General features: G+C 34.4%; 3 protein-coding genes and 1 pseudogene across 3 annotated transcripts; 1 reads left to right on the top strand and 3 right to left on the bottom strand.

Moving 5' to 3' along the window:
* Positions 1–25,343: 25,343 nt before the first annotated feature.
* LOC137398428 (serine/threonine-protein phosphatase 6 regulatory ankyrin repeat subunit B-like) lies at positions 25,344–58,391 on the top strand. The gene is made up of 16 exons (XM_068084537.1): positions 25,344–26,082; positions 28,361–28,456; positions 28,680–28,808; positions 29,132–29,194; positions 29,342–29,404; positions 29,492–29,587; positions 30,076–30,119; positions 36,440–37,127; positions 39,433–39,507; positions 44,711–44,766; positions 45,381–46,068; positions 47,752–47,814; positions 48,046–48,333; positions 48,690–48,764; positions 58,110–58,300; positions 58,365–58,391. The coding sequence occupies exons 1-16, from the start codon at positions 25,344–25,346 to the stop codon at positions 58,389–58,391; spliced, it is 3,381 nt and encodes a 1,126-aa protein (XP_067940638.1).
* A 23,777-nt stretch (positions 58,392–82,168) lies between these two features.
* LOC137398427 (differentially expressed in FDCP 6 homolog) lies at positions 82,169–86,818 on the bottom strand. Its single transcript, XM_068084536.1, has 5 exons — positions 86,779–86,818; positions 86,530–86,592; positions 85,658–85,786; positions 85,128–85,433; positions 82,169–82,272 (listed from the first exon to the last, which is right to left on the bottom strand). The coding sequence occupies exons 1-5, from the start codon at positions 86,816–86,818 to the stop codon at positions 82,169–82,171; spliced, it is 642 nt and encodes a 213-aa protein (XP_067940637.1).
* A 3,902-nt stretch (positions 86,819–90,720) lies between these two features.
* Positions 90,721–92,032, bottom strand: LOC137398819 (uncharacterized protein F54H12.2-like; annotated as a pseudogene).
* A 33,033-nt stretch (positions 92,033–125,065) lies between these two features.
* Positions 125,066–143,813, bottom strand: LOC137398426 (myosin-13-like). Its single transcript, XM_068084534.1, has 15 exons — positions 143,756–143,813; positions 137,369–137,530; positions 135,798–135,969; positions 133,004–133,079; positions 131,409–132,171; positions 130,270–130,365; positions 129,531–129,593; positions 127,918–128,013; positions 127,542–127,604; positions 127,331–127,393; positions 127,063–127,158; positions 126,125–126,187; positions 125,915–125,977; positions 125,733–125,828; positions 125,066–125,239 (listed from the first exon to the last, which is right to left on the bottom strand). Exons 1-15 carry the CDS (start codon positions 143,811–143,813, stop codon positions 125,136–125,138), a joined length of 2,034 nt encoding a protein of 677 aa, XP_067940635.1. The 3' UTR covers positions 125,066–125,135.
* Positions 143,814–144,179: the final 366 nt, after the last annotated feature.

Raw genomic sequence — 144,179 nt, 5'->3', positions numbered from 1 at the left:
ACAAAACAATCAATTTGGGTCACTTTGCTGATCCTCGTGTTGATAATTATATGCCACTGCAACCCTTTGGAAGAAAATGAGTTGATGCTTCAGTTGCAGACAGATTTGGAAGATCTGAAAGGAAAAGTCGCTTTCATCAAAACAATTGTAAGTTTTATTCTGTTACTATGATGGCTAGTTGTTTTCTTTACAAACTTGGCATGCACAGTGTTGGTGTAGATTCTCACGAACATTTCATTTGGTTCAGTTTTTATGATATAGTTCTGTTCATAAACTTCGTTTACGCGTTAACATTAAAGGCTAGATTTATTGAATGTGAAAAAATAACACTGATCTAAAAATTCTACATTTAAAAGTTTAATTTTAAATAAGTAATTGAAGCTGTGTATTTTAAAAATATGTAATTTAAAAATTTGAAGTTACACATTCCGCTTAAGTGTTACTCAATCAATTTACCCTTTATGAAAATCTCATCCTTCGTTTTTCTTGCAAAATTTGTTCAAGTATGTTTAGTCTGTTGCATTGCTAACTTTATTGTATTTAGTTATGTTGTTGTTAGACATATATTTACAATTATGTACAAATAATAATGTTTATAAATATTATCGAGTGCAATTTCTAAGCAATGTATCTGTTAAAAAAACAGTAGTTATTGTAAAAAGATAGTTATTCTCTTTGCAACTATTATTATATTTTTTGTTAATTTGACATTTTAAAGTTTTTACCTACATATAGTTACTTCCCTGCTGTCATTTGCCTACCAAGTTGTATATCTTATGAAATTGAAACTTTCTCACATTGCTGTACCACTGTAACATACTCCCTACTAATTATAATCTCATAAAACGAAACAGGGTGGCTATCGTAGGCAATGCGCGTACACGCATATCTTCGTGTTTTGATATTTACTAATTATGTATAATTAGTACTACTCGTCATTATTCATTATGATGAGTAGAAAAATTATTGCCGTAATAAAAAATGATAAATATCACCTAATATTTATTAAATGCAAACAACATGTTCTATGAATAATCATCTGACAAATTTTCTAATGTAAAGCTCAAACTCATATTCAGACAACATTTTCCTGAGATTGTTTCATTTAAATATGCTGCCAAGCAACTATCTAGATCAGCTGCTGCTTTTACAGGTGGAAGAAGTTGCTGAAAGAAATAATTCTTGTGAAGGAAAAGGTAAGAGACTGTACTTCCAAATAAACAGCAATAATAATGATACAAGTATATTCCGCATAACTTGAAAGTCTAAAATACAGTCACCTAAATCAACTTATGATGCCAGTAATATTAGCAGCTAAATGTTGGCAAGAAAAGAATGCAGAACATTTTCAGGTTCATATCCTAAAAAAATGTTATGTAATCTTGGTCTCCCTGAATCAGAATAGGAGCTAAAGTTCCAACTCTGTAAAATACAGCTATAGAATTTTACCAATTAGAGCGGCAGATTAATTCATTGTTTTTAGTCCAAAAGACAATGTTTAGCTTTTCGGTGCTCAATAGGGTTTTACAGAATAAAGAAAAATGTTTATCTAAACTTAACATGCAAAAACCATCATACACTGTTACGCTGGATAAGAAGCTTAGCTATTACTTCTGTACATAAGAACAGAGTAAACACTACTCAACTGAATGCTCTTTAACAAATGAGGACAGGTATATAATACAAGCTCTGTGTTTAGCCGTTCAGTGCTTAAAATGACTAATAGAAATTCCATTTCTATTATTTGTTATTTATTGGCAATTTATTGGGCTTTATTTTTATTGTTCACACATATATAGTTACAAACTAAGTTAAAAAGATGCATTTTATAATATAATACTTAGTGTTGCTTGGTTTTGGCTTAGATTACAATTCAAAATCTGACTATTATTAAATATTAGTTATCTCTAAGTTATTATTTAGTAATATTTAAGTTATTAGTTTAACTTGTTCGTTGTTAATAGTTCGTAGTTATTATTTTATTTTCAGTTTTTGTTTTCAGTCAATACTTTTTAGCAAAAGTTTTACGATTTTCTGTCTTCAGTTATTAGTCATTATTCAGTATAGTTCTTAACAATACACAAAAAGTAACACGTGAAAGTTTTTTGATACAATATCACTCCTTTTTTAAACAAAAATACAAAGTGCAAGAGTTTACACTCTTTGTTTCAAAAGTTTACGTCGCTATGAAACTAGCAGATCATTTTACAGATCAATTTTTCCATTTTTGCCATTCCAGGTCAAAGTTTTACAGTAACTCTTACAAGATATTCATTTTTCTCCAGATAGATAAGCGATATTACCTGTTAAATGTTCAAAAGAGCAACTAGCAAAAACCTCTAATGAATTAAATTATTTGATGAAAAATTAGTACCAATCTTAACTTTTTAACCAATCAGTGAGTATTGCAAAAGTTTAGAAAAAATAATTGCAACAGTGTAAAAACTTCTTGCAAACCTTGAGGAAGACCGTCTTTTCAATTACAATTAATGAACAGTAGAGCTGCTTGACTATAACTAGTAATGTTCAGTTTTTGTCCCTTTCACTATTTTCTATGTCTATAAATGTACTTGTAGCTGGACCACCTGGACCACCGGGACCTCCTGGAGCTAGTGGAAAAAAAGGAGTAGCTGGCAACGATGGCGCAAAAGGAGAGATGGGCGCTTTTGGTATAAAGGGAAGTAAAGGTAAATTTGTATAATGTGTTTGTGAATGTCCAGAGGTTGTGAGTTGCCATTCATAGCAAAGATTTTAAAGAACAGAACCTACGCATTTAACATTAGCCTTATAAAAGAACATCAATATAACACTAACTGATGAGATATTTCAATGGAATGATTTTAGTGCAGCTTCGTCTGTGAGACATATAAATACTCTACTCATCACTTAGTTTAGGGTGTAATTAAATAGTCAGTAAACCCACTGACTGCTCCGAATATTCAGTTTTCTGCATTCCACTAAACTATAGCCACAAGCTCACATATTATTTGGCAAACTGTCCTACCTCTGTAAAGGAAATTCCCAGCTTTATAGTATGCGGTATATCATTGTCCGCCAATTATTGAAACAAAGCTTATAAACACATAAAACAAGTTTATATAGGTTGTAAAAATGCTGTTGATAAACCTGAGGAAAGTTATTTATTATAAAATAATTGAAGTTTACAACTTAGATTTTTCAAACTGTAAGAATATAATTTGCATTTAATGACGTGATAAGTTCATTGTATCTTTAAATCTGAATGTGCTAATCTAAACTATTGTGTTTTTCCCTCATCAGAAATCCCATTGTCAAAGTACTCTAATATCGCTGTGATTTTTATAAACATTTGTAACTGTTTATCATTACCACGCTGACGACCATAATTGCTAAAAATTGTTATCTTGTTTAAAATTGCTCTTTGATGAATTCTTTTGAACGTTTTTGATAAATTAAAAATGTGACAAATAAACTGAAACGTTTAAGTGTATTGAGTACGGTAATCCATGTAATGGTTGATTTACTCACATATTATGCAGTTTATGTTTTTATAGGCACTGCAGGTACACCCGGTGAACCCGGTATTAAAGGCGATAAAGGGCTATCAGGTAGGCCTGGTCTTAAAGGAGCTCCGGGAGAACCAACAGGCGGTGCAATTTACACTAGATGGGGAAGAACCACATGCGGATCTAACGCTGAACTAATTTATCAAGGTACATTTTTATGGGCTACGTTTGTTTAATTGATTAAAATTGACTTCATGCTTCACCTTTATAAACTCATCAGCTTCATGAATGTATCTATAACTTCATTATTAGACAATTATTATAGCAGAGAATTGGTGTGCTACAACACTGCTGTGTCCATTTTTAGGCTTTACTGGAGCGACTCGGTATGACCATAGAGGGGGAGGAGGCAACTTCCAGTGCATGGTGAAAGATGTTGAGTATAAAAGTGGCTATACAATCAACCTTTCTGGTTATATTGCTGGCACAGAGTATCAGTCGCATAATGATGGTGTATTCAGCTACTCGACTTGCAATCAAAATGCTCCATGCGCCGTCTGCAATGCTAATGATAGATCATCTGTAATCATGATTCCTGGGAAAAGGAGCTGCCCTAGTTATGATTGGACTAAGGAATATGAAGGTATGTTACATGTTAATAAGTGAAGTAGTAAAAAAGCCTTGCTACAGTATGACTAATTCTTGCTACTGTTACGGAAAAAGGAGTCAACCAAGCAATATTGTCTCAGCAAAACTTTCATGACAGCCAGAATGGTGCAAATTTTATTAGCGATGATTGCTAGTAAAACCAGGTATGGATTATCAAAATATATTAGGAATAAAACTTTATGATAGTTGTTTCAGCAATGATAAATTTTAGGAACACTTCCTATGAGTATTGAATTATTTTAGGTTACCTGATGTCTCAGTACTGGAATCACAAAGGCAGGACCACATTTGAGTGCGTGGACGGTGTCCCAGAGTACATACCCGGAGGAAGCTCTAATAATAATGGGGCACTTTTTTACTTCAACAAAGCTGTCTGCGATCAAGGAGTTCCTTGTCCACCGTACAATGCAAACCAGGCCATCACATGCGTTGTCTGCACAAAGTAGTTAACCCTTTCCTCACAATCTGCTGAATTGAAACATGACATAGAGTCTATACACTTCAAAAGTTATGCTACTAAACATCACTCATATTTTTTACCTTCGTCATCTGCTAACATTATGTAACTTCATTATGTTATGTTCCTAACAATATTTCTTATGCTACTAACAATTTTGTTCGCAACCTTGAAATAGCTTTTGAACTTGTTTCACACAAGTTGTTGGACCAATGCGCAAATTGTCCTGCCGTTGGTCTGCCAACTAAAATGTTACTCATAACACCTAGAGTTTCAGTGTGCACTTCAAAATAGCTTAACCTTAACATGGTATGTTATTATGCTAATAAAAAAAAAAGAAAAATCAAACAAATACTAACAAAATACATGTTTATTTTCAAAATGCAATCCCACACTTGCAGTTGTGACCAGATCGACAGAAAGCTTGAGCATTATGCATGATTAATAATAGTTAAGATACTATGTGAATTTTTTGGTTGGAAAGAAATGTAATATCTGTACTTTTACAGCTGTTCTTACAACTTCAGTTGTTTTTAAATAGCTCTCTTTTTAATCGAATAAAACATACTTTTTGGCAATTTACGTATCAACTATATGCACTTCTTGAAGATGCGTTTCTTTACATAATTTAGCACAAATTCAGGGCCATGCTGCCTCTAAACAACATAAAATACTGACAATTAATACTACTACTGCAGACACCAAGAAACTCTCAGGTCAATTAAGGATTCTGTTTTGTAGTAAGTCAGAATTATTTTGGCCTATGAAAGTATAGAGGAGATAAAACTTAGAAAAATCACTGCAAAACAGACTAGGTAGAATATGCAATAGAAATAAATTCGTTGAATTAGACTTGAAAATGAGATATAACCCGGCGTGAATAATTCTAGTTTCCTTGTGAGGGGATAATGCTTATTTTTAGCAAAGCTACAAACCCAAATTTATGCTAGCAGTAAAATTAAACTTCTTCACTTACAAACAAAATTTACTATAATAAGAACCATGTCCGCCTGTTCGTCCATTCATTGAGTTGTTTGTTTGTCCATTTGTCTAAAAACACGCCAAAGGCATTGGGAAAAAGTATTGTTTCCGCACAGAAACACAACTAAGATAGTAGAATGTTGCAAACAAACACTTTACCAGCTGACCCATCAGACGACTTTGCTGCTTCACCGAATAATTGTGCACATAGTTATTACACATGAAGATCTCTCGTGGTGCATAGGGCTACCGATATACTAGTAATAATAGCGTATACAGCAAATACAAAGATGACAGTCTTGGGATGACTGACATCTTTGTAGCCAGTTTTTGACCTGACTGGCAGTCAGGTCGAAAACTGGCTGGCTATTATGACACAAATTACCTTAGAGTTATGCACTCTCTCTCTAGCATAGGCAAAGCGACTCAAAGTAAATGTAGAAGATTTGGCTTTTTAATAGAATAGCGTCAAATTACTTAGTTACTTAGTTCTTGCATGACCTTGAGGTGCATGACCTTGAGGTGCATGACCTTGAGGTGCATGACCTTGAGGCTAGTCATCTTACATACTCATACTTATTGTTTACCCAAACACAGGTGTTAGTCTGCAAATGCTTTCGCATAGCTATATTTACTCAATTTCTAGTTTTTGGTCAAGTGTTGGAATACATTTTCAGTAGTTGTTAAAATCACTGCAATGCTTGAAGCATCCATTATAACCACCATAGCTATACCCTAGGACACTTATATTTCGCTAGTATTTAGTTTCGTGAGTAGCACACAGAGTAACATTTTGCTGCAACTTAATTTCGCGGCTCTGATGAGTGCGAAAATATAGTGGTGTGAAAATAAATGCAGTGGAAAAAACATTACATTCCTCAGGTCCAGTTCACTAATAAGAAAAAAATTCAATTTGGAAATAGTTAGTATTTGTAAACCACAGGTTGAAATGTGTGGGTGAGATCGACAATTCAATTTGATCACTTGCTGCCATTTGTTTCTTAGACTATCAATGACGTCTAGGTCCCTCCCGCCGTGACTTTCACACTCGAATCCCAAGGAGAAGAAAATAGATAGGTAACAACCAACTTCACAACAAAAACTGTATAACCCTTACGCTGCCATAAACGCATTTATGCGTTTTCTAGGGGCCACTGACATAAACGCATTTTCTGACTTTCTCAGCAATTGTCTGGTAGCCTGATTTTATTATTTGTTGACCGCATAACCCACGGTCTTTAAGTGTTTTATGAAATTGACTGTGTTGTCCGAAGATTTCTCTATAAAATCAGCCGAAAACAACGAAGCAATTTTAAACTTTTGTTTGAGAATTTCTAATCTAAAAACGAACATTTTTCTGTGAGTTCATTAACTACCCTGCGCGAGTCATAAAACAGGTAATTAGTTGTTGATGACATAACAGACAATTTAGATTTTCGTGACTATACAGATAATTAAAGTAGAACTTGTAAAATACTGTATACATATCATGAAGCAATATCGGCAATTTCGGTAAAATGGCTGGCACTAGGCCGGTAACGAATTTGTACATGATTGGCAGTGAAAGAGATAATGTGGTTGGACCTGATGAGGGTTGATATTGTTTTTGGATAGTAATAAAATTCATCACTGCAATAATTATTCATCAATTTTACGACTTCACCTACCAGACTTTCATCCTCATTAGTTACAAAATCGGTGACCAAACTGATATTGCTTTGCCATGCTGCTCAGTTGGTGTATTAGCTATAATGAGTTTACCAGAAATTTCCCATTTATCCTAACCACAGACGAAAGTTGCCTGCATTTCTAATATTACGATTTTATTGTGGATATCAACGAACAAAGCTATTTAACTTCGCGTTTTCACTCGTCCGTTATGATAGTTTAGTTTCGCTCATTAAATTTTCGCGAGAGGATTACACCGCGAAAACGTGAAAGTTAGATGCCGGGAATACATAAGTGTCCTTGGGTATTAAGATTCTACTATCACAACTGAATACAGTAGATGTACCTAAAGTCAAGATAATCATTTTCATAAGGTTTTAGGCTGTAGGAATTTTACATTGTACAAGCAGTAAAATACATGCATTTATATATTAAATACACTTATTTGGACCTTTTAAAATAAAAAAAACTTGATTTGACCTTTAAGTTATTTTTTGGAAATCGAACTATAAAGTGCAGTTCTCCAGATTTGTAAACATACTGGTTATAAATATTCAAGAAGATTATGAAACTCATGTGAAGTAAGTTAAACTGGACTTCAGCATATTTCAGCTTAAGATACAAACTCACACCAAATAAATGAACGGGCAGTTTTAGGTCAAGTCGGCCCTCTAGTTGGTACTAAACGCAAATGGTTTGTTAGTACTTGTAACCCTAGCTATGAAGGTTGCTTCTTTCCAGACACTGCTTCAGTCTCACAGTTCAAACTAATTAAGAACCTAATGTATAAAAAGAAAGGATATATGTTATATCACCAATAATAAATTATTGACCTAATTTTTTGATAAAACTTGTTTAAAAATTTTCCATTTCACCTGCAGCCACGTGTGCCATTTCTGGAAAGAAGATTTAATGTACTGTATTGTAATGTTACAGCAACTGTTACAGGTTAAATTGAGACTGCTGTTGTTTGATTTAAAGGGTGCAAGTAAAAGAGTATGTTAAAGGTTTAATAGCCTTGCATCTAAAGGCCTATACACACTATCACTCAAATCAACGTTTAGCTGTGCGATGGACCGCAATGATGAGCAGTTTTGACGTCATCACCATTGATAAGGTTCATACTAGTGCTGTGCACAAGTACTTCTTGGCCTACGGGTTTTTTGGGTATCGGGTTTGTTGATACAGATTTTATGTCTACTCCTTACCATAATAGTTTTTTGGCTAGAGGAGACAAATCCATACAAATAATATATCATTTTTAATGGACACAAGCTAGGAGCAAAAACTTGTAGAATATTCATGCAGCTAAAAAGTGTGCTGCTCATTATATGCGGTGCACTTTACTTTCAGGCTACTCTTGTTTTATATACCTAATTTGCAATTATTAGTGCAAAAACCTGTTTTTATTTTATAACTACAAATATTCTGATGGTATACGCCACAGCTTCAAACAGACAATGAAGGGTAAGAATGTACTAAAAACTACACTGCTCTACATCATATTCAGTTGGGCAATTGATATTGACAAAATTATAATACCTGCACAATCACGATTGCAAAGTATTTAACTTGAAATTTTTCTACTATGTAAGGTTGGTGAATAGTTATATTATAGACAAAGCATGTGTTGTAATTTTACTAACATTTTAAAAGTCAAAGGGTCAGAGTTTTTTTAGCTACTGTCGCTAGACTTGTATATAATGAAACTTCTTTGCTAAGCCGGTCACCGCTGGCAGTAGTGAGATCCGGCGGAGTACTGAGAGCATTAAGATACACTCCCCAATTTTAGCATTTTGTTGAAGCAGTACGGCTGGTGGTGGCACACTCTAGTGTGATTGTTTCTTGTACATCTGAAGCCAGCTGTTAACCCTCACGAAGTATAATATCTGCCACACTCTCATTGTGGGTAGCTTTGAATCTAAAATTTCCAAAACAAACCTTTGCAACCTGTTATATTACAATGCTGTGTTTTCTACTAATGATTAAAGTATCAGTGGAAAAATGTTATTTTTATCCTGTAGAGGATTATACAGCACTGTTTCAAAAGCTTCGTACCTGCAGTGTAGCCTATGCTATGTATCTTGTAGCTATGTCACACTAAAATCCCAGTGGAAATTTTAGACCTTGAATCTAATGGGATACATTTTGAAAGCAGCTGCCAATAATCGGCATTGTGCTGATGGTGCTTGTTGATGTACTCTAAGATGGAGGACTTGATCTGTCGGGTAAAGGCAACGTCACTCTCTTCCGGCACTAGAAGTTTGTTAAACAGTATGACCGTCGGTTGAACAAGTGATATCGTGACTGCGTCTTCACCTATAAGTAAAGCATTTAGCATATGACTATCACCTCAATATGGCTATTATGATGTGTTTTTTAAATTATGGGATTGCCACTTTCAGTCATTTGATTTGGTTTGGAAGTGTAACACTTCCACTCAAGCTTTTCTTGCTAAAACTAATTACAAAACAATAGCATAACGCATCACTTTGTTGTTGAGATAAGATATAAAATTTGTTGTTGAGTGGGATTAAAATTTACTAAAGGTTACTTTGTTCAGCTATACTACAAAAATACAACTAACCAATACAAGAACCTCACTAAAATTTAATTTTTATTAGCTTATGAAATTCGAAATTCCTAAGCAAATTCATATCTCAATTATAGCGATCACGTCTAAAATTTTCTTAGTTGGTTGGCGATAGGTGCTTAATTGAGGTTTATTCTAAAAAAATCATTTTTAAAAACACTGCAAATTCGCAATGTGATGCCGCATATTGGTGTTGAAACATACCTGCAAGCACCTTGATTTAAGCTTCCAATCAGATATAAAATAAATGGTAAACCTACAGTAAGGTGCCCAAGTGCGTGAGCTCCACATGTCCGTAGTAGCAGCTTAACACTGAGCAGTGGCAACCTCCTGCCTAATGGTACCATACACATTGTCGTACAACTCAGGGATGGCTGAGCGATTGAAGTGATGTCGACTCGGAATGGAATATCTAGCAAACATGGAAAATCAAGACTAATTGCAAACAACATGACGTTCACTGGTGAACTAATAATGATAAGTGTAAGGCCAAAACATGTTTTCTGATTTCTATATTGATCCTAATATTATGTAACTGCAAAGTTACATCGGCAGAGAAAAGCAACATAAATAATTAAATAAAAAATACATTATGGCTGCAAATATTCCCATATCAAGTAGTATTTATATTATTATAATATGCCACATTTCATGATAAATTGTCCCACACTAAATCAGTTTTATTAATCTATAAATATTACATGCGTAGCTGCCAAACACTAATGTTCAAAGAACTGGCATATTGTTTATTTTATTAGAACTAACATATTATTTTTTAATTTCATACATTCTATCAAACTCAGCAATCATGGCTATGAAACCTTCTTTTTCAACAGCATATGTTGGATGATCATTTTTACAAATATAGTGAGTTATTGCAGAAATCAGCTTCCAATGTTGAGCGCTGTTTCTTCAGTAGGGTTCCGTAAAAGATGATAAGATAGATCGCTGCCTCTTTGCTTTTTTGCAGGCACCGCTAGAAATAGGTTTGGCTCCTTTGCGAATAATAGAAGTTTGAAATGCAGCTAGATCTGAGTAGTCGTCATCATCATCGATAAGAATAGGTGCAGCTATAACAAATTTGAACTTACTAACCGGAAAGGTCTAACAAAAACAGTATAAATAAAATGCGAGAAAATTTTACAATTTTATCCATTTATCTACACTCGCTACTGAATGAGTTTTGAAAAACAAAATAGTATACGGCAAACCTTGTGAAGTGGTAGCAACAACTAAGTATGTTGTCAATGACTGGCTGCTAAGGCTTTCATTGTCATCAATTGTTGACTGAGATGGATGCACAAATTTTTTTAGTTGGGAGGCAGCAGATTCCCTAGCTGCTTTGAAGTTTAATTGATGGTTTTTAACGGTACCAACAACATCTTGCCTCTCAAGCCATTGTTTAGGATGAGTTTTTTGCATATGCCTTCTCATGGAACTCGTAAAGCATTAACTATGCTTCATAGTTGAGTTGCACAAAAGGCATCTAACTGTCTCCATGCCAGCAGCAATTATAGTGATGCTATCTGTAGCAAAAAATTCCAAACATCAAACATATCTTACAATTTACAATAATTCTATTCAATTTATTGATAATTTTAATACTTTCCATCAATCGTTACTCAAGTACTTAATCTTAGCAGGCACGTGGTTAAACAGTGCTCATTGCACAGACGCAATAGACCGGGCTTTTGTTCACACTACTCGACGGATCCGTGTAATAAAACCCAAACTCGAAAGTCAAAACCAAACCCGGGAAACCGAATTACTCGAAATTGCAAGTACCCGATACTCGAGAGAAGACCAACCCGTGAGTTCAACGGGTATTAGTACCCATGCCTAGCATATAGTTTATACACTAGGAGCAGTTAACCGTAAGTGACCGATAACCAACAGTTCTTTTTTAGCTCTGTCTAAATATGATATCGCTGGCCATTTTTACACTTTGAAAATATCCAGTGTCCTATTGCAGCCACTCTATATGGTTGGCAGCTGTATAATCAGCAGTTGAGTCACATTTTTTTCTCCTTTCTTTTTCATATTTTACTGTATGGACCAGTTAATAGAGCGAAGTACATACACTGTATGTTACAGTTAAACATGGAAGACTGGTTAAGAAAGTATGTCAAAGATAAATAGGTAAACATTTCTTTATTGAAAACAGCTGCAGAGAGTACCCAACCAGCCTAGTTACTAAAGCTGCTGCTAACTATCAAAAATGATTCAGAAACAGCAGTGATGACAGCTGCAAAAAGGAGCACGTAGAAGTATGTCATCTGTTTCTCTCTCCTATCAGATTGAAAGCAGATGAGTTGCTTTGGGTAAAAAAGAAGAATGGATATACAGTTCTACACATGGCTGCAAAAAGTGGAGTCAGTGAGTGTGTAGAGATACTGCTAGGTACAGTCAGCCTTGATAACAAGTATGACTTAGCTGCAGAAAAAAATGGATATAGTAGCACAACTATTGTAGTGGCTACACTATGGGAACATAGTAAGTGTATAGTGTCTTTCCTCAACAACTTCTCTTTACTGCAGAAAACCTTGTTACTGAAGGTGCAGGATGGCGTCTGCTGCACTGCAATACATGAGTCAGCAGCCAAAGGTGATACAACTACTCTGAAGATCATGCTAGAATGCATGTCTCCACTGATTGTTACTTCTCTTCTCACAATGGAAAATGCAGACAACAGGACTCCACTAAAGGTGGCGAGGTTCGATGAAGACAAAGAGACCTTAAAGCTTTTGAAAACAATGCAGCTCGTGTCATTAACAAAAGGTGGAATTTTTATACAGTTCGATAAACTGCTCTAATGCTTTACCTACTCTAGTCTCATTCACTTTCTACTAAAACTCTAAACTAAATGCTAACAACACTTTTATTTCTATTTGTATGTGTTTGTTGTTAAACATTGAAATCATTGTAAATTGTGCATTTCCATCTCTATATTCCGGTAAACTCATTTACTGTAGATGAGACTTCCTGTAGTCTTTAGGTCTCTTTATCATGAGTCCCATATAATCAATCGCCTTGGGTTACAGTCTCTGTATTGCAGCTAAACAGTCAGAGTATGTAAATTGATTTAATATTCAAAGCTGGTGGAAATGAAGTGATGTTAACAGATTTTTACATATCAACTTATTGGGGCGGCTTCACTAGCTTTTCTTTCATGATCCACATTAATCTGTTCCTATCTGACAACAGATAATGTTGACCAAATATTTAAAAAATATTGTTATTAGTTTTGGAAATTTTTGAGATTCAAATAATTTCATACAGAATACTTTTGTTTAATGGCAACATATGAGATAGGGAACATCAGGAGTTTCTAACAAAACACAACCGCAATGATACAATGATTATTAAATGTAGTTTAAAACGTACAAAAGTACAAAAGGAACAAAGTGTTACAAATGTTTACAACCACAACTGAATAAATTACTAGTAGTGATTAGTTTAGATTTTCAGTAAGAAGTTGATGAAACTGGGGTAGATTTAGTGGTAGAACAGTTCAAGTGACTAGCTGGTAACAAACAGTACAACAATCCTATCCTAACTTCTACTACTGGCTGCTTCTGCCATCTTATCAGCAGCTCTGATGCCTTCTTTTTCTCCCAAGAGTCAGCTTCCTCTAGTGGCGTCCTGTTGTCTATATTCTTTATGGTGAGAAGAGAAAAGACAGTCACTGGTGACACGGATTTAAGCATAACCTTCAGTGTAGTTATTTCTCCACTGTATGATGCATAGTGTAGTGCTGTGTTAAGAATGTTATCCTGTATCCTTAATAGGGAATCTCTCTGTAGGGAAGATACACTGTTAAGGAGGGACTCTATTGAATTGCTCTTTCCATACAATGCAGCCACTGCAATAGCTGCCTCACCGTAATCATCATTCTCATCTGCAAACTTGAACTTCCTTTCAGCAATGATTGCATTCAGCAGTAGCTCTACACACTACTGTTTCCTCCTTCTGCAGCAAAACGTAAAACGGTAGCACCATATTTTCCCTTCATCAGGAGCAATTTGTCTGCTATCCCTCTGAGGGAAGAGAGAAGCAGACGGCACGCTTGGGTGTGAACTTCTTCGGCAGCTCTCATCACAGCTGTGTATGAGTCATTTCTGGTAGTTAACAATAGTCTTAGTAACTGAGCTGGTTGAGCGCTCTCTACAGCTGCTTTCAATGATAGCATCTCTACCTTTCCATTTTTGACATACTCCTTCAGCAAGCCCTCCATCTCTAACTGTAACAAAGGTACTGCATGTTAATCGCTGCTCAATACGGTAAATGGTTTTAAAGAAATGATAACAAAATGTCATTTCACAGCTGATTTAAAAAGATGCCAGCCTTAACAGAGTGGCTGCAGGTATACCCTGTATAATAAAAACATATAAAAAAGAGGCCAGGTATGGCGTACTCAAGCAGAGGTAAAAAATAAAGCATCAATATATTTCCTATTTACTGTCTTATAAATTAACCAGGTAAAAATAACGACAGTATAAATTTCACGGCTGCAGGAAATTATTTGCAGCCTCATGCATTGACCACAGATTTTCTAAAAGACTGAAGATTAATTACAATCATTAGACTGCAGCTGGTTTTGACCAGAATAAAAGAAGGAGAAGCAAACTAACTACAATTCAACAGTTTCTCATTATATTATTAAAAGAGAAACGTGAAATATCTACAGTAGGAAGTGTTTGCTGATCTGAATATGACTGAGGAATGAATCAGAGCCTTCTGACCATAGCATAAACTCTCTACATAATAAAATAAAGGATTCTCCTCAGGGTAGAGAGTGTTAGTCTCAAGAGGTCAGAGTTAAACTGTAATTACAGTGACTCAGTGTTCATATACTCTTGTTTTGGATTTGCTAAACTCAGCTAGCTCTAATAGCCTTAGACATCAAGGTATACTGGGATTAGCACAGTAATATGCAAGCCAGCTTTCATTGAAAGCCAATAAACTATCACATACTACTGTGTATAAGGATATGTAAGCCAGTGTATAACAAGATAGGTAAGAACATGTAACAAAGGAAGATACCCTAGCGAGACAGAAAAAACAAAGAGCACAGAGCAAGTGATACTGTCTACAAGTAACCAAACTATATATGGACATTTGTGGATTATTTGAACATTAGCACATCTCTGTGCAGATTTAGCTTGCGTAATAAAAGAGCCATACCCATTCAACAGACATCTTGCATGCAACAACTATAGTTGTGAATGAGAGTTAACACTCATTTGGTATAAGATAACTTGTAACCAGAACTCATTTGAAAGTGGATAGTCCGCGCCGACTTCTACAACACTATTCTTCTGCTAGTAAGTACAATATCGACAGGTTCTAATATAATAGAGACGTTATACTTACCTGTTGTTATTTTGTTTCTCACCTGCTCTGATTACAATAGGCTTCTTTATAGCTGGATAAAAGATGGCTTCACTTCTCATCGGTAAGAGTATCGGCTAATAGGCTGAGTTGAAATAAGCTTGTCCAAATAGTAATTCGTGATAATTTATTGGATTTTGAATGAAGGAATAAGAGGCATTCATTACTGCAGCTTCATGATTGGCTGGTTCTACAGCCTTGTAGCTGGGATGTTATGCATATTAAGTTATATGTAGCTTTAAGCATAGCTTTGACCTTTCATATTGAATGATTAATTTATGAGCAATCAGTCTGTTTCCTGTAACTATGTAGTGAAGACACTCATTAAACTGTCTATTCATAAAAATTTTATCTTATCAATTAACCTATTATATGGGGGCAACTGGAATAAAAGTTAGTTCTTATTAATAGACAGCACATTCAGAAATAATTAACATATTATTTATGACATTATTGTATCTGAAATTCTGTAAATATGACTGAAGAAGAGGTGACTGCTGTACATGCACGCGGAACACCGCCACCTTGAATTAATCTACCAGGTAACTTTGATTTCTCTGTACCTGGTAAATGGACAAGGTAGAAAGCCAGATGGCTAATACTACATGAAGCCAGTAGAATAAAGAAACATCTTGACGGTGAACAGATAAACACACTGGTATATTTTTCTTGGAGACAGGCTGAAGATATTATTCTATCTAGAGGCATTCCTGAAAATACCCATGATGAAGTGTTAACAACATTTGATTACTAGTTTGGAGTACGAACCAACATTGTTGTTGAAAGAGCTTAACAAACTTGTTCAAAATGAAGAAAGAATGGATATATTTATAAATAGACGATATCGGCAAGCATAATACTGTGACTATGGTGCCTTACGTCAAGAACCTATCAGAGAAACCATAGGCGTTGGAGTAGATGACCAGCTCAGCAATAAATTACAGTCTGAAGGATATCTCACACTAGCAAACTCTGTCTAAATCAGTCACAGGTGTAAAGCTGCTAAACAGGCAAAGACTATTGTACGTTCAACTACGAGAGGTACGGTGGAAGGCGTAAAGTCGAATCACAGCAGACCTGAACCAAGGAGTAGTTACGACATAACAATGTCTGAGTTTAAAAGCAAGCCGAGCAAACGCAAAATATGTGGGTGTACAAACCCTCACAACAAATTGCAGCGCCTAGCATGTAAATCTAAATGCAAAAGATGTAAGAAAATAGACATTGGCAGATTATGCGCCGTAACAAACCAGCTCATATCACAGAAATTCCAGAGGATGACAGTGATACAACATTTCTTCATGAAATATATTCCGCGATGCAGAATGACACACCATAGAAGATAAATCCACTAGTCAAATTCAGAATAAACCAGAACATGAAGTACAGTTCAAAGTTGATTTTGGTGCTGAGGTAACAGTATGCAGTAGGCATACATATAGAGGTGACCACAAAAAGCTCCAGCCATCAGAAATAAATGGTTTGGTCCAGGTGGTATAAGTTTACCTGTGATAGATCAGACAGAGGCACAATTGCGAGTTGACAACAGAACTATGAATGAGAAAATCTATGTAGTAGATTACTAGAATTCAAATTTATTGTGTAAATATGCTTGTGTATCTCTTGGTCTCATACAATGAAATGCTAAATATGTGTATAATATTGATACCAATGTAGATAAATCTGCAAAGTTTATTCATGAATTTTCTACTGTTTTTTCAGGCTTGGACACAGTTAATGTTACACAGCCATACAGAAATCAGCTAAAGGAAGATGTGAAACCCACTGTGTTACACGTGCCGTACGAGGTGTCTTAACCGTGACTACGGATAGTAAAAAAACTAAATGAAATCGAAAGTAAGAGTATAATATCTAAATTAACTGTTCCTACAGACTGGAGCTCTGGTATGGTGCAAGTACCAAAAAAGAGGATCCTAATCAAATTTGTCTCTGTGCAGACATGACTGAACTGGATAGCTCAGTAAACTGTGACACTCATTCTAGTAGTTCTGTAGACAACACTTTAGCAAAAATATCAGCAGCTAAGTTCATGACCAAACTAGATTAAAATCCTAAATATTATCAGATACAATTGTACAAAAACTCTCAACTACTAACCACATTCATAACTTCATTTGGACGTTACTGCTACAAACCCTTTGGCCTCATCAGTTCAGACGACACATTTCAACGATGAATGTTCAATATTATCGATGAACTCGACAATGTCGTATGCCATTTAGACAAGTTGTTATTTTATAGTACTATTTGTGAGGAGAAAAATGACAACAGTGTAGGCAAAGTTCTGAACTATCTCAAAGATGCCGGAATAACTTTAAATCCTAAAAAATGGTTGTTCAGTAAGAGTTCAGTGAAATTCTTAAGTCATGTCATCAATGGGCAAGGTGTGTAGTCAGACTCAAACAGCATACAAAACATTTTGGAGTTGCCTGACCAGTTATGTATTAACGATCTACAGTCATTTCTTGGATTCATAAACCAACTAGAAGAATTCTCTCCTAGAACTTCTGAGCTTACTAAGCCAATTAGAGCACTATTGAGCCGAGAACAAATAGACTTGGGATATCAACATGACTCAAGCTATAAAGTCTGTCATGTCAGAACTCTCCAAAGCTCCCTGTCTTGGATGGTATGATGTGCAAAAACCTATCATCATTATAAGCGATGCGACAACAAGCGATGCAACAATGTATGCTATTTCAAGTGCAGTTAGATGGATCACACCGCCTCATAGCCTCAAAATCAAAATATGTAACTGATACTGAAACCAGATGGTCGCCTATTGAGGTTGAAGTGTTAGGAATAGCGTGGGCATGTTTTAAGCTTGAGATGTGTATCCTAGAAAATACGGATGTAACAATTGAAACCTTGTAAGCAATTGTACTTATCTTCAACTCTAAAGCTGAAAACGACCTTACAATTACAATTCAGAAACAATGGCTCTGAACACTGGAACATGCATTTACTGTTACACATGTCTCTGGAAAACGCAACAATATAACTGATTTTTTTTCATGACAACCCCTATTAAAACCATATGCTGAAGATAGACGACACGCCGGAAAGATTGAAATCGCTGCTATCTCTAGTCTTAACACTTCCCACCAGCAAACGTCGCTTACCTGAGCTCATGATTGAACAGCAGGAGGACACAAATCTATGAAAAATGATACATTTCCTTAAATACAAATGGCCAGATTATATATATACAGTAAACATGGATAACTCAAACTTCATGAGACCGAGCTAAAGTGTTCGAGTTATCAGAGCGGTAAAGTTATCAGAGCACTGTCATAAATGCATGCATTTATCAGTAGATACATGTACATATACAAGCTATATGCAAATCAAAAGCATAGATTGCATAGTTGCAAGTTAAAGGGCCTCTCATGTGAAGTTTAAAAAAATTATCGGAAAGTATGGATATTTTTGTATCACTTGAGATTTGTTTGTCGTTTTAGGTGATGTGACTGACAGGACATTTTCAGATTAAAATTGGGAAAACATGATCGCGGTTTAAACGCTCAGAAAAAGACATCTTCTTTTTCTGAGCACTTGAAGGAACATCAATTTTGCCAATTTTGCTTCAAGCTTATTCCAAGGTTTCCAAGCTTTTCCTTGCTTTTGATGGGTCGTCGCAAAGTGGATGTTTGGTAAAAGTGGATTTTTTCAAACCTTTAGAAAAATTATTAACAATAGTATTTTACTAAAGGTGGTAAAAATGGGGCCTAAGAACGACTCAAAGTAGATGTGTACCTCTATGGCTTAGAATAAAGTGATATTATAAAGTGATAACAACCGTCTTGGTAGCCGTTGGGTAAAAGACTGTTGGAGTTAATGATGCTAAGTTCAAGTTATCTAAAAAAGTTTATGATTGAGTGTGAACGAAGGGAACAAACCCGTTCGAGTTAACCATGTGTTCGAGCATTCGGCGAGTGAGTTATTCATGTGTGACTGTATGTATATATAACTTTATTGAAAGAGATTTCGTTTCAAATATAAATCTTTTTCAAATTGGGTCATACACCGATAATAAAAGGGAAAAAAGCCAACAGTTAGCTGTTAAAATCAAATAAATAGCTTGACAAATAGATTATCTATCTAATGTCAAAACATGTATCAAACCACACTGGAAAGGAAAGAATAATCTAACTCTTGTTGACAATCTATTGCTCTACAACCAAAGGATAGTGATACCAGTCAGTGAGAGAACTGAAATTCTAAAGCGCATTCACAAAAGTCATCTAGGAATATGAAAAGCGTAGAGAAAGTGTTTGTCAGTCTGTGTGGTGGCCTGGAAATATTCCAAGAAGTGGCTGAGATGGTGAAAAACTGCAGAACTTGCCAGATGCAGCAGCCAGAACATCGTGAGCTTTTCAAACTAACGATGCTTTAAGACAGATCGTGGCAGCGAGTAGCTACTGATATATTTTGTTATAAAAATCAAAACTACATTCTTGTTGTAGACTACTACTCCAGATATATAGAATTATCTTGTTTTTCTAGCATAACAAGCATCACTATTATCAACCGGCAGATCACATATAATCAGTACTGGTAACAGAATGATTCACAGAAATAGATGCTCTTTATCTGCTTTACCAAGTTCAGCGTCTAGTGTACACTCACCAGTTTAGCTACCTTGTGAAACAGCAGCTCTAGAGTCATCATCATCGCTAACTCCGATTGTTACACCCACTGGCGTGCATAGAACGCCATATTGTGTTTCACATCATCCTGAAGATCTGAATTATGGGCTGTTAGGTGGTTAGATTAAAATTTGATAACATGTATTGTTAATCTTTTGAAACTGTTCATTTTTGAGAATATTTTGTGAAAGCTTTAGACGAAATATTCAAGAATTGATCTAAAAAAGTTTGTAATAAGGGAGTTGTGCTATTATGCTTATTCAGCTATATGTAGCTTTATGTATATAGCTTTAACCTTTGACCTTATATATTGAAGGCTTAATTTATGAGTAATCAGTCTCTTTCCTGTAACTATGTAGTAAAGACACTCATTAAACTGTCTACTCATTAAAATTTTATCTTAATTATCAACATATTATAGTTTTTGGCTGGTTTACTGGCTGTTTCTCAGTTCAAGGGAAGTCTTTCTGCATAAAATTACTGAAAAGACGCTCTGTGAGAGTTTGTCATGTGTAATATTTATCTTCACAATAATTCCAAAATGTAGCAAAGCGATTTAAGAGCACACAGATGGTAGTGTGCCTCATTGCTAAGCCGAATGTACGAGTTCAAACTCTTTATGTTAAATCTTTTTCCCAAAATTTAGTCACAATTTAAGACAGACATATATTCTAGTATAGTATAGCCTAGATGAATGCTTGGTGTTGCGTGAGTTTTGTAATGTAGTTGCCATTGGCTAATTCTAATAAACTAGTATCAGTATTGGTGAACTTACCAACAGGAGAGTTAGAGATTTAGTGGCACTGCGTGTAACCCAGACTTGCTGTGCGTATGTTAACCTAGATATTGACTCATATTGCCCAAAGAATCCATTGTATCCTGTGTAGCTTCATGGGTTAGCTTGTCACCTTGTGAAAAAGAGGTTCCAATATCAAATCTTCTGCAAAAAAGATTTTTCATTACTAAATTTAAATCAGCTATAACTGGACAGACGATGAACGACCAACTTTAAGCTTTGTATTCATACATGGAGATAGGAATACTCTAGAAATTGTAGAATATATGTAGAATGGGTGACAGGAAATCATGCGCAAAACAAGGGTCTTGTTGCTTGCTGTCTCCTCATCGATAGACTACTTATCGTGATTTGTAATCACTTTAAATCGTAATATATAATGTAAGTTTATACTAATATCATTATTATATAAAATGACCTGATGCATTGAGCCTTGTCGGAAGAACATAGTCTAACTTAATCTTAATTTAAATAAACCATATTTGACCGGAATCATAAGAAGACAAGTTCAACCAGCATGGAATCCTTCTGGGGAATTCCTTACATCGGAGTTGTCTTTTCACATATAAATCTGCATTTTGCTAGGTTACCACTAAGGAACCAGAAGATGTTCCATAAGAAACTGGTTGCATTCACCTGGCCTTCACATTGAGGAAATCAAGCATCATAGTTGGTTTTGTGAAATCATTAGGGACATTGTATCAAGACTGTCAGGTTAATCAAGAGTAAAATGTTGAATTTACTATTATTTTGTAGCAATTGCGGAGAGATTTAGGAGTCGTGTTCTCTTCCTATCAAATAGCCTTGTAAGGAAGCGTAAATACTGATTGTCTCAAATTGTGAACATTTTCCATCTTTCACTATTTTTTACATTTAAACCTCTTACATTACATAGAGTATCCATAGAGAGTATTACATTGTTATTGCAACACAAGATACTGTAAAGCCTCTAATTGAACGCCATGACGCTCTATTCTTCAACCATTCTAATGCAAGGGCAGTAAATCTGAAGAAGCATTCAAATAGCTGGTGGTGTATTTTTCAAATGGCTCATCAGACTTTTAGAAAGATGAATTTAACACTTTTATGGGCAAAATACTGTGGCCTATAATTTGCAATCTCCTTCAGGCCGAGTGGCAGCAACCCATTTAGAAACAAAAAGTCTGCAAATTAACTTCCAACTTATCATAGATCTCTGAATAGACATGCACTTGAACTTGAGAAATATCTCTACCAATCTACATCTATTGCTCACAATTAACCTGCAATGATATTGGAATCTGTGCCCTGCTTTGTAGTTTGTTGGAGCTTGCAAATTTTTTATTTCATTCTAAATTTGAAGGCATATTTTTATTAAGTAACTATTTCTAATGATGTTAGATAAAAAGTCATTGCACTCTTTGATGATTTTGGTACACTCTGCAGCTAATACTGGATGTCTATGTGCATTAAAAAATAAGTTATGGGTGTTGATCTATTATAAGGCAATAACCACAATGATTATATTATATAAATTCTGTAAATCTGCAAATTTGTAAGATGTATGATAATAATCTATCAAATGCTACAAATATGTATTTAAAAAGGAGTAACATAAATCAAACATACTTATGATACATGCAAAAATAAAAATTAACATTTTTGAAACAAAATTATTTGCATGGTTTGCTCAACCAATGGTGCTGCGATAGTTGCATGTTATTATTCTGGGTGTTCAATACCTTCCTTAATACTGTCTGGCCTAAACCTAGGTTACTTAAAGTGTAAACCGTATGCACTATGTGACAGTAGTCCTTTCTACAGAAGTGGTAGTAGTAGATTTCCTTCGCCATAAAGTTCCTTATAGGTAGTGATATCACAGTTAAATCGTTTCTCAATTGAGCTGCTTCATGTGGCTTACCTGTAGCAATCATATTCAAATCATACAGTTGATTGCAGTACACACCCTCAAAAACAAAGTGAATGGTGGCGGCAGAAGAATGATTTGGCAAGATAATGTAAAATGGTTGACCTTTTGAACCATGGCCGTTTTTGTCAAGCATGTCAGTAACCCTGGGCAACTTGTTCAACGATTTAAAGTTTTTAAACTTTTATTACATATATCTAATTGTGCTCATAAAACAATGATATCCGTATTTGAATGAGTCAACAATGTGTTTGTTGCAATTATTTTAATTGAAAACAAACTCAAAATTTTTGTGAATAATGCCCATAGCTCACAAAAATGTCAAAGTCCTAGCTTTTTTCCATTAGTAAGGCGTATTATCTCCCTAGGATACGGTACTGACTTGCAATCAATAGCTAGATGTGAGAATCTATTTAGGTAGAAATATGAGTTTTTCACTGCTACTATTAGGTTTAATGACTGCTTCTAACTAAACAATACCAGAAAAAATTAAATACCTAACTACTACCAATACAAGAAAAAACCCACCTTACTAAAACTTACCAAATTGTAGTTCTACAGACATCATTGGCCGATTTGAAGAAATGCTCATATCATAAAAAAATACATTTTTGTATTTCGACACATTGAATACACGATAATTGTTTCTGTTATATGTTTGTATTAATACGCCTTTTAGCCAATAGTGTTGAGCTTGCCTATTACTGCGTACTGATCATAAATAAAAGTAGTTCTGTACCAAGCCACGAGACCCGCAGTTATTATTTGAATACACATCGAGTCCCTAACGTTCAGTAACACAACAGTTTCTAGTTTCTTAACTAAAAAAGCGATACAGCACAGAATCACTAATTTCTGAGCCAAAAACACCTTAAAAGTAGCAAGCTACCATAGACCTTGTTTTTGTTACCTTTTGACACAATTATGGTGTCTGGCCACAATAATATAATGATGGAATGCGCTAAGCCTTACTGTTAGCAAACACATGTATTTTTATTCAGCCTTCATGCTGCCTTCAGGCTTCATTTGTTTGCTGAAAATTCTTTAAGAGTTATCTTATCTTCAGCATTTTGAGAAGGTAAAAGAGTATTGAAATTGAAAAGGAATATTATGGGCACATATAACCAAAGTAACCTATTGATAACACTGGGATTTAGCCTACTTGGCAAAATATTGGGAGAGAGTGGCTGCATCTTCATCTGCTTTAGCCAACTTATCATATGTACATGATGATTTACAGCTTTGTTTTCAACTGTGCAACAACTGCCCTTTTGTAATTACAAGATATTTGAGCTTAACAAATGTGGGAGCAGTTTTAGAGTATCTCGCTGATCCAAGTTGTTGTCAAAGCAGCGCTCAGCGTTAATTTTGGACTTCCTGTTTTAATAAGTAATCACCTAGGCAAGTACATATTTATAAACTTGGAGTTATGTTTCTTTTGCAACTTGTACTACTAACTGGTAGATAACTAGCAGATGATTGCAATAAAACATTTATAGCGTTCACCGAATATACCTTTAATACAACAATAGCTCTATTATTGAATCATTCAAATATTATCATTTTACAAAGATTCTATTTCATTTAATGATTTTTTCTGATAGACTTATTCACAACTTTCATGAGCTTACGACCTACTTATCATGTACCCTCATGTCTACTGATTATTACACAAAACTAACATGATTATATTTGGTAATTAAAAGTAGTAGGTTTTTGAAATCCAAAACCCCTAGACTTACAAACTTAGTAGCTAGAATACATATCCTCAAAGCCAGGAGACTGGTCAAAATTGAAAGCATTTTTATGTTATACATAAATTCTTCCCAGCTTGCTCTCTTGTTGAGTGGAAGGAACAGATGATCATGGTACTCATTGTACTCATTGTACTGCAACAATGATGTATAATTATTAGCTGGAATTTAAACAATAATAAAACATTTATAAAACTATAAGATACTATAATTTATCATGAATTTCAGACACAGCCAATTATTAAAACAACCAGTGAGATCAGCCAATTACAAAGCTGTTGAGACTCAGCCAATCATGCAGCTGCAGTAACAAGTACACACTGTTCTTTCATTCAATATCCAACAAACTAATCATCAATCCTATTTGATAATTCTTATTCAGCTCATCCAATCAGTAGACAGATAGAAGGTGGAGCATTTTTTTATAATCAGCCACAAGCTATGAAGAAGTCTGTAGTAGTCAGAGTTTGATACAAACAATAGCAACAGGTGAGTATAACTTATATATTATAGCACCATATGCTGATATTGTACTTGGGATAATAGAGTAGATGAAAAGAGTCCCTGAGTCAGTTTGATTATAATATAACTCTGAAATCCTGAGACTATCAGTCTCTAAGCTTAGCGGAGAGTTACAAAATTTAGCATCTAGTGAAGTTAGATTAAGTCAGGAGGCTCTGGTCTCATTGTCTAGTGATAATCAGACCACTGACCACAAACCAGAATATTTCCTACCGCAGATATTTTAGTTTCTCAACAGATATTTCATGTTCCTCAGCTCTGCCAGAGTATGAAATTTCTAGCCTCTTTCAACACTCTTTAAATTGCCAATATTTACCTGCTGCTCCTCTGTCATACTTGAAATTGTTCCAAGTAAAAAGTAGAGAAAATATGTGCACTTATTTTTCTATCATGTTTTTTTTGCATAGATCAGCTAATATAATGAAGTATATACTGTATGTTATAGTTAAAGATGGAAGACGTGCTAAAGAAGTACATTAGAGGTGAATTGTCCGCTATAAAAAATTCCATGTGGCATAAACTTAAACATTTTGTTTATTATAAAGAGCTAGATATTCTTCCATTGAGGGTAGCTGTAGGGCGCACCCAGGCACCTGAGTTACTAAAGCTGCTGCTAACAATCAAAATTGGCTCATATACAGCTGTTATGATAGCTGTAAATAAAGGCCACGCAGAAATCTGTCATCTGCTCCTTTCTCCCCTCCGAGGGATAGCAGACGAGTTGCTCTGGATAAAAAGTATGGATGATGAAGTTACAGCTCTACACATTGCTGCACAGATGGGGAACAGTGATTGTGTGAAGATATTGTTAGACACAGTCAGTGCTGAAAGAAAGTATGAGTTTGTAGCTGAGAGGAATGGATATGGAGCTACTGCTATAGCATGGGCAGCGTGGCGTGGAAATACCAAGTGTTTAGAGACCATCCTTAACAATTTCTCCGTTTTACAAAAAGACTCATTACTAAAAATTCAAGATGAAGATCTCAACACTGCACTACACTATGCAGCATGCAGAGGAGAAACAACTGCCATAAAGGCAGTGCTAGAAGCTGTGTCTTTATTAACTGTACAGTCTCTCCTCATCATGAAAAATAAAGACAAGAGGACACCATTAAATGTGGCTGAGCAAGCGTTGAATAAGGGATCATTAGAGCTACTAGAAAGATGTTCAAAGCAATCAGTAGTAGAAGGTAAGATTGTTATACCAGCTACTCACTTGAACTGTTTTATTGCTTAACTCACTTAAGGTCTAGTTATATTCTTTTGGGTCTAGTGTCCTCTTTTTGTGACAGACGCTCTGAATTGTAGCTGAATAGCTTAGTTTTAAGTTTTCAAATCAACTTTAATATTAAAAACGGGTAGGATTAAAGTGACATTAGCAGATGTTTAAATATCAATTCCTCAGGACGGCCTCAGTAGCTCGTCTTTTTTGTTCCACACTATTGTGCATATTTCTGACAAATGATGATGTTGATACGGAAATCATTTTTGTTTGAAATATGTGATATGCTAAGAATTCCTCGCAAATTGTTTTTGCTCCAATTCAACTACACACAATAGCAATGATATTATTGTTACTACATTTAGTGAAAAGCTTTGATTTTGATTTTTGATTTGTTTTCATCAACAATTGAAAAAAAGCTTGAAGAGTGATTAAGCTCATAATATGCATAACCATAGCTAATCGTGGCGTCAGGGTTGCCGTCATCAAGGATGACGAACTATGGATAAAAACTAAGGTCTTGTAAAGAATCCATATTAAACTAGCTCAAAAGCTTGTCCAAAGCATGCAATTATTTTGCAGTGGCACACATACAATAACCACAATAACAGCATATCACATAAAAGGCAACCAGAAAATCAACATGGCATATTCACTTTTTATACCACTTTTTACATCGCTGACATCCTGTTTGTGGACACCTGCTGGGCTGGCTGATGACAGCTGTTCTGGGCTCTAGTTGGCCAGTTTTTTGATGCTGCCATCCCAACAACCAATTGGAGAGAATTCCATACATTAGCTTTTTGCCTTTTTGTGTACGAAGATGTGTAATAAACTGAGATTTGCTGTCAAAGCTCTTTTAGCTACAGGTCAAGTTACATGTGTGAATTATATAAACTACCAATACAATTTTATATATACTACAGCTTGACAACTTTTGAAACCACGAGCAAGTCATAATGGAGTCACAAGGTAAATAATTAACTATTGTACTTTTCTTTGTGTCTACTATAATTTTACATGTGTGCCTTGTGTATGTTTACATGTGTTCATCTAATATGTTTTTTAGTACTATTGCATTGTTTTAGCCACTGTTTTTAGTACTATTGTTTCAGCCAATATTATTATATCTAATTCAGTATCTCAATATTATTATCATTTCTTTTAGATTTCACGGTGTGTTTTGCTTGCTACTATTATACGTAATCCGTAGACACTGGTAAAAATAAAGAGATCACTAGCACTGCAAACGACATACTATATTATTACATCAAACACATCAGTGCAATCCAACCGTCTACTATCCGACTTGCTCCGGTCATTAGCGAACCGTAACATTAAATCGCTACAAGTCTTATATTTAATTCTTTCACTGCCTTACTCAAGTTTATGCAAAATCTATAAGTGACTGCTGTGGATACGTTTTTGCAAAATTTACATTGGCTTTGTAGCAACTGACTTGATTATTGATTTATAAAATCATAACCAAGAATATTTAGTACATTTAAAGCATTGTTGCTGTCTATATAATTATCTAAAAAATTAGCTTAAATTTGCAAAAGCAAATAATAATCTTTAATCCAAAAACTTCGACTCAAAAACGAGTTTTTTTCTGACGATTCAAAGTTTCAGTTGTAATATGGCTTCCGCATGCACCTCCAGTTTCTCCAACAGAAAAGCTTTTGTTGATGACATTATAGCCTATTCAGATTCAGACTTTAGTGAATGCTATAAAAAGGATTCACACTACTGATTCTGATGGTGGTCAATATCATATTTGTGTAAGTGTAGGAACATTGTAGAGAATCGTTCTAGCTTCATAGCAATCATAGCTCCACATAGCTTTAGCAATGCACTTATTAATGACACAATGAGTTTGTTTGCGTAGCTCTTGTCAGTAACATGTTGTCAACCTAAAATATGAAACAAAACTGTTTTAGGTAGTGTTTGTAATTGACTAAGTTTAAACATATCGTGTAGTAAAATCGAAATTTTTAGTATATTGGCTGGCAGTAGGCTGAAAGTTAATTTTTCTCAAAGTTAAATGGTTAACATGAAATAGTTCAAATAGCACATTTTTTCCATTGTTTGGAATTTGATAACATCATAACAGCAACTTGGCTCTTACTGACATCAAAGGTTTTCCAGCGTCACAGCTTTTTTCTCAACTTGACTCTGTTATTTATTAAATGCACTACCATCGTCATGTGAGACTCAGTTTATTACAGTATTACTGCCTTTTGTAGCTTTAGAAGAGGCTCAACAAGGTATTAGTGATCTACAGAAAAAATTTCAGCAGAAAATCTCAGCTCTCCAAAAACAAACTGATCAACAGGCAAGAGGTAACATCTCATGCAATACTTTACTAGTGTATTGTTAGTGTAGTACTGAAGAAGAGATGTTGGACGATTCTATTTTTGACAATGTACATCAAGTTCTTGTTATGCACGTCATGTAAAAATAAGTACCAATGCGTTCGGCGCCTGCTGTAGTTGTCATATACTAGCAGTAATATTGTGGCATATATAATAGCAGTTTCCTTTTTGCCTATTTGTTTTGTTCTAGCATTGGCTGGAGCTCGACAGCAGATTGCAGCCCTACAAGAGCAGAGTGAACAGAAATTTTTATCTCTACAGAAAGAAAGTCAGCAGAACATCTTAGCTCTACAGGAAAAAACTGATCAACAAGCAAGAGGTAACATCTCATGCAAAAATCTTACTAGTCTATTGTTAGTGTAGTACTGAGGAGAAGATGATGAATAGTTCTATAATTGACAATGTATATCAAAGTCTTGCTATAGCCTAAAGGTCAATGTGCACCTGATTTGATTGTCAAATACAACAATTAACATTTTGGTAAATCTAACCACCGTGTATTCAACTCAGTTACTGTGTTCCCATCCATAATTTGCTGAAATTACGGTATTTTGAAAATTTTCTAATTTTTACCCCTAATTATTCCCCTTTCTATTTCATGTTAGTTGGATTGTAATACTATTTATTTCTGTTATATTGTAGCTCTTGCAGCTGCTAATGAGACAATCAGTGATCTCCAGAATACTGACAAGCGAACGGCTAGAGGTATTTAATATTCTTATTTAGGAGTAACCCCTTTTTAGCTGCCTCCTGTGGAACAATCAGTTAAAATTATCTAAAAGATTTCAGGTAATTCACCTATATTCACTCTGTTTTGATAGATTGTAATAAGTTGTCTTTATCATACTGTAGTTCTCGCTGTTGCTGACCTGACAATCAGTGATCTTACAATGGCTGACAAACGAAAGTCTAAAGGTATGTGTTATTCCTCTGCCACAATTGTCAAATACAATCAGTAACAATGCTCTTTATGCTAGAGCAATTTTTATCGCTGATTTGTAGCATTGGCTGATACTCGACAACAGATAACAAGATTACATAATGAAAGTGAAAGGAGGCTGTCATTAGTGCAGGAAGAAGCTAGACAGCAGAAAGCAGGTACTTTAATTCTGTACATATCTAGCTAGACGTGTGATTCTTTATCCCACAAGGCACCTCATACAGGTTGCTAGAAACCTAAAAGTCACACACCAGTATTATACATTATATTAGATATGCTATCATTTTAATTTGATTCTATATGATTGTACTAGATAGATATTAACTTGATTTACGCCAGTCAATGCCGTTCAAAGCAAATTAAACAATGAAACAAAAAACAATACATCAATCATCGGTCTCCTCTTAGTAACTTTTTGTGAGTATACAAATGCTACTAGAAGTACATAACATGTGAGAATTTACCGTGTCAGCCCAAAACTCACAATTAGATGGCTTCTAGTCAAAATGGCAGAGTTTTGATTTTCTGACTAAGGTTAGTTGGTTGATAAAGGCACAACTCATGACCTTGTCATTGATATCATTTGTTCATCAATCAGAGGAACTGTTGCTTATATATAAAATATGATAAATGTCTATCTATTTAGATATGGCTGCCATGCAGCGGAGGTTGGAACAGTTTGACATGTACGTAAAGGCTCCAGGAGATACAAATTCTACTGATAATCAATATCACGCTCCAGACAGTTAATATCAAACATAATTCTCTTCTTTTCATCTGGTTTTGCTTTTAATCAAATATTTTACTATTACTTATGTAAATCCCAATAGCCAACATTTTGCCTTGTATTTTGAAATGGTGTTTGAAAATGTTATTGTCATAGCTAAATATAGTGATTATTAAACTTTCCCCCTCTATTCCACTTGAAGTATGTATCTAAAAAGCACATGTGCCAGTTACTTACTCTGCTGAACTGTATTAACTAGCCACGGAATTGCATAGGTAGTTCTGCTATGTAACCATACTATCTTCCTGTTCAACTGGATTTAGATCTGCAATGAGTTGACGAACATTATGAGTACCCTGAGTATTAAAACAGCCTTTAGTCCCATGAGCCGTGAAAAATGTAATCATGATCTGAGGCTATGTCATAAGCAGCACTGGGATCATCATTTGTCAGACACTAGATTTTACCTAATACACAACAACAAGAAATCTGGGTTCTTCATCAGCAGAAATAACTTGAAAGTTCATTAATGAAAAAATTATCCAGATTATAACCGACTGCTTTTGTAAAATACACAAACTATGCAGCTGCATGCTTCTTTAAGTAGGCTAAAAATTGCTCTTTCTTGTTACCATGATAAGATGGAAATATTGACACAAATATTAAATAAATTATATTATTTTCATGATCCCTGGCAATAATCAGCATTCTGGGTGTTGTAATGCTCTGATAAGACAGTCATTGACATGGATTGTATACATACAGTGCTTAAATGTCAAAAGGTCTTTTTATTTTATGTGAAAATATCAGTGGACTCTGTAGTCAGTGTGCGATCCATTTTATTTGAGTCTACATGCCTTCCATGACTAGGCACCTGCCTGGTTCACACGCCGCATCCACTTGCTAAGGATGTCACTGTGATAATACTAGACCAGCAATGGACATTACTGTAGCAAAGCTCATACAAAGTATGACAAGTAACTGTATTTTATGCGGTTAGTTGCGCAACTAATTTAAGCTGAGAGCACAAAAAGATGTTAAACTCATAAACTGAGATTGCTTTGTTTACCGCAAGTGACAGCTAGTATCAATGAGCTAGTTAGGCCTGCCAGACAACCGTAGGAATAGTCACTTCTTTAATTTACAGTACATACCTCAATGACCTTCTCTATCTCTATGTTCTCTATTAGTAGCAACTGTGTACACAACAGATACCAGGATAGTATTTAATGTTTGATTTCCAATTCACAGCAAATAGATTATAGGGTGGCTAAAAATAGGGTGGCTAAAAATATACTACCAGTAGTGAGAAGACTATTATAGGATAGGACAGTTGCTCTATGGAATGCTATATGTTTATATAAAGCTCATGGTAAAAACATTTATGGTTGGAGTTTAGGAAAAAGAGTGCTTTGTACAGGAGTTAAACAGCTGACTTTAAGCATAGTAGCCTATACCGTAACAATCATTCTGAACAAATGCCTTCTGGCGACTCAGAATAGTTTTTCCGGAAGATTCTAAATGTAAATGAACATTTACCTTTAGAATATTCTAGAGGTAATTGTGTACAATTCTCTGTCTTTATACAGAGTGTAATACTTGTAAACCATATTGGTATTCTATATAGAATAACACCTGTATTAAATTGTTATATCAAGGTCTTGGTTGAAGGTTAGGAAAAATATTGCTTTGTCTAAGATTTGAACATGTGACTTTATTCATGGTAGACCATACTGTAATAACCACACTGATCAAACACTTTATTTTTATGCAGAATAATATTATTGTAAAAAGAATTATTACATCTGATGACCATTCAAAGCACACCAGACTAGCAATATAAAAACTTAAAATACAAGCATCACGTAAAAGTACATAAATATTTTAGCACAACTCACTTTGTAATGAAATGGAAACGCAGTGTCTATCTGTTCTTTTTAAATCTTTGCTATTAATTTTGTTGTTAGCCACCCATAACACTGGTGGTCAGTCAAAAATATTTAAAAGTTATTAGGCAAAACTTCCAGAATGTGCAGAAACGCTAATTTGGAACTCGGCTAACGTAAGCGCTTGTGCAGAATTGCGAGAATGGCACCCAAATATTTACAGAAGAAAGATTCTATTATTAGACATGTAGGTCTTACTTATGTATAAGTCAAATCTGTTATTCCAGAATATTTTGGATGATTATATAAAATCTGAGTAAGATTTTCTATTCCAGATTAAAAACATAACTTCCACATTTGAAAGCTTCTTCCCCAATACAATAAATGGAGTATTTCAACATGTTTTAAACAAGGTCTGATATGACACACTTACAGTATTATTAACACAATGATTGTACACCACAATGTAAGTTATGAGTTGTCTGTTCTCAATCTGGTATTTGCTGCTCTGTGGATAGCAAACAAATCAAAAACCGACAGGGTGCACGACAAGTGAAGTTATGATGTAACAAAAACTGCCAAATGTTAACCAGTCCCTGAACAAATGTTTACAAAACATTTTCTTTATTGTAAACACAAAATTATTGACCTAATTGCTCGCAACATAAAGGTTGACTGAAATACAAATGTTGTTTATTATTACAGTATTAGAATATAGGACCTTCCATGATACCAGATGACACTGTACTACCTCTGTGTGTCACCCACAAGCAGGTTTTTGTTATGATTGGTATGACACCAGTTAGATCAGCCATATATTTTTACCACTAGACTTAATGTTCAAGCACATTTTGAAGATGGCTCTGGTTCAACCAATAAAAAAAACATCCACAAATTACAGTCATTCATAAGTTTAGTAAAAAATAAACAAATGTTATTTTCTAAAAGCTTAAACTTTCCGATGTCGAGGCAAAGTTTTCATCAGCATCTCCGTAGTCGCTACCCTAGCTATAATGGGAAGTAAATGATTTTCACACATTTTGGTTGCATCTCAGAAATTCTGATGATGTAGATAATTTATTGAAGTGCATAAATATGTATAACACGCTAGTAACGAAATTATGCAAGCCTGCAACAACCAGAACTCAATGGGCTGAGCCGGCCTTAATGTTAACTTTTGTTCCCTCACGCTTCATAAGTATGGTTTTTTTATTACTTGTTTTAATATATATGTATTTGTAGTTTATGATAGAATATTATTATACAACTTGTAGACTTTTAGACTTAAAGCACATTATTTCATAGCATCCTTGTGATTAATTTAACCCGGTTTCCAATTGATCGACACTCCTAACTCCATCTCTATGCACATAAAATGCTAGTTTTTGTCCCAAATTGTAGCAAACATATCAATAAGTGAAATGAGCTTTCATGCAAGATTGATAAATATAGGTTCAAAATAAAAATAGACCTTCGAAATTAGAATGAAATAAACAACCTTGAAAGCTTTGTAAAATTACAAAGCAAGGCAAAGGTTACAATATTGTTGCTGGTTAATTGAAAGCAGAGGAAGAGATATTTCTCGGTTTCAAATGCATATTAATTTAGAAATCTATGATAAGTTGGAAGTAAACTAACAGATCGTTTTGTATCTAAAAGAGCTGCTGTCGCTCGGCCTAAGGAAGATTGCAAAATATAAGTGACACCACTTCACCCATAAAAAGGTTTTTTTCTTGAAATTCTGACGAGCTGCTTGCAAAAATACAAAATTTTTCTCTCTTTGAATGCAATCTCTATTTGATTGTTATCATGGTAGAAGGAATGAAAAATAGAGCTCGATGAAATTCAAATAGAGGTTTTACAGTAATTTGTGTTGCAATAATAAAGTAATACTCTCTATGGGTATTCTTTGTAATACATGAAAAATAGTAAAAATGGGAAGTTTTCATAATTTGAAACAATCAGTATTTACCCTTCCTTACAGGGCCATTTGAAAGAAGGAGAACACGACTCTTAAATTTCACCGTAATCACCATATGAAATTTGTAAATTTAACCTTTCACTCATGAGTAACTCGAGTGTCTTGATTGAATGTTCTTAATGACTTCACAAACTCAACTATGATGCTTGTTCTCCTCAACACAAAGCCAGGTGAACGCTGCCAGTTTCTTATTGAACATTTGCTTGTCTTCTGGTAGTAATCTAGTAGTTGCAGAACGGTGTGTAAAACGACACCTCTAACTTAAGTAATTCGCCAAAGAGATCCATTGCTGGTTGAAGTTGTCTTCTAATGATTCCTGTCAAATACATGTACGGTTTATTTAATTAAAGATTAGGTTTGGCTTTGTTTTGCTTACTTAACTCAAAGCACCAGATTACATTATACAGTAATAATATCAATGTAAATTTATGACAATTACTATGTTTTGATTACTAGTGATTTTATGTGATTAAAAATCACGATAAAAGTGACCGTGTTGCTCGCTGTTTCTATATTATATTATACTATAAATACAGACAGAAAGCAACCAGATCGTTGCTATGCTCATACCTTTACGTCAAACCTATTCCACCATTTTAGAGCATTCCTACTGTTTCTTCAAAACTTAGTCTCAAAGTTTTGTGCGTCTGTCCAGCTAAAGTTGATTTAAATCTAGCAATGAATAAATTTATTGCAGAAGATCAGATATAGGAACTTCCTGTTCACAAGGTGACAGGCTAATCCATAAAGTTACAAATAATGCATTGGTTTCCTTGGATGATATGAACCACTATCTGGATTACTCTGCATTACTCGCAGCGTCACTGAAGCTCTTATTAGTAAGTTTAGCAATATGAATACTAGCTTACTCAAACTAGCCGATGGTAACTACATTACATGTCACTGTTTATAAGCCGTTGTTTAATACCCGAGCAATGCCAGGCATTCACCTAGTCTTTACCATAATAACGTATGTGTCTGTCTCAGCCAAAGCAGCGGCTAGATGGTGGGAAAAAGTTTCACCATATGAGATATGAATTTGTACATTTGGCTTAGCATTGAGGCACTTTACCAGCTGAGCCCGTAGACCATTTTGTTGCATTTAGGAATAAGTAAGCATTTAGTTAATATGCATGACAATTTCTCACGACCAGCTGTCAGAGTACTAGTTATTAATAATATAAAATGCATAACATTGTACTAAGTAGCGACATGTACATAACGATTTGTCTTTATTTGTATTTAAATATAATAGATCAAGTTTTATAAAAGTTTATGGTACTAAAGGATTGCCAGATTATAACCATTTTTATTATATTTTTAAATTATAAAGTATTATAATTTTTTATCTAAAACAATTAAAACTAGTTAGTTACACTGTATTAACAAACTGGTTGTTAATAGTTGTGCTTACTTTTCAAGTGCCTCTTTTTAATAATCTTCTTTAATTAAACTTCACTTGAACTAATTAATAGCCAATAAAATTAGAAATCTACAAGGTTGTAAAACCAGCCAATCTGGAAGCTGCAGTATTACTTGGTATTATTTCATTCAATATCCAATAAGTTCATCATTATTCACTATTAGAAAACTCTTATTCAGCGCAGCCAATTAAAAAACAGGCTTGCAGATGAAAGGCATAGCCAGTTTTATATTCAGCTATAAGCTATAAAGAAGCCTGTAGGAGTTGGAGTGGTTGACAAACAGAATAGCAACAGGTAAGTACAACTTATCTATGATATTAGCATCTGTTGACATTGTACTTACTGAGAATAATAGAGTAGATGAGGAGATACACTGAGTCAGTGTGATTATAATATAACTCGGTCCTTCTGAGACTATCACTCTTTACCTAAAGGATACTCATTGAGTCAATCCTGTAGTGAGGTTAAGTTAAAGACAAGAGGCTCTGGTTTCATTCCTTAAACATAATCAGACTTGTAAACACTTCCTCGAACTAAATTATTAGAGCTCCTCACTATATTCACAATAGAAACATGAAAGATCTGCAGTAAGAAGTGTTTAGTCTGTTCACTTATCCTACTTTTTTTCTTGTTGGAATCAATTGCAGTCTGCTTATTGTATTTAATCTCCAGTCTTCTCTGAAATTAGTGCTCAACGCAGCAGACTGTAAGCAATTTCTTGCCGCAGATAAATTTTCACTGTAGTTACACTAAACTGGTTAATTTATAGGAAAGCAAATAGCAGAAGCGTTGATTGTTTATTTTTCAGCTCTGCCTGAATATCACATCCCTGGCATCTTTTTTATAGTTTGAAAGTATCCAGAGTTCACATGCAGTCGCTATTTTATGGTTGTCCGTTTTTTAAGTAAGCAGTTGTGACACCAATTTTCCTCAGTTTTCTATCTTATTTCACCGTACGGAGAAGTTAATAGAGTTCAGGAATTGTATTACAGGTAAAAATGGAAGACTTGCTAAGGAATTATTTAAGAGATCGAGAGATTGATATTCCTTCATTGAGGGTAGCTCTCGAGAGAATCCGACCAGCTAGGTTACTTTGGCTATTGCTAAGTATCAGAATAGACTCATACACAGCTGTGATGATAGCGGCAGAGGAAGGCCACACTGAAGCATGTCGTCTGCTTATATCTCCCCTTATAGGCACAGCAGATGAGTTGCTCTGGATGAAAAAGATGGATGATGAAGCTACAGCTCTACATATTGCTGCACGGAGGGGACACAGTGAGATTGTAGAGATACTGCTCGACACAGTCAGCGCTGAGAAGAAGTACGAGTTTGTTGCTGAGAAGAATGAAAAGGGTGACACAGCTCTACTATTGGCTGCAGGATGGGGAGGGAAAAAGTGTATAGAGTCTCTCCTTAACAACTTTTCTTTAGTACAGAGAGACTCACTACTGAAGATACAGGATAACATCTTGCACACCGCACTACATATTGCAGCAACCAGAGGAGAGACCACTGCTTTGAAGGTCATGCTAGGATCCATGACTTCAGTGACAGCCTCTTCATTCTTTAACATGAAAGATGCATTTAACTGTACTCCATTGGAAAAAGCTGAATATAAGGGTAGAAAAGAGACATTAGAACTAATGAAGAGATGGCAGAAGGGTCCAATAGTTGAAGGTAAGATGGTTATACAGTGTGATACCAGATACTCACTAGAAAAGCTACATTGCTTAAAGGTTGACTTGCAACAAAATTCACAATACCGTTATTTATTATAAAAATATTCAACATGTTTTACTCTGTTGTGTTGTAGGTGCAAAATATGTAAAATGTGACTGCTAGCTCAAAAACACTCAAAAACTAAAATCCGCCGTAGATTGGAATCTGTTTATTTCTCTGACGTAGTCATGACAGTTTGGTTATTGTCTTGTCATGTGGTGTTCTCACGTGAATTGAAAAGCCAATAAAAAGTTCAATACAAAACTTATCGTAGCACTAAATTAGGACAACACTTCGGGTTTTACCAAAGACCCCGTATCAAATATAGATGCTCGCTATTTTACAGTTGTGTTTCGGCATTGTCTAATCGGCAAGTCGTAGTCTGATCATGCGACCCAATACCTTGCAAATATTTTTTGCAGCACTTTTCGATTATTACAGGTGACTAAAAAAGCTTGTCTTGATTATCAAACATTGATACATGTATGTACTCCTTTGGAGTAAGGTTAAAAAATTAAATGAATTTTCACTGTAAGTTGTAAGATATTGCTTCTAAAATTGACAGCATTTCAATGACGATAAAGTAGACGCGTAAGAACAATGGACATTGCTTAATTGAAAGTGTGAAGTATACTTGTGAAAATATTTGGACGAATAAGGCCGCATGAAAATGTAAACAGAAACCATCTCTCACAACTCCATCACATTTGAGCTGTTTTGGAGAGAGAATCCAAACTATGGCGGTCTCAAGTGGCTGCGATTAACTGTTCAATTTTTAGCTTTTAAGAGCTTGGAATCACATTCCCACATATTTTGCACCCGCAACACAACAGAGTAAAACATTGTGAATCTTTTGATACTAAATAACTGTAACGTGAATTTTGTTGCAAGTCAACCTTTAACTCACTCCACTAACATAAAATTTAGTTTACATTTTCAACACAAAATATAGCTTAAATTCTAAATTTTGTTGATCTACTGCTTAACTCAATTTATGCCAAAATTATCCACGTGAACTGATAGAGTAAATATGAGACTTTGTATGCTTCCATTTCTTATGGCAGAAGCTAGTAGTAACAGCTAATAAAATGTTGAACTAAAGTTGGATTACTCATATGCTGTCGCTGCCTAGACACATTTTTTAGCCTTTTTGAATGACATTATTCTGTCTGTCGCTGTGTAAAATTATAAATGGGCAGTATCATATTGATATTGTTGCATTTATTATCCGCATATAGTTTTAAACATAACATCACTCCGTGTTCTGCTATCCTAAAATATATTTGCTCTAAAGTTGGAGTCTTGATATTGTAGCTCTCGCGTTCGCTAACGAGAAGATATGTGATCTTCAGATGGCGGACAAGCAAAAGACTAAAGGTAAGGTTTATCGCTAACATCAAGTTTGCTGGCTATTGTCTTTATTTTCATTATCTGGAAGTTGTTGTTCTGATAATAGGTTTTAGAACAGTAACATGGCCCTTACCGTTGCTGACCTATTATAAATTTCCTTATGCCACATTTTCCTTTAAATTTTTCAGCCTAACTTTGCAACTTATTAAATACCAAACGATCTCTATCTGAGACTCAGTTTATATCATTATTTATTATGTAGAATTAGAAAAGGTTCGGCAAGCTATTCAAAATCTACAAAGGAAAAGTGAGCAGAAATTTTCAGCTTTAAAGAAAGAAAGTGAGCAGAAACACTCAGTTCTGCAGCGAAAAACGGAGCAACAGGGAAGAGGTGTCTTCTAATTTAAATCTCATACTAGTCTATTGTTAGTGGTAGTACCGTGGAATTATTTGTGTCTAGAATCTGCAAAGTATATCAAAGCATTGCTATGCAAATCATGGGACATCTGATTGCTAAGTACCAATTGGTTGATCACCTGTTGTGATTGTCAAAAGTTGACAAATTTGACAAATTTGACATATTTAACAGCTTGCATTCAATGCAAGCTGTTAAATCAGTGTAAAGATAATGGTAGATCTCATTCTATATGGTTACTCACTCCTAGTGACTTTATAATGATATTTTGATGCTGCTAGAATTACATAACATGTGCGAATTTACTGCTTCAGCTCAGAGTGCAAAGTTAGATGATTTTCAATCAAACATTAACAGTTTAACTTTTAAACCATTTTTATTAGACTGATACATGCTGGTTTTATAAGCTATTCTTGCTAACTGCTATTGGTAAGATAAAACTTTGCTTTCATAGAAAAGCCCTTATCACTCTATGTTAATAAATGTATGGTTGTTTAGATATGGTTGCCATGGAGAGGAAGCTGAAACGGCTTACTATGTACCTACAGGCTCCAGGAGATACAAATTCTACTGGTGATCACTATCATGATCCAGACAGTTAACACCACACATTATTCTCTTCCTTTCATCTGGCTATGCTTTTAATCAAATATTTTTTGATTACTCTGGTAATGCCTAATAGCCAACTTTTTTACCTTGTATTTTGAAATTGTGTTTGAAAATGCTATTGTCCTAGATACATGCAAATATAGTGATTTTTAAACTTTTCCCCTCTATTTCACTGTAAGTATGTAACTAAAAAGCACATGTGCCAGTTACTTACTCTGCTTGACTGCATTAACTAGCCACAGAATTGCAAAGATAGTTCTGCTATATAACCCTACTATCTTCCTGTTCAACCAGATTTAGATCCGCAATGAGTTGATGAACATCATGAGTACCCTGAGTATTAAAGTAACCTTTAGTTCCATGAGCCGGGAAGAACGTGTTGATGATCTGAGGCTATGTCATAAGCATCATTTGTCAGTCACTAAGTTTTGCCTAAAACACAACACAGTGAATTCTGGGTTCTTCATCAGCAGACATAACTTGAAAGTTCATTAATGAGAAAATTATCCAGATTATAACTGACTGCTTTTGTAAAATACACAAACTTTGCAGCTGCATGCTTTTGTAAGTAGGCTAAAAGCTGCACCTTCCTGTTACCATGATAAGATGGAGATATTGACACAAATAGCAGATAAATTATATTATTCTCATGATCCCTGGCAATAATCAGCATTCTGGGCATTGTAATGCTCTGATCAGACAGTCATTGATACGGATTGTATACATACAGTGCTTAAATGTCAAAAGGTGTGTTTATTTTATGTTAAAATATCAGTGGACTCTGTAGTCAGTGTGCGATCCATTTTATTTGAGTCCAGATGCCTTCCATGACTAGGCACCTGTCTGGTTCACACGTCGCATCTACTTGCTAGAGATGTCACTGTGATAATATTAGACCAGCTATAGACATTACTGACTGTAGTAAAGCTCACACAAAGTATGACAAGTAACTGTATTTTATGCGGTTAGTTGCGCAACTTATTTAAGCTGAGGGCACAGAAAAGATGTTAAACTCATAAACTGAGATTGCTTTGTTTACCACAAGTTAACGCTAGTATCAATGAGATAGTTAGGCCTGCCAGACAAGCGTAGGAATAGTCACTTCTTTGATTTACAGTACATAGCTCAATGACCTTCTCGATCTCTATGTTCCCTATTAGTAGCAACTGTGCACCCAACAGACACCAGGATAGTATTTAATGTTTGATTTCCAATTCACAGCAAATAGATTATAGAAATCTCCTGGTTGGCTCAGTGTACAAGGCTGATCAGTGGACAGCTAAAAGCTTTCTGTTTCAGTGAATAGCTTAAAATAAGGTGGCTAAAATATACTACCGATATTGAGAAGACTATTATAGAATAGGACAGTTGCTCTATGGAATACTATATGTTTATATAAAGCTCATGGTAAAAATAGTCATGGTTGTACTTTAGGAAAAAGATGGCTTTGTACAGGATTTGAACAGCTGATTTTAAGCATAGTAGCCCATAATGCAGCAATCATTCTGAAAAATTGCCTTCTGGCTACCCAAAATAGTTTTTTTCCGGAAGATTCTAAATGTAAATGAACATTTATCTTTAGAATATTCTAAAGGTAAGTGTGTACAATTCTCTGTCTTTATGCAGAGTGTAATACTTTTAAACTGTATTGATACTCTATATAGAATAACAGCTGTGTTTGCTTGTTATATCAAGGTCTTGGTTACAAGTTAGGAAAAATATTGACTTTTCCAGGATTTGAACACGTGATTTTAATCATGGTAGACAATACTGTAACAACCACACCAATCAAACACTTTCTTTTTATGTAGAATAATATTATTGTACAAAAAATAATCACACGTAATGACCATTCAAGGCACACCAGACTAGCAGTATAAAAACTTAAAATACAAACATCACGTAAAAGTATATAAATATTTTAGCACAACTCTGCAATGAAATGAAAACGCAGTGTCTATCTGTTTACAAAAATCTGTGCTAATAATTTTGTTGTTAGCCACCTATAACCCTGGTGGTCAGTCAAAAATATTTAAAAGTTCTGAGGCAAAACTTTCAGAATGTGCTCTGTGATCATTTCTAAAGGGAAATAGACAAACCTATCTTCATGTTAGCTTTGATTGCAACTTCACAATGAAATGGGTGCTATTTTGCTGTTATCCATTTTTACCCTAGTAGTTGCAAAATGCTTTATAGGCAATCTAAATATATTTCTACTGTGAATATACCAGCTTTATAGACATTTTATGAACATAATCATTTACCAAGCACTAAGTTTCATAAACTTTAATCTATTCACAGAATTGCAGAAACGCTAATTTGAAACTCGACTAACATAAGCGTTTTTGCAGAAATATGAGAATGGCACTGAAATGTTTAGAGAAGAAAGATTCCATTATTACACATGTAGGTCATAGTTATGTATAGGTCAGTTCTGTTATTTTAAAATATTCTGGATGATTATATAAAATCTGAGTAAAATTTGCTTTTCCAGATTAAAAACATAACTTTCACATTTGAAAGCTTTTTAGCCAATACAATAAATTGAGTATTTCAACATGTTTTGGACAAGGTCTCATATGACACACTTACAGTAATATTAACACAATGATTGTACACCACAATGTAAGTTATGAGTTGTATGTTATCAATCTGGTATTTGCTGCTCTGTGGCTAGCAAACAAATTAAAAACCAATATGGTGCATGACAAGTGAAGTTATGATGTAACAAAAACTGCCAAATGATAGCAAGTGCCTGAACAAATATTTACAAAACATTTTCTTCAACTCCACTTCTATTGCACATAAAAAGCTAGTTTCAGTCACAAATTGTAGCAAACATATCAATGAGTGAAATGAGCTTTTATACAAGATTGTTAAAAGTAGGAACAAAATAAAAATAGGCCTTCAAATTTATAATGAAATGAGAAACCTTAAAAGCTTTGATAAATTAATAAGCAAGGCAAAGGCTACAATATCTTTGCTAGTTAATTGAAAGCAATAGATATCAACAGTTACCGCTAAAAATATTTCTCGGTTTCAAATGCATATTAATTTAGTAATCTATGATAAGTTGGAAGTAAATTAACAGATCATTTTGTATCTAAAAGAGCTGCCATTGCTCAGCCTGAGGGAGATTGCAAAATATAAGTGACACCACTTGACACATAAAAAGGTTCTTTTTTTTTGAAGTTCTGAAGAGTTTCTTGCAACAATACAAACCTTTTCTCTATTTGAACGCCATCTCTATTTTATTGTTATCATAGTAAAATGATTGAAATATAGATCTCAATGTAATTCAAATAGAGGTTTTACAGTAATTTGTGTTGCAATAATTAAAGTAATACTCTCCATGGGTATTCTCTATAATACATGAAAAATAGTGAAATATGGGAAGTTTTCATAATTTGAGACAATCAGTATTTACCCTTCCTTACAGGGCCATTTCATTGAAGGAGAACACAATTCTTTTTTACCGTAATCACCATTAGAGGGTTGTAAATTTAACTTTTTACTCTCAAGTAATTCGAGTGTCTTGATAGAATGTTCTTTATGAATTCACAAACTCAACTATGATGCTCGTTTTTCTCAACGCAAAGGCTGCCAGTTTCTTATTGAACATTTACTTGTCTTTTGGTAGTAATCTAGTAGTTTCAGATTGATGTGTGAAATGACAACTCTAACTTAAGGAATTCACCAGAGGGATCCATTGCTGATTGAAGTTGTTTTCTAATGATTCCTGTCAAATACATGTATGGTTTATTTAATTAAACATCAGGGTTGGCTTTGTTTTGCTTACACATTTGAGTGCACCAGGTTACATTATATAGTAATAATATCAGTGTAAATTTACGATAATTAATATGTTTTGATTGCTAGTGATTTTATGTGATTAAAAATCATGATACAAGTTATAGGGTCGCTCGCTGTTTCTATACTATATATTAAATAGAGACCGTGAGCAACCAGATCGTTGCTCTGCTTGTAATTTTAGGTCACACCTACAACTATTCCACCATTCTGGAGCATTTCTGCTGTATCTTTAGAACCTAATCTCAACGTTTTTTGTCTGTTTAGTTAAATATGGTTTAAATCTGGCAATGAATAAAATTTATTGCAGAAGATTTGATATAGGAACCTCCAGTTCACAAGGCGACAAGCTAACCCATAAAGTTACAAATGATGCATTGGATTCCTAGGATGATATGAATCACTATCTGGATTACTCTGCAATACTCGCAGTATCACTAAAGCTCTTATGAGTAAGTTTAGCAATATGAATACTTGCTTACTCAAACTAGCCGATGGTAACTACATTACCTGTCACTGTTTATAAGCTGCTTTTAATACCCGAGCAATGCCAGGCATTCAGCTAGTCTTTACGATAATAAAGTATGTGTCTGTCTCTGCCAAAGCAGCGGCTACATGGTGGGAAATAGTTTCACCATATGAGATATGAATTTGTACATTTGGCTTAGCATTGAGGCACTTTACCAGCTGAGCCCGTAGACCATTTTGTTGCATTTAGGAATAAGTAAGCATTTAGTTAATATGCATGACAATTTCTCACGACCAGCTGTCAGAGTACTAGTTATTAATAATATAAAATGCATAACATTGTACTAAGTAGCGACATGTACATAACGATTTGTCTTTATTTGTATTTAAATATAATAGATCAAGTTTTATAAAAGTTTATGGTACTAAAGAATTGCCAGATTATAACCATTTTTATTATATTTTTAAATTATAAAGTATTATAATTTTTTATCTAAACCCTTTAAAACTAGTTAGTTACACTGTATTAACAAACTGGTTGTTAATAGTTGTGCTTACTTTTCAAGTGCCTCTTTTTAATAATCTTCTTTAAATAAACTTCACTTGAACTAATTAATAGCCAATAAAATTAGAAATTTACAAGGTTGTAAAACCAGCTAATATTGAAGCTGCAGTATTACTTGGTATTATTTCATTTAATATCCAATAAGTTCATCATTATTCACTATTAGAAAACTCTTATTCAGCGCAGCCAATTAAAAAACAGGCTTGCAGATGAAAGGCATAGCCAGTTTTATATTCAGCTATAAGCTATAAAGAAGCCTGTAGTAGTTGGAGCGGTTGACAAACAGAATAGCAACAGGTAAGTACAACTTATCTATTATATTAGCATCTGTTGACATTGTACTTACTGAGAATAATAGAGTAGATGAGGAGATACACCGAGTCAGTGTGATTATAATATAACTCAGTCCTCCTGAGACTATCACTCTTTACCCAAAGGATACTCATTGAGTCAATCCTGTAGTGAGGTTAAGTTAAAGTCAGGAGGCTTTGGTTCCATTCCTTAATTATAATTAGACCTCTAAACACGTCCTCGGACTAAATTATCAGAGCTTCTCACTCTATTCACAAGAGAAACATGAAAGATCTGCAGTAAGAAGTGTTTAGTCTGTTCACTTATCCTACTTTTTTTTTGTTGGAATCAACTGCGGTCTGCTTATTGTATTTAGTCTCCAGTCTTCTCTGAAATTAGTGCTCAATGCAGCAGACTGTAAGCAATTTCTTGCCGCAGATAGATTTTCACTGTAGTTACACTAAACTGGTTAATTTATAAGAAAGCAAATAGCAGAAGCTTTGATTGTTTATTTCTCAGCTCTGCCTGAATAGCACATCTCTGGCATCCTTTTTATAGTTTTCAAATATCCAGGGCTCACATGCAGTCACTCTGTTATGGTTGACAGTTTTTTAAGCAAGCAGTTGTGACACAATGTTTCCTCATTTCTCTATCCTATTTCACCATATGGAACAGTTAATAGAGTGCAGGATTTGTATTACAGTTAAAGATGGAAGACATGCTAAGGAGTTATTTAAGAGGTCGAGAGATTGATATTCCTTCATTGAGGGTAGCTGTAGAGAGAATCCAGCCAGCTAGGTTACTTTGGCTATTGCTAAGTATCAGAGTAGACTCATACACAGCTGTGATGATAGCGGCAGAAGAAGGCCACACCGAAGCATGTCGTCTGCTTCTCTTTTCCATCAGAGGAATGGCAGATGAGTTGCTCTGGATGAAAAAGATGGATGATGAAGCTACAGCTCTACATATTGCTGCACGGAGGGGACACAGTGAGATAGTAGAGATACTACTTGACACCGTCAGTGCTGAGAAGAAGTACGAGTTTGTTGCTGAGAAGAATGAAAAGGGTGACACAGCTCTACTATTGGCTGCAGGATGGGGAGGGAAAAAATGTATAGAGTCTCTCCTTTACAACTTCTCTTTAATACAGAGAGACTCACTACTGAAAATACAGGATAACATCTTGCACACCGCACTACATATTGCAGCAACCAGAGGAGAGACAACTGCTTTGAAGGTCATGCTAGGATCCATGTTTTCAGTGACAGCCTCTTCATTCCTTAACATGAAAGATACATTTAACCGTACTCCACTGGAAGATGCTGAGTATTGGGGTAAAAAGGATACATTAGAGCTAATGAAAAGATGGCAGAAAGGTCCAATAGGTGAAGGTAAGATTTGTTATACAGTGTGATACCAGATAAACCCTAGAAATGCTCCATTGCTTATAGGTTGACTTGCAACAAAATTCACATTCCCGTTATTTGGTATCAAAAGATTCACCATGTCTTTCTCTGTTGTGTTAAAGGTGCGAAATATGTAAAATGTGATTGCAAGCTTCCAAACGCTCAAAAACAAAAAGCCGCCGTAGATTGGAATCTGTTTATTTCTCTGAAGTAGTCATGACAGTTCGGTTATTGTCTTGTCACGTGATGTTCTCACATGAATTGAAAGGTCAATAAAAAGCTCAATATAAAACTTATCGTAGCAACAGTTTATGAAAAACACTTCGGGTTTTACCAGAGACCCCATATCAAATATAGATGCTCGCTACTTTACAGTTTTGTTTCGGCTTTGTCTAAGCGGCAAGTTGTAATCTGATCATGTGACCCAATACTTCGCAAATAATTTTTGCAGCACTTTTCGATTATCACAGGTGACAAAAAGGCTTGTCTTGATTATCAGACAATGATACATGTATGTACTCCTTTGAAGTTAGGTTAAAAAATTATTTTAATTTTCACTGTAAGTTGTAAGATATCGCTGCTAAAAGTGACAGCATTTCAAAGACAATAAACTAGACGCGTAAGAACAATAGACATGGTTTTATTGAAAGGGTGAAGTATATTTGTGAAAATATTTCGACAAATAGGGTTGCATGAAAGTGTAAACAGAAACCATCTCTCACAACTACATCACATTTGAGCTGTTTTGGAGAGAGAAATCAAACTATGGCGGTCTCGAGTGGCTGCGATTTACTGTTCAATTTTTAGCTTTTAAGAGCTTGGAATCACATTCCCACACAATTTGCACCTACAACACAACAGAGTAAAACATTGTGAATCTTTTGATACGAAATAATTGTAACGTGAATTTGGTTGCAAGTCAACCTTTAACTCACTCCACTAAGATAAAATTTAGTTTTCACTTTCAAAACACAAAATATAGCTTAAATTCTAAATTTTGTTGATCTACTGCTAAACTTAATTTAAGCCAAAATTATCCACATAAACTTATAGAGTAAATATGAGACTTTGTATGCTTCCATTTCTTATGACAGAAGCTAGTAGTAACAGCTAATAAAATGTTGAACTAAAGTTGGAATACTCATATGCTGGCACGGCCTAAAGACATTTTTTAGCCTTTTTGAATGACCTTATTCTGTCTGTCGCTGTGTAGAATCATAAATGGGCAGTCTCATATTGATATTGTTGCAGTTATTATCCACATATAGTTTCAAACATAACATCACTCCATGTTCTGTTATCCTAATATATATTTGATATCAAGTTGGGGTCTTGATGTCATAATTGTTTTTAATATTATTATTAATCAACTTCTAAATAAGCACCATATTTATATAGAGCCCTTATTACTATTATCTGGAAATAATTCTCCAGATGCACCATCGGAAAAGAGTGCTCTTGGTTCTGTATTTGTTTAGCGTAGATATTGACTTTAAAATTTTGGTGTATAACAAACAGTAATATATACATAAAAGAATATATGAATCCAATGAATAGCTAATGGGCATAGGTAATTATTTGTTGAATGTCTCCATCATCATGCACTAAGTTACTGCATAGTATCTGTTGTAACAATTTTAATAAAAATTACCACCTACCATGTTGTAGCTCTCGCGTTCGCCAACGAGAAGATATGTGATCTTCAGATGGCGGACAAGCAGAAGACTAAAGGTGAGTTTTATCGCTAACATAAAGTGTGTTGGCTATTGTCTTCATTTTCATTATCTGGAAGTTGTTCTTCTGATAATATTATAACAGTAACATGGTTCTTACCATTGCTGACATATTATAAATTTCCCTATGCCACATTTTCCTTTAATTTTTTCAGCCTAACTTTGCTACCCATTAAATACCAAATCATCTCTATCTGAGACTCAGTTTATATCATTATTTATTTTGTAGAATTAGAAAAGGCTCAGCAAGGTATTCAAAATCTACAGAGAAAAAGCGAGCAGAAAATTTCAGCTCTACGGAGAGAAAGCGAGCAGAAAATTTCAGCTTTAAAAAAAGAAAGTGAGCAGATTCACTCAGTTCTGCAGCAAAAAACTGAGCAACAGGCAAGAGGTGTTTTCTTATTCAAATATCGTACTAGTCTATTGTTAGTGGTAGTACTGTGGAATTATTTGTGTGTAGAATCTGCAAAGTATATCAAAGCTTTGCTATGCAATACAAATCATTGGACATCTGATTGCTAAGTACCAATTGGTTAATCACCTGTTGTGATTGTCAAATGCAAGCTGTTAAATCAGTGTACAGATCATGGTAGGTATGATTCCATATGGTTACTCACTCCTAGGAATATTATAATGATATTTTGATGCTGCTAGAATTAAAAAACATGTGCAAATTTACTACTTTAGCTCAGAGTGTAAAGTTAGATAATTTTCAATCAAAACGGTAGCATTTTTACTTTTAGACCAACTTTACAAGACTGATACATGCATGTTTTATAAGCTATTTTTGCTAACTGCTGTTATTGGTTATACGAAACTTTGTTTTTCTATAAGTTCTTATATTTTTGTGTTAATAAATGTATGATTGTTTAGATATGGTTGCCATGGAGAGGAAGCTGAAACAGTTTACCGTGTACCTACAGGCTCCAGGAGATACAATTTCTACTGGTGATCAATATCATGATCCAGATAGTTAAAACTAATCACTTTTCTTTATTTGAATATTAATCATGTTTAATTATTTTATAATTAGATGTAAATATAGCTATAATTAAATTTTTGTTCTCCATTTAAACCTGAGTATGCAAATGGAAAACCAATGAATCTGTTACTTACCCCCTTGACTGCCTTAAATAACCGCAGAAAACTAGGCAGCAACTTATCTAGAATCCAATCAGATCGAGATTGGCAAAGATATTGGTTTGACACATGTGATAAGTTTTATAAGAATTAAAATAACCTTTAGTTCAATAAACCATGATGAATCAATCCATGACTTGAGGTTACGCTGTAAAGAGCACTGTTTGCGAGTTAACTAGAAGCAAAAAATAATGAAGAATTCAAAACATGCTTTGTCTCAGTGTAAAAGGCTGGTCAGCAGAAACCTAATGATTTGATGTTTTAACAAATACCGCAAAATAACATAGCGGACATTACGCTATCATTATTTGGAAAACTATCATATGGTAACCCAGAGAGTAGCTATATAAAATGATTTATGTTTATATAGAACTCAAGGGTTGTATGCTATATTGTTAATCTTCACAGTCAAACAAGCCATGTCAGTTTGCCAAAGTCACAGTAGTAAGTTAGGAAAAACATTACTTTTTTCAAGATTCAAACACACAACTCTCAGAAGCAATTACTGCCACAACCTTGGAGACCCCTTTTGGTTACACAAAGTCATCGTAAGTGAAGCACACTTCTTGCGGCACACTAAACTGGCAGGATACTAGATCTATAAGAAACATGTTGTTAGGTTGCCATCATAAAGCTTAAATCAAGCTAACTTTGTGCTATCTATTCTAATACAGCTAAATATTCTAATACAAGTAATGCATTTGTTTAGCTTTTTATTAAAAAGCCATAGCTAATGGTTATATAAACTAGGTCTGTAAGGTAACAGTGCAATACATACTATGAGAGTGAATAAACCACATCTTCTGTTATTATTCACACAGGTAACATTTATTACTGTTATATATAGTTTCCTTGTGGTATCTACATGTTATTGCAAGACATACTATGAGAGTGAATAAACCACATCTTGTTTTATTATTCATACAGGAACATAACACATGTTGTATACAAAGATACATAGGCATTGTATCACAACTCCCTCTGCACCAAAATAGAAACACAGATTCCATCTAATTCACAGAGAGTAAAATCTATCTTATTAACTTTGATGTCAACCACTTATAACCCAGATGCTCAGTAAAATATATTACAAAGTTCTTAGACTAAGCTTCCAGATGGTGAACTGCGACAATGCCTAAAGGGGAAATATACATAACCATCTAATTGCATTGAAGTAGAGTAAATATGCCAGTTTGTATGAACCTGTTGTTACCGACTGAACTACATAAATATACTGTTGAGGAAGAAGCACTGGTGAAGTAAAAGTCCGACTTCCTCGAACCTTCTTGGACAAGGTTTTATGAAGCTGACTCAGATAAGTGCCATTGAGTACTCATTAGATCTTGTACAATTTATACACTGAACTTAGAACTACATGTAGCCTGTGGATCAGTTACTTGTACCTTGGACTTTTTTAAATACCTATTGGAAACGAGACTCAAAATGTTTTCTTGTGTAAAAACCTGCAGCTTTGCAACATACTGATATTGCAGGGGTGAGCAAAGTTATCTCTTAAAGAGCCAAATTTTCAGGTTGCAAGATTTTTGGGAGCCGCAATATATGTGTATTACCAGTATAAAATTTCATACTGACAATACAAGTTTTGGTAGTTGTACTGCAATTAAACTTATTTATTACAATAGTTTTACAATAGCATTCAATAATGTTGAAGTAAGCCTAAAGAGATTTGTATAACTTAAAGTTTAGTGAGATACACGGAATTGTTTATGGCTGTTCATTATCTCTTGGTAATCTGGCTCTCTACTGCAGCATGCTATTATTAAGAGCTGACACAAGTGTTCTTGAGTCAAAGTAGATCTCAACTTTCTCTTGATATTATTCATGTATAAAAATGCTGATTTGTATATACATGTGGCAGCAAATACAGTGTGCAACCACTTTCCTAGTTGAGCAAGCTGTGCATATTCAGCTTTTGTTGAAACTTTCAAGTAAAAGCTCTCCTCAATTTCATCTACATATATGTTTATGTATATCTGTACCTTTGAGGTTACACAACTCCAGTTGCCGAGAGGGGACATTAACACTCTTCAATGGCAACTGATTAAGCTCTTTTCCATTAAGCGTTGCCTTCTGAGGTGCTTTCATGGGTTGTATAATCTGTTTTAAAGATTGGGGCTGACTAAATCAATTTTTACACTCTTGTTGCAGCTTTTCTATAAAGTGAGTGTAATCAGCTGTACAAAAAGCTATTATTCTATCCTTATCTAAAAATGCTTTTAGAGTAGGAAAGGGAAGCATATCACCTTACACATCCACCAGAAACAACTCCAACTTATGGGAGAAGGCTTGAACAGCTAGTACTGTATCAATGATAGTCTGGTTTTTCCCTTGAAGCTTGAGGTTCAGATAATGGCCACAGATTTTAGCAAGGAAGGCGACGTCACACAAATCTTTAAAAGAGCTTATCATCTTTTGAAACTGTCTTGCATTCAGGTTTGTGCATGCATTTTGAAATGAGGTTAGCTCCTGACGAATACTCCACAACCTCGACAGAGTATTTCCCTTACTTAGCCTAACGTTATTGTATGTTAGTAAATCTTCACAAGTGGTATGGTTTCTTTGGAAAACTTTCCTAAGTTTCTGTGTCTGAGAGTTGGACGTAGCTGGGAGTAGCCGAGGAAGTTGAACTTCTTCATAGCCTTACACAATAGTTGTTGAAAGTGATCATTTATTTTTCCACATAAACAGTTTGATTGATGATGCAATGGAATGCTAACTTTGATGGCATATCCTTCATCAATCTAATTATGACACATTGCTCTCTTACAACCATGGCTGGTGCGCCATCTGTTGTTACCGATATGCATTTGTGGAGAGCTCTCTTTATCAAGTCATTTAATGAGGGCATCCTAGTTACCCTGGCTGGTGGATTCTCCTTCTAATCCAAGCAAAGTAGGAAACTCCTCCTTTGTTTCTCCACCATCATATAATCTGTAACACAATGTATATGACTAAAGCATAAAATTATGCTTCGTAAAGAAACCTGTAGTATAAATACATGAATTAGTAACTTTGAAACAAATATCATAAAATATGTGGTGCATCACTTTTTACTTGGAGTTGTGTTCTCTCTTTACTGTCTCCTAAAAAGCATGTGTATGACTTCAGTTGCAACTGCATGGTAAAAATGACATTACCAGTTGTTAGTGTACACACAGTAGCCTACTTACCTTACAAAGACTTCTAATTGAGCTACATCCATTATATCAGTAGATTCATCAATAACGATTGAAAGCTAATCTGCCTGGTCTAAATAGGTTAGCAAAGCCATACTGAGATAATCATTAATGCTTTTTATTCGACCAGTAGCAGATTTCCTAGAAAGTGGTATTTCTTTGACTTTACCAATCCCACCACGCTTTTCTGGAAAAATTGTTTCTATGGCCTCAACCATGTATTCTTTTACATTCTCAGCATGAGAATAGGGAAGCATTGCTTTTGCTAGAATCTTTGACACTCGTAGAGAAGCTTCTGTAGCGCGTTTATCAGCAGCTGTGAAAGAAACTAGCATATTTTCTGAAAAAATCATTGATTTCTTAAGTTTCTATAGCTTTTGATATCTAGCTACAGACCTTAGTAAAAATGTGGTAGTAAACGCTCTGTACTTCGTCATATGATGTCGTTTGATGTTCCTCTTCTTGTTAGCAGAGATCGGTTCCTGGCACAATAGACATTGCGGTCTGTTATTCTTAATGATGAATGCATATTTTACGGTCTACTCATCCTGGTGTTCTCTTGTGAATTCGGTTATTTTTTGTTTATACTTTGTGAGGCTCCCATTGTTACCCTGAAAATGGTTTGTTCTGTTGGAGATGCCATTGCTACCCCAACTGCATTATTTGGCTTAAATGCAAATGACATGTTCAACTAAGACACATCATCTTATATAAGCCAGCTTTATGAAATCACGATGAAATGGTTTCCTAATGAACATTTCTGGAGCATTCTAGTTTTGTGATCATGAGGCCAGAAACTGATGTTATTACGTCGGAAAACTTACAGGTGAATGATGTCATGAATTATCACGCATGATTCATGTGTAGGCTATATAAAATGAACCAATAGTGCACTTTTAAATAAGCCTAATATGTCACAATGCATGTAGTTTTGTACAGTATATTATAAGAATATTTTCATATACTTCAAAAGAGTTTGAATTTTCACAGAGTTAAAAGAGCCGTAACAAAATTTGCAAAAAGCCGCATTCGACTCTAGAGCGGCACTTTGCCCAGCCTTGTGATATTGGCTTCTGCTCTACAAGATTTGAGCTAGCTATGGTATCTAATACTTTTGAACCATTTCTCTATATTTGTAGTCCCACTTTGTTATTGTATTGTATAGGTTTAGTGCGCTACTGTTTATACAGCTCAAATAGTGTATTTACTTTGGTCATCTAACAGCTCTAGTATTGCTAGGTAATATATCAGCTGTTATAATATTTGACAAATTTCAAGCACCTTTGCGAGCAATTCAATAATGCCTAAAATCTAAAATGCAGTTTATTTAACTGATTGTACTTATCACTTTGATGTATTTTATAATTTATTTATACATTTTCCCCTTCAAATGTTTCTGTATTTTTATTTCAGCTATAATATATTGCTATTCATAACTAGTCAATAAATGAACAAGCGATTTAGGCTCTGCTCTCACGACATCTCTAAATAGACTGTTTATGACACAATTGAAAGCATTTGGTTTCTTCATGGAAATACCATATTACACCTGGGTAGTTGTCAAATAGTTAAACTGGTTTTGTATCCTCGGGACTCATTTGTAAATTAACACACTCATAGTTTTACTCCTTCTGACTATTATGTGATTTCTTGGTCTCAACTTCTCTATTGTGTAGAATAAAAAATGAAATGCGCAGAAAACAAATGGGCTTACATTGCCAAGTGTGAGAACTAGTGTCAGATATAGCGCAGTTCTATCAAGGGTACTCAAGGTGAAGCAAATAAACTGATAATAGTGTTGTCTCCATTCATTTACTAACATTTTAGAGCTTGGAACGTTACACAACAATCGCAATAGTCTGTTGATGAATTATGTGACAGGCAGGTGTTATGTTTTCTTTCTTATGTCTGCAAGCGTTTGACTTCTTTTTTCTAGATTGGCCCAGTTAATCGCAGGCATGAATATTCAGACCAGAGCAAGTTCATACAAAAGCCTAAGTAGATTATGTGACTTAAATAGTGGGACTGAAGTTGAAATACATACCAAAAGTCAATAAAAACCTATAGTTAACTATATAAAAAATCCCACAACAAAGAATAAAAATACAGTATTAAAAATTAGTAATAGAAATTACAGTATAAAAATTCTAGTTTTAAAAGCATAGCGATAAAACCTAAAAATATTAAGCACTATTTTGCTCAAATTTATTTTTTACAAATGTGTCTGGAACCCTTCATGGAGCAAAGAAGTCTATAATCTACCTGGTAAATAAATTGAAAGATAAGCTATTTCATAATTTTGAGGCAATTAAATCACATAAATTTATACTTGCTGCTTTAATAGTACGTAAATAAGTTCCATAAAATATAATTAAAGTACAGCTACTATTTCACGCTCTTCATCATTATTATTCATACAGATGAGCCACAGCATAATATATAGCCTTGATTTCTCTAGCATAGCAAGAGACTTAGGGAGAGTCACATTTTGCTTATAGTTATATTAGTGATTGGATGCAGTTTGTGACAAGACTCAGGCTATTTTAGACAAAAAGCTTTCTAAAAGCTTTGCCCAGAAGAAACAGTGGAAGAATTATGCATTGAATAGAGCATTAAACCTAAATATGCATCAGATTATGTTGAGTTTTATTCCTGATTATCAGAACACCTGAGTGTTAAATATTGGTTATTGATACTGCAACTCTCGTGTTTTTGTGAACAGGATATGTGTTTGCCAAGAAGTGAAATTTTACTTCAAGAATCTTTCTTTTTGAGAATTCGCAACAGTGTGCTATGATTTTTATAAACAATATAAAACTTCATTAATAATACAAACAGAAGGAAACAAAAACAAAACTAAAATGAACGTTTTATGTTTTTTTGTGGAAAACTGACTGCTGGAAGCATCCCGCAAAGGGTAATAATGGGTAATAAGCTGCTTTTACAAGAAAAACCATTGCTAGTCTGACAGAAGTATTTTCAGAAGGTTTTAGTACAATTTAGTGAGCTACTATTGCATCTCGGAAATATGAGCAACATTGAATGAGACAACATTGATATGAGACCTACAGTGAAGGTCACTAAAATTCAATGATCATATCATGAAAAAGAGTGTAATAGACCAAAACAAAGAATGAATCCATTTATGTAGACGTTTAATCAGTCTCAATACTTTCTGTCTAACTTATATCAGCCGTACATTATATTACTATTCAAAGCTGGTCAATACCTTAACCTGAAGAAATTTTTAAATAATATAAAATGAAATCTAGTCAATACTTTAATTATGAGGAATGCTTAAATAAGGTAGAGCAAAATAATGAACAGATAAAGGAATATAAGATGAAATGCACTGAAAACAAAGTAGGAAGCGTTGTCAAGCGTGATAACTAGTGGCTAAGATGGTGGAGTAAGAAGAGTATAAGATGTGAGACCTAGGGTAGAGAAGGTGCAACACATTAACAGATTTTTAGTATTTTCTTAAGTCATTTATACATCAGAACTTATCATAAAACTGATTATTATAATATTCTTATGATGCCATTCTCATTTTATGCAATATAATCAATCAATTGTCTAATTAAAAATACAGCAAATTTTAAATATCAACATGTTTAACCTTTAGCTGGCTGTCGCTCACTTCTCTACAGTCATACCTCGCCATATAAGCCTAATGGCTTTAGGCAGTAAGCTCTTAAGTCAATTTACTCAATTCTCATGACACTATTTTCTATACAAAATAACTCAGGAAAAGTTGACATGTTACCTGCCATTCTGTATAAAAACCAGCTAAACTAGATATTATGAGAAAAAAACATGTTCCTAATCATTGTAATTCAGTACCTACAGTACCTAGTTAGTCGTAACAATCAGTTATCTAAAATAACATCACTAAGTGTACTACTGCACAGTATTTTTTCTTTTGAGACAGACATTGTGGATAACAGCTGTCTGAGAGACTTGAGAGCAACGTGTTCGATCAATTAAACTTTGAGACCCTACATAATAGAAACTTTGAATTTACCTTCAATTAATTTAGCTTACTAAACACACAACTGAAGCAATGTTTTATGAAATTTTACGAAACTGACTTAAATAAATTGGTTTCCTTGAATGATATGAACCACTATCTGGATTACTCTGCAATACTCGCAAAGTCAATAAAGCTCTTATTAGTAAGTTTAGCAATATGAATACTAGCTTACTCAAACTAGCCAGTGATAACTACATTACTGTCACTGTTTATAAGCTGTTTTTAATGCCCGAGCAATGCCGGTCATTCATCTAGTCTTTACCATAATAAAGTATGTGTCTGTCTCTGCCAAAGCAGCGGCTACATGGTGGGAAAAATTTCACCATATGAGATATTAATTTGTACATTTGGCTTAGCAATGAGGCACTTTACTAGCTGAGCCTTTAGAACATGTTGTTGCATTTAGGAATAAGTGTGCTTTTAGTTCATATACATGACAATCTCCCACAGCAAACTGTCAGGGTACTAGTTATTATTAATATAAAATGTATAACACTGTACTAAGTACCAACACGTACATAAGGATTGGTCTTTAGTTGTATTTAAATATAATATACCAAGTTCTATATAAGTCTATGGTATTAAATGATTACCAGATGAGAGCCATTTTTATTATATTTTTAAATTTTGAAGTTTTATAATTTTTTATCTAAAACAATTAAAGCTAGTTAGTTACACTGTTTTACCAAGCTGGTTAGTAATAGTTCTGGTGACTTTTCAAATGTCTCATTTTAATAATCCTCTTTAAATAAACTTCACTTGAACTAATTAACAGCTAGTAAAATTAACAATTTACAAGGCTGTAAAACTAGCCAATCTTAAAGCTGTAGTAATACTAAATACTATTTATTTCAATATCCAGTAAATACATCAGGATTAACAAGTTGACTACTATTGTTCAGCTTAGCCAATCAGGATACAGGCTTGTAGATGAGCAGTAGTGCCATTTGTATATTCAGCTATACACTATAAAGAAGCCTGTAGTAGTTGGAGCAGGTGACAAACAGAATAGCAACAGGTAGGTAAAACTTACCTATTATATTAGCTTATGTTGATATTATACCTACTGGGAATAATAGAGTAGATGAGGAATGCCACTGAGTCGGTGGGATTATAATATAACACTGACCAAAAGATAGTCATCGCGTCAATCCTGTAGTGAGGTTAAGTTAAAGTCAAGAGGCTCTGGTTTCATTAATCAATCATAATCAGGCAAGTAAACACTTCCTACTGCATATATTTCATGTTTTTCTTGTGAATAGAGGGAGGAGTTCTAATAATTTAGTCTGTTCACTTATCCTGCTTTTTTCTTGTCAGAATCATCTGCAGTCTGCTGATTGTATTTAGTTTCAAGTCTTCTAGGAAATTAGTGCTCAAAGCAGCAGACTGTAAGCAATCTCTTACCGCAGCTAAATTTTCACTGTAGTTACCTAAAATGGTTAATGTATAGGAAAGCAAATAGCAGAAGCGTTGATGGTTTATTTCTCAGCTTTGCCTGAATATCACATCCCTGGCCTCTTTTTTATAGTTTTCAAATATCCAGAGTTGACATGCAGTCACTCTGTTATGGTTTACAGTTTTTTAAGCAAGCAGTTGTGACACAATGTTTCCTCATTTCTCTATCCTATTTTGCGGTATGGAGCAGTTAATATAGTGCAGGACTTGTATTACAGATAAATATGGAAGACATGCTAAAGAGTTATTTAAGAGATCGAGAGATTGATATTCCTTCATTGAGGGTAGCTGTAGAGAGAATCCAGCCAGCTAGGTTACTTTGGCTATTGCTAAATATCAGAGTAGACTCATACACAGCTGTGATGATAGCGGCAGAAGAAGTCCACACTGAAGCATGTCGTCTGCTTATATTTTCCCTTATAGGCACAGCAGATGAGTTGCTCTGAATGAAAATGATGGATGATGAAGCTACAGCTCTACATATTGCTGCACGGAGGGGACACAGTGAGATAGTAGAGATACTGCTCAACACAGTCAGCGCTGAGAAGAAGTACGAGTTTTTTGCTGAGAAGAATGAAAAGGGTGACACAGCTCTACTATTGGCTGCAGGATGGGGAGGGAAAAAGTGTATAGAGTCTCTCCTTAACAACTTTTCTTTAGTACAGAGAGACTCACTACTGAAGATACAGGATAACATCTTGCACACCACACTACATATTACAGCAACCAGAGGAGAGACAACTGCTTTGAAGGTCATGCTAGGATCCATGTTTTCAGTGACAGCCTTTTCATTCCTTAACATGAAAGATACATTTAACCGTACTCCACTGGAAGATGCTGAGTATTGGGGTAAAAAGGATACATTAGAGCTAATGAAAAGATGGCAGAAAGGTCCAATAGGTGAAGGTAAGATTTGTTATACAGTGTGATACCAGATAAACCCTAGAAATGCTCCATTGCTTATAGGTTGACTTGCAACAAAATTCACATTACCATTATTTGGTATCAAAAGATTCATCATGTCTTGCTCTGTTGTGTTGTAGGTGCGAAATATGTAAAATGTGATTGCAAGCTCCCAAACGCTCAAAAACAAAAAGCCGCCGTAGATTGGAATCTGTTTATTTCTCTGAAGTAGTCATGACAGTTTGGTTATTTTCTGGACACGTGATGTTCTCACATGTATTGAAAGGTCAATAAAAAGCTCAATATAAAACTTATGGTAGCAACAGTTTATGACAAACACTTCGGGTTTTACCAAAGACCCCATATCAAATATGGATGCTCGCTACTTTACAGTTTTGTTTCGGCTTGGTCTAAGCGGCAAGTTGTAATCTGATCATGTGACCCAATACTTTGCAAACAATTTTTGCAGCACTTTTCGATTATCACAGGTGACAAAAAAGGCTTGTCTTGATTATCAGAAAATGATACATGTATGTACTCCTTTAAAGGTAGGTTAAAAAATTAATTGATATTTCACTGTAAGTTGTAAGATATCGCTGCTAAAAGTGACAGCATTTCAAAGACAATAAACTAGATGCGTAAGAACAATAGACATGGTTTTATTGAAAGGGTGAAGTATGTTTGTGAAAATATTTCGACAAATAAGGTTGCATAAAAGTGTAAACAGAAACCATCTCTTACAACTACATCACATTTGAGCTGTTTTGGAGAGAGAATTCAAACTATGGCGGTCTCGAGTGGCTGCAATTAACCGTTCAACTTTTAGCTTTTAAGAGCTTGGAATCACATTCCCACATATTTGGCACCTACAACACAACAGAGTAAGACATGGTAAATTTATATATATACTAATTAACTGTAACGTGAATTTGGTTGCAAGTCAACCTTTAACTCACTCCACTAACATTAAAGTTAGTTTACACTTTCAACACAAAATATAGCTTAAATTCTAAATTTTGTTGATCTACTGCTTAACCTCATTTAAGCCAAGATTATCCACATGAACTGATAGAGTAAATATGAGACTTTGTATGCTTCCATTTCTTATGGCAGAAGCTAGTAGTAACAGCTAATAAAATGTTGAACTAAAGTTGGAATACTTATAGGCTGGCACTGCCTAGAGACATTGTTTAGCCTTTTTGAATGACCTTATTCTGTCTGTCGCTGTGTAAAATCATAAATGGGCAGTATCATATTGATATTGTTGCAGTTATTATCCACATATAGTTTTAAACATAACATCACTCCGTGTTCTGCTATCCTGAAGTATATTTGATATAAAGTTGGGGTCCTGATGTCATGAATGGTTTCAATATGATTATTAATCTACTATATAAACGGCAATCGTTGTCTGTGTATCTGATTGATTGTCCGCCTTATAGAGCGGTCTTTCCTTTTATCATCGTACGAATTTTGGTCGTACGAAGCGAGCTGAATTAATATGTGTAGTAACAGTAAATAAATTATAGAGTGGTCTTTCTTTTTCCATTCGGTCGAACGAAGCCAACCGAATTAATATGAATACTAAATATCGTAATTTCGTAATATGGACTATTAGCCGCTACTTTTCTCTGACGATTTGAGCCAAGCGGCTTATATAAAGGTGTGGCGATTCTGTTGTTTTTCTTTCACCGCTTGGGCGCATTAACCGAAATCCCCAGTTAGCACGCTTTTTAAACAGCAAATTTTCTGCCGTGTTAAAAGGCGCCTTCTTGAGTTCTGCGGCCTATACAAAGGTGTTTATACAGCTATACAAATGTACTATTTATTAAATAAAATAAATTAATGAGTAGTTATTTACATGCAATTAATATTTACTGCCAACGTGTACCGAGAAGGTCACATAAACGTTTGTTTCTTGGAGCCACTGGAAAAACGCATTTCTCACCTACTAAATTTCCACATCAAAAAGGTAAGTGTTTCTTATACGATGTTGTATTGTATATGAATTGCCACATCTCCACTACTTAATAACGTTGGATTTGCCGCTGTTCGTGATAGTGGGTCATGTTAATTTCCTTCAGCAGCCGAGTTACTAATTTTTTTCCAGCTACGAGTAGGCCTACTGTAACTTACTATTACAGAACTTTCACGAGTACTCCGAGGGTTGCGATACGCTATTGTGAAAAGAAAGAGAGCAGCTGCTATCGACTTACTGTCACCCTGCATCAGCCATGACCAGCTATACGTCGCCTGCTCAAAAGTAGGCACACGCCGAAAACTGTTTCTTCATAAGTCCGACAGAAAAACCAAAAATGTTGTCTATCCGCAAGTGTTGCGTTGAACTAAGGGAGAGAGAAGGAGAGAAAGGGAGAGAGAGGGAGAGAGGGGAGAGAGAGGGGGGAGAGAGGAGGAGAGGGAGAGAGAGGGAGGGAGAGAAGGGGAGAGAGAGAGAGCGAGGGGAGAGGGGGGAGAGAGAGGAAGAGAAAGGGAGAGAGAGGGAGAGGGGGAGAGAGAGAGGGAGGGAGAGAAGGGGAGAGAGAGGGAGAGCGAGGAGGAGAGAGGGGGGAGAGAGAGGGGAGAGAAAGAGGGGAGAGACGGAGAGAGGGGAAAGAGGGAGAGGAGAGATGGAGAGAGGGAGATGTAACTGCATATTTGGAGTTGTTTTACAGTATGAAAGCCAACTCTCAATAAACCTTATGCTGCCCGTGAATCTGTTACTGTAGGCGGGTAATGCAGCTAGTCAACTTCTAAATAGGCACCATATTTATATGGAGCCCTTTTTACTATTATCTGGAAATAATTCTCCAGATGCACCATCGGAAAAGAGTGCTCTTGGTTCTGTATTTGTTTAGCATAGATGTTGACTTTTAAATTTTGATGTATAACAAACAGTAATATATACATAAATAAAATAAATGATTTCCATGAATAGCTAATGGGCATAGGTAATTATTTGTTGAATGTCTCCAACATCATGTACAAAGTTACTGCATAGTATCTGTTGTAACAACTTTAATAAAAATCACTACCTACCATATTGTAGCTCTCGCGTTCGCTAACGAGAAGATATGTGATCTTCAGATGGCAGACAGCAGAAGACTAAAGGAAAGGTTTATCGCTAACGTGAAGTGTACTGGCTATTGTCTTCATTTTCATTATCTGGAAGTTGTTGTTCTGATAATAATTTTTAGAACAGTAACATGGCTCTTACTGCTGCTGACCTATTATAAATTTCCCTATGCCACATTTTCCTTTAATTTTTTCAGCCTAATTTTGCTACTTATTAAATACCAAACCATCTCTATCTGAGACTCAGTTTATGTCATTATTTATTATGTAGAATTAGAAAAGGTTCAGCAAGGTATTCAAAATCTACAAAGAAAAAGCGAGCAGAAATTTTCAGCTTTAAAGAAAAAAAGTCAGCAGAAACACTCAGTTCTGCAGCGAAAAACGGAGCAACAGGCAAGAGGTGTCTTCTAATTTAAATGTCGTACTAGTCTATTGTTAGTGGTAGTACTGTGGAATTATTTGTGTGTAGAATCTGCAAAGTATATCAAAGCTTTGCTATGCAAATCATGGGACATCTGATTGCTAAGTACCAATTGGTTAATCACCTGTTGTGATTGTCAAAAGTTGACAAATTTGAAAAATTTAACAGCTTGCATTCAATCCAAGCTGTTAAATCAGTGTACAGATAATGGTAGATCTGATTCTATGTGGTTACTCACTCCTAATGACTTTATAATGATATGTTGATGCTGCTAGAATAACATAACATGTGCGAATTTACTGCTTCAGCTCAGAATGCAAAGTTAGATGATTTTCAATCAAACAGTAACAGTTTTACTTTTAGACCATCTTTAGTAGACTGATACATGCTGGCTTTATAAGCTATTTTTGCTAACTGCTGGTATTGGTAAATTGAAGCTTTGTTTTCATATACATGTAAGTTCTTCTCTCTTTATGTTAATCAATGTATGGTTGTTTATATATGGTTGCCATGGAGAGGAAGCTGAAACAGCTTACTATGTACCTACAGGCTCCAGAAGATACGAATTCTACTGGTGATCAAAATCACACTCCAGACAGTTCATACCACACATTATTCTCTTCCTTTCATCTGGCTATGCTTTTAATCAATTATTTTTCGATTACTCTGGTATTGCCTAATAGCCAACTTTTTTGCCCTGTATTTTGAAATTGTGTTTGAAAATGCTATTGTCATAGATAAATATAGTGATTTTTAAACTTTTCCCCTCTATTTCACTGGAAGTATGTAACTAAAAAGCACATGTGCCAGTTACTTACTCTGCTTGACTGTATTAACTAGCCACAGAATTGCATAGATAGTTCTGCTATATAACCATACTATCTTCCTGTTCGACCAGATTTAGATCTGCAATGAGTTGATGAACATCATGAGTACCCTGAGTATTAAAATAGCCTTTAGTCCCAAGAACCGTGAAGATTGTGTTGATGATCCGAGGCTATGTCATAAGCAGCACTGGGATCATCATTTTTCAGTCACTAGATTTTGCCTAAAACACAATAACATGAAATCTGGGTTCTTCATCAGCAGACATAACTTTAAAGTACATTAAGGAGAAAATTATCCAGATTATAACCGACTGCTTTTGTAAAATACACAAACTTTGCAGCTGCATGCTTTTTCAAGTAGGCTAAAAGCTGCTCTTTACTGCCGCCATGATAAGATGGAAATATTGACACAAATAGCAAATAAATTATATTATTCTCATGATCCCTTGCAATAATCAGCATTCTGGGCGTTGTAACGCCCTGATCAGACAGTCAGTGCTTAAATGTCAAATAGTGTGTTTATTTTATGTTAAAATATCAGTGGACTCTGTAATCAGCATGTGATCCATTTTATTTGAGTCTAGATGCCTTCCATGACTAGGCACCTGTCTGGTTCACACGTCGCATCCACTTGCTAGGGATGTCATTGTGATAATATTAGACCAGCTATAGACATTACTGTAGTAAAGCTCATACAGAGTATGACAAGTAACTGTATTTTTTGCGGTTAGTTGCACAACTAATTTAAGCTGAGGGCACAAAAAATGTTAAACTCATAAACTGAGATTGCTTTGTTTACCACAAGCGACAGCTAGTATCAATGAGCTAGTTAGGCCTGCCAGACAAGTGTAGGAATAGTCACTTCTTTGATTTACAGTACATACTTCAATGACCTTCTTGATGTCTATGTTCTTTATTAGTAGCAACTGTGCGCCCAAGAGACACCAGGATAGTATTTAATGTTTGATTTCCAATTCACAGCAAATATATTATAGAAATCTTCCAGTTGGCTCAGTGTACAAGGCTGATCAGTTGACAGCTAATAGCTTTCTGTTTCAGTGAATAGCTCAAAATAGGGTGGCTAAAATATATACTACCACTAGTGAGAAGACTATTATAGGATAGGACAGTTGCTCTAAGGAGTATTTTATGTTTATATAAAGCTCATGGTAAAAATATTCACGGTTAGACAGTAGGAAAAAGATTGCTTTGTACAGGATTTGAACAGCTGACTTTAAGCATGGTAGCCTATAATGCAACAATCGTTCTGAAAAAATGCCTTCTGGCCACCCAGAATAGATTTTTTTCCGGAAGATTCTAAATGTAAATGAACATTTACCTTTAAAATATTCTAGAGGTAATTGTGTACAGTTATGTGGCTTTATACAGAATATAATACTTGTAAACCGTATTGGTACTCTGTATAGAATAACAGCTGTGTTAGCTTGTTATATCAAGGTATTGGTTACAGGTTAGGAAAACATTGCTTTCTCCAGGATTTGAACATGTGACTTTAATCATGGTAGACCATGCTGTAACAACCACACCAATCAAACACTTTCTTTTTTAGTAGAATAATATAATTGTACAAAAAATAATCACACCTAATGACCATTCAAGGCGCACCAGACTAGCAGTATGAAAACTTAAAATACAAGCATCTCGTAAAAGTACATAAATATTTTAGCACAACTCAACTCACTCTGTAGTGAAATTGAAACACAGTGTCTATCTGTTTAAAAAATCTGTGCTATTAATTTTGTTGTTAGCCACCCATAACCCTAGTGGTCAGTCAAAAATATTTAAAATTTATTAATCATAACTTCTAGATTGTGCTCTGTGATCATTCGTAAAGGGAGATAGACCCATCTTCTTGCTAGCTTTGATTGCAGCTTCACAATGAAATGAGTGCTATCTTGCTGCTAACCATTTTTACCCTATTAATAAGTAGTTGCCAACTGCTTTATAAGCAATCTAAATATATCTCTACTGTGAATATACCAGGTTTATAGATATTTTATGAACATACTATGTTAATTTACTAATCATTAATTTTCATAATCTTTGATCTAATCACAGAATTGCAGAAACGCTAATTTGGAACTCGGCTAACGTAAGCGTTTTTGCAGAAATACGAGAATGGCACTCAAATATTTACAGAAGAAACATTCTATTATTAGACATGTAGGTCTTACTTATGTATAAGTCAACTCTGTTATTCCAGAATATTTTAGATGATTATATAAAATCTGAGTAAAATTTTCTATTCCAGATTAAAAACATAACTTTCACATTTGAAAGCTTTTTCCTCAATACAATAAATGGAGCATTTCAACATGTTTTAGACAAGGTCTGATATGACACACAGTATTTTTTAATTCCATGATTGTACAGCACAATGTAATTTATCAGTTGTCTGTTCTCAATCATGTATTTGTTTCTCTGTGGCTAATAAACAAATCAAAAACCAATAGGGTGCATGACAAGTGAAGTTATGATGTAGCAAAAACTGTCAAATGATACCGAGTGCCTGAACAAAATTTTTCAAAACATTTTCTTTATTGTAAACACACAATTGTTGACTTAATTGCTCGAAAAATAAAGGTTGAATGAAATGTAAATGTTATTTATTGTTACAATATTAGAATAGGGGACCTTCCATGATACTAGATGACACTGCACTACCTCTGTGTGTCATTTGCAAGCAGATTCTTGTTATGCTTGATATGACACCAGTTAGATGAGCCATATAACTTACCACTAAACTTGATGCTCAAGCACATTTTAAAGATGGCTCTGGTTCAACCAATACAAAAAAACAACCAAAAATTATGGTCATTCATAAGTTTAGTAAAAACTAAACAAATGTAATTTTCTAATAGTTTAAATTTCCGATGTCAAGGCAAATTTTCCATCTGCATACCCGTAGTCGCTACCTTAGCTACAATGGGAAGTAAATGATTTCAACACATTTTGGTCGCAACTCAGAGATTCTGATGATGTAGATGAGTCATTTAAGTGCATATATACATGTATGTATAAAACGCTATTAACAAAATTAAGCAAGCCTGCAACAATCAGTACTCAAAGGGCTGAGCGGGCCTTAATGTTAACTTTTGTTCCCTCTTGCCTCATAAGCATGGTTTTTTTATTACTTGTTTTTTAATATATATGTATTTGTAGATTATGATAGAATATTATTATACAATTTATAACTGTTAGTGTTAAACACGTCTTTATTCGATAGCATCCTTGTGATTAATTTAACCCGGTTTTCAATTGATCGACGCTCCTAACTCCAGTTCTACGTATTGCACATAAAAAGCTAGTTTCGGTCACAAATTGTAGCAAACATATCGATGAGTAAAATGAGCTTTTGTGCAAGATTGTTAAATGTAGCTACAAAATAATAGTAGACCTAAAAATTTATAATGAAGTAAGAAACCTTGAAAGTTTTGACAAATTACAAAGCAAGGCAAAGTCTACAATATCTTTGCTGGTTAAATGAAAGCAATAGATATCAACTGGTACAAATATGTTTTGGTTTCAAATGCATATTTATTTAGAGATCTACGATAAGTTGGAAGTAAATTAACAGATTGTTTTGTATCTACAACAACGATGGAAAATCACTTGTGATTGATGGTATGTCTTTAGTACAAACGGTGAAAAGCTCTGGGAATTTTAGTATATTTGTTGCAGAACTGTTAGCAAGAATAAGACAAGAGAGTGAGGGTTTTGCTAGAATAGATGTTGTGTTTGATGTTTAACATGTTCAGACAATTAAATCAACAGAAAGAGCACCACACTGTGAACAAGATGTGTGACATTGAGATCGTGCTAACGTTCGTATCTCGTCTAATTGGTTGGCTTTTCTGAGTAATATAACAAACAAAAACATTTTACTCCCTTTTTTGATTAATACATGGAAATCCTAACAACAGATGATGATTGCTGATACAACCCTGATATTGAGTGGAGTTTTAGCTTAAAAAGTCAAAAATACATCATCACAAACTTATGATCAGCTGACATCCAACCATGCTGAAGCTAATACCAGGTCACTGTTGCACGCTGCTGATGCTAAAAGACCTCAAATACAGTAGTTGTCAGAAGTGTTGACAAAGATGCGCTTGTATTGGTAGTTCATCACTTTAAAGCTATTGCCAACAATAACCAGGATGTAATTTTGTGGCTAGGCACACCACTTCAAAGCGATTTGTCTCAGTCCGGCATCTGGTTGATAGCTTACCCACAATCCCCATGAATATCTTTATCCCCGCGAATATACTAGCAGTGCATGCTTTGATCGGTTGCGACAATGTGAATAGGATATTTAGGATATCCAAGATAAAGGCACTGCATAATATAGAGGAGACTGCAATAGATATTTCAGAGTTGGGAGACAGCGACTGCTGCGATAAAGAAGTCATAGCAAAATGCATGCAATTCATTGCAAGGTTGTATGGCAACTATGGCAATATTACAGATGCCAGGTACAACATATTTGCTACCAAAGCTGTTAATAAAGAACTGCAGTTGCTGCCAAGTCAAAATGTTTTGACCTATCACATCGCTTGGGTTAACTACCTAGTCAAATTATAGAAACAGGCATTGAAGTCCTTTATCGGCTTCACATCTCCTAAAGGAAAAGGCCAGGATGATCAGCTTAAACCAATAATATGTAAAGAATCACCTGCTCTCCCAAGTCAGATGTCAGGTGAATGCCAGAAAAAAAAGACTGTAGAAGCGCTCAGTGCAAGCGTTTTCGAGATGGCATGGTATTTACTGATGTTTGTACCTGAAGAAACTGGCTTAACCATAGAGAAGAAGAATGTAATGAATCTGGAGGGGATGAAAACTAAGGAGGTATTTATTACACTGTTGTTTGCTTAAGCGTTGACATATCCGGAAAACATTTGAATGACTGTTCCTGCAGTTCCTGTTCAGGCACACAATCAATGTTATTTGCTCTGAGAAATTTAGTTTATCTTATTTTGCAGGACGACCAGATAGAAGACTTTGGATCAAATAGATAAAATGAGCACTATTTTAAACACGGAACAGAGGAACAGGATTTTCCATGACCCAGCAAATAACTATTAGGGTTAGTTTTATGACTATATGCGTAACAGGCAGTTATTTTATTCTGTTAGTTCTTGTATTTTATCAATAAACTAGCTAACATGTCATTTTTCTGTACAAGTCTTATAAACTGACCTAGATGTGGACCATGAATGCATCAGATAACACAAAAACATAGATAATACAAATTTGGGAGATAACTCCAAAATAGACATAACATGCAAAACCTATTAATTTTTCAGAAGTATCAAGTCCAAAAAAATGTAATTCAGCATTGCGAACATAAACACCATCAATCATCGTGATATATAATTTTCAGAAACTCACTTATGTTTGAAAGGAAATGGCTGATAAGCAAACCCAGATGTGTTTTAAAAATATGACACGTCCCTTAATATTGCCAAAAAACCTCTGATCATACAGTGAGGTAGAGTTGACAATTCTGGAATACAAACTCAACAATATTTTTAGCATAACACGTGAAGAAGAGAAGATTTTAACCGACAGTTATTAAGGTATGAATGCTAACAATTTGATTTTTGCTACAGTGAAAGAGCATACAAAACCCCCATTTATCCCGTTTAAGCCATTGTAGCGTTGTATACGCCACCGGTACAGGAAAGTTCCTTGCAGATTCAATATCAGCGAACTTTCAGCTTTCCAATAGTATATGGGACATAAACTTCTCTTCCATCAGCAGAAAACATACCTTGGCTCCCGCACTTACGCTGGAACAACACACCAATCAAATGCTTTTTGATTGAGCAGAATAACCAGGTACATAGAGTTATCAACCCAACTAATTATTATGACACACCAGACTGACAGGGTGCTAGATTCCCCTTAGACAAGCATTACATAACGGTACATAGGCCTTGTAGCGCAACTCCCTCTGTACCAAAATGGAAATACAGTGTCCATCTCTTTACCGAGAATAAGAATTTGTGTTATCAGTTTTGCTGTTAACCACTCATAATCGCAATCGTTCGGTAAAATATCTGACTTAGTTCTTAGGTTAAACTTCAAGAGATTTCTCTGTGGTCATTCCTACAGAAGAGGTAGACAAATTTGCCATTTTGCTAGATTTTGATTGCAACACTATGAAATGTGTGCTTCACTCATTTTGCTGCATTCAGAGGTTTACACGAATATTCATCAATTTGGAGGCCTTTGATGAACCAACAAAATGTGGTAAGTTATGAGTTATTTTCAAAACCCTTTATTAAATTACTTGAATTTTACTTTAGCTTTTCGGTAAAACACAATATTTATTTTTTCGATCCCTACTGCTTTGGTCTTTGCTTTAGTGTGAGAGAGAGATTTTTCATCATACACAGAGGTACAATGACTGCAAGGGTGGTAGATGTCATTCTTAGAAGATCACCAATCATTCAGTGAGGTCGTGAAATTGAGGTAAAAGTGACCGCAGCTGTTAACGAGAAGAATATATATGTTCTAAAAAGGGAGCAAAAACGCCTTTACCAGCACAAATTGTTGGCCAAGCGGCAGAAATTTGCAATAGTGAGCCATGAAAATAGTTTTGATGATAACTTCTTTACCAACCATGTAATCGCAAGAGAATTGCCTTTAACATGTACCCAAGACAGTGACAGCGATATAGAGCTGCTATTACCAAATTAACTCGTCAAAGAGCACCATTACAAGCTAATATTCACTTATCAAGAGTACCAGTTTAATTTTATTGCTAGACAACCGCCATATGGACTAAACTGTTTATATTTACTCTATTCATCTTTTGTAAAATATTATTTGTATTTGAAATATTTTATTTGTACTCTCAAGTTTGTAATAAATTATAATATATCTAAACATGAAATTAAATATATAAGGAGTTGTTGTTGATGAAGGGGATCCAGGCTGACTGGTTGCTTCTCTGCCAGTATTCCTGCATTTATTAATATTACTACTTGTCTCTAATTTTCGTAATCGAAATAGGTTATATTTCATTTTCAATCTGCAGTAAACACAAAAAAGAAAAAACATTAATAAGTGTTAAGGAAGTACAAAAACAATAACTGAAGTATTTAATAAAAGCGATCAGTTTTTAAACAAAAGATTTAACTAATGCAGTTAATTATGGAAAAACGTCTCTGCACTGCAAGTCAAATACATACCATAATGTCCAGATCAGAATCATCATTGTCTTCAACTACTGTATTAGAGTTTGATAGAGTTGATTTCAATGTCAAAAGACTGTGGGAGAGATTTTTGCGATGACGAAGCTATGCTGAATAACTTGTGAAAACCTTAAATAATTTTGTAAAGAAGCTTGATGCAATGGCAATAAAACTCGAAGCCCCGGCAATGATTTTAAAGAAGTTGTGGAACTCGGCTACGTTTAATACTTCTGCCTATCAGCTACTTTTTCGATTATATCTTGTTACAATCTAGAATAATTTTGTAAAGAAATGTGTTGCCTTGGCAATGGGGTTAACTCAAAGCCCAGCAATTATTTTTAAAAGGTTTTGGAACTCAGCTACGTTTAATACTTATGCCTAGCGACTAGTTTTTATTTTTGAGGCAGTAGTTATTCTCCTTTTTGATTGAAAATAGAACTAATTTTTCGTGGAATTTAATAATTCGCGGAATTGACTGTTTATGAAATAGCGAATTTTTATAACTATTGAATATTTTCATCCTGTAAGGTATGGATTAGATTCGCTAAAATCTTTAGCATTTTTGCTGCCATGTGAGAGTCTGGAGTCAGTGAGAAACCTGTCAAGGGCTAGAAAGGAAAAAGTACTTAGTTATTGTAAAAAAACTACGAAGTTATCAAAAATGTCTTATATGAAGTTCACTGACAGACGTAAAAAATAAAAACATACGGAAATGAAAAATACACTGGCTAAACGAGTCCAAGAAACAAGCCAAGAAGGCTGAACTCTTGCAGCTACGACAAGTCCTATCTGTTTAAACACACTAAAATAGTCTTGAAGGCAGGAACTACAGATTTAAAAGATAATGCTTGTTGGTGCGCGCGGTTCAGGTAAAGGTCTAATTTGTTAATAATAACTAAAATAATGAGTTTTAAAAAGACGTTTCTTTTGTAGTAATTTTGAAACGAGAACTATGAAAAATTTGTGTACCAAAACATGCAGATCAGAAAGCAATTCACCTTTTACACAGAAGGAACTTTTAAGTAGAGTACAAGCACTCTTTGTCAACAAGACAAATATAAAAGCCAAATAAAATCGTCTCTGTTGAAAGCGAAGACTACGCATAGAGCTATGAAATTTTTGACAGTAAAACGACGTGAAGCCTTTGCTACTAGCTGATGCTTAGCTAGGTTCAACTTTTCTCATTTTTAATAGGAAACTATACAAATGAATGAGTGTTGGAATAATGTACATGCGTTTCACAAAGGAAATTTAATTATTTCATAAAAAGATTAAAAACAAGACAGCTCAGAAATGAAATGGATTACTTAATACAAATACTATGTACCATGTAAAATGTACTATATGCCAACTGATGGAAAGCCTTACCTGTTTCCTAAAAGACATGATAAAATCATAACACAACATAATTAAAAAATGTTGCACAACACGGCAGCAGTTTAAGTTTTTGATTGATTCTAGAGTGATAAGGGCAGCACATATGAGCTTAATAGCATAGCATATGAGCTTATAGCATATGATATCAATTGGCATTGATATCTCTAGTTTATCAGTAAGAAGACCATATGCTAGTATAAAAACTATAATGATACATATCTGTTTATATAGATATGGCTGCTATGCAGAGGAGGCAAGAACAATTTACCATGTACCTACGAACTCAAGAAGATACGAACTCTACTAGTAATCAGAATCATGATCCATGCAGACAGTTAACAACATCCACATTTTGATTTAGATATAAATTTTGTTTTTATTTTGAATTAATATATATAAATATAGATATTACTAAGTTTCACTGGTACTATCAGTTGTCAGTTGCTGGATATTGTCTAATACACAACAGTCTATAACTTTGGTCTTTCCTTAAATAGGGTATTTCATAGGAAAATTCTCCATTTATCATGCACTTTCTTTTCTTATTCATAAACTTTGCCGCAGCAACCTATCTTCAAAGTAGGGTGAAAAATGCTCTGTTCTGTTGCTATGACAAAATTGAGGTATTGACGCAAATAGTAAAGATTAAACACTTTCTTCTTATGATCTCCTAGCTACAGTCAGAATTATGGGTGTTGTAATGCTCTGCTAAAACAGTCATTGACACACATCGTACACATAAAAAGCTTGAATGTCAGGAAGTGTGTTTATTGAGTGACAAGATAATATTGTAGTAACAAGTGAATATTGTGGTCAGCAGGTGATTTATTTTATTGTAATTTCGATGCCAGCTATGATCTAGGCAACTATCTGGTACAAATACCTCAGCTACCTGCTAGGGATGTCAATTTATATAACATTCCACCAAGTATAAACATTTCTGCAGCAAAGTTCATATAACAAAAAAAGTAGCTTCAATTTTGGCTAAAAGATGAACCAAATAATTTATGAGGAAGACACAGTAAAATATTAGTTTCACAAACTGAACATGGTTTGTTTACTATTCATAAAAGCTGTACATGGTTTTCAGTGAACTAGTGAGGCTAGCCAGACATTCATATAAATATTACTTATTTGGTTTATTTACCATAACAACCTGCCACATCTGTAAATTTAACTTTGATGACCGCTGTAAATGCCAATGAATACTATAATGGTAATTGATGTTTGATGGCCAGTTAGTAGCAAATAAATTTTGAAGGTGTAATGGTTGGCTCAATACGCAATTCTAATTAGCAGGAAACTAATAACTTGTTGTTTAAAAGAGTAGCTCCGAATTACATGCCTGCTATAATGTCAACACTGGTTGGAAAACTGTCATACGGCAAGAGAATCGCTCTATGAAACAATTTGTTTATATTGAGCTAGAGCCTCATAAACAATCTGAGTACTAACTACTGTGTTTCAAATCGTAGAGAGATATGGATTTCTTTGTAAGGTTTGAAAAATAATGGTAAATGAATAGCTCTATTGATAGAATGTTCTATGTATATATAGAGTTTAATGCTCAAATGCTATATTGGTGCTAAGTAGTGTGTTTAAGATAATAGAGAGTTGTAGATTCCCCTATTAAGCCATTAGTCATAGAAACATATGTTTTAAAACTCTCCAGAAGAATGCTTCCAGCTGTATCATCACTGAGTACTTAAAACATAAAATTAACAAAAATATGGTTTTGATTACAGGCATTATAATAAAAACTGGTATATACCCATGCATATGTCTATTTCAAGCAGAGAAGACTTTGGGTTTTTCATCTCAAAGAAAGCTAGCTGCAAGCATCAACAGTGTGAGAAAACTCTTTGCAGCTCGCCATGATGGAGCAGCCAACATATTCAGTTCACAGCTTGATAAGCTAGCCAGGAGTACAGTGATCATAAATAGATGGCTGACAACCAGTGGGTTGCTGGAAAGAGGGTCTATTTATAGTTTAGGGAAACAGAAACAGTCTCTCACAAAATGATTGATGACATGTGCAGACATCAACTTTCTTTTATAATTCAAACAATAACTCATGTCATATCTGTACTAACATTGTTGCTACATGAGAGGAGGATGGGAGTGACTGAAGGGAGCATCACAGATTGTCCCACACGTAAATAAGTTTTGCAGCTCTCCATGAGAGAGCTAGCAAACAAATTCCTCCTCTTCTTTACCTAATTTAATAAAATGATAGCTTTGAATTGCTTAGATTTGAGCTGCAATCGATTAGGATAACTATTCATTTATCGCCATCTGGCTAAACTGATATTAAAATGCTGTCTACAGATAGCAGTCTCTGTCTACTAAACATATATGTCTACTAACCAACATGTCTACTAAACACTTTGCATATGCATATTATAGTAATTCAATTGATCTATCGTGCCACTTACATAGCTTTAAAACTTGAAGACAAAGTTGCAAAGAGATAAAACTGAAATCAAATAGAAAATTGTTTCTTAACTTCACCCTTTATCAAAAAAGTGAAGGCTTAGCGATAGAGAAAGAGGCATATTGAATACAGGACAGTGAACCTGACAGGAAGTGTATTTTAAAAATAAAAAATAAAACTTTAGTGTATAGCTGTTTTTGCTGAGATAAAGAAACTTTGTAAATATCTTTGTATAATTTGAAACTTTTAAAAGTTTCAAATTCTACAAAATGTATTGTTCCGTGTGTCATTCGAAACTTATGTTTTTACAGCCATTTTTAATTACTTGGTTGGTCAGAAATTCCTTCGGTATTTTAGTGATATATTGAAAACTAATTATTCAACCCATTTCAACTTTCTGAACTATACTAAAAACATGCCACAAACAAAGTCACAGAACTTTTGCAATTGTATATAATCTGAAATAGTGGAAAAATAAAACAAAATTGTTCGACTCAATATAATTAAAGGTGAGAACAGGTGAGAAAGCAGTTCTCAAATTATCCTGAGCCATAACTCCAAAGTGTAAAAGCTCTGAAAATAAGTGTTTTTATATGTGCTCGGTTTACGACATTTAAATAAGCTTGAACTAAGCAGAAGTTGAACCTAAGATCCGTTCTTAAAGTCAATCTAAGTGTTTATAATGACTTTCAGAACAGATCTTAGGTTATTTTCAGCAAAAGTTCTTTCAAATATTCAGTCAACCTCCCAACAAACAATATTAATCTGCTACATATGTTTTTAGTGAATTCACTCTTCATTTGACTAGATACAGTGTAGTTATTAGGTCAACACTCCATGTTAGACATGTCTTACTACTTCTGCGCAAGTATGCTAAACAGTTAAAAATTGTTAACCACATAGGCCAAGTTTGACACAATCAAATTAGGCTTCAATCACTGTAACAATATTTGCTGTCACACCTTCCTTAACTTTTTTTATACTTTCTAATTGTATTAAGTCTGTCCTGTAACAGCGGTATTACTTTGCCTTAGCACTAACGAGTAAATGTTGTATTTCCTACCCTATATATCATACATTTACATATAAATATATATACATATATATATATATATATTTATATAAAGTTTATTAAAAACTACAGGTTAAAATCATTACTACTATTAGTTTCATGCAATCGTGTTGCAATCGTGTGTATGCAGTTTTTAATAAACTTCATACACAGCTCTAATTGACTCAATTATTGAGCACTTTACTTTACAGTGTAAACCACATATACTATATATTTATATATATACATATATATATATTAATAAATTGTTTAAAAGCAATACTTGTCTTTTTCCTCAGCTACTGTCAGTTTCATGACTTGCTCATTCATCCGGCTGTGTTGAAATCCGAGATATATATATATATAAAATTGTTTCCTCACCCCGGATACCCCGTATGGGTGGTAAATTCTGCTCTAACTCGGGTCTCCTACCAGAGACCTGGGAGTTTGAGCACTCGTCTCAAGATCTTAGCTGTTCCCAATAGCGCACTTTTCTGCAACTCACCTGAGTTGATTGTTGTTGGTATTTGGGCAAGCCACATTTTATGCGCCGGTGTTATTGCGCCCAGTGCCCCAATGACTACTGGGATTACGGTTGTTCTTACATTCCAGCATTTTTCAATTTCTTCTCCAAGAGGGAGATATTTTTCTACCTTTTCTTTTTCTTTGCTGGCTATATTGTAGTCATTGGGTACTGCTATATCTATTATAGTAGCCCTCTTGTTCTCCTTGTCTACCACCACTATATCTGGTTGGTTTGCTAGGACATGCTTGTCAGTTTGGATGTAGAAGTCCCAGAGGATCTTAGCGCGGTCATTTTCATTGACCTTACCAGGAGCTTCCCACCAGTGTTGTGGTTTATTAAGGCCATACTCATCACATAGACTTCTATACACAATACCTGCGACATGATTATGCCGCTCAGTGTATGCGTTCCCTGCTAGCTGTCTGCATCCACTGATGATGTGTTGGATGGTCTCAGGTGCATCTTTGCACAGTCTGCATCTAGGATGGTCTCTAGTGTGATAGATTTTCGTTTGGAGTTGCCTTGTTGGGAGCACTTGCTCCTGGGCTGCCATGATTAGCGACTCTGTATTTGCCGTTAGGTTTTCTTTGTTCAGCCACATATATGTCTGGTGAAGATCGCCAACCTTAGATATATATATATATATATGTATATATATATATATATATCGGATGTCTCTTTTTTATACCAGCAATAGAAAACATCTAACTGAATCTTTCATAAGCTGCTTAATTGCTTTGGATGCTCAGAATGTTATCAGGTGTACTAAGAGTTATGTTCTCTGGGCAATGAGTCAAATATCAGTATTTACATTAACAGTAATACTTGAGACAGTATGTTATACCTTATCTTGTGCCAGTTGGACCTTCACATGACTAGAGATCATATTGTTTTTAGTGGATTATCCGATATATGATTCATAAACAGTCATCTTCAATGGAAAGCAAACTGTAACTTCATGGGTTGTTCTAAAGTACTTTATGTAACTCTATGATATTGAGTAATGTCATATGGTAATATGGTAAGAAATTGAATAATGTCTTACCATATTACTGTCTTCTGTCCTTTCTACTTTCTACTCATATAGCCTGACTGAAGTCTCTTTACAATACTTGTAAGCTTAACAATAATTAGTCAGTCTTAACAAAACTATTCCAATCACTTACCTGCACCTACTCATTTGGGATATAAATAATAACCCGAGGAATTTGTATGCAATGTTATAATCAAACAAAATATAAGCGTTGCCAGGCCACTCTAACTACCTGCTTATCAGTGTCAGTGAACCTGCAGATAGGATGACCATCAGTTAACAAATACCAAGATGAACAAGTGCATAAAAATATTCTTTATCACCTTAAACAGTCAACAAGTGTATTATATTTTGTGAGTGTTTTAACCATGAACAGTCTTAATCACCTTGACTGCTAGCAAGAGGGATCTACGTACATGTACATATACTGAAAAAATCTTAGCAACTTTTAGTTGTTTTGATTATCAGCCTGTTAATGATGTACTGAGAATTCCCTTTTTAAAGCGCATGCAAATTATTACAATATTCACTTATTTGTTTGGTTTGGTATTGACAATAGGCAAAGTGACTACGCAGACTAAGCTATCTATTATTTTTTCTAGGCCATGGCTGGGCAAAGTGCGGCTCTAAAACCGCATGCGGCTCTTTGCAAATTTTTTTACGGCTTTTTCAACTCTTTGAAAATTCCAACTCTTTTGACGTATATAAAAACATCATTATAATATACTGTACAAAATTACTTACATTGTGACATATTAGGCTTATTTAAAAGTGCACTATTACTGCATTGTATATAGCCTACACATGCATCATGTGTCATAATTCATGACATCATTGCCATGTAGCTTTTCCAACGTAATGACGTCAGTTTCTGACCTCATGATGACAAAATTAGAATGATCCAGAAATGTTCATCTGAATATCATTTCATCATGATTTCATAATGCTGGCTTATAAAATATGCTGTGGCCTATTTGTACATGCCATTTGCATTTAAGCCAATTAATGCAGTTGGGGTAGAAATGGCATCTTCAACAAAACGAACCATTTTCATAGTTACAATGAGAGCCTCACAAATTAAACAAAAAACAACCGAGTTTACAAAATAATTCCAACATGAGTGGACTAGGGTTTGCAGCTAGACATCAAAAGCTAAATAAACTTTAGAAATCATCAACTTTTTCAAAAATATGCTAGCTTCTTTCACAGCTACTGATGAACGCGTTACAGAAGCTTCTCTACGAGTGTCAAAGATTCTAGCAAAAGCAATGCTTCCTTATTCTCATGCTGAGCTTGTAAAAGAATCCATGGTTGAGACTATGGAAACACCTTTTCAGATAAGCGTGATGGTATTGGTAAAGTCAAAGCAATACTATTTTCTAGTAAAACTGCTACTGGTAAAATTGAAAGCATTAACGACTATGTTAGTATGGCTTTGCTAACCCATATAGACCAGGTAAATTACTTTTTAATCGCTATGGATGTATCTACTGATATAGTGGATGCAGCTCAATTAGCAATCTGTGTAAGCTATGTACGCTACTGTGTGTACACTAACAACTGGTAACTTCGTTTTTACCATGCAGTTGCAACTAAAGTCATACACGTGCATTTTAAGACAGTAAAGAGAGAACACAACTCCAAGTAAAAATGCTGCACTACATATTTTATGATATTTGTTTGAAAGTGAAAAACCCATGTATTTATACTACATGTTTCTTTACAAAGCATAGTATTATGCTTTAGTCCTATACATTGTGTTGCAGATTATTCGATGGTGAAGAAACGAAGGAGGAGGTTCCTACTTTGGTTGGATTATAAGGAGAAACCACGGCAGGGCAAGGCAACCACGGCAAGGCCATTTAGGATGCTCTCATTAAATGAATTGATAAAGATAGCTTTCTACAAATGCATATCTGTAACAACAGATGGCCCACCAGCCATGGTTAGAAGAGGGCAATGTGTCATAGCTAGATTGAAGAAGGATATTCCATCAATGCTAGCATTCCATTGCATCATCAATCAAACTGTCTTATGCGGAAAAATAAATAATAACTTTCAACTAAAGATGTGTAAGGCTGTTAAAATGATCAACTTCCTCAGCTACGCCCAGCTACATCCAGCTCTCAGACACAGAAACTTAAAGAAATTTCCCAAAGAAACCATGCCACTTGTGAAAATTTACTAACATACAATAAAATTTGGCTAAGTAAAGGAAATACTCTGTGGAAGTTGTGGGGTATTCATCAGAAGCTAACCTCATTTTAAGTGCTTGCAAAAGCCTGAATGCAAGACAGTTTTAAGAAATGATGAGCTTTTCTAAAGATATGCGTGACCTTGCCTTCCTTGCTAACATCTGTGGCCATGATCTGAACCTCAAGTTTCACTGGAAGAACAAGACTATTATTGATACACTACTACCTGTTCAAGCCTTCTCCCATAAGTTGGAGTTTTTTCTTATGGATGTGCAAGGTGATATGCTTCACTTTCCGACTCTCAAAGCATCTTTAGATGAGAATAGAAATATGGCCTTTTGTACAGCTGATTACACTCACTTCATAAAAAAGCTGCAACAAGAGTGTAAAAATCGATTTATGCAGCGCCAAGCTTTGAAACAGATCATACAACTCAAAAAAGCACCTCAGAAGGCAATGCCTACTGGAGAGTGAGTTACTCAGTTGCCATTGAAAATTTTAATGTCTCATCTCTGCAACTGGAGCTGTGTAAGCTCAAATGTACAGATATACATTAAATGGAGGAGGGCTTATACAAGAAAGTTTCAACAAAGGCTGAATATCCACTGCTTGCTCAACTAGAAATATGGTTGCACAGTGTGTCTGCTGTCACATATATATATGAATCAGCTTTTTTATACATGAATCATATCAAGAGCAAGTTGAGATCCACTTTGACTCAAGAACACTTCTGTCAGCTCCCAATAATATCATGCTGCAGTATAGAGCCAGATTAACAAAAGATAATGAGCAGCCATAAAAATTTCCATGTATCTCAATAAACTTTAAGTTATACAAATCTCTTTAGGCTTACATCACAATTATTCAATGCTATTGTAAAAGTATTGTAATAATTAAATTTAATCACATTACAACAACGAAACTTGTAGTGTTAGTATGAAATGTTATATCGGTAATACACATATTATGCGGCTCCCAAAAATCTTGCAACATTAAAATTTGGACTTTAAGAAAAAACTTTGCTCGTTCTTGTTCTAGGCTACTCATAATTTCACTCTCAATAATTTCATGACCTCATGCATAGTCTTAGCTTTCAGAATTGGTAACTTTCTACTGTTTTTTATAATGGTATAGTCGAAACAGAACGCCCGTATTTAAAAGTACTTGTCATGACAAAAGTAAAAGGTTTGATGATCTGAGTATTTTGGTGTCATTTGTTCAGTTTGCTCAGTTTCTAGAACAACCTTTAATATAAATGGTAAATACTTATGAAGTGTCACATATCATATAAATTATTTTAAAGTGCATATATGTTTGCTGAATCTAATCTAAATGTTATAGTTCAAAGGACGCATTTTATTACAAATTAACGCATAAAACATATGATTAACTAAACCAATAGCAAGAAAATTAATCGCTAGGCTACAAGTAAAATCTCATGCTTTAATCAGTATAATATACTTTACAATTTATTGTTGTTTTTTATCTCATGATCCAATTTGTCTAAATAGATATTAACCAGTGATGATAAAGATCCTGTCTATCAGTGTATATATCTATCAATTTGCCTAAATAGATATTAACCAGTGATGATAAAGATCCTGTCTATCAGTGTATATATCTATCAATTTGTCTCAATGGATATCAACCAGTGATGATAAAGATCATGTCTATTAGTGTATACATATATCTATCAATTTGCCTAAATAGATATCAACCAGTGATGATAAAGATCATGTCTATCAGTGTATATATCTATCAATTTGCCTAAATAGATATTAACCAGTGATGATAAAGATCATGTCTGTCAGTGTATATATCTATCAATTTGTCTAAATAGATATCAACTAGTGATGATAAAGATCATGTCTATCAGTGTATATATCTATCAATTTTTCTAAATAGATATCAACCAGTGATGATAAAGATCATGTCTATCAGTGTATATATCTATCAATATGTCTAAATAGATATCAACTAATGATGATAAAGATCATGTCTATCAGTCTATATATCTATCAATTAAATTAATAAGGGTATGAAACTTACCATAGAATAACACCCTAAGTCACCTTATTCTTATCATTTTTACTCATGAACTTTTGATAAGCAAACTTAATGAATGAAAACCTAAGCAACATGATCAATGAGCATGACTATTACTGCCATTGCTGCCATCATCGGTTTCTGCTACAATTTGTATGACTTTGGTAAACACCTACATTTTCCAGTAACTTATCAAGTTGAATCCATTGTTGTGAGTTTTGAATTATTGAATGAAATTGAGTAAATGTTTTGATAAGACACTTAAATTGTGTGCTGCATACAAAAAAATACATAAAACATTTTTTCTCATAGGTAGTTATTGGGTTCATGAATGACAAGCCTAAAAATACTTACCATCGCTTAACCAGTGCAACAATATGTAATTGGACAAGCTTCAGAGGCTTTTTGCATTGGGTAATAAATAAAATTGTGACAACTACAATAACTCCCTCCTCTATTTCATCTCCTGGTTGCTATGATTACTAATCTTGTTTTATGGATGTTCACTTAATTATCTTGGTCGATTATTATCTGTCTATCAAACACTTCACACGAAGTGATAAGATGCTAGCTTATTCGCTACTTGCCTCAACCTGGTTGACACAATAACAGAACATGTGTGATGCTAATGTGTTGGTTGCTAGAAATGAGCGAGGTCATATTAATGTTGATGAGGTGACACATTGTAACCCTTAGACACACCAGTTTATATTATTCTGATTTTGAATGTTGTTAACTGATAATCAATTTCCTTTGTTTTTCTGTAGAACTACAAATCTCTGAAGGCAGCCCTACTATGAATTAGATTTCTTTGAACCTTTCAAGGTTTTCTACCTTACGCAAACTTTTATATAAGTTCAGCATAACAATACCTTGTATATTTAACAAGTTCTGACAGCCCATCGCATACATTCATGCTAGAGGTAATGTTCAGAGTATGATGATTTTTTTCTGCTGAGCTATTGCGTGATTCATTCCATGCCTCAAATAGCAAAGACTTCCCAAAGCATTTCCAAACTGTATAAATAATATATTTAAGCCATTGCCAAAAATCTGGTTAGCTCAAATTCTTTTGCCAGGAAATTTTATGAATTGCTCAGAGGATGCTCAGTTATCCACTCAATTTCCATTGAGTCATTCACTGCGGTCCAGTATGAGAGTAGATTGCTTTTGTATATACATACTCAAGCAAAGAAAAAAAAACTAATCATTACTACTTACCTAAATAAAAAGAAATATTCCAATAAAGTCACACATTAATAAAATATGCATAATAGGTAGTATTTGTATCTCAAGGAGCATATAGATACTTAGATGAGAGAAGAAAACCAGTTAAAAACTCACTATGTGCATATAATAATAATAGTAAGTATTTAAACACTATTTGAATCCAGATGAATACGGTATATGAGGTTGGTATTAACTGTCCGGAGCATGATATTGATTACCGGTGGAACCTGTATCTACAGGAGCTTGTAGGAACATGGCCAATTGGTCCTGTCTTTTCACCATGGCAGCCGTTTCTGAATATGCATATAGGCAAATTATAATTACAATCAAATGAGGTGCTTACATAAAACATGGGCTCTTCTTACTGATGACCTAAACAGAGCGAAAAAACTCATAAGTGCTGCCCATAGATATATATATATATATACCTAGATTGGCCAATAGGGAAAAAGCCTGTCAGACCTAAATAGCACGACGCAACATCACTGTATTGTACCTCACGCTTGACTGCACTGCTGTTTACAATGAATCTAATGGGAAGAAGGTAACAAAATTACATTTATTTTCACATAAAAACCTTCTTGTATACATAATCCAGTAAACTAAAGCAATTCTGTGATAATATCTGATAACCACCATAGATTAAAACTATAAAAGCTATGAATTGTTGCACACAAATCATGAGCCATCATGGCTTTATTTGCAACCCTCTCTTATCCCCATTCTCTCTTTTTCCCTTCTCCAAAGAATAGGTTAGAAGGGGAAAAGAGAGAAGGGGAATGGAGAGGGGAGGGGAAATGGCCCACCCACTCAAAGAGCCAGACCTTGGCTAGGTAAATAGACTAATATGCTGAACTAAACATGACTAAATATGATGAGTATGCAAGTATGTCTGAAGTCAAAAATGAGACAGAATGATGATTTTACAGCTGGCTAGGTCACCAAAGCTGAAGTGTAATGATTGTATCACTAGCATCGTGGATGTTACCAATGTTGATGTAAACCAAGCAACGGATTCCCTAATTACAGTTAAGAATCAGGGTGGCTTGACTTTGTCTTCGCATGTGGTGATTGAGGTTTGCAACCACAGCGAGAGAGCGACAAGAGTGTTGCTTAGTAGCGATGGATTGATAAAAAACTTTGCCAGGCTAGCACTAATTGCCATCACTAAGAAGCCAGTCACGAAAGGACAATACCAAGTTATTTGTACAATATGCATAAGCAAGTTAAAGGTTGACTTGCAAAAAAATTCACATTGCAGTTATTTGGTGTCATAAGATTCACCATGCCTTACTCTGTTGTGTTGTAGGTGTGAAATATATGAGAAGGTGATTACAAGCTCTTAAAAGCTAAAAACTTATACAGTCATACTTCAACTTACGAGCTTAATGCTTTCCTAGACTGAGCTCGTATGTTAATATACTCGCATGTTGGTGCAATTTATTTATATATCGAACAATTAAATATATATTGCTTGGTTTCCATACTCTAAAAATGCAAATAAAACACTCAAAACAAGATATTGTAACAGAAAGAAGATGTTGGTTATTTTCATAATTTACCACATGCTTTCAAAAAGCAACAATCAAAAAATAATACAAGGAAATGTGATTATTTAAAATGTAAAATTAAATACATACAATAGCAGCTAATGCTAGCATTTGCGAGAGAGGAGGTATAAGTTATCCTTCATTACAACAGTTGTCTTTGATAAATTTGAATTTTATCAATGTCTTAAAAGACAAACTCTAATGTTGGTATGGTATTGGCCTTCAATCTAGGTTTTTTCCCAATACCAGGTGATACTTGGTAGCTGTCACTAGTGAAGTGGTCTGAACAAAGTACAGAAGATTTACTTGGGGTCCACTGTTCTCGTCTCACTGCTTTAATCCAGGCATCCCTGCGATCAGCAGCAGTAGGAAAACTTAACAAGTAATAAAAGATACATACAATTAGTGGTGTTTTTGCTCATTGGATTATTGACTTTTTGCCTTTGAGAAGTGTAGCATTAACCTTGTCAAATAATGGAAACTTTTAAGCCTGATTATAGCCAAAGATAACCATGCTCCAAGCCATGCTCATGTAGTATGTTCATGAATTCTTCCAACGATTAGCAGGGTGAATGTTTGTTATATTGTCCTACCTGTGGAAGCTTTTCTCTGGGCATTTTCTTGGATAATTGGAACATCCAAAAGCAACGCAGCAATTCTTACTAGTCCCCTCAGATGACTGTGAGCTTGATGAATAATGGTGAGATCGCTGCCAAAATAGCAATGAATATGAATTCAATTCTGACTTAGTGATTTATAGCAAGATGGTATCCAAATTAATGACTCAAGCATCACAAAGTAGCAGTATTACACAAGCAGCTCCTTGGGCAAAGTTAAGGAAACCTTCCAAGAGAGAGTCAATCAGTTAATGAATCAAACAAGTTGAAGTTGATAGTAACTTGACAAACAATGATGTCTGCTGATTTGATTGTCTTCAATAATTTTTTCGAAGTGTCAAATATGGGGAAAATATGTCCACTATTGGTATGAAAACTGTTCTAGTTTTTACTATAAAGCCTTACAGCTGATATTTAGGAGTTCCAAGCCTATCTTTGATATTAAAAGTAGTAAAAAACTCACCTTAGTAGCAACTGACACACTCTTCTCAGCTTCAGCCATTGTAAACTAATGATGAATCTTGCCGTCAGTCAAGCGTAAGGTACAATACAGTGACGTTGCGTCATGGCATTTAAGTCTGACAAGGCCACCAATGGGACTAGCTATTATTGGCCAATCTAGGTATATATATCTATGGTGCTGCCTCAATCAGTTACATGTAACTAGAGTCCATGTAGAACTCAAATTGCTACTCTGTTGATTGAAGTTCATTAAACTTTATACTATAAGCTGACACAGTGAACTTCTACCTGTTATGTAATTCAAGCGGCATTAACATGTTAACATAAGGTTACCAGAAGTAAGTAACTTTACAGAATAAGACAATTGCAGTTGTACCACAGCAATTATATAAAATAAAGATTACTAACAGGTGTTAGGTTATACTATGGGTATGGGTTGTTAGAAATGGGTGATACTAGAGACTCAATTTGTGAGATAAAAGCAATTAGCCAAGATAAATATGTACAAAATAAAAGTACCTTCTTTCTGCTGTTGAACCTCTTCTTGCATTAATGACAACCGCCTCTCACTTTCTTTCTGTACTGTTGTTGTCTGCTGTCTAGTCTCTTCCTGTACTAATGACAGCCGCCTCTCAAATTCCTCTCGCAGGGCTGTTGTCTGCTGTTTAGCCTCTTCCTGTACTATTGACAACCGTCGCTCACTTTTCTTATATGCCAATGATAACTGTTTCTCACTTTTCTTTTGTACTAATGACAACTGCCTCTCATTTTCATCCCATAGTGCTGTTGTGTGCTGTTCAGCCTCAGCCAATGCTAGTGCTATTGCTACAATCCAATGAATATAATAAAATGATCTGCTTTGGTCGCCACAACAGAATTACTGCTTGTATTTGACAACACACTTGGTGCCAAACACGTTGGGACATATCAATCAGATATACACTGATTTGCGTAGCAAGTCTTTGATATACATAGGCAATGATAGAAGCAAATAATTCCTCAGCGCTACACGAGCAATGGGCTAGTGAGTTGTTTACATAAAAAGCTACCTTTTGCCTGTTCTTCAGTTTTTTCCTGGAGAGCTGAGAGCTTTTGCTGACTTTGTCTCTGCTGAGCTGAAAGTTTCTGCTCAATTTTCTTCTGTAGAATTCTAGTACTCTGCTGAGCCTCTGCCACGACTGCAAGCGACAGTTCCAGTATAAACTAAGTATAACATGAAGATGGTCTGGTATTTAATAAATAGCAAAGTCAAGTTGGGGAAAACAAAGTGTACTGCTGATAAATTTATGTTTTCAGCAACGCTGACACTTTTACTACTTTGCTAAAATCACCACTATGGCCAAATTAATTTGAACGCTTTTTCGAAAAATCGAAATTCAGGTGATATTTAAGCAATATTTCAAGAATCAATACATATATGGTTTTACAGTGATATGCATCTTAGGCAAAACAGAATTGTCTACAAGGTAAGTATAAAGGTGTTTAGTGAATCCCACTCTTGCAAAACCTATGAGGCTTTCTTTGCGTTGAACAACCGCAATGAGTTTCTTATTGCCATGATGATACTGATCCGGTTTTCTCATTTTCAAAAACAATTAAAATTGAAATTGCTGAGCCAAAAGATTTTTTACCGGTTGCATGTAATCGGCATCAAGGTTTTTCATTGGAAACAAAATTTTATTGATTTAGTTAATGTGTAGGCTTCGTAATGAAAAGAAAAGTAAAACCCTATTGATAAGCCAATAGGTCTTAGAGCTTACAGTCTGTATTTCTACTACCGTGAAAGACGATACATCGGCTTACTGTAGTGAAAGAGTTAAGAGCCAAGTAACTGTTGCACTGATGTTATCAAGATAAAAATATCCAGATAATAGAGATGAATACAGTTACTAAGCTACATAATGTTAAGAATAAGATGTACCTTTCGTCCTCTGCTCGTCTGTCGTCTGAAGATCACTTATCGTCTCTTCAGCGACGACAAGAGCTACAGTATAGTAAAAATAAATATATAAAAAAGAATCTAAATACTCAGATGAGAAGAGAAAACCAGTTAAAAACTCACTATGTGCGTACATAGTAATTAAGTATTTAAACACTATTTGAATCCAAATGAAAAGAAGAGGCATGTATTAACTGTCCGAAGCATGAGATTGATTACAGGGGGACCCACTGCTTAGATGTACATTGACCTGTACAACAAGGCTTTGCATTATTACGAACAAAAATGATGACTGAAAATCCCTTACCCTCTTTTTAGCAACAATGAGAACTACAACATAGCATAAGTAACTTTTATTAATGCTGTTACAATAGTTACAATAGTTACTGTGAATTAGGTTATTGCTGGCTGGTGAAATAATTCTGCAAATTATTCTCAGCATTCCGAAGCAGTTAATTACAAATAAAATCAAATCAGTTACTAGCATTTTGTTTTGATTTTCAGTAAAAAGTTGATGAGACAAGTGTGAGCTCAGCAGAAGCGCATATAAAGTGAGTAGCTGGTATTACAAATTATAACAATCCTATCTTCTACCATTGACTTGAGCTGCCACTTCATCAAAAGCTCTGACGACTCTTTTAACCCTGCGCACTCAGCATCCTCCAGTGGAGTTCTTTTAAATTGATTCCTTATGGTAAGGAGATAATAGACAGTCGATAGAGACACAGATTCTAACATGGCCTTCAAAGCACTTGTTTCCCATTTGCAGGCTGCATGATGCAGTGTAGTGTCGAGGTATATATTCTGTATTTTTAATAGTGAGTCTTTCTGTTGTGAGGAAAAGCTATGAAGGAGAAACTCTATCCACTCGCTCCTTCCATTCAGTGCAGCTGATGATATAGCTGTGTCACCATATTTATTCTTCCCAGCAACAAAATCGTATTTCCTCTCAGCACTGACAGCGTCCAGTAGTAACTCTACAGACTCACTGCTCTTTCTCACTGCAGCAAGGTGAAGTGCTGTACATCAATTCTGCTCCTCCTTTATCCAGAGTAACTCATCTGCTTTACTTCTGAGGGGAGAGAGAAGCAGACAACATATATCTGTTCGGCATTCAGTAACAGCTCTCATCACAGCTGTGTATGAGTTGTATCTGATAGTCAGCAGTAGACTTAGTAACTGTGCTGGTTGGGTGCTATCTATAGCTGCCCTCAACGAAGAAATATTTATCTCTCTCCCTCTGATATACCTTTTTATCAAGTCTTCCATATTTAACTGTAAAATATGTAATTCACTCTATTAGCTACTTCATACAATGAACTCTGAAGTGAAACCGAACACATAATTTTAACAATGTTTTATATGATGGGTAATATATGATACTACGTTAACTGAACAAGAAAACAAAGGTTCAGCAGATATTTTTACTAGTTTAGCGATTCAAAGTTGAAAATATATTTCGGTGCAATTACCTCTGAGCCTAACTTCTTCACCTATTCCTTAGTAAAGCAACGTTCAACGCATTTGATGTGTTTATTTAGCCACAATCGGTTAATTACAATGGGTAGATGCCTGTTTGCTAGTTACGAATCTGACACTAGAAGAGGTGGCATAACATTTTTTAGAGTTCCTGTGTCTCAGTCGCCAAATTTAGGAAAATTATGGCTGTCTAAGACAAATCGTGCCGATTTAACTTTTTGAAGACTACCTGCTAGTGCAGTCGTGTGCACTAGGCCCTTTCATGAGGGCCAGCTTTATTCGCAGCAGCTTGGGACAACTGCAAGATTAGGAATGAAAGAAGGAGAAGTTCCATTCTGTAATGGTGTAGAGGTCATCATCAAACAGAAAAACCTCTAATGTAAGTCATTTATAAACAATTTAAAATAAATATTAATAAAAAATATATTTATTTAAAATACAAATTAATAAATATAGTAAATATAAATATGTAGTACTGTATGTGAGTACAAAGCAATGATTTGATATGACAGGCATGAAAGAGTATGTTGAATCTAATAATAGGCCTATATTCAGAAATATCAAAGCACAGACAGATGTGCAATATAAAATTTCAAATATTGTTTACAATGCCTTTGGTTTGTGATATAAGAAGATGTAGTCATTTATTACATAATACTAAACAGAAATTGTACAAATGGTAAATAATCTGCAGCTGGTTAAAATTTGAATAAACAAACACAACATATCAAATAATTTGATATGTTTAGAGAGAAATTGAAAGAAAGGTGAAATGGTTAATTCCAGGAAGTGCAGGGCTCAAAGTCCTTTGTGATGTGTTAGGGCAAGCGAGACTGGCAAACACATTGCACCTGTTGAACCATGGTCAACACACTGGTGCTTTAGAAAACCTACACAGCCTTGTCAATCTATCAATCTACTTATCAATTTACACACCAAAGCAAATAGACTTTGATCCCTTCAGGATATTTTACAATAATCAAACTAGCAGGGATAGATCACAAAACTAATGCGTTAAGAGAAGTTCTGACTGGTAATTGCTGTATCAACACTAAAATTATATATGAGTAGTATAATAAGCCACTTTTCAACAAGTTTACTAGGAATTTTGTACAGGGAGTTTTCGATAAGTTTACTAGGATGTTTACCATAAAAAACGCGTAACAGCTTACTAGGAATTTTGTACGGGTATTTTTCGATGAGTTTACTAAAATGCCTGCCACTAGGTTTGCTGACCACTAAGGACGCTCACCAGGAATTTTGTACTGGTAGTTTTCCAAATCCTTATTAGATCGCCTACCACTATGTTTGCACTGAAGGTTTGTATGGTTTACAAGTTACATATAAAAGCAAATGCTTACACATCAATTGAATCAAAATAATTACAATGGCCTCAAACGGACAATCAGAAACAACAAGCACTACAACAGAATCTAATGTCCAGTCTGAAACCGTTTCAAATGGTCAATCCGTATCAACCGTGAACAGTTCAGGAGTGCCAATAGAATCCTAATTAGGAGCTACGACTTCTAATATGAGAGGCTTGCAAGGGCCATCTCGATGCCCGAATCATCTGGTAAACGTACGCGGCTTGCCTGTAGGGGTCGTAGCTCCTAATTAGGATGCGTATTGGTAGATCCACTCCGCTCCACAGAGCTATTTTGTAAGTATTATATTTTACATATTGATATTTATCCTCATACTTTTAGGTTTGTATAGAGCGTAATATTCCCTTGCAATGTTATTTTCTTCCAGTGATCTCCCAAGTAACGGTATTCTCTATCCTGATCACCCTCAGTATGAACTGTTTAAGCACAAACCTTATTATTCACCTAGACATTAGGTAAGTGGTATTTTCATATTTTGAACATATAGGTAAACTATATTTTTACATGGTGCTTAAATGAGATATCTAATTTTGAGTTACATCCAAAGTTCGTTTTCTTTCAGTTACGTTCTATTAGATCAGATTGATGAAGGACTTTTTTCTGGATAGCCTAATCAGGTAAGCTTCATAAATAGATGTTTGAATAATATCGATGATTAAATCCGTATATTTTATACGTAATAAATATAATTAAAACAAAAATCAAAAATGTAAAATAAATCCATTGATAGGAACATTAGATATTCAAAAAGAAACAGATCAAGTCAAAACAGAACTTACTTGCGATAACACAAAAGGGAAATCGATAATTTTTAAAGATTCTGTATTAGCGTTCGCTACATCTCGATATTTGTTTCTGATATAGTTGAATATTATAGCGTCATTGGCATACAAATCGTTTTCGTTGTTTAACATGTGCGTTATGTGTTGTAATGTGAATCCTCTTGCCATATGCGTGATAAAAAATATCACGTATTCACCGCATACTGTACTGATAGGCGATTGTAAATTGACTTCATTGTATTCCCATTCGATACAGTTCTCCAAAATATCTCCAATTTCGGGTAGATTGAACGGCGGATAACCAAAACTATCGAAGTAATATCCCTTCTTCTCTTCAGTTTTTACTACAGCCACCCAGTGTTCTCCGCTGTGATAATGAGGCTTAGTGTTTATCACCATAGCGCATGGAAACTTTAGAGCTGTCATTGGAATCATATCAATCGGGAATACTCCAAGAAAGTTTAAGTCCTTTACATGAGAATCGGAATGAAGTATTACGTGTATCTGTTTGCTATCCATAATGCTTAGCTGTAGAAGTTCGGAAGCACTGCTCTGTTTTTATCGATCTTTATAGTTGCATCAAACTCTGCGTATACGATAACATTGACTGGTACGTCCAATCCTCTGTCAAATTTTGCTTCGAATCGAATGTTTCCCTTCTTTAATACGTGGAAGCATCCATCCTCGTCAAGACCAGGGGTCAAGTCGAATGCTAATAAAGAGTATCCATTGGCGTATTCTGTTCTGTCTATACCGATACCAGCGTCTTTAAACGCCTTCCCAGTGCTTTCTAATAGAGTAAAGTAATTTCTGAGAGTCTGATTATTTTCAAAATCACTAATCAACGGTTTCTGGGGTAACATTTTTCCATTGACTAACAAACTGCAATATTTTAAATACAAATGTTTGAAGTGGAACGGATTGCATTCATACGCTCCCTCAAAACTTTCAGCGTTTACAAACCCTATGACTATTCTCTTAGGTAAAATACCGTTGAACAAATTCTCTTCGTTGCATGATAGAGAACCTGTAGGTACGTTGAAAGTTTTCATAGTAACCCTTCGAATAGGATACAAAGCGGGCTTTAGCTGTTTTTCCAAACGTTCAATGTGTCTCATTTGAATTCCATCGTTTACTTTTACTTTTCTTACGTAGAAGGAAGCATTAGTTATTCTGAGTTTGTACGTTGCATCAGCAGCAGCCATCAAAACTAGTTTATCTGAATTTTTGATAAGGGTAATCTTTAAGTCTACACCGTTCAGCAAATGCCTATTCTGAAAAAAACATGTCCGAGTGAATCTTTCCGATCAACTGTACTGTTTTACTTTTAGCTGTCAATGATTTTCTCGTAACATAACCCGCATTAGCATCATCACGTCTTTCCATTGCCCCTGCTGTATCTTTGGCAAACAATGACATACTAAGTTGCGATTGTTTCGATTCCTCACTGTTTGAAAGTAAAGTCTCAAACATTGCTCGGTAATGATAGAGGTTTGAAGAATCTGTTATTATCACATCGTTTAAGCTCATATCAATTTGTTTAAATAATGTCTGCCCCAGTAAATTGACTGGTGCTACATTATCATCGTCACCTATATCAGTTCCATCAGCTTTGACTATTTTTACTTCTAGATATAAATAACTGGAGTTCAAATCTATATAATAATTGGAGTCTCCAGAAATGAAAAACTTAATGGGGGAAGCATCATGAAGACTTGAAGTAGGTATATGCTCGACATGCATTCCATCCTCTAAGGAAGCTTGAGTAGGATGATTCGTAAATAAATCTAGCTCTGATTTAGAAGCTAAACAGCTGTTCTCAAATGTAAAAGACATGCTAATCGATAGGAGATATGTTAAGTCCAGTGGATACGTTGATATAATGAAGGTGTGTCAGAAATCTTAATGTTTTATACTATATAAATTTTTTAATGTATGATTTGATTAACTTTGATTGGCTTTAAGAAAAAACATCTCTTTTGGTAGATAATCGTGGTCTCTTCCGTTTACGCGTAGGTTTCTTTGTGCTATTTGCTTGTCGTTTCCTTTTTTTGTTTTTAGGAAATGTCGATAGCAAATAATTAGCGGATTTATCTAGCAGCTTGCTCCCAGCGAGTTGAGCATTCGTTTTAAATGATTGTTTTATATTTTTTCCTTCGATTCCATCTCTCGCTATATTTATTCCAGTTTCTACTGCTGATTTTGCTAATCCTTTAGCTCCTTGTTTGATTACTGGGAGCACTCTTTGTAACATCCCAGCGAATATATTTCCGAGTCCATGGCCTTTTTGATATTTTGAACCAATGTATATCGGTATATCGCTACTTCCACCCGTTTGGTTGTACATTTCCTTGTACTGCGTTGCTACAGATGCATTGTTAAGAGGTGTTATCGACATTTTTTATTATCTATTCAGTAGATCGCTTCGTCTAAAGTCTAGTGTACACACTGTACGCCCATAGAGAAATGGAATGACTTCTCCAAAGTCTGTACATATATAGATTGAAATAGTTTTAATATCTTTTTGAGATATAGGGAGGTATTGTATATTTCTAAACTCTGTACATTGATTAATCCAATGTTTATTCACTACAGGCACTGCCCTGAGAAGAGGAGCCTCGATGTCTCCTACCGACGTAAATTGAGCTACATCGCAATAGACCATGAGGTTAAAAATACTGTCAACTTTAACCGGAGCTGATCCAGGTAAAATTATTTCATTAGGGATGCCTCTCGTTGATGTATAGATACTAGATAGAGAACTCAGATAATCATTAGTTTCTCCTGTTGAATATCCGAGAATACGTTCCAAATGTTCACTGAATTCAAATCTTATATCCTCATTAGTAGTCAGTCGTATTTCACAAATTCTCTTGATATCGTTAAAACAAAACGTTATTAACTCAGAAATTTGACGATCACAGTTTCGTTTAATTTTATCATTCATATGTTGTATAAGTTTTTGGGGAGATGAATAATATCCATCAGCGATCAGAATCTTTGTACCCATTCCATTTCTAACAATTGAAAAGTTTGCCTTTGTTACATTATACCATGATTTGGTAAATTGAATCTCTGACAAACCAAACTCCCATCTTCCATTTGATAAATTGAGCGATTGAGGGAGCTGAACCGAAAATTTGGCTAGGGTATTGCCTGGAAAATTATCCATAGAAGCGTTAGAAGGTACTACGACTCTCATTTTTGCGTGAATGAACTCTAATAACGATTGCATTAGTTTTTATAATCTGCTATTATATCTCTTTTATCAATGTATGAGTTGAAGTTGGAAGGATAGCCTAACCACTTAACGAGAAATTGAGTTTTACCATTTACTTTAGGGCATTGCCCTAAAATCGATTCGATTCTATATGTGTTATTTTGTTTATTTACTTTTTGTAATTCAGGTTCATACCAAGTTCCTTCCAATACTTTCCCTGAGCTATCCTTGAGCGAATATACAGGAGGATCTGCATTACGGCATTCAGCAACTGTAAATACTTCCTCACTCCATTGAGGTAAATAACCCTTCGTAAATATTGTGCTATATTTTGATATTCTTACGGTATCACCGATTGAGTATTTGAAACGAGACCTTGGTGGTGCAGGGTTATCGGGGTTGTAAATACTATGCCATACTTGTTCACTGTTAGCGTTAGAAACTCTACTAGGCGGCAATCCTATTGTAGAATGTATTGAATCATTATAAGATGAAACCATATCATCTAGCACATCTATATATCTGTATGAATTAGTATGCGTAAAATATCTGAACAGCTTTGATTTGATAGTCCTTTGTAATCTTTCGACTAGAGAAGCTTTTATCTCTTGATTAAAAGTGGTATAGTGGTGTATCTTAAATTTCTTAACAACTCGTTTAAAATGAGTATTAAAAAATTCACCACCGTTATCCGTGTGTAATTGATCTGGTAGCGCGGTCTCTAAAACCATTCGCTCAAACGCTTGCGAAACCTCCAAACCAGCTTTTGATTTTAAAGGTTTAGCAGCTGCCATTCTACTGAATACATCAATCCTTAGTAGTATATATTTATAACCATCGTTATATTTTTGTAACTTAGATAAATCAGCCAAGTCTAATTGCCATAAACTATCAATGCCTGACACCACAAAAGTTCTTCTTTGAAACTTTTTTCTCGCTGGTTTGTGTAAAGTATAAGTGTCAGATTCGTTTAACCATTTTTCTACTTTGGATGGTGATACTTTTGATTTTAAAACTTTGGTAAGCTTTCCTTTTCCAGTATAACCAGCAGAATTTTTAACATTGTAATACGTTTTCTCTAAAATCCTTTTTTGTCTGTTTATTCTACGCTTCATCTCTGTGAGTCATATTCTTCCCAGTTATCTAATTTGTTCCCTCTCAGTCGACGTTTAGCATATGTCTGATATTTTTGAGGACTGGGTGATGATTTTATAGTTTTAATTTTCTTCTTTTCAGCCGTTTGAGGTGTACTGGTTTTTGGAAGGAGAGCAGCGAATAATTCCCATCCTTCTGTATCGTTTCGTTTTGCACGAGGATTTACTGCTTTATTAAGAAGCTTAGAAATATTACTTCCAGGAATTTTATGTCCGTGTATCAACACTTCTCCCGTATCAGAATATTGTACATTCTTTAATGACGATAAAAGTTGTTTCGCTTTAGCCTTGTACCGATGATCTATCTCAGCATAGACGTTATATCTGGATTTCGATCGGCTAGATCGACTGTCATTTGATTTTAGATCATTCGTTGACTCTTCACCGTCCGCTTTGATGTCTTTTTGGATCTCATAGACTTCTCGTTGAGGATCTTTATCTCGCTGTGGCTTGGTATATTTCTGTGGATCATTAATTCTCCTCTGAACGTTTCTTACGATAGCTGCGTTTTGAAATTCCGTGAGTGTTCTGTTGTATTCTGATACCTTTTCAAATTCAGTCAGTTTTGGGTTGTTCACAATTGCTAACATCATTTCATCGATTTTTTTTACTTCTCTCCTCTCTATAGGTTCTAGTCTTGATTTTGAATGATGTAATGATAATAGTTGATCTATATTGCTAGAATCTATTAACAAAAACTTTCTAGCTTCGGAACTCATCTTCTTTTTTTCGATATTGCTTGAGCAACAACTGGAATTATTGAACCTATTAGTGGAGCTATTAGACTGGTTAGAAATCCTCCTTTTTGTATCAGCTCACGTTTGGATTTTTGTGTCGTAGATTTCTTAGCGATTGATCTGATATTCGATTTATATCTAGCTAATTTCTTCTTATCTTTAGGCGTAAGTTTTACTTTGCCTTGTAAGACGTTATGACAAATATCCGAAATACAACCAATAAATTCAGGTTTAGCTGATTTGATTATTGAACTAGCTGTATGTTTATCGCAATTTGTTAAGAGTTGAAGAGTTGGAATATATTTCTTGACTCGTTTAGTCATGATCCGTATCGTCTAAAGCGTAACGTTCAAATGGTAAGCTCGTAGATTTTGGGACATAGATATAGGTGTTGTTTTTAGGAAACATGGATGTCCGTAATCTCAAAAAATCAGGGGTTTCTTGTTTCAAATCAATGAATATGTACCCGTATGGTATCGAAGTAGCATCTTTAAATGCATCTGTCATAAATCTAGACTGTCCCCTTCCATACATTTGCCTAGCCAAAAATGATACTTGATCTACATCTCGTGGATTTCGAAATAATATCAGATAACTCGAGTTGAGATTCATAGTCCTAATGTGTTGACTTTTATGGAATATATTTTGAGTTAAAAATACAACGCTCATATTTCTATGATGGACGTATTTTGTAAAGATTTCAGACATATTTTGGTTGACTTGTTCCATCATATCATCGTATATGATAAGTTTTCTAACAGAACTATCGAGTTCATTTACCTCAATCATTCCTTCGTAAAATATAACATCTGTGAATGTATCATAGAGCGTTTGATATTCTTTATAACACACATAAATCTTTTCAGGTGCAGGATGTATCATTTGGTTTCTGGAGGCTAACAATTCTGAAACCCATACTGACTTGCCAGCTTGACTAGGTCCCGCTACTATAGCAGAAAAGGGATGAATCAATGGAAGTGTCATGATAACGAATAAACTAAAAAAGGTTAGTATTTAACATATATAGCGTGCAGAATCCGATAGTGAATGATGCTAGCAAAGTAAACAAGCAAGCTTTAGCGTGAGAGTGATTGGATGATGATTTTAAATGCATTTGAATTCCATCTATGAAATGATTTATCTTATTGATTTTTCCAGTTGATGCGTATAGCTCACACAATCTTACGATAAAATAAAGCAAGGCCATTAGATTTCCTTCGGATGATTTTGATTCTAATATATGTTTAGATACAGTCTCTGCAAGCTCATCATAGTCTTTCCTTAAGGATAATATTGCGAGTTGTTTAATTTTGTTTTTCTGGTCATTGTTCAATAATTGTCATAAGATGGTAAGCCTGTTCAGGGTATTATCAATGCGAACATCATGATAGTGATCATTTGTCTCTTTTAGTTTAGACCAAACGAAGAAGTATAAATGATTGGTGATTGAGTTGGTTATTTCTTTAGCGAGAGCCATGTTTGATACCAGTAGAAAGCGAGGAGAGAAATAAATAAAACATATATATGCAATGTATTATATCTACTCAATATATACAAGGATGTACAAACGTACACAACTTATTCACAATTACCCTATAAATGAATAGGGAAAGTCGTTACTCCGTCATCGGCTACGGTCCTCTTTCCGTATAGGTAGTTTAGGCCTTTTCTCTTTTGAAAGTAAGTAAAGATTTTATGACCTTTAACTCTGAATCCTCGATTTGTTCCAGTTGATATTTCTTGATTGACGAGTACATCTTTATAGTCTTTAGCTGTCAATTGGTTATGCCTCTTCGATATTCCTTTGGAGCTATGCTTGGTTTGTTCGCCTATGCAGTAGTAACACTTGCTGCACAAAGCTATCACTCCTTCTCCCTTCCATTCCGTATGAAATTTGCCCACTGTACGAGAATCAAACTTGGCAACCGCTTTGCAACAGTCTCGAATGATCCAGTTCTTTGCGCTAAACATACAATCAAAAAATGATTGCTTGTGTTTCTGACAGTATTCAATTGCAAACCACTGTTCATACTCGTCCATAAATTGTCTCCTCTTTTCTGGTGGCACAGCGGCGAATAGATTGGGCTCGGAAATTGAAAGATACATAGAGTCAGTGTCACATTGAATCAAAGAGAATTTGTGAAACTGTATGAAAACTGATAAGAAGTCGAAATAGAATCTCAGTAATAACAACTTTGCATACTCTAACACAAAGAATCCTATTTGAATGGGAATGTCAAGCTTGATTAGAAACTTGGCACGCTCAACCTCTACTACATCTTTCATCTCTTCCAAGCCTTTGAACCTCTTTTCATTCACCGTAGAAGACGCCGATGTATCCGTCAACTTATGAAATGATATATCCGTATGATTTTCCTTGTTCACTAACGTTCTTCCATAAGCCGAGTTTCCTAAAATGGAGATAGTATATATAATATATATATATATATATATATATATATATATATATATGAAATCTTATCGCTAAGATAGTAACACTTAATTAATCTTCAGTTCTGGTAATCTGTCCCATCAGTTTGCATGAGTCTGAGATGATTTTCTTGGTAGGGTCAATATCTCCTAGTCGACTAGCTGCCATTACCTCTTCTCCAAAGTCTGTGAAACATTTTTTGGGTGCGTATTGCACAATTTGATGAACGGTTGTAATTTCTAATCCATGATTCAGGTACCATTTAAGCAGAGGGGTAGCGAAGAGCATGCGTTTGCCAAAGTAGCTGTTAAGTAATGTTTTGCTGGGAGATTTGAGTAATCCATTTTTGACTGCGAATTTTTTCATGTGATTACTCAAATCATTTCTTGATAAGTTTGCGTGTTTGCATACCGGTTGATATTCAGAGAAAATTGTTTTCAGATGGTCTGGTGTACTAATATCGCATTCAACCATGCCAAATAGTTTTCCATTTTTCACTTCTTCGATTATTTGCTTCTCTGTAAGTTTTGGTCTGTTATCGACTATGAAAGCTGGATTTTTGCAAAACTTTTTCAACTCTGGATCTTTCTTTTTCATTTCTAGAAACTCACATTCCCATATATGATGTATGGTATATCCAACAGCCTTCAAGTAACTCAAGTTTTGGTAAGTCTGCAACTGATTTTCTATGTCTTTCATTTTGTCTCCGTGTTTGCCTTTTGGGGAGTATTTGCACAAATGTGAGTGAAAGTAACAGCCTGATAGTTGCAAAACGTGTTCTTCTTTACCCTTCTTGGCATATCCATCAACTGGTAGCTGCCTACTGCCACACCTTTTCTCGCGTCCATTGAACATGTGCTGGCAGTCTACTTTTAATATTCTTTCCATATGCGTTATCCATTCCATAGCTAGCTGACCATGCCTGCTTTTCTTCTCAATTCTAAAATCATTAGACTTTCTTCTTCGAACGTAAGCGCCAGTTGGCATGTCTCGCATTAAGTTACTCAGATACATACCACTTATATCGAATCCTAGACAGACTTTGGTCTTTTCCGCTGCATCGCCGTAATATTCAGGTTTTATTGTTGTTAAATTCTTCTCCTGATATCAGTTGAATACCATAGATAATCCTCCTCTGATATTATTTCTAACTAGGTGGTATAAGTCTTTATCTCTTTCGCCGTACAAAAAAAGGGTTGCATCTGGGTGTTTAAGTTGTAGTAGTCTACGTATGGCAAGCCCTGGCATAGATATAGCCATTTTAAAATCTAAGCTTTTGCTTCGGAAGAATTGACTTTGCTTTTCCAGAGCTTGGATAAATCCTCGACAGTCTTCGTTGTTATAATAGACTAACAAGTCTTTCAGAGTTTTCATGCTGTACGTATTCCAGATGTCTTTGCAATACTGATAGTCTTCTTCGCTTATGCCCTCTTGTTTTAATTGACTGTAAAAGTCTTCTCTCTTTGGAAATGAGGTTTGCTTCAGTAAATCTAATGATGTAAACTTTTCATAGATCCAAAAGAATTTCTTGGCTTCAACATCCATAGCTTTCAAATAAGCTGAATAGCTAAATCCTGGTGCTAGGTAATTTGTAACGTCTAAGAAGCGAAGGTCATCAGTTTTCAAGCACATGTACGCATTGCCTTTCTTCACCGTGAATGAAATTTCCCTATTATGTTTGACTAAGTATTGGACTAACTCTTGTTTGATTAGAGGTATGTCATAAGCGCCTGAGTTGAATCCAAATACCAGAAGTTCGGCTAGATATTTATCTAAGTCTCCTTCTAGTCTGTCAAACTTGAGTTCTAGATTGTCTAGATCCTTTTTTTGGAGTACGGATTTCTCCTTCGCTATCACCGCTGTTCGTTTTTCCTCAATGGCTTCAAATATATCATCGTACAGACATCTCAGTTTTGCGTAGCATAGTTCTGACAAGTTTTCGAGATAATTCATCATCTTAGATACGACGTCATAAGCTATTCCGTTTTCATTCACGAAGCAAACGGGTTCTGTGTAGCCTGGAATATTGCTCGCTACGCTAACTGATGCAAGTTTGTGTTCCGCTTCCCAAGTCATAGTTTTTGTGTTATTAGGCAGGCTAGACTTATCGAAGTAAGCTTCCGTGTCAAAAACTGCATAGAATGGATAATATCGTCTACTGTCTTCCACACTGATGCCATATTCGTCTAATTGTTGGAAAATAGTCTTTGGTGATGAGCAAGTACCGTTTGGATATATGTATTTAGTGGCATTCGTACAACAACCGATATGTCTATTAAGCAAAGTCGCTGTGCGTAACAGTTTGGAGCAAAACAAACACTTGTAAGACCTAGTGTATAAACGTAAGTTTTTGATCCAGCAAAAATGTTTACTTTCCAGGTGTAAATTTAGTTTTTCCTTATAACTAGAAGCACCCTTTCTAATCGAGTAGGCAATGGTTTCATCAGCTTTTTTTTCTAATTCGTACACATTGACAGATATTTTGAAGATTGTCTCAATAGATGATAGGTGTTCAATAGATATTCCCGTAAACTTACTTCTATCTAGTTTTGCTGTTTCGATGTAGGTGTTGAAGTATTCTTGAACGAGTATTTCAGACGTGGTGCATTTTCCTTTCATGAAAGCTAATACTCTAAAAAAACAAAGATTGTCAGTATAGAGCTTCCCATTGCTATCCTTATCTAGTGATACTAATGCACGGTTGTTTCGTATGTATTCAGGTAGAACTATCCCACACCCGATCGCGTGTGATGGAATGGGATATACGTAGAAAGAAATGTTGGTTAACGTATGCAATGTCCATGAGGTATCAGGCCTTTGTCTGGTGACACGTTCGATCAAGTCCTGATCTTTCATCTTCTGAAGGAATTCGTTAAAATCATCCATATTTTCTATCAAAAGAGGTCGGTCAAAGAGTCTGTCTTCATTGGGTGATGCATGAAAGTAACGACTTGTGGACTCTGTATGGTTAATCAAAATACACCCAATCGCTGCATTAATTTTGAACTTGTGTTCCTGATCTTGATATATTGACTGTACTGCTGAATTTTCTATCGTTCTGGTCATATCGTTATCTTTTATCACTACATTGTATATCTTAGTATGTTTTCGAATCAATGAATATGTCTTTATCGCTTGCCAATTTTTGTGCATCAGTTCAGCAGTTGCTGGACTAGTTAGCATATCGGAACTAGGCTTGGTGCTATCATCATTCGGATAAGTAGTAACTCTTGGAGGAGGTGAAATCGAGCCTTGATTGTTCTAAAATAAATGTAATAGCTATTGTTAGTACTATACTAAAGAATAAATGCTTATCTTGAAAATTCATTTTGTTTCATAACTTTTCAGGGAACGAACCTGTGGGCAATTATGTTTGCTAGGGAGTGTTGTCGAAATAATTTCGTTGCATTTTTCACATCTGATTGTGTGTTTGGCCATTCTGTGTCTTGAGAGTGATTGTTTGTGAGCATACGATTTCTCACATTCTGGACACTCATATCGATCTACAAGAATTTAATTTTTTTTTCTTTTGCGAGTCTGTCTCGTAAAGTAATGCGTAACCATAACATATGCACAATATAATCAATATTCGCAAAACCATTATCGCTTAGGTGAATATTCGTATAATACAAAGTTTGATCTTTCCTTGCACTGGTTGAGGGATACGATTATATTTATTCACTCATCAAATGCACTGGTTGAAGAATGCGATCATGTTTATTCACTCATTAAATTACGCATAATCCCTTTAAGTTGTCATTCACTAGTTGTAATAACTTTATGGCTTGCAAGTGCTAGCGAGGAGTTTGCAATTTCATGGATCACTGGTTGCATTTTCCTGACTCGTACGCATTTAAATCTATGAGAGCTAGGTGTAATTCGAGTTTGTCACTACACAATGATTGACAGTAAATCATAGCAGGATATAGATACAGGGTTATCTTTAATAATCTGGTTTATTCTGACATACAGTCATGCATGTTGTACTAGAAAACGTAAAGAATACCTGTTGCTAGTGAGAAAAACATTTGAATTTAACAACTGATCACAAATCGTACAAATAATACAAGTGTATAGGCATATAGATGTGTAGGTGTATGGAAAGGTAATACGTATAGATATATAGATTCAGTCACGTTTTATTGTCAGTAATAGTTATCGTTCAGTTTAAACTTTCAAGCCAAACTGGATCCGTGGTTGATCAACTGTATGTTCTGTAGGAACATAGTCATGAGGGCATGGCTTAATGATTAGCTCAGTCACACTCAACCCCCAGGCAAAATCGTTGTACATGTTAGATTTTTTTATGGCACGGCTTCTGAGGATAGCCTCGAAGACACAGTTTCGGTTTTCCAATTCGGTAATAGGTATGAGTTTCACCTCACCATTATCCAAAGCGTTGACACATTTTTCTCTTTTATTATTAGAGACGGTATCAATAAAAGGCGAGACAAATTCGCTGTCAGGTTTAGCGTAAAAGCCCACCTCAGCATTTAATTTTTTTTTCATGGCTTGTAGCATTTTTACCAGTACAGCACTTTTCTTCACCAAAATGTTTGGTGATCCCGAAGGAGATTTGCTGTAAAATATTTGAATTGGACCGTTAGTGGTAGCACTTTTGATAAATATTCTTTTGTCATTGTTATAGATAGCATATCGTCTCTCATTGTTTTCAATGACAACAGAAAGCTTGTCAGGATCGAAATGATCTTCTTCAGCAAGACAAGGACCACTAGACTGGTTACCTATGCCGAAAGATTTGTCTTTGGCAGTTTCTTGATCAGGTTCTTTCTCGCTGATAGCTGATACTTGATCCCGCACGTCAAGTACTTGGTCACTGATACCGCTGTAAGAAAAACATTGGTTTATGTCAAATCAAATCAGCATCTGTCATATTATTCGTATTACAAATCGAAAAAAAACAAAAAACATTGATTGCGGAGTAGGTTATTTACCTTGTGGTAGGTTGATAGTCAGTGATTTTTCTTGTTTTGTCTGCTGGTTTGGCCTCTTTTCCCTCTGAGTCACTGCAAATCAAAAATTGATTTAAAGCGAGTGGAAGAAATATACACCGAATGTATATTTGGGAAAGAAAGTTGAATCGATATTCAAACCGATTGAACCAAAATGTAATAAATATTTGCTCTGCATCAGACAGACAGCGATACAGTGTTACATTTATAAAGCTTAGCTGTCAGTAGGATCTTATCATTCGTAAAATGTTTAGATACCCTCCTTGGTGGATTAAAATTAGACCATTGCCTTCACTACCGCAAACAGACGACGAACCAACATACTTAAATACATACGAGCCTTTACGATACGAGCACATATATGAAAATATTCCTTCGATTCATCCTACATATCAGAACATTTGTAGGCTGCATCCTCGTCAAATACTTCTGAGCTGTGATATTTGCAATGCAAACTAGGTAGGTTTTAATATTATTACCTTTTTCGTTTTCTGGAGGGTTTCTTCTTATCATTCAATTTTTTAATCTCTTCAGCCAGCTTCTTCTGCAGCATTTCCATTCTCTGTGCTTGGCTACAATTTTATGTAAATTATCAATACCTACAGGAATAAGTACAGATTTAGTAAACGTACATAGGTATGTTCCAGTTTACTTTCTTATCTATCTAAGGGTAACAAGGATAAAATTGTAAACACTCACTCAGCATCGGTCTCATCCATCTTCTAGTAGAACAACAAAATGGTAGACTCACAATGTTGATGCGTATCTCCCTCCAGGGCTTGGGCTATGATGAGACAGAAAAATTTTGCCTTGTTATATAGTATATGGAAGTGTTGACGTCAGCGATAACCTAATTTAGTGTTATTGATGAGTTTTTCTTTTTTTAGCCAGTTTTGACCTTTTTGCGCTAAATATTTGATCGAATCTGCGGGTACAAGTTCTTTTGCAAATTGATTAGCGGTTTTTTGTTTTCGCCATTTTTGAGTTGTTTTTTTTTTTGCGCGGGCACGTGATTAGATGTGAAGATTTTGGAATAGTTGCCTAATGAAATTCGATGATTATATTAAGGTCAGCGGTAAACTCTGTAGAAAGTATGTGATTAAGTCTTTTGATATTGCGGTGAGCGGTTTTTTGTTTTCATCAATTATACATTTTTTGCATACCTTTTAATTATATGTGCTGGTAATGAGGTATTTGACGAAGTAATTTCTGAAGTAATATTAAGGTCAGCGGAAGCTCTGTAGCATACACAGCTAGTTAATCGAAATATATTACAATGAAGTCGTTTAAAATATGCCATTGCAAACTAAAGCTATCAGACATAAGTCATGGATAATAGTTTGAATATTCATTTTATTGATACATGTATCTTTTAACAAAATTTTTTATAATAAATGTAAAGGTTTTTCAAAAATAGGCCTTCATTGATGGACAATTCAAATCAATGTATTCTATTCTGTTGTTTAGGTCTTTAAATCGCAGATAATTTTTGTTGTCATTTATGGCTTCTATTGATAGTGTTATCAATAGTCTCTCTCGAATGGATAGGCTGCGTTGTTTGAATTTTTTTTCAAAAAGGTCCTTCATAGCGTTCGAATGATCCGCGTTGAGAGTAGGGATCCATACTATGGCATTCTGTCTTTGCAAAGTAGGCTCCATCTAAAATCAAGCATTTCATAAAAAAAACACTTTGTACAATCATATGTTCTCTTATAATCTTAAGCGTAGCAATTCAGATGTTTAGAAATTAGCGACTTACCTTTCCTCGTGCTAGGATGCAAATGATTTAATCAATTGAAAAATTGTAGAGGAGTTAAATGATTGTTCAGCAACGTCATAGACCTTCTGAGACTGAGCAGTAGTGAAGACTACCTCTCCTATAAGAAGAAGGGCTACCACAAACACGACGCAAAAAAATCGTATTGACATATTCTTGATAGATCGGATAATCTCATGACTATCAAAATGTTTGGCTTGTTCACTCATTGGAATCGCTGGTGTTATCGGATTTATGTTGATAATAGAGCTATCAACCTCAGAACTATCAACCTCTTCCGGATTCAAAGGAGGAGACATTTCAATTGTGGACATTCTAAATGGTAGCTGATGCCAAACTAAATCTTTTTTACATGCCTTTTATATTCAATGATTCAAAATAAACATCATAACGAGGTTAAACGAGTAACTGATTGTAAAGGTAAACGTGTATGGAAGGGTGTGAGGGTATGGAATGAATGGAATTAGACCGAATGAAATTATGATGTTTGGCATTCTTAGTGGTCAGCAAGCGCAAGCAAGTGGTCTAGTGAGCGTATCGAAAACTACCAGTACAAAATTCCTGGTGAGCGTCCTTAGTGGTCAGCAAACCTAGTGGCAGGCATTTTAGTAAACTCATCGAAAAATACCCGTACAAAATTCCTAGTAAGCTGTTACGCGTTTTTTATGGTAAACATCCTAGTAAACTTATCGAAAACTCCCTGTACAAAATTCCTAGTAAACTTATTGAAAAGTGGCTTATTATACTACTTATATGTGGATTATTATTATTTTTATTAATTTTTTATTAAAAATAGCCATGGGGAACTGAGGATGACAGTATATTACTTTAAAGAAGCTAAAGGCTTTTGCACAAAATGTATATGCTGGAAAAACATTTCAATTTCTAAGAGAGCTTTTAAAGATTATCTGTAAGAAATCTATTAGATCTTTTCCAAATGTACCTGGAGTAAGTCATACCTAAACTACAATGTAATAAAAGCACATTTTTGCCCCAAGAGGTTTGTTCAATTAATCACTGTCACACAGTCTGCAGAATAATGCATGAACATACAGTCAACATGCAGTCTTAAATTACCCTAATACTGTACAATGGGACATTGTGAAATTAGTATGATGATGGCGTAACATTAAAAAAAAATTCAACCAGCTTGTTATAATTTAAATTGCTCTACATGTAGATAATAGTTATTTTGTCGCGCTATCTTAAATATTCGTACATAAATATATGAATTGTAAGCCTTAGACCTTTAAAAAGTCTTACAAAACAACAAAACAACAAAAGAAAAGCACAGCTCAAGATTTACATGAAAGTTAAACTCAATCCCTAGTTTTCTGTGAGGTATATTTTATGTTTTGATAAAATTAATATAACAGGATATTCAAATTATAAATATTATGCTGTTCTTTGTATGACACGATTTAGATTTATGTAACATACTGTTAATTGTGGTGTTTTCATGTCATGGTGCCAGTCAAATGACTGAAATATAATTATTTATCAAACCACACAATGTGATTGTATTATTTTGTTAAAATCACTTATTCACTGTAAAGACATAAACATCAGCTAATTAACATTGCCGTCAGATTCAGTTCAAAGATTTATGAAAACTAGATTTTGCTCAACTCACAACTGAAGTTGGATTAATTTCCTTCATTCACAATGAAAAAACTTCATTTTATCTGCGTCATTCGGGTCATTATCTTCATTTTCTGATTCTACCTTTTTGAAGCCTACATAACTCCCATTCGGATCAGGCCACATTGGGCGTATGTAGGAAACAACTAATGAATGAATAACCTTTCGGTTTTTTCTTCCAAGGTACTCAAAGACGACATCTATATAGTCTCTCTAAGCATGGTGTCTATAGTTTAAATTAGTCATGTTAGTAAACAGAGGAACATCACCTCTGAAGCCAAGAAACCATTGATGCTTGAATCATGAGAGTTGTATCATAACTTTCTCTAATATCTGATTTATTAGTAAATTAGATTGCACGATGCAGCTATTTATACCAGGAATACCTGAATATATAGAAATATACTGATCATCCTGAAAGTTTGTATTAGCCAAATTTTTAGTATAGCAAAATATTTTTTCAATAGCTGTTGGCAAGTCTGAACAATTGCCACAGTAGCAAAATTTATATGGAGTTGGTAAGACGTCAGTGGAGGTAGTTGTAGGCAAAGCAATTGTATTTGAAGTAGTGCCAGTGGTAGTAATAGTAGTACTCATGGTCATTGCTATACTAAATGTTGTTGAACATGAAGATGATGAAACCGACTGTTACTGTCATTTTTGCTTGCGCTCATTGAAAAGTTCACCACTTATATGTATATTTTCATACTTGCCCATCTTCAATGTCATCATCAATTGGGTAGCTGTTATAAGGAGTAGTTGTTCTAATTGTGAGTCTTCTAGTCATTGTATTGTAATTGTAAAAGAACAGCGATAGAGATAAATTATAGTTGAAATATTTTAGCGATACTAGCAATGATGATCATAAACGTGTGTTCTAAATGTGCATTTGTTTCCGGATGGTCACAATTGCGGGGGACGCGCAGTCTCCCTCATGTTAAAAAATCACGAACCAAGTCAAACGTTATGTGTCTCTTGATTGGATGATTGTTTGAGAATCAGTGTTCCCAGTGGCGAGCCCGTTTCACACTCATTTTTACATTTTTTCCTACTCATGCAATTTTTTCAAAATATGTAGTTGAAAAAAGACTCCATACTCAGTTATATGCGGGCGCACAATTATTTTTTGTTTTAATTATATTGTTTGTTATTATATTAGATTTGTTTTAATTATTATTATTAATTAATTGAGTTATATTATAATCACATTGACTCAGTGTCTTATCTCAACAACTTTATTATTCCCAGTAAGTGAAATATCAACATATGCTAATATAATATATGTTTTACTTACCTGTTGGTCTTCTGTGTGTAACCTACTCTGGCTAGTACAGGCTTCTTTATAACTAGTAGCTGGATATAATAATGCCATCTGTTTTTGATTGGTTGAGAAGAATAAAAGTTATCAAATAGTGAGCAATGATGAATTGATTGGGTGTTGAATGAAGGAATAGGAGGTATTTATTACTACAGCTTCATGATTGGCTGGTTCTACAGTATTGTAATTGGCTGTCTTCCCTGGTCATTTCTTAATTTAGCTGAAGTTTATCTGAATAAAATGACTAAAAGGAGCCACTTGTAAAGTTTGATGAAATTGTAAATAGTCAGTTTAATGATACAGTTTAACTTAGTTTTAACAAGTAGCAGATTTTCATATAGACAAATGTTGCTTAGAAATCTGACATCCTAAAAAGTTAGCCTAAGGCAGCTGGAAAATGGCAGTGAGGTCAGAGCTACTTGATAGTTGGTTAAGCTTTTCTGAGACACTTGAGGTTTCACTGATAATCAGAATTTGTCTGCACAACCAGTAGAGGCAATATTTATTGTAACTGCTGTAAATTCAAGGCGTATAATTCAAGCTCTATATATTTGGCACAAAACACTGGTTTTGGCAAGCACCTGCCATATAAGTCAATCCTTTTCTCTGGCTCAATTGTTTGATGAGAGTATTCTAGTAGACATCAGAGTTGGGTGAAGTGTAACTAAGGAAATGACATGCAATAATTGACCACATCATCAGTAAAAATGCCCATGTTTTTTTATGTCATTGGCGATATGACAATTAACAAAAGAACAAGATAAGACAGTTATGGCAGCATAGTGCAAAAAAGGACACTTCCCTGTTGTGTAGACCCGCCTCGCCAATAGAACAAAACTGCTACCTATAATAAAATGTCCAGTATGTAAAGGAAAAGCAACGTGGCAGCAAAAGTTCCCACTAACAATTGTGATTATCATACAAAAAGGATAAATGAACAATTAAAGATCTTTGAGTTGGATTATCTCATAATGTGGACTTATCAGCGGATGGTATGAAGAAAGCTTTTAGTTTAAAAAACCAATTATTGTAAAGTTGATCTTTACTTTAAAAAATGAAGGCTTGAATTTGAATACTTAATCCAACTCGTGTTGTGAAGAATTACTAGCAATTTACTATTTCATTCTGGTGTCAAACTTTTGAATTGTACTCTTGAATTAATGGTATGTGCCTGCTTAAATTAAGGTGGCCATTTTGAATTTACAGCGTAACCAAATGTTTGCTAAACCCAAAACTATCAACTCCAATGTTTCATCTTATAATAAAATTGAGCAATGCTTTTATCTGCTATCAAGTAAATAATCCCTTTCTGAAAACTGCAATATATTTAAACACTTTTGGGGAACTTCCTAAACGAGTTTCATAACAATGGAAATGTACTGTATGTCTCCTTTTATCCAAGTAAATGTTTAAACAAAGAGAACATTTCTATCATTTTGCAAAACTGAATAACTTGGTGCTTTAATTAATATTGTAATTAAATAAACTCCAACAACCTTTTCTTTACACGATCAAGAAACGCAATAATTTTATTGTTTTTATTAATGTTATGACATTTTTATGACATCCACAAAGGATATGAGACTATGCACCTTCCTTAATTAATTAGTAGCAGGAAATGATGCCTATATTAGTGAAAAAATATACCTTTTAGATACTCCACCTAGTAATATAAGAAATTACTCTGTGAGGAAAAACAGAGCTCTAAATAATGCTGTATAAAAGAGTTACAGCTTGAAGACGGTAGCTATAGAACACTTTAAAATTTACCACTATTACTATTATAGTTATTATTCTTACTTGTTACTATGTTATCCTACTAGAGTTTTACCATAGAGTTGATCTTTAGCTATCTGCGTCATACTTAACCTCCTATCACTATCCTTTATTGTTGAAACCAAACTGACAGTTTCCAAGCTAGTGCAACACAAGAGACCACCCAGAAGCTACAAGCTTAGCTATTTTAAATCAGTAGATAAACTAAAGAGAGCATAACTCCAATGTGAGCAGCTGGCATTTAGCCACTAGTTACTTTCCTCTAAACAAAGATATTGTCATTAACTTAATGAGTATGTTGAATAATTTTATTTACGATGATAAACTCATGTTTTAGCTCAGATGAGTGTAAGACAAGCATAGTAGTACTAGCTTGTATTAGCAAAACTCAGTTTCACTTGCTTATGAATTGTCTGCTCTACAGAACAGACAATTCTGCATAAAATGTTTTACTTTCATTGAAGCTACTACTATGTTCAGAGAGCGTCAGCAAGTAAACTTTTCATTTGTTCCATCAAATACTCTCACTAATTAATTTTAACAATTTGAAAATAATTTTTTTTATAATTTTCAACAAACTTGATCCATGACAGGTTCTACTTTCTAATACTCTGTGGCCGTTATAAAATAATAACCACTGCTCCTTTGTATTTTTAATATACCATATATGATTTAAAGGTAGACGAATTACTGTAAAACCATTTTAAAGTAAAAATTTTGGTATTTACTTATTATACATGTGTTTTCGGAAATGTTTCCGCCATTTCAAATAAAAAGTGAGCAAGAATAAATACTCCGTTATCATACATGCAATATCAGCACTGATTTAAAAAACAACCTAACACCGCAACCACTTAAAGAACATCAATTATCAATTATTTTTATTATATATTTCAGTAATTCAGTACTTCAGAGTCTTGGCTTTTGAATGAGCCTATGTTACATACGCAGAGAATACTATAGAGCTATGAAAAATAGGGTTTCTAAAGATTATCCTGCAATAAAAAAACACTTGGTTGTGGTTCCCACAAGGCGATGTCATAATTATATTTTAGCCTTAGGTAGCCAATTCCTTTTGCTGCCATTGAGGCTACGCTTTTCTGTGACAATCGCTGCTCTTACATGTAAACCCAGAAAGCGCTTATAATACACTAGGATTCTAGATAATCAGCAATGCCTGGGTATCGTGCTAACACCCGACTAATACAGAGACATGTTCTGAGTTAATAGATTTTGGATGATTGTTAGAGTTTGCTTTTTTCATCCTTTCATTCATTTTAAACATTTATAGTATTGTTATCTGAAGATTTTGTATTGCTTTCCATGTTGCTTTCTAAATATAATTATGCTTCAATAATTATACTCTGAATAAGAAACAGTGAATCACTGCATGAACCTCTGTGCATACTATTATGTCATCCGAACCCATACTAATCCCTGGACAGAAAACTGGAAATTAGTCATCTTGTTCCTTAATCTCATGAGAAGACTGATGTTCTAACTATACTCAATTCAGATGACAGTCAAAGCCAGGCTATAACAAGGCTATACTCCACTGGGGAGTAACTGGCAATGCTGAATCCTATAGTTACAAACTGATGCTTGAGGTTTGGTTTTGCGGCGACTAGGGCTGCCTGTTGTTAATTGAATAAAAATCAGAGATGCGGACACCAAAGCTCAGAGGACAATTAATCATAAAATATAAACTTCAAAAATTGCCCATCCAATACTCATACAATCTTTATGGTCAAGTATTATTCTGTATAAATTATTTTATTATCGTCACAATATTACATCATTATACCATTGTAAAAATCTGTACAGGAACAACCACACTGTAGATTGTATTCATACACTCTCAAATATTAACCTTTCATATTGGCCTGCAAAATGGGCATTTTTCCGTATTGATTTATTTTTACTGTTTTGGTTTGGTATCATTTTAATCAAAAAAAAGTTCATCATCATCAAATATACTTTCGATGATAAAGGTAATCAAATGGCATCGAACAAATTATGACCTTTAGTGGTGTGGCCCTAAGACTATATGTAAATTGCAATCTAGAGATATCATGCAATGCTTGAAATTAATTAGCCTCAGTCATGCCCCTCAAGATCACATTAAAAAGAAAGGGCTAGTGCATAATATCATTGGGAAAGACATAGTGCGGTGCTTGGATTCTAAACTATTTATCCCCAAAAAAATTTGTACACAAAGAGCTAATGACACTGATTCCTTTGTCATCTTCATTGGTTCTCTGGAGTTGTCCTACTTTTGCCTGCCACTAACGTCATCATCGTAGTTGATAAATATAAACGGTAAATGATAAAAATAAGCGGTAAGAGCACACAACACCGAATATGAAAATTGTGACGTCCTAATTTGTGAGCCTATAGCATTGAACATTTTTGTGGTAGAGCGCTGAGGAAATCCAATAAACACCAACCAAGGTTTGTCTCACCATGTCAAACAATGGCTCATTTGAAAGCCAAGATATCGAAAAACCTGAATAAGCTGAAACATTACTGATATTTCTGATGTGCTTCAAAGTGCTCATGAAGTTGTGCTTCATCATGAATATGTTATAAAGTTACTTCACAAAATCACAGATATCAGATAAAAGTGAATACATTATATATATTACTAGTAAATATGCTTAAGACAGTTGGTTCAGTCATAAATTGTGAGCTGCCATTCTTGTGTTGTGTTGGTTCCTCTGCAATTATGAATTTAATAAGTAATATATTTGATGATACCTTTGATAACAAAAAGGATTAAAATAAAAGTTTATTAAAAATACATTTAAATAAACTTTGTTCTATATACAGCAGTAAATATTCAAATATACCAATATCAAGTTCAACAAAAAAGTAATATTCATGTAAAGTTAGCTTAACAAAAATTTTAACAAAACGGTTAATTGAATCTTTTAAAGCATTTCCGCCATTGTTATTGTGGCCTCAAAATATTTTGTTTTGATAGTGTTTTGTGTTTGAAGATTGCCATAAGTTTTAACCTGGTTCTGTGTGCCATACTAGGGAAAATGAAGCAAAATTGCTAGAATTGCAAGAAATATTCAGCAAATCTGCAGCTTGATATGTGCAGTATACTTATTTTATTCGCTTTCATCACTTATACTTTTTTTTTTGGATTGCATTTTGGTAAATATTTATATTGCAAAAATTTAGGTTGACAACTGTATGTTTACGATACAGAAAATACTTGTTAAACATTTATTCAGACATTTGCTATCATTTGGCAAATTCTGTTGCATTGTAACTTCCCTTGTCATGCACCTTATTGGTTTTTTATTTGTTTACCAGCCACAGTGTAGGAAGCACATGATTGAAAACAGAAAACTCTTAATTCACATTTTAGTGTACAGTCGTTGTACTAATAACACTGTAAGTGTGTCATATCCGACATTGTTTAAACATGTTGACAAACTGACAAATTTAAGAGTCGTGTTCTCCTTCTATAAACTAGCCCTGTAAGGATGGGTAAAGACTGACAGTTTCAGTTTTTATGATTTCCCATATTTTGCAAATTTTACATTTCAGTTCCCTACGTTACATAAAATATTAGTAGAAAGAATTATTTTGTTACTGCAACTCAATGTATTTATTTTATAAGCCAACCGTATTTTATGTTATGTTTGGTAGAACTCTCTAACAATTTGAATGAATTTGAGCAAGAAACAAGTCTACAGACAGTGTTGCAGCATTGAAATTAGCTTTAGGACTGCAGATTTGCAAATTATTTACATTCATGTCTTTTCATCATGCTAATGAAACTGTATAAATACATTTGCTTATTTTCTATACAGAGCTATAGTTAACTATTAAATATTGTTATACATCTTTTAAAAATGAAATGGTAGCTCTCTAGAGAAAATTAAAAACATTATAAATTACATATACTCAGTCTAAAGAACTGGTTGCCCTCTGTTGTCACCAATTTCAATTAGTTTACGTAGACTATTAAAGGCCACACCATATAGTTACTAATCAGTCTACCAGTAAGTGATTGCAAAACCTTGATTATAATTTATTAATTCTTTCTCATTTGATTATGGCCATCATCATATTAACCAAACTGGAAATATGTAAAAAGCACAGAAAGTGTTCACTGCTAACATTAAGGTAACTCTTTGATGTCGCTAAACATATTAGAACTCTACTCTTGAAAGCTAAACACATTTTAGAGAGCCACAAGGAAGTAATCTATACTTCTACTTATACACAAAATCAACTGACTTCTGTAAATGTACCAGAGTGTGAGATGCTTCCCATTGTAGAAAGTTTGAAAAGAGTAAAGTGTCACTCAATTATTTGTGATCGGGCTTTCAGTATCAAAAGATAGTATATATCAACAGTTTTGAATTTTCTCAATGCTGACACAAATACGATTGGAAAAGAGTTCTTAGGGTTCCAACCAGTTGGTAAATGCTCTTGTCAAATTCTCTTAACAGATAGTGGACAAGCATTTGCAGAAGTCAATGTTACAATGGTGCTACAGATATAAGCAGTGTCAGATGTAGTGTACAATCAGTTATTATAAAGAAACCTCCATCAGCAGTTTACATGCATTTCACTTCTTATTGTTTCCACTTAGTAATCGTGAAGTCATGTCAGATTTCAGTTAATAGTTCTGTGATGACAACAATATATACAATAAGTGACAAATTCAACAGTAAGTTAATGGTTTGGTGTGAATGACTAGCTTTACATTTATTAATATATGCTAGTTCTCTGACAGCCTAGCGGTTCAAATGAGGCTTCAAACAGATAGCTGGACAGACATGGCTCTATACAGGAATAGACAACTCCATTTATGATTAAATTATATTTTATAATCACAAATTATAAATTTACTAATTATATTTTGTTCATACTAGTCTACTGAATGTTTTTTGGTATGTGAGAACTCATCATATGTACAAATATAGCACAGAGAATAAATATGTGTCTAGCTATTTCAAGATGTGACTAGGTGAACAGATTGTGCAGATGTTGGAGTGTGGGTCTGCTAAGCCATGTTTCATAGGTTCAAATCTTGTAAGAAGTAGTTTTTTTATATTCTTTAACCTGGGCCACAGACAGCCACAGCTCTTATTATAGTAAATATTCATACAAATCAATAGATAGTACTTTTTTTATCATAACTTTGTTCATGTCATGTAATTGATAATTATACACTTCATTAGAATACCTCGAACAATGGAATTCCTGAAATGCAGATAAAAGTGGTGAAAATCACAATTATTTTTTTCACTACAGCTAGTGCGACGCCTGCATGTATGCAGCTGGAAAATTATTCTGGACATGAGAAGTTGAAGAATATAGAAAAATCAGATTGTTTGTGTTTTAACTAAACTTGATGGGTGACCGTGATTTTCTGTTAGGTTTTGTGTATTGGTTGGACCAGAGACAACTTTAAAATTGATATGAAAATCCAACTTATTGTATTTCAGAAAATGAAGTGCATGCTACTCATTTTGATTGGTTTCTAAAATAAGTCTTGCTGCCAACTCTGTTAGCAGTTTATACGATGTTGACTAGCATTAAAATAAATTGTGAGAAACTCTGCACTTTCCTGGAAGTTAGAAGTAGTACAAAAAAACTCTACCCTCTTTACATGGTTATGGTAACATAATCTCTGTTGAAAACTTTTTCCTTTCAAACATCAAAACATTGCAAGATAGATCCAGTTAATTTCTAGTAAGCTAGTTTTGAATTGAAGATAAACATTTCTTGTGTGCCGATTAGTGTTTCCACAATTAGTTCAAAGTGTATTAAAAAATTTGTTATTACAAAACTCAAATATAACCTTATTACCATTTTATGTAATTATATACTTATAGTTTTTGTTTATTTCATATTTCTCAGATGGCAAAAGTAACACACTCGGTGGTTATTATATGTCATTTAAAAGATTCACTTGTGGAAGATGGGAAATATAAAACACCTGAGACTCAGGATTTATCCTTTCTTACAGGGTCATTTGATGAAAGGAGGACACAACTCTTAAATTTGTCAGCAATTACAACACAGTAGTTGTAAAATTTACCTAAACTACGTGATGATACCTGTGAGTCCTTTTGCTTTTGCTCTTATTTCAATAGTTGTTTATTAATCATATAGCATGCATGTTGATGTTTAAAAAGCTATTCTTTAAGAGTAAAGCAGTTTTAAGATTAGATACATGTATTTATAGCGACCTGATAAAAGGCCTGGTGCCTATGTGTGTGAGGTTTAGATGAAACATGCTTAAATATGTTAAAATGTGTTTCTGCTCTCTTATAAACATACAATAACAGCACAGGCGTAGTTGAAAGAAAAATTATTTTTAAATATTTAATATCATAGTTAGCTCAAATCTTGTAGAGCAAATGCTAATATCATGATATTGCAAAGCTATAGGTTTTACAAACGATTATAATTTGCCTCATTTCCAATTTTGAAATGTCCATAGGTACAGGTAACTTATCTATAATCTGCAGGTAGTTCTACGTTCAGTATATGAAGGCTACAGGATATTCTGAGCACTTAAGTGTACTCACTGAGTCAGCACTATAAAACTTCACTCAACAAGGTTCAGAGAAGTCTGATTTTTATACTACCAGTGCCCTTTCTTCAGCAGTACAGATATGTAGTTGACAGGAACAGTTTCAGACAAACTGGTAGCTTCAATCTACTGTAAAGCTAGAAATAATATGAGTTTGTCTATCTCTCATTTAGGAATATAGCCAAACTGTTCCTTTGAGAGTAATGCCCTGAAACTTTGTCAAGTATTTTACTGTGCACCTGAGTTATGAACAGCTGACATCAAAGTTAATAACCCTGTTTGTTACTCTTTTTAAACATAGGGAAACTGTATTTTTATTTTGGTATAAAGGGAATTGTGTTACAATGCCTATTTATCTTTATGTGACACTTGTTTTATCCCATGACCAAACACGAGCAAAGCAATTGGTTGGGAGATTTATGATAAATGCACATATGCACACAACTCACAAAAATTATAACCGTTGTAAACCCTTTGTACAGAAATCTCATCAACAAATGTAACCATTTTTGTGCAGAGTCGTTTAAGTATAATAACGATACAAAACACATATAAACCTATTTACATATATTACCAAGTTTTTGATAGGTAGCTGCAATATTCTATAACTAACCAATCTGATCAGATTATACATAAATTATAAATAATTATAAATAAATTAGTGATCGTTTCTTTTTTTCCGATCCTACGGTAGTCTGATATTTTGGACACTTATAACAAGCACTTTGGTATTTCAACTGATGTCCAAAGCAGTGAAAGTAAAAAAAATGACAATGATATTTTTCTAACGATTCTTACATTATTACCTATAAAATTGTTACAATATTTAATTGTAAAAATAGTCATTCGAATTTACAAGATTGAAGTATATAGTGAGCGATGGTGCGCATTATGTTACTGTTTTTATTTTCTAAAGATTTTGTTGATGGTACTATGGCTGTGCTTAATATTGCATTACTGCCAAGCTATTTTTAATAGCTGCAAAATTAAGTAATAGGCCTACATTTTTTTATAGATATACATCTATTTCTATGACAACCTGCCAAAATCTGTTTAGATTTTTAAATTCAGCATAATTCTTTAGATGTAATTACAGAAATTTAGATCAATATATCAACTTATTGATATTGGTCGCTATGACTCATGATATACAGCCCCCAGCCATATATATATAATTATATATATATATATATATCAACTCAGGTGAGTTGCAGAAAAGTGCGCTATTGGGAACAGCTAAGATCTTGAGGCGAGTGCTCAAACTCCCAGGTCTCTGGTAGGAGATCCGAGTTTGAGCAGAATTTACCACCCATACGGGGTATCCGGGGTGAGGAAACAATTATATATATATATATATATATATATATATATGTGTGTGTGTGTGTGTGCGTGCGTGCGTGCGTGGGTGTGTGTGCGTGCGTGCGTGCATGCGTGCGTGCGTGTGTGTGTGTATTACGCAGCAGCTTGCCATTTTACTTCTAATATTGCATTTCTCCTGTTGTAGGAAGAGATATAAACATATACATGTAATATTTTCCTTTCATTATTGCTGTTTGTTGTACATAATAACACCCAGTACAAAGTTTGATTCAGATTTTATATAATTGTTCAAGTGTATTCTGGAATAGCGAACTTGGCCTAAACATGAAAAGACCTATATACATGTAAAACATGTATATAGGTTTTTTCATGGTAAATACCAACATATTGTATTTACATGAATACATGTAAATACAATATGTTTTCTATAGTTGTTTGGTGCTATTTTCCCACTTCTGTGCAAGCACCTATGTTAGCCAAGTTCCAATTTGGCATTTTACAAATCTGTAAGTGTCTCAAAATCAATGAAACTAAATTATCAGTGAATGAGCATAATCTATTTAAAGAATATCTCTAAACCTGATATATTCACAGTAGCAACATATTTAGATGTTTATATAGTATTTCTATACAGTTAGAACAAGTAGTCAATTAAAAGTTGTAAAATAAATTGATAAAAGCAAAATAGGACTCATTTCATTGTGATGCTGCAGTAAAAGCTAGCAAAAAGATGGATTGGTTTATCTCCCCTTCAGGAATGGCTACAGCTCTCCCACTAAAAATTTAACCTTAGAATTTTGTAGTATATTTTACTGTGCACCTAGGTTATAAGTGGTTGGTATGAAAGTTAATTACCCTGCTTGTTACTCTTCAATAAAAAGGATGGAGACAATATTTCTAGTTTGGTATAAAGAGAGTTGTGTTACCATGCCTACATATCCCTATGTAAAGCTTTTTTATATAGATACTATACTCTTCCAATCTAGTGTACCATCAAAGATGTAATAATTTAGTGTGCGACTATTCTGGGTGGTCAGAAAGTGTTTGATTGTTGCTAATGTGCAGTATGGGCTATCATGCTAAGTGCTGCATAATCTAATGCTCTACAAGAAAAATATTTTTCATAAATTCAAACCATGGCTTTATACATAATGGGATGGCCCTTTTTATAGCAGAGCAACCAATTTTAGCTTACGCGTCATATGGAGTTTATAAATGCATTTCATGAAGCTATACATTTACTTCTACATTTAAATTCTTCCAGATAAATCTACATCTCTCTACCATCTTGAACACACTGTTTAACATCGATATAGCTTACATGAATTAGCTTACATGTATTACATTTATTATGCTATAAATATATATTTACACATAGAGAATTTCATAAAGCAATTCATTTACCATATAATAGTCTTTCGGCAGTATATTGGTTGTTAGTATACCGAAGTTGGAATAATGGCAGACATGCAATTTTGGTCTACTCACTAATATAGCAAGTCATTTGATTTATACTGACTAACATTTTTTTCAGGCCAACTGTGAGACATACATAACATATTTGCTGCGAATTGGCTATCAAACACCAATTACCATCTTGGTATCTGTTGTTTGTACAGCAGTCATTAATAGTATATACAGAGATCCAGAAAGTCTTTGAAGTATGTGACTCAGACAAACATATGACTACTAATATGAATGTCTGGTTCACCTCACAAGCTCATTGATATTAGCTGTTTCTATTGATAAACAAATTATTCTTAATTTGTGAATTTAACATTTTTTTGTGTCCGGTGCATAAATTAATTGTTTAGGTAACAGTCTAAAGCGCAGTTACTTGTCATAATCTGTATGAAATTTGCTACAGAAATATTTATAGCTGATTTAATATTATACAGTGACATTCCTAGCAGGCGAATGAGGCATGTGAACCTAGCAGGTCCCTTGTCATGGCTGACATTAAAACTCTGATAAATAGATCACACATGACTACAGAGGCCACTGATATCGTATCACTCAATAAACACACCTCTTGACATTCAGCCTCCCTATGTACACAATCCACGTCAATGAGTGTCTCATCGAATAAAGCTGACTGTTGCTAGGAGAGGAGATCATGAGCATAATACATTTTATACCTATTATTCCTGTCCTTACTTTCATCTCAAACTGGCATTAGGAAACCAAGAGTGACAGACACGCCTCTCTACAGCGCCAGCTGCTAACTGCCCTACATATACATATATATATATATATATATATATATATATATATATATATATATATATATACACTAAGTGGATGCTGCACAGTTCGTTACGGAATGCTCAACGATAAATTTGAGCTAAATTATAAAATATGTGTAAGAGGAACTTCACTCTAAAAGTTAAACATTTTATTACTAATAGTTTCAAGTGGTACAATAAGTATCACACTCTTCAGATACAATGCCTAAAATGAATTCCACACACCAGTAATATGCTGTTATGCGGAGTTAGACAATCTGATAATTGGATGAGTGTACAGAAGCCAAAAGCCAAATAGTTAAGTGATACAATTATGTAGCAAGAACTTAGATGAATGTTTGCATGATGATAATAGGTCGTTATGTTTATTAAGAGTGCCTAGTGATGGTCTGCAAATAATAAAGAATTTCTAGTTGCCACAAGTTGCTAGGAAAACATGAGAATAATACATTTTATCTCTACTACTTGTGTCAATTCCTCCATCTTACCATGATGATAGGGAAACAGACATGACAGACACCCCTCTCCACAGTGCTAGCTGCCCAATATATATTATTGACTGTTTTTGGTCTTGAGTAGGCTGATGATGACTGTGATTCCTTTTGTTTTTTATTATATATCCTGCATGTTGATGCTTAAGAAGAAGGTTCGTATGAATCAGGTAGTTTTGACAGCAAACATTTTTAGTGATCTGGTGAAAGGTACAACTCCCATGTGTGAGATGTTTGGGTGAGATTTGTATTCAGAAGTTTGGACTCATTTGAGTCAGAGCTATAAATCTTCACTCAAGAAGATTCAAAGGTGTCTGACCTTTACACTACTAGTGCCCCTTTTTCAGCAATACAGATATGTAGTCCAGTTGACAGGAACTGGTTTAGATAAACTGATATCTGGACTCTACTGTAAAGCAAGTCTATTTTCTTTTCAGAAATAGCAACAGCCCACCTCAGGGACTTTAGCCTTAGAACTTTGTGTTGCATTTTCTGAGCACCTGGGTTATGAGCAATTAAAATCAAGGTTATTAACACAGATTGTTACTATTTTTGAAATGGATGGAGTCTGTATTTCCCTTTTTGTACAGAGGGAGTTGTGTTAGCATGTTAAAATTCTATGTTACAAGTTGACACGTTTTTTAAATGTCGGTACAGAAATAGTAGTGCTGCATTGCCTATGCAAATTTATGTAATGCGGTCTTTTATAAATTTAATACCGTACCAGTTTAGTGTGTCATAAGAAATAAGTGCTATAACTTTATGTAGGACTAGGTAAACGCCCGGCATTGCCCGGGCATCAAAAGTCTTGGGACAGAAAATTAATTTTTACTTTACATATAAAAATTAACCCAATTTAATTTTTAAATGTCATATCATGAGAAAAGATTTTTTTTGTACAGTTCAAATGAATTACGAAAAAAGACAACAAATGTAAAGGTTTTTAAACTATTTCAAACAGCTGCCACTTTTAAATTTCATATCATGAAAGCAGTGTTTTGTTGAAATAAATTAAAAGGAAAAATAAAACTGTAAAATTGTTTAAATGTAAATGTGAAATAATTAGCAATTACTGGCCAAATATCGTGTTTTGCTATGATTACAATGAAAAATAATTTGGTATATAATTATATGATTTTAATTTGCTTCAGTGTTGGCATCATAAGGCGAAAATATTGCACAGACGTATAAAGTGGTATAGAAACCCATCGTAATTATCTTATACAATCACTGCCGGTTAAAAATCATGAAAATTATCATCATTAAAAATATACCAAAACTATATGCTAACCATGGTAGCTATAGTAACTTAATTAACCTATTAAGTTACAATTAAGTAACCTACAATAACTTAAATGCATTCTCTTGGGAAATGATCTGCAAAAAAATGTGATATTACAATATACTAGGTGCAGAGTTCTTACCTTCAAGGCAGACGTTTAACATAAACACTGAATCTAATTTATATGAATTTGTCTTACTAAAAACATACTTGAAAGAAGTTTTAGTATGAAGTTTAATAAACTTTCAACTAACATTTTATCACTTATTTGTTTACAAACCCATGTTTACCATAACGGATGACGCTGACCTGACATATAATTGTCAAATTTCGAGCAAAACTTTTGTTGCGATTTTTGTGCGGCAAACAAAATAGCCCTAGAATGAGAAGGACAAAATGCATCAAGGTTTCATAAAGTTAATAGAGTTTTAATTAATACGTTAATTAGCACGGCAATCGACAGAGAGTGCATACAGTATATAGTATGAGCTATGAGTTGTAAGACTGTGAATTGTAGACTTGTGGTGAGACAACTGGTCTACCAACCTGCAGTCGCAACCATCATGAGTTCAAATTCAGTGAGCAGCGAACTTTTAATTCTAAATATTTTAATAGCTATAGCTGAACGGGCAGACAGATAGAGAACGACAAATTTGAGAATTATACACAGACACTATTATTGGTAACCACAAGATATTTGATTGGTGTGGATGTTACAGTATGGGCTACTACTCTGAAAGACATGTGTTTGAATCCTGCACAAAGCAATATTCTCCCTAACCTCTAACTATGGTCTTGCACAAATCTAACACAACACCGATTTTTGTTATGGAAAACATTAATAGTATGGTTTAACTTACATAAACTCTATATAAACATATATAGTTTAATAAAGTTGTACAATTACCTTAGGAATCTGTGGTAGAAATCTATTTTTTTATTTTGGTTTCTATATAAACTTAGAGCATTCTCTAGAGTTATTCCATTAGCTTATTATGGTCTTCCTAATTGTGATATAATATTGTCAGCTGTGTAAGTTTGAGCTATGCATTAAAACAGCAAGTCATTAGATCTCTGGTAACGAGCCTTTTACACTGAACTGACTGTGAGACTTCAATAACTTATATACCGGGTAATTGTATATTAAATATCAAGCACCGTTCTGGTATCTGATGTTTGTAATGCTGTCATAATAGTAAATATAGAGATCCAGGAGGTCTTTGAGGTACGTGACTCAGGTCATGGAGCTAAGTCCTAGCCGGCATCAAATCTTGAATAAATTGGATCACATGTGAGTACAAAGTTCAATGGTGTCTTATCATTATGCCTCTTATGCACACAATCCACGTCAATAGCTGTCTTATCAGAGCGTTGAGACACCCAAAATATTGACTGTTGCTAGGAGATCATGAGAATAATATATTTTATCTCTACTACTTGTGTCAATACCTCCATCTTATCATGATGACAGGGAGACAGACATGACAGACACCCCTCTCCACAGGGCTACATAGATGCCCTTTATATATTATTGTATGTTTTTGAACGTGAATAGCCTGGCGATGTTTGTTATTCCTCTCATTTTCAATGATATCCTGCAAGTTGATGTTTAAGAAGAAGGTTTTTAGGATTCAGGTAGTTTTGAAAGTAAACATTGGTAGTGACCTGGTGAAAGGTACGAATCTTGTGTGTGTGAAATTTGGGTGAGATTTGTACTCAGAAGTTTGTACTCATTTGAGTCAGAGCTATGAAACTTCACTCAAGAAGGTTCAAGATAGTCTGAATTTTACAATACAAGTGCCCCTTCTTCAGCAGTACAGATATGTAGTCCAGTTGACAGGAACTAGTTCAGACAAACTGATATCTTGACTCTACTGTAAAGCAAGAACATGGGTTTGTCTACATTCCTTTCAAAAAGAGCAACAACCCTTCTCAGGTACTTTAGCCTTAGAACTTTGAGTTGCATTTCCTGAGCATCTGAGTTATGAGCAGTTGACATCAAAGTTAATAACCCTGTTTGTAATTTCTAAGAAAATATGGAGATTATCTTTCCATTTTGGTACAAAGGCAGTTGTGTTACAATGTTGTACAATTGTACAATCCTTGCTACATTGTTACAATATTACATATCATTATGTAATGCTTGTCTTTTATAAATCTCACACCCTGTCAGGCTAGTGTGCCATAAAAGATCATCAGGTGTTACTTAAAGTAAGATTATTCTGGGTAGTCAGAAGCTGTTTGATTGGCGCTGCTGTCGCAGTATGGGCCATCATGCTAAACATGCCATGTGTTCGGATGCTCTACAAGACAATATATTTCATAACTTCAAACTTTAGACATTCTGAGATGCCTCGTCTAATAGCAAAGGTTACTAAATCTAGCTAACAAGTGTTATAAAGTTTATAAAAACATAGATAATTTAATGCCGTATCCCTTGATCTTTACATTGGGATTTATATGAAAAAATCTATATATCTGTACTACCTGAAAATCGTTACTCAGCACTGATCTAGCATAAAAGTAGTGAGCTGTAGATAAACATGAAGCATTTCATAGAGCTACTCATTTACTTTTACATTCAAACTCTTCCAGAAAGATTTACATATCTATCATCATAAACACGCTACTTAGCACCAGTATAGCTTTCATGTATGAAGCTCTATATTTACTTAAATAATTCCATAGAGCTATTCGATCACCATATAAGGGTCTTTCATGAACATGAAAGTTATTGTTATACTAGTGTTGGATTAATAGCAGCCAAGGAAATTTGATCTATTACTGGCTATCAAACGAAAAATACCATCCTGGTGTCTGTTGTTTGAACAGCAGCCATTATTAGTAAATATAGAGATCAAGAAGGTAGTTGAAGTATGTACACCACACAAATGACTATTTATTTGAATGTCTGGTTGGCCTCTCTTGTTTACTAATGTGAGTGTAAAGCTGTCACTATCGGTAAATAAAATATTATCAAATCGCCAAATTTTTATCATTCTGTGCACTCATCATAAATTAATTGTTGCACTAAGAGCCCAAATGGCAGTTACTTTTCTTTCCAGTTGTATGAAATTTGTTACAAGAATGTTTATACCTGATCTAATGTTACGTGCAGTAAAATCCATAACGGGTAGCTGAGGTATGTGAACCAGACAGGTGCCTAGTCATAAATGGCATCAAAGCTCTGATAAAATGAAACGCAAAATGTCTACAGAGTCCAATGGTATCTTATCACTCAACAACTACAACTCTTGACATTTAAGCACTGTATGTATACAATTCACGTCAATGACTGTCATATCAGAGCATTACAAAACCCAGAATGCTGACTGTTGATAAGAGATCCTTAGTATAACATAATTTATCTGCTATTTGTGTGTATACCTCAATCTTATTATGGCAACAGGTAAGAGCAGCTTTTAGACTACTTAAAAAACCATGCAGCTGCGAAGTTTGGGTATTTTTCAAAAGCAGTCAGTTTTAATCTGGAGAATTTTCGACTTTTAAGTGATGCCTGCTGATGCAGAACCCAGATTTCAAGTGGTTGCGTATTAGACAAAATCTACTGACTGACAAATGATGATCCCAGTGCTGCTTATGACATAGCCTCAGATCATCATTACATTATTCACGGTTCATGGGATTAAAGTCTTTTTTAATACTCAGGATACTCATAATGTTTATCAACTTATTGCAGATCTAAATCTGGTTGAACAGGAAGATAGTATGGTTATATAGCGGAACTACCTGTGTAATTCTGTGGCTAGTTGATACAGTCCAGCAGAGTAAGTCACTGGAACATGTGCTTTTTAGTTACACTCTTTAAGTGGAATAGAGGGGGAAAGTTTAATAATCACTATTTATCTATGATTATAAAGTTTTTGAGCACAAATTCAAAATACAAGGCGGAAAAATTGGCTATTGGTATTTACATAAGTAATCGTAAAAATATTTGATTAAAAGCAAAACCAGATGAAAGGAAGAGAATTATGTTTGATATTATTAACTGTCTGGAGCGTGATATTGATTACCCATAGAATTTGTATCTCCTGGAGCCTGTAGGTACATAGTAAACTGTTCCAACCTCCGCTGCATGGCAGCCATATCTAAATAGATAGACACTTATTATAATTTATATACAAGCAACAGTTCCTTTTATTGATGAACAAGCGATATCAATGACAAAGTCATGAGTTGGGCTTTTATAAACCTACTAACATTAGTCAGAAAATCGAAACACAGTTTTTTTGATTAGAAGCCATCTAATTATGTGCTTCAGGCTGACGGTAAATTCTCACATGTTTTGTAGTTTTAGCAGCATTTGTATACTCGCTAAAAATTACCAAGAGGAGACAGACAATTGATGTATTGTTTTTGTTTTATTGTTTCATGGTCTAATTTGCTCTGAACAGCATTGACCAGTGTGAATCAAATTAATATCTATCTATTACAATCATATAAATTCAGACCACATTGATAGCATATGTAATATAATATACAACGCTAGCATGGGATTTATAGGTTTCTAGCAACCTGTACCAGGTACCTTGTGAGATAAAGAATCCCCAGTCTAGCAATATATGTACATAATTAAAGTACCTGCTTTCTGCTGTCTAGCCTCATCCTGTACTAATGACAGCCTCCTTTCACTTTCATTCTGTAATCTTCTTATCTGTTGTCGAGTCTCATCCAATGCTACAAAACAGTGATAAAAATGCTTTAGCATAAACATCACTGTTGGTGATTGTAATTGAATTTTTTTGCAGAAGAATAACACATACCTTTAGACTTTCGCTTGTCAGCCATCTTAAGATCACTGATTGTCTGATCAGCAACAGCGAGAACTACAGAATGATAAAGACAATGCGTTATAATTTGTCAAAACGGAGTGAAAATAGGTGAATTACCTGAAATCTTATAGATAAAGTTCACTGATTGTTCCACATAATAAAGCTAAAAAAGCTTTCCTCTTAGATAAGAATATTAAACACCTCTGGTGGTTTCTTTGTTGGCATCCTGGAGGTCACTGATTTTCTCATTAGCAGCAGCAAGTGCTACAATATGACCGACATAACTATTACTAGAAACTCCCATGTCATAAAACCCCCGACCAAAGTGATATTGGAAGAAAGAAAAGGTACTGATGGTTGAGAAATGCAATATTAGCAGTCAATTGGCACTGCAGTGCAATAGGATAACTGCAATGGTAGCTGCAATGGTAGCTGTAATGTACTAGGTATTATTATGTACAACAAACAACAATAATGAAAGAAAATGTTATTTGTTTATATATCTCCCCTGTTCTTCGCTTGTCAGCCATCATAAGATTACTGATTGTCTAGTTAGAAACAGTGCAAGCTACCGTGTGATAAAGAAATCTTACTATAATCTATCAAAACAGAGTGAATATAGGTGAATTACCGGAAATCTTCTAGATAATGTCTATTGGTTGTTCAAAAGGATCAAGCTAAAATAGCTTTACCCCTAGCTAAGAATATCACATACCTTTAGTTGTTTTTTTGTCGGCATCTTTGAGGCCACTGATTGTCTTATTAGCGGCAGCAAGGGCTACAATATAGCAGAGATAAATATTATAAATCTAACAAATATGAGATCAAAGGGAATAATTAGAAGCATGAGAAAATTATGGGAATAATTAGACGTAAGATTATAAAATCATCTAGACGGTTCTAGCTAAGTGTGGAAGCAAATACAGTAACTGAGTTACATATACCATAACCATACCATATACCATAAGTTTGGTGATAGATTCACCAAACTTGATTGTCGCATTTGTTAATCCAATCAGGGACAAATTGAACGGCATAGCAAGACGTTGATATACACTGTCACTTATAGAAGTATCTTACATTTCTTTCTCAGTATAACACAAACAATATGCTAGTAATATATCCACAAAATAAGTTACCTTTCGTCTGTTGATCAGATTTTTCCTTGAGAACTGAAATTTTCTGCTGACTCTCATGTTGTATATTACTAATATCTTGTTTAGTCTCTTCTAAAACTACAGGAGACAGTAATAATATGAACTGCAAGTCACACGAAAATAATAAGACAATTAATAAATAGCAGATTCAAGTTGAGGAAAATACTGTGACACTGCAAATGTGATATTTGTTACAAACAGTGCCGTAACTGCTTGTGTTTGACAATTGTATCAGAGGAATAATACATACCTTGAGACTTTTGTTTGTCGGCCATCTTAAGATCACTGATTGTCAGGTCAGCAACTGCGAGAACTACAGTATGATTGAAACAACTTATTTTAATCTATCAAAACGGAGTGATTATAGGTGAATTACCTAAAATCTTCTGGATAGTGTCAACTGATTGTTTTACAGAAGGCCGCAAAGAAAAGCTTTACTTTTAGATAAAAATGTTAAATACATCTAGTTGTTCCCTTTTCGGCATCCTGCAGATCACTGATTGTCTTATTAGCAGCAGCAAGCGCTACAATTTAACAAAGATAATTTTTTATTATAATCCAACCAACATGAAATAAAAAGGGGAACAACTAGGAGTAAAAACTAGAAAATTGTTCAGATAATTCTAACAAATTACGGATGCGAACATAGTAACTGAGTTACATATACCGTTATTAGATTTACCAAACGGTCAATTTTTGTATTTCACAATCAGAGCAGGTGCACATGAACCTTTATAACAAGACACTGATACACAATGCCAATTATAGAACTGTTCAACATCATTTTCAAAAAGTACACTAATAATAGACTAGTAAGATATTCACATAAGATATTACCTTTTGCCTGTTGATCAGTTTTTTCTTGTAAAACCTCAAGTTTCTGCTGACTTTTTTCATTTTGATCATTAAAAATCCTTTGAGACGCAGCTGAAGCTACAAGAAACAGTAATGGTATAAATTGGGCCTCACATAAAGATGGTAAGACATTGCATAAATGACAAAGTCAAGTTGAGCGAAAAATAAAAAGTTGAGTTAAGAAAAAAATATTATGTGACACAAAGAAACATGTGATGTCACTAAGAGCTAAGTCGCTGTTCATGTGTTATCAGGAAAACACATCAACAGGAGAATATTCAGATTCTGGAGAAAATATTGATACAGGATCTACTTCATGTTGCCCTTTCACTTCCATCCATGTTGAATTTAGCATTTCGGCCTACTGCCACCCATTTTACTAAAAATTGTTGATTTTGCTACATGATATGTAAACAATTTTTAAAATTCAAACACTATTTAGAACATTTTTGTTACATATTTCATGTGGCAAAAATGTTAAAAAACAGAGCAATGCAAAAAATTCAATTTAGCAATTCAATTAAATATTCAATTCAAAATTCAATTTTAATGTATCTATATATATCTGCATTTAGGCATTGCTAAAGGTATGTGGAGCTACAGTCACTATGAACCCAATTAACAAATTTACAGTCCCAGAACGTTTCACGGATGTTCTGGAAAACCCCAGAAACGTTTCATCTCAACGTTGTCACAAGATTATTTGTAGAGGTATTTTCAACACTCCACCGATGTTGGGGAAATACGTTGTTAGAACATATTTTTCGCAAAGCTCCAGCAATGTTGTGGAAATACTTTGCTGGAAGGCATTTCCCATAACGGCCCAGCAACGTTCTGGGAAATACATGTACGTTGCTGGATTGTACTTCCCACATTGGTATTCATAACAATTGTAAATTACGCACTGATCATATCTTACCCCCAAATGACAGTTGAGCTATAACGAACACTTAAAGTTTAAATGCCAACACACATACAGTTGCATGTTCTGTTTGTGCAACCAACTAGTTTTCAGTTTTATACCCTAATGTCATCATATTATATAATATTTAAGTATTAGTATACCATAATTATAGTAACACAAAACAGACAGATCTAAGTCAAACTATGGCCATCTAATCAGTTGTGAAGTATTTAAAACACTTGCTTGTCATAACACACACGCTCTAATGCACAGCGAGTGCTAATGGAACCTAGTCATTTTTGTGATATTTCTGATTTTCTGATGAAGTGCGGAAATCTAAATTTGTAATGACTTTTATTTATATTTATCTGCAGTATTGTGAAAACAACTTATTATAATCTGTCAAAACAGAGTCAATATATGTGAATTACCTAAATTTTGTTATACAATTTCAACGGTTGTTCCTCAGGAGGCAGCTAATAACGCTATATTCCTAAAAAGAATATTACATACCTCTATTTGTCCGCTTGTCAGCCGTCTTAAGGTCACTGATTGTCTGGTCAGCAACAGCAAGAGTTACATTATAACTTAATTATAAGTGAATTCCTTGGAACTTTCTAGATGTTGTCAACTGATTGTTCCACAGAAGGCAGCTAAACAGGCTTTACTCTTAGATAAGAATATGACATACCTCTAGTTGTTCGCTTTTCAGCCTCCTGGAGCTCACTGATTGTTTTATTAGCAGCAGCAAGAGCTACAGTATAACAGAGATAATTTTTATTATAATATAACTAACATGAGATCAAAGGGAATAATTAGAAGCTAAGCTCATAAAACTATTAAGATAATTCCAGCATAATACGGGAGGCGAACACAGTAACTCGGTTTCATATACCATTATTAGATTTACCAAACTATTGAGTGTTGTATTTGACAACCAAATCAGGTGCACATTGATGTGCGTAGTAAGACTTTGATATAAATTGTCAGTTATAGAACTATCCAATATCTATTCCTCAGTAGTACAATAACATATACTAGTAAAGTAAGATATTCACATAAGATGTTACCTCTTGCCTGTTGTTTAGTTTTTTCCTGCAGAGCTAAGATTTTTTGGAAACTTTCTCTCTGTAGTTCTGAATGTTTCTGTTCACTACACTTTTGAAATTTTGCCATCGAATATTGAGTTCCAGCCAATTCTAGAACAAATGAATAGTGACAAAAGAACTTGCTATTACATATGTTACCGTACTAATGCTTGTACATGACAACCACAGCAAATGTTGAACACATCATTATTTGGATATACTATTCACCTGCATAACAAGACACTGACATACATGTACAATGTCAATTATAGAATCATCTAACATTTCTATCTCAGTACTACACTAGCAATAGACTATTAAGATATTCACATAGGATGTTACCTCTTGCCTGTTGCTCAGTTTCTTCCTGTAGAGCTAAGACTTTTAGCTGACCTTCTCTCCGTAGATTACTAATTTTCCGTTTAGCCTCCGCTGTGGCTACAAGAAACAGTAGTAGTATGAACTGAGTCTTACATGACGATAGTAGGAGATTAAACAAAAAGCAAAGGCGAGTTGAGCAAAAAATAAAACGTGACAATACAAAAGCAATGATGTCAGTAAAACCCAAGTTGCTGTTCTGGTGTTATCAGAATGACAATATTTAAATAATGAAAAAATATGCAATTTCCAAGCTACTATATGCTGACCTTTTATTTGTGATTCATGTACCAATTTAGCTCTCTGCCTACTGCCAGCCATTTTACAGAAAATGGTCGATTCTGCTACATGATATGTATACACTTTTCACTTTCAATCACTATCTAGAAAATTTTGGTTACATATTTTATGTTGCCAACATTTTAAAAACAGAGCTATACAAAAAATTCCCTGTATGTACACCTGCACCTGAATTATGAATTTCAGCCAAAACTCAACATCATACTAGTTGCCCCTACTATCAGCAGCAATGGTGAATGGAACCACTCATTGTCTCATGGTAACTTTCTCAGTTAATATCTATAAAAGTCAGCTAATCTAGTTTCAATTTTAATATCCAAGATTAGTATTATTATAAACTAAAGGCTGCATATTAAAGTAAGAGACCAATGAAATTCATACTATAACTTGCCATTCAGTATATAATTACATTTGACAAAAAGATCGAGAATCATTATGTTAAGAACTTTCATTATTTAACAATTAAAATGCTGTGGATAATCCACATCAGTATAAATGAAAGAGGTAAAACTACTGACCAGCTGATTAGCTATTCATAAAAAAGTATATTGGTAAACTTTCCAACTGTATAAACTTGCAGCTTTGAATTCTGTCACACCAAATACGTGAATTCCAATAAACTATTTAGCAGCATTTTGCAAGTACAATAAATCATAATGCACTTACATGTAGGTCTGTGTCAAAAAATACTTTGAAAACCAAATAAAGATGAACCTAGATTTTGCTACATTGATTTGCAATCTTCTACCTCTAGACAGCTGGTATCACCCAATAGCTGGTATCATTTTTTATAACCATCCTACCTTCTACAGCTAACTTCAGCTGCCAACTCATCAGTAGCTCTGATGACCTTGTTGTCTTTTTATCCACCGCCTCATCTAAAGGGGTCCTGTTGTATTTACTTTTTATGACAAGGAGAGAAGAAACAGTCTCAAGAGACGCAGATTCTAGCATGACCTTCAGAGCATATGTATTTCCATTGGCTGCTGCAATGTGTAGTGCAGTTTGGAGGTCATTATTCTGTATCTTTAGTAGTGAGTTTCTATGTGGTGTAGAGAAGTTTTTGAGCAAGATGCTTATACACTCACTGCTTCCCTGCAATGCAGCTAATTCGATAGCTGTTGCACCATGCTTATCTTTTTCAGCAATAAACTCGTACTTTCTCTCATCACTGACCGTATCGAGCAGTAACTCTACACTTGTATTGTCTCCCTTCTGCGCGGCAAGGTGTAAAACAGTTTTTTCACTTTCCTTCTCCTTTATACACAGCAACTGGTCTGCTATCCCTCTGAGGGGAGAGAGAAACATACAACATATTTTTGTCTGGCCTTTATTTACAGCTATCATTACAGCTGTGTTGGAGTCGTATTTAATGGTTAGCAATAGCCTAAGTAACCGAGCTGGTTCAATGCCCCATACAGCTTTCCTCAATGAACGAAAATCTATTTCTGTATAGCGAGTATACTTCCACATTTTTCCAAACAATGTATTGTCTCTATCATCCAGCTCATCTCTAACATGCAGCGCATCTCCAACATACTTCCTTAGCAAGTCCTCCATGTTTAACTGTAACATATATGCTAAACTCTATTAGCTGCTGCACACAGTAAAAGAAGATAAATAATGAGAATAAAGTGTAGCACGACTGTTGATTTAGAAAGCTGCCAACTAAACAGAGTGGCAACATGTGAACCCTGAATATTTAAAGAGTTTAGAAAGGAAGTAAAAGATTGTGATACTCTGGGGAAGCTAGGAAATAAAGCATCAACACATTTGTTATTAACCTGATATAATTACCAGGTAAAAAGACTATAGTAAACTTTATCTGGTGCCAAAAGTTCTTTGCACTCTCTTGCATTGAGCACCATTCTACTAGTAGACTTGAAGCTGAATACAATCAGTAGAGTGTAGCTATTTCTGACCAAAGTAAAAGCTGGAATAAGCAAACATACTACAGTTTTCAAGCTGTTCACAAGATGAACGTGAAATATCTCCAGTAGGGTATCTTCAGCTATAAATATCTTTCAGTTTTTATAGCTGCAGGTAAACCTAGATATTTACAGAATATGAATAGGAAGGAAATATTTCATAATCTGGCAGAACTGAGAAACATGAAATATCTGCAGTAGGAAGTGTTTGCTGGTAGGATTATGACTGAAGAATGATATCAGAGCCTCCTGACCTTAACTTAACCTCACGACATGACAGGCTCTATGAATCTCCTCAGGGTAGAGAGTGATAGTCTCATGATTCAGTGTTATATTATAATCACAATGACTCAGTGACTCCCTTCATCTACTCTATTATTCTCAATAAATAAAATATCAAAATATGCTAATATAATCTATAATTACACTTGCCTGTCCTATTCTGTTTGTCATCTGCTCTGACTACTTACTACAGGCTTCTTTGTAGGTTGTAGATATACGTACTTATGGCTCCGGCACTCATCGGTAAGCCTGTCTCCTAGTTGGCTGTGAAGAATAACAGTTATCCAATAGGGAATCAAGATGATTCTATTAGAAATTGAATGAATGAACAATAGGTAATTGGTACTGCAGCTTCATGATTAGCCGGTTATACAGTCTTGCTACTAGATGACTACATGGGCTGTTTCTTAGTTCAAGTCAAGTGTATTTGAATAAAAACACGAAAATAGTCACTTGTAAAGTCTGAGAAAATTATTAATAACTAGTTTGATATTACAGTTTAATTAAATACGGTTTAATTTTTTCAAATCAAATTATAATACATTTTTGCATAAAAATGCATTAAAAGTAGTTTTCATCTGACAAACTTTTAATATTATATAACTTTAAAGAACTATTACCGTTAAATACCATTCATTTAAACATACCATTATTGATTGCTATGTTTGAATGTCTGAGTTCAAAATCTGTGTGATGTAATATTTTCCCCAACATCCAGCAACGACTTCAAAAAGACAAACTTCTCTTTTATTATAGCTAATGCCACTCATAGTAAGTCAGCTGGTGGGAGGTACTAATATGGCTACTGTTACTCAGACGGGGCCTAATAAAGTAAAGTAGTAGGTAAGGGAAGCTTACAAAGGGCATTGAAATCAAAGTTACTCAAGTGCTGGTTAAATCTTTCTAAAACAATTGAGGTTGTACTGACTATAAGGAGTTGTCCGCCTACTGCATAGGCAATCATTATTAAAATTATCATAAATTCTAGGCGGGTAATTTGAGGTTGATATATTTAGTTTAAAAATCTCAGTTTTGGCATGCACCTGCCATATAACTTGATACCCTTCTCTGGATCAAATCATTTGATCAGGATATTTTAATTGGTGTCAGAGGAGGGGAAAGTGTAGCTAAGCAAGTGACATGCAACTATCAACTACGTCATCAGCAAAAGTGCCCATGTTTTCTGAAGTCATTTGCAATATGACAATTAACTTGAGAACAAGAGAACAATGTTCCGGTGAAGACCGCATGACAAATAAACAACACTTCACTGTAGGCTTGCCAAAGGAACGAAGCTGTCACCTTAAATAAAATATATTTAAAAGAAAAGCAATGTGGCAGCACAGATTTTTGTTACCCATCGTGATTCAAGTACAACAATGGATAGCTGGACAATAAAATATTTGTCAAATAAATTAAAGACATATGAACTTGTCCTTTACATTTAAAGGTCCGAATTTGAATGTTTGATTTATCTCATATTGGGAAGGATTACTAGTAATTTACTATTTCATTGTGGTGTCAATTTTTTGTCCATTTTTCCATGTTTTATTGGAAATGAATATTGCATTCATCTGAAATCAACTGAATTATCTCTGTCTGAGGATTGCAATACATTAAGTCAGTCATAAACTTCTGATACCAACATTCTTCTCGCAACACTTCTGAAAACTGATCAAACAGGTTTCAACTCATTGGAAATGTACTGTATGGTTCGTATTATCTAAAATTGGATTTGAAGAAAAGATAAAATGTGAAAAAGTGTTTAAAACTGAGAGGTTTATTGCTTTGATTCCTATTTCAATCCTTTTTTCATAAATAAAATATTTTTTATATTGTCAAGAATCACAATAATTTCACTGCAACTTATTATGTTTATTCATATTGTGGCAAATTTGTAACACTAATAAAAATTGCGCTATTGAGCATTTGTTGATGAACAGATTGCCAAGAGTAAAGCTGGAATTAGTGAAGAACTACACTTTTTATTTACTCGACCTGGAATATATAAAATTACTCTGAAGAAAAAAAGTTTATGTTTATGTGAAATCATTACTGATGCGTTTTGAAATATTGCTAAAAGTGAGGAAATTTTTATGTTACCAGCACTGAGTATATGTGATCTGCCAGGTATATTTGGTGTAACTTCACCAGATCGATCAAATTGACGCATATAAAATACTATCTGCATTAATTGTGTTCGGGAACAGATTTACATAAAGCAATAGTTTTATTGAGAGTTGTCTTTCGTACTGTAAAACAACTCCAAATATGCAATCTACTGAAATTTTGAGCTGATTAGACTGCATACCCATATGCAGTCGTACATGTCAATAGTGTTGGAGAGACCAATGGAAATATGCAATGTGTTTTACAGCTAGCCTACTGTAACAATGCATCAGTCTCGAACCATTCAAATCGGAGTTGTCCTAATTTTGTACACAAGACTGATTATGAAATTGACATTGCTATGCAAACTGAAGTTTTTTAAACTGGCTGTATTGAAAAGTTTTACATATTCTAAGAAATTCTATAAAATATTTTGCTATTGCACTGCTAAGCTATCGCCAGCATGTATTGAATTGAGACTTATACATGCTTAAAACACTAGTCATGACTCAAAAGTCCTTAGTCTATTGCCTGTGTTTTGACATGGTATATACAAACCGTCCAGCAGTAATGTGGTTGTGTTGATAAGATTTATTATGGATAAGATCTACTATATAAACTACATACATGGCCTCTCGCCTTTCCAACTTAAGGCATTACATCTGAAGTATTTTTGGACATTTGTGTCATAGAAATATTTGGCCCTATGCTGTGTTGCAGGACTGTAGTCAAGTGCAAAGTCTTCTGCCCATACACGGCGCCTGGCAGCAGCTGCTGTAGTTAGTGCATTTTGCTGTTGTTGCCGTTTCATCTGCTCTAAAAAATTTGGCTCGCTGAACAACTGTCATTGCTAGTGCATCATGTTCTTGTCACCGATGCATCTGCTCGAAGGTTTCTGCACATCTGGCCGCTGTAGTGGCTGCTCTGAGCTGTTTGAATCGCTGCTGGGTCAGCTCAGCAGTCTTGTTTTTTTTTATGACGTAGCTGTGTTTGCTCTGCAGTTTCTGCTCTCCTAGCTGCTGATTTTCGATTTTGCTGTCTTTCTCTACGGGATTCAATCTGTTCTTGCGTTTGGGCAGCAGTTCTTTTGGAGGCTTTGTACTGCTTCAAGCGTTTCTAAAAGTGAATAAGATGGTGTGCTCTTTTGTAATATACATGTACGCTGCTCGCTTTCTTCTCACCATCCCCTATCGCAACGCTCGGAATGCCTGAACAAGTTCTGTAATAGCTGTAGTTTTGTAGTACTTATAGCTGGAAAAAAAGTAAAAGTAAATCCGCGGTGGAAAAAAATGAGCATGCTTACTATCACAAACAGTTGCAGATCCAACGTTTTAAGTAGTGGAGATGTGGCAACTCGTAGACAATAGAACATTGAATAAGAAATACTAACTTTTTTGATGTAAGAATTTAGTAGGTGAAACGCAGTAGCTGTACCCATGCAAGTTCGGTAGTAGCTGTAGTTCTGTAGTACTCGCAGCTGGAAAAAAGTAAAAGTAACTCAGCCGCGGAAGGAAATTAACATTCTTACTATCCCGAACAGTTGCAAATCCAATGTTTTCTACCCTTTCACTGAAGTAGACTCATTCATGCGTTTTCTATGGTCGACCGGCGTAGACACATTTTTGCAACTTTCCCAGCATCTGCTAGTAACTGAATTTTTTTATTTGTTGATAACATTATATCCTTTCAGATTTTGTTGATTACACGGATAATTAAAGAGAACAAAGTATGGATACAATGAATTTTTTGCATACCAATGCTTGTTAAAATGTTGGCAAAATGAAATATATATCCAGAACAAACGTTCCAGATTGAGTTTGAAATTGAAAAAACTATTGTATACATATGAAACAATATCGGCAAAATGGCTGGCAGTGGGCCGATAGCCAAATTTGTACATGGACGCAAGTGCAAGGGTTTTGTATTGGAAGTGTGGCAATTCATAGACAATACAACATTGAATAAGAAAATTTTACCTATTTGATGTGGAAATTTAGTAGATGAGAACTGCGTTTTTTCCAGTGAACGCAGGAAACAAACATTTACATGACCTTCTCGGTACATGTTGGCAGTAAATATTAATTGCTTGTAAACTACTACTCATTAATTTATTTTATTTAATGAGTAGTACATTTGTATAGCTGTATAAGCATCACTGTATAGGCCGCAGAACTCAAATTGGTGTTTTTTCAACATGGCAGCAACTTTGCTGTTTGAAACGAAACAGTGCCGATGGGCACTGTAAAGAGGCCCGCTATACCAGAGATCACGTGATTTTTGTGTAAAGACGAATAATAGGTTATGTATAGAGGCACACTAACTGGAGAATCCTGTTAATACTCCCTTGCAGCAAAAGAAAAACCACAGAATAACTGCACCCATATATAAGCCGCATGTCTCACAAACCATCAGTAAAAAGTAGTGGCTGATAGTCCGAAAAGTACGGTACTCTATAGCGCGGACAGACACAGACAACGATAGCTGTTTATATTGTAGATGTTCTTTAACATTGAGGCGACTGTCATAAGAGATTTTTATCTTAGCTTTGTTCTTTTTCAAAGCAATGAATAGGCGGTCTGGTCTGACGTGCATGAGAGTGTTTGGATCTGCAAATAAATCAGTCAGGAGTTACGTAACCATGAACATCTCTGCCTAAAAGTAACCATTGTGTATTGAGGTATTGCGGTTGGGGAGTAAAGCAAGATACGGGTCAGCATCTTTTTTAGAAAGATTTGTCGTTGTTTACCCACACTTTTCCACTTGTCCATTAGCTTGAGGATATTGTGAAGAGCTGGTGTGGTTTGAAAGCATGTTTCTGCTAAAAAACTCTTGTATTTTTAGCTAGCATAACAAAGTTCATTATTTGTCATGACGGTTTCTAGTATTCCGTGTCTGGCAAATATAGAATTCAGTGAGTTGATAATAGCAGTGCTTGTTTTGCTAGAGAAATGAGATAATTTCATATATCTAGAGCTGTAGTAGTCTACGACTAGAATGTAGTCTTGAATCTTAAAACGGAAAAAAATTAGTCATTATGCTTGCTGCAATAATCTTTCTAGAAGCATCATTGGTTTGAGAGGCTAACAAAATTCTGGATGGTGTGTCTTTCAGGTGCTGTAGTTTTTCATCATCTCAGCTAATTTTTGCAATATTCCAGGCCACCACACAAACGGACAAACTCATTCACTACACTTTGTATTCATAGATGACCTGTGTGAATGGGCTTTAGAATTTGACTTCTCACACTGATTGGTATCACTATCGTTTGATTGTGGAGCAATAAATTGCCAACAAAAGTGAGGTCATTCCTTCCTTGTTAGTATGTTTGACTAAAGATCAACTCTATGGTAATTATTTTAGTAAGACATAATAGTAACAAATAACATGGCAATTATAATAGTAATAGTGAAGTTGCAAGTATTTTAAAGCTATCCTTTTTACTTAAAATGTATAAATAAAACTTTATTTAGAGTTCAGTTTTTTCTTGCATTCTAACTATATAGTTAAGTTTTGATGATCATGTTTTTAATATATTACTGCATTCCACTATAACTATTATTTATTTATTATGAAAACTTTGATAAAAGTTTTTGTCCAAAAGCAAATATAGCAAGTAACAATCAAACAAATTGTTTCAGGACAGTTCCGCCTCTTTTTTACACTTTTAGGCCATCTGTGACAAAGTGGTTGATATTACTAAATGTATTATCGTTTGTTGATTACTAATTGAGCGGTAGATACACCCAACCATAAGTTGGCCATTAATGCTGACTATAAGAAAAATAATTTTGTATTTTGCTTTCATAAGGCTCTGATGTGTACTGGAGAAGCTTTTTCTGAATGAAAAAAATGCAGCACAGAGTAAGTTGTCTTTCAGAGTAGGTCAGAGGATATACACTTTACAAATTAAAATGGTTGACAACATGAAAAAGTAGCAAATAGCTTGTTGTATTGCACTAGTACCTTCCTTCTGTGTAGATAATAGAGTGATTTATTTCTGCCAGCTGTCATTTGCACCCGTTGTTACAATTTGTTACTTTTGTTACCCTTTGTCAAACTAAGTTGGCTTTTTACAGTTTCATGAAGTATAAATTTGCTATCTCTATAATGAAGCAAATTTGGGTTTCAGATTAATTGAAGCTTCTGTTGCAGCTTTGTACCATATATACAAATTGCACAGAAAACTTGAATAAACAATAATTGTGAAAGTCATAAAACTCCCCAAACTTGTATATCCCTTTCGCTAGTATTTTATAAAAAATGGCAGCCATACAACAGGTTTGTTACTTTAAAATTACAAATAATTACAATTACTTACAATTTAAAATCTTTTTACACAACTTATGAATTTTATTGTGATTACTCTTGCTATGAGTTAATTACAGTCATATTTCAACACACAAGTTTGAGTTGGTACATCTCAAAGTTATTAAATCTTGTCATGTAATGTGATTGGGCTAATTCAATACAATTGAAATTTGAGTTCTCCATTACGCTTTAATATTAATCTAAAAGCTGATTAATTTTCATAACAAACAATATATTTGCTTTATTGTAATTCAACCAGCTACGTCCAAACTTTGTTTTCAAATTTATTTTACCGATGTTTAAATACCTCTCAGTTGCTCTTTTACTTTATCACTTGACAAGCTGATCCAAGTGTTAGGAAGTTTATTCAAACTATTTTAATAATATTTCATGTATATAAATAGTTATGCAACATTCTAACTGTTTCTAAACTCTGCAATTATAATTTATCAGCGACTGAATTTTTTAAATATAAAACTAAGTACCTTTTTGTAGCACCTGTATTATTTTGCAGTTTAAAGAACGTTTTGCAGATTAAAGTATTACCTAGAAATTATATTTTACATAAAAAAACATGAAGTAATTTTCCAAGATTATAAAACTTATACCAAAGTTCAAGAGGTGTCCTATAAGCATGTTTCCAAGTGTCATTCACCTGAATGCGGTTTATCTGCTGTTTATAGGCTTTCTGTTGGACTCTATATTTTAAATTAAATGTACTATAATTCTTAACAGTATGAGATTCTCTTCATGCATGCTCATTGTAATGTGATGTTATGGAAGGAGATAATTTAAATTGATAGATCGATCAGATGAATACTTATAAATAATCTAGAACTGCCGTATCAAACTTGATTTGCACTAATTTAAGTCTTTCAACTTCTTCTGCTGGTTTTGGTTCCACGACCAAACACAAGCGGAGCGAATGTTTGAGAGTTTTATGATAAATGCATGTGCACACAAATCATAAAAATTATTCATCAACAACGTCCCATACCTTGTACCAAAATCTCATCAACAAATTTAACCATTTTTCAATAGAGTCGCTTAAGGATAATAATAATACAAAACACATAAAAACCTATATAAATATGTTACCAAGTCTTTGTAAATTGTCGACAATATTTTAAAACTTACCCATCTGATCGGATTATACACAAATAGACAGATTAATTTGGCCGAAATTTGTAAATAAATCTTGCCAAGCCTTATTTTTATCAAAATTAAGACCGACAAACCAAACTCCGAGTGACAAAGGATAGAACCATTAAGTCGTGCGCATTTCACGAAAAAAGGAAATGTACATTTCACCAGTATATAGCATTGTCTAATTGTTGAAAGTTTCTGTAATTAATGTAGAAGTACAAAAATTTAATCGTTTATTTTTTGCCAATTTTAAAGTAACTGACATTTTGGATGCTTCTGAGTACTTTGGTATTGTAACTGATGTCCAAAGCAGTGAAAGTAAAGGAAATGACAATGATATTTTTTCTAACGATTTTTATGAGATTCTTACAATATTTAATTATAAGTTTGGATGACCACTGAAGTGTTATAGTCACACTAACAACATCGATGATGGGCAATATGCTACTGTTATTATTTTTTCTAAATAGTTTTGTTAACTAGATTTTTTTTAAATCTATATAAATATTACAACTTCTTGATATTGTTAGCTAAGATGTTTTGAAATGTAAACAAAGTTGAGCATTGGTTTTCTATTATTACTGTATTACTGTAATAATAATATTGGTTATTCTAATAATATTTGTGCATTTCAATTCTAATATTGCATTTTTCTTATTGCATGGGAAGATATATGAAAATATAATCTTTTCTTTCATTATTACTGTTTTTCATGACCAAACACTTCTTTAAATAGATTTTCTAAAGATCCATATAAATATCACAGCTTTTTGATATTGTTAGCTATGACGTTTTGAAGTGTAAACATTGGTTTTCTATTATTACTATCTTAATAATATTGGTTATTTTAATAATATCAGTGCATTTTATTTCTAGTATTGGCCAATACTGCATTTCTCTTATTGCAGGGGGAGAGATATAAACATATAATCTTTTCCTTTCATTATTGCTGTTTGTTGTACACGGACACCTAGTACAATACAGCTACCATTACAGTTCTCCTATTGCACTGCAGTGCCATTTGACTGCTAATATTGCATTTCTCAATCATCAGTACCCTTTCTTTTTCCAATATCACTTTGGTTCTGGGCTGTATGAGAGGGGAATTTCTGTTACTATATATCCATATTTAAACGTTTAAGTTTGGATGATCATGTTTTTAATATATTACTGCATTCGACCACAATTTATTGTTATTGATTATGAAAACCTCTCTAAAAGTTTTTGTTCAAGGCCAAACATAGCAAGTAACAATCAGACGAGTTGAATCAAGACAGTTCCGCCTCTATTCTACAATTTTAGGCCATCTGTGACAAACTGTTTGATATTACTAAAAATAATATTGTTTTTTAATTACTACTTGAGCAGTAGATACACCCAACCGAAACTTGGCCATAAATGCTGACTGTAAAAGGAATCATTTTGTATTTTTCTCCCATGAGGCTCTGATGTGGACTGGGGAAACTTCTGCTGACTGAAAAATAGGCAGAACAGAGTAAGGTGACTTTCAGGGTAGGTCAGATGATATACAGTTTACAATTTATCATAGTTGACGGCATGAATAAGTAGCAAAGAGCTTGTTGCATCACACTAGTACCTTTCTTTTGTGTTGATGTTGGTGTGATGTTTCTCTGTTTGGTGTCAGCTGCACCGTTGGTTGCAATATCAAATCAAATTGGGTTTTACATCTTTAGGAAGTATAATCTTGTTTTCTATGTTATGAAGCGACATACGATTACAGATTAATTGAGGTTTATGTTGTAAATATTCAACAGATAAAAAAAACTACACTTATGAAAGTCATATAACGCTTCAAAAATGTATATCCTACTTGGCAGCATCTTATAAAAATGGCTGCAATACAAACTGCTTCAAACATAATCTAACTTAAATCTAAAAATCATTGTTAATAGTGTATGATTTCTATTTTCATTGCATCTGCCTGACTAAATAACAGTCAAACCAAAACAAAATTTTACAAAAAGTTTGAATATACATTTGTGAAACTCATAAAAATCCCCATAAATGTACATCCCTTTTGCTATTATTTTATAAAAAAGTGGCAGCCATACAAATTGCTTTTAACTTTAAATATACAATTACTTACAATATAAATTTTTTGTAAACAATTTATGAATTTTATTGTGATTGCCCTTGCTATGAATTAATTGGAGGCATACTTCAACACACGAGTCAAACGTGTTCCAAGTCTGAGCTCGTACATCTCAAATTCATCAAATATTGATATGTAATTCGGTGGAGGTTATTTATTGCAATTAAAGTTTGAGTTCTATACTACTCTTTAATAATAATCGGAAGTGTGATTAATCTTCATAACAAACAATATATCTACTTCATTGCGATTTCAACCACTACGCCAAAACTTTGCTTTGCTGACAAAGTGTTTGATATTACTAAAATAATATCATTTGTTGATAACTACTTGAGCAGTAGATATTTTCAGCAATATTTTTCAGCTCGCAGCAAATGAATTTTTCAAAGATGAAAACTCATCGTTGCTAGATTTGGATTCAGCGAGTATTCAAGTTACCATAAACATGGTATGGCTAACTTAGATGATGTACGTAGGCTCACCTAATAAATATTGTCACTTTAACTAGGCATACAACTCTGTATATCAAGTGAGCCATCATGTGTATCTCAAGATTTTTAGCATGTCTCCGCGTATCCTTTACCTCAATGCTGTCTCTCAGTTGCCTTGAGGCTGAATTTTGGAATCTATATTATATTTCTAACGTACTATAATTCTTTATAGTACATTATAATTAGCTTGGCTCAAGTGTGCTCGGCTTGACTCGGTTGGGTTTGCACAGTCTACCACAGTAAGGATATAATTCATTTTTTCTTACGCTGTGCTTAATTAACATTAGTATCTATTTGCATTGGCATTGCAAAAATATGAAAAACAGCTTATAAACAGTGGCAGGTAGTATAGTTGCCTGCCACTTGCCATCAGCTTAGCAAATTTTCAATGTATAATTTGAGTAAGCTAGTAGCTGTATTGCTAAACTTTCTAATAAGAGCCGTGAGAGCAAACTTAAGTGATATTGCGCCATAACTTAACCAGTTTAAAAATGAACTAACTTTTCATATAGAGTATCGAATGTGTTATATTACCTTTTTATTTTCATGCAAACTAAGTTTAGTAAATTTAATACTTGGCTTTTTGTAGTTCCATTGAGGAATGTTAAACTGTTTATAAAAATAATATCTGCTAACAGTTTGTTTTAGTTAAATACCCGCTGAACTCCAAGTGTCGCATGGGTAATTATAAAAACAGTGTATAAACAGTGGCAGGTATGTAAAGTTTCCATTAGGTAATTCTAAGAAGCTAGTATCCGTATTGTCTAACTTACCCATAAAAGCCTTGAGATCCAGCTTCAGTGATGTTGCGCATGACACATTGTTGTGCATTATGTACATGTATATTTTAACCCAGATAATGACTAACTGCCCAATGAACCCATTATATATGTTTCCCATTTAACTTAGTGGGTTAACTTAATGCATCAGGAACAAGATGTTCTGCCATCAAATCCTCCGTAAGTGGATGTTTAGATGTGAATATGGGTGCCAAATTTGAATTTGATATAACTTGACGCGGAGACGAAAGACAAAATTCTAACATATAAACACCGAGATTCATATAGACTGATAATACTGTACTCTAGAATTGCCAACATGTCATTTGCTATTATTTAATTTATGTATAAATGCAAACTCTTGGTATATTTAAATTTCATCTGCAAACTTTCAGGTATCAAGCCAGTAAGACTTTGG

The sequence above is a fragment of the Watersipora subatra genome, chromosome 6, assembly GCF_963576615.1.
Source record: "Watersipora subatra chromosome 6, tzWatSuba1.1, whole genome shotgun sequence".
NCBI lineage: Eukaryota > Metazoa > Bryozoa > Gymnolaemata > Cheilostomatida > Watersiporidae > Watersipora > Watersipora subatra.
Note: the sequence above shows the minus strand (reverse complement) of the source record. Positions and strands in the feature narration are given on the sequence as shown.

What these genes read in the sequence shown, in the direction of transcription:
- LOC137398427 (XM_068084536.1), bottom strand. Translation starts at nt 86,818, where the DNA reads ATGCAAAGCCTTGTTGTACAGGTCAATGTACATCTAAGCA. An exon ending in AGACGAGCAGAGGACGAAAG is followed by an intron (nt 85,787 to 86,529) that starts GTACATCTTATT and finishes TGTCGCTTGCAG; the next exon opens with TCGTGGCAGAGGCTCAGCAG. An exon ending in AACTGAAGAACAGGCAAAAG is followed by an intron (nt 85,434 to 85,657) that starts GTAGCTTTTTAT and finishes ATTGGATTGTAG; the next exon opens with CAATAGCACTAGCATTGGCT.
- LOC137398428 (XM_068084537.1), top strand. Translation starts at nt 25,344, where the DNA reads ATGGAAGACGTGCTAAAGAAGTACATTAGAGGTGAATTGTCCGCTATA. An exon ending in AACTGATCAACAAGCAAGAG is followed by an intron (nt 28,809 to 29,131) that starts GTAACATCTCAT and finishes GTTATATTGTAG; the next exon opens with CTCTTGCAGCTGCTAATGAG. An exon ending in AGCTAGACAGCAGAAAGCAG is followed by an intron (nt 29,588 to 30,075) that starts GTACTTTAATTC and finishes CTATCTATTTAG; the next exon opens with ATATGGCTGCCATGCAGCGG.
- LOC137398426 (XM_068084534.1), bottom strand. Translation starts at nt 143,813, where the DNA reads ATGCACAACAATGTGTCATGCGCAACATCACTGAAGCTGGATCTCAAG. An exon ending in TGTCCGCGCTATAGAGTACC is followed by an intron (nt 135,970 to 137,368) that starts GTACTTTTCGGA and finishes TGAATCCCGTAG; the next exon opens with AGAAAGACAGCAAAATCGAA. An exon ending in TGAAAAGCGAACAACTAGAG is followed by an intron (nt 128,014 to 129,530) that starts GTATGTCATATT and finishes TGTTTCTTGTAG; the next exon opens with CTTCAGCTGCGTCTCAAAGG.